A 144,179-nucleotide genomic window follows, 5' to 3' on the forward strand; every position below is an offset into this window, starting at 1 on the left:
ATACTTGTCCTCTGATAGTACGGGGATCGGTGCTCTGCTGCTGGAGGTGTTGGACAGATGTCAGAGAGTCCATTAATGACAGTATTGAAGCTGAGCTCATCTGAGAGGAATTCTCCACATGTCCCGTCTAGTGCTGGAGAAATGTCTGTGTTTGTGTGTATTGGAAGGAACCTGTTGTATTAGAACTATGGCAGAGCTCGTGCGCTGTATAATACATCGGTGAAGGCTCCATTAAGTGTGACACAGTGGTCAGCATTGCTGGTTATGAGTAGTGGGCCTTGGATTGTATTCTGACCAGGGTGTGATCTACGTGGAGTTAGTAACCGCGCTCACCTGGGTCCAAACCATGCTGCTAGCCATTTATTTCCATCTGGCTCTGGTGTGTGTATGTGTTCCCCTAGATTGTTAGCTCTAAAGGCGCAGGGACTGATCTATGATTGTACAGCACTGTGTAATATGAGATATATTCTCATCCGCCAGTTAAATTGTTCCTTTTATGAAGGTAGAATGAAGACTTGGGAGTATATTTACTAAACGGCGGGTTTGAAAAAGCGGAGATGTTGCCTATAGCAACCAATCAGATTCTAGTTATTTATTTAGTACATTCTACAAAATGACATCTAGGGGTAAATGTATGAAGCTCCGGGTTCTTCAAGCCGAACTCGCGGGTGTTGAAGAACCCGGAGCTTCATACATTTACCCCCTAGAATCTGATTGGCTGCTATAGGCAGCAGCTCCACTCTTTTCAAACCTGCAGTTTAGTAAATATACTCCTTATTGTGCACTGACCGAGTGTAAGGTACATAGACTATAATGTGTATTATTGGGGGATCTCGCATAGTTCTGTTATTTATACCAGGGACCTTTACAAGGACCTACTGATTATTGTAAATCACTGACAATGTCTGACAGCTGCGAGGACATTGTTATAATGTCGTTCCCTCTGGGGCGGATCACCCGCTTTTAACTTGATATTTGTAAAATGTCATCACTTGGGAACTTGCAATAAGTCACTGGCTGTTATAAGCACAGAATTCTAAGCCTCTCTATGTACGTATAACATGGTGCCCTTGTGTCTACCCCGCCACCGCCTATGTCTCCGCTATGTTACCCTTTGTGTACCAACCTCGCTGCTCTCAGACTCGCCCCACGTGTGCCAGATATGACGAGGATTTGACACTTGGATCAAACTGTGACTACGATCAGGAACTCTACAATTGAGGTCTTTGTAAACTGCAGACAGAGAGTGAAGTTTGGGAAGAGAGTTAGGGTGAAGGGAAATCCATGGAATTTAGTCCCTGTGTTTTATATAAAGAGCAATGTGAAAATAATTACTTTTAACTCATAATATTTCAAGGATGACTATAACCCAGAATTTCTTGTGTATATAAAGCATTAATAAAAAACAAATACTGATGTTCTGCTGCAGCTGGTAAGATGTAAAGTCCAGTATTGTTAAACTTCTTTACAGCCAGCTGAAGTGACTCCATTTATTTTTAGCATTGCATCCTAATGGGATGTGACAGAGGCCAAAAAGATGTCTCTTGATTTGCTGTCAAATCACTGGACCTGTCCCTGAATATTCACCCTCCGGTCCACAGTGTACTTGTGCAGTGCAGGTCTGCAAGCTGGTCAGTCCCACTGCTGGCTTGGAGTGATGGAGGACAGAGAAGCACCCCCCTTTTACTATAGTATCCTGATGTACAGGGGTAGGAGAGCAGGATGATCGCTGTTACTAATCTCTATCTTTGTCCACTGTAGTCACATGGATATGAAAATGTGGGCTCGTATAACAACTCGTGGTTACGGTTGTGTCAGATGAAGGGTGATGTCAGGGGGTCAATGATATAAAATACATATAAACACATCATGTATGATCCGCTCGGTGCTTGTGATGGGACATTGGATTCATGACTCATCTCTCTGTTTACAGGTCGGGTTTCTGAAGATCTTACACAAGTATGAAATTTCCTTCACTTTGCCTTCAATGCAGCGACTTGGGAAGAACATTTCTGTGGTTCCTCTTCCTAACCTGAACCTCAGAGCGACCACCATCACCGCCCTGCCTGAAGGTGAGACCCTGTGACCACCACAAGATTCTGGGGTGGGTATGATGGGGACTGATCCACACACCTCAGTGAGACAGGCTGAGTGTGGGGATTGGGAGATAATCTGTACATATAATCTTACACTTCCGATATGGAGCTGTGCCTCCATTGTACTGTTACATATATGTGTAAGGGCTCTGCCAGCTACCCCATCTCATTCTGGCATCTCCTGATCTAAGTGCTGGCACTCTTGGGGCAATGCCGGGACGTCACCAGGCAGGATATGAGCGAGGTTAGCTGGACCCCTGTCTGCATACAATGCTGGTAGATGAGGAGCTTCTCTATAACTTTATACTTCACCCACTAATCAATGAGTCATCTGGGTCACATTAACCCCTTGCCCCTCTGTAGCGCTGGTCCATGGCCTGCAAAGTACTGAACAATTCCATCTTCTGACCACCATAACCAGGCTCCAGCAACTGTGGAACTACAAGTCCCAGTATACCCTGCCACTGCTTGTTCCTGGCTGTTACACACAGAAATGAAGCATAATAGCTCTGTTTCCCCAACATCTGTCTGTCGGCATTGCAGGAATGCGGCTATATGCTCTGCCTGTAACGTCCCCCCAGGGTAAGCTCCAGATAAAGTGTTCCCTTCCATGCAGTAAAATCTGTGTAGTTCCACAGAGAAGAGCGTTTGTGCGTTCTTGGCATAATGTAATAAGGCAGCAGCAGATTTCATTGTGATTTTTATTTTAAAGGGCACTTTGTGACCATCCTGCTACAGAACCAGAGTCTTTAGGTCCCAATGTGTTAGAAGCCCTAATTAGCTCCTCTGTGGTAGAAGGAGGAGTTAGATAATTGATACTTAATCTGTTTCACAAGTGAACTTGACCATTTTTGTTTGCTCCACCTAGTTCATTGTAATTGGAACATCCCTCCTGTTACTTACACCTAGTTCCCCTCCCTCATATTGGTGGATCATTGCACAGGTCCTCCTTGGTTTCCTATATTAAGGCGGTTCTCTGTGTTCATATTGAATGTAACCAATCCCCCCCTCCCCAATTAGGGTTCTTCTGAGGGTCTCGTCCTTGAGAGCCCCATCATCTGCTGACATTAATACTGCGTCGCCTTTCTCATGAGAGCAGCGCTGAGGGTGGTCCACAATGGGGCCAGGATCCTGGGATCCTCAGTAAAACAGATGGGGGGGCACCAAAGTACCAACATGCCAGTCTGGCCTCACGTGAGAACCGGTCACTTCCTCCATCATAAGAAGCTGTGCAAGGAGCGTTGTCCTGTGTCCATCTCCTCACGTGTGGCTGGATCACTTCTAAATAACTTATGGTATAAAATTAGTTAATTTAGTGTATTTTGGTATAGGAAATGTCTTATTTCTGAGACCAGGGGAGAAAATTAGTTTTTTGTAACTTTGCTAGAGGAAATCTCCAAATAGACATATGTGGGGAGGGAGTCTGTCTTGCTGATAGCAGGAAACACGAAGAAAGTCTGTTCAATGTGAGTGACCAACACTTGAATACACAACAGGGAATCGTTGCCTGTGTGCAGGTCTTGTTGGACGGACAGGAAGCCTAACAATGTGACGCACGTGATGTAGGATATCACAGATTACTGCAAATTTTCTTAAGTCTAAAATGCATTCAAAATCCATGTTTAAAGAACATCTCACATCCTGATGTTAACCTTTGAAATAAATATTCAGGGAAGGGCTGGTAAGCTTTAGCCCGGGGCACAAGACTCGACTCAGCAGCCTATTTAAATGAAAGAAAATGCAGGTCACCCAGCCCAAGGTAGCCCAATATGGGACCGGCCCGGGGGGCAGATGCTCCCCTGGCCCCAGACCAGCCTGCCCCTGGAAATATTGCAGTCTGTGTAGAGACATCTGATCAGGGGGCTGGCTCACCCCCTGCCAGGACAAGTCTCTAAAACTGTGTAAAAAGAGAGCCCTTGTACACTGAAATGTGTCATTATTGTTCCATCTGACCTGATCACTGGGACCTCCAACCAGTGTGATCTGTCCTTGTTAGGACATTGGAGCTAAATAAACATCACTTGCTTCATAGACCTGCTTGACAACTTCTTCCCTGCTGATATTCCTGTGACCTACAGATTAGACCAAAAATCCAATCCGTTTCTGGCTGTCTCTGAGGTTTGGACCCAGCACCCAGTACCACCACTCTGCCCGCTACCCAGCAGCTCTGGTCCATGTGATAGGCCAGGGGGGATCCATCCACAGCAACCCTGATCCATAGTAAGAGGTCAGGAGTACCAGCCCAGGTACACCAGTAACAGGGTACACTCGCAGCGACAGTTACCCAGAAGAAACCCGGTTCTGGATGCAGGTAAGGAGTCCAGTGGTGGCAGCATTTGTAAGCCCCTCCTACTGGAAATAGAGGGCGCATTTGGGATAAAGGGAACGGTGGTAAAGCCCAGCTGGTTCCCAGCAACAACAGACTGGGTGGCATAGGCGGTCCATCCTGTCACAATCAGAATCTTCTATTCTGGTTTTCGTTCAGCGCTTACATCTATGTACTTCAGCACAGCTTTCTATGTGGTAACCAGTATTGAACGCACTAGCATTATGCCTTGTTTTATTATACGAGGTTTTCATTTCTCTGCGTCCATTCCAAGCTCCCACCTCCCACCTACCTGGCCAATGATTCCGGGTACTAAAAGATGGCTGACACCTCAGTGGTGATATTATGGTTATTAACGAGACCTCACTTGGAGAAATGTTACTCTCCATCTGTATACATCAGGTGTAATCCCCCGTGCTGGGAGGCACAATACATCTATTGTGTGCCGGTGACGGAGCTGAAGTGGGGTAATGTGTATTATAATGTCATTACATTGTTCTCTGTGGAGAATTCCACTTGTTGGAGGCTCCATGTACAGCTGATATTGACCCTGGTTAGTACATAGGACTCGCTGCTGGGAAATGTGACGGTTTAGTTTGTGATCTGTGGGGAGGATATGTAAGATAATCGTTATATTGTCCACATGAAATCTGTCTGTAATCGCATGAGACACCTTCTCATTCCTTTATACTGTTTATATCAGATTGATGTCTGCTGTGTGCTTAAATGGACATTATTCCTGGGTGTGCAGTGAAAGAAAACTTATTTTTATGTTGGAGAATGGCACACTATATACCCTATTGCCTTTTCCTGAGTGCCCCTCACAGAAGTTCAGAAGTTGCTCAGATATTGCTGCCATATTACTGTGACTACCCTGTGTGTTCTATGCTGCAAGGCTCATGTGTTTGATATCTGTGTATAATGTACAGTTTTACACACCGTTATATAGGGATGTAACTGTTATAACTTCTTATTGAGATGTGAGAGGGCCTATTAGAAAACATCTAGACATCCCTGCTGTCGCCCCGGCCCGCGGCTGTTCTAAATACTGAATATAACTGTTGGGAGACTTGGGTGAAAGAGCGTTTGCTGGAAAGGGCAGCGTTCAGTTGTCACCTAGTAAATATCTTTACATGTTTCCTATTCATGTCCTTGGAGGTAGAGTCAGGGCCTGCAGCCATTGCTGGGTATGTAGTATATTCATTTGGGTGTCATCCAACTAGATCAAGACACCGTCTGCATCTGTAACTCCCAGGAGACCACTAGTTAGAGCGGGTGGCTGTCTGCTCTGTGTGTGTAGTATCTACTAGCTGGATTATATCACTTACTGTTCTGTGTGTATCGCCCTGTGATCTATCAGTTCTATATAGAGATCTCCTAGTAATCATGATTACAGATAGAGGGGAGATCTGTTGTCTGTCTGTGTTGTATTGGTTACATTACGAGTACAGTAAACCTGTTACCTCTCCTGTGCCCCCAGTGTCTGACCTGTGATACTGGGCACCTTGTCCCAGTATTCTGCTATGAGAGTGACTGTGAGCTGTAGGTTTACTGCGCTGGGGGTAAGGGAGGGGCGCATTGCAGGTTGCTATGGAGAGGTGGGAGGGAGCGCACTGGATTGGCGGCTGGATCTTCACTAAGATGGCGTATGAAGCTCCCAGTAACCTCTTATTTTCGGGGGGTTACTGCCAGTCAGCGGACGGAAATCAAGATATTTTAGATGGACTTTCACACAATTGTAAATTGAAGTTATTTGGCCTAAAGAGTAATAATATAAACTATCCTCTATATGTCTGCAGCGATTTGTTCCAGAACATGACTCATAGACTCATTGTTGGGAAGGATTTGGAAAACGTTCGTTTGTATTTGGAGACCACCTGGTACCCTCTTATTAAAGGAAGTAGATTCATGTTCTGCAGTGTTGTGTAAACTTCCCCAGGATCCAGCCCCTGAAGTGTCTTATGTCTGGAGCTCCAACCTGTCCCAATTTTCACAGGACAGTCCCAGCTTTTGTCATTTGGCATTTTTAAATTCCTCCCTTCATCTACAATGACAGCAGATGATTTGTGGGCTGAACCAATATTCCTTAGAGAACAAGCTTATCCATTCATTAGGAGGTAGTGAAGGCACTGCCAGACTTGTACAATGTTCATCAGGCGCTGATTCCTAGTCTTCTGATTGGCTGCATTCTCAGAAATGGCTGCCTCCACTGTGTGCAGAGAACTCTGGGAAATAACCATGGTCAGTGATCTGAAGAAGGCCGTGCTGTATGTGATGTGGTGTGAGTCCCAGAGAAAGGGAGGGGTGTATTACTTGTAGGTGTTCATTACAGAATAATCATATACACAACATCTTCTAGATTAACAACACAAATGTCAGATCTAATGTAAAATGTATAGTTCCAAAAAATGGGAGTTATTGTTGGGAGGTATTTGGCTGTGGTCACCTGAGCAGGATGGAGCAGGGGGTGGGGTGTATGTATAGGTATAACGGGTATATACATAATCATCATCATATACTATTTATACACAAAGTCTTCCTCTTAAGTGCATTAAATATAGATGTATAGATATATATCACTCCTTGACCTACTCCAATCCAGTTGTCGCCCCTTCCACTTCACTCCACCGATACTGCCCACACTAAGGTCACTAATGACTTTCTCTTCACTAAACCTAAAGGACACTTCTCCCTTCGTATCCTCTCAACCTCTCTGCTGCCTTTGATCTCCTTTTGCAAACTATCAAATTTATAAGCTCTGTGACACTGTCCTCTCCTGGTTGTCCTCTTACCTTACCAGCCTCTACAGATGACTCCACACCCCCCCTCTTCCATGCTCTTCTCCCTCTACACCTCCTCTGTTGGTGCCCTCATCTGCTTCTTTGGCCACCAGTACCACCTCTATGCTGATGGTACCCAAATCTTTCATCCTCTGACCCCTCCCTGTCCTTTATGTCTCATGTCTCTTGCTGTCTCTCTGCCATTTCATCTTGGATGTCCCAGTGCTTCCTTAAACTCAATATTTTCAAGAATTAACTAATCACCCCCCCCCTTCCAGATCTTCCTCACCTCCCCCCTATCTTTCTGTTAATACTACTACTTTCCTTTCTGTCCCTCAAGTCCGATGCCTTGGAGTCATCCTCGACTTCTCCCTCTATTTCAATCCCCACATTCTGTCCCTTTCAATATCCTTCTACTTCCACCTCTGCAATATATATGCAGGATATGAGCCTTTCTCACCAAGGAAGCCACCAAAACTCTTATTAACGCTCTTGTAATCTCTCGCCTTGATTACTGTAACCTCCTTCTCTCTGGCCTACCCGACTCTCACCTAACCCCTCCTCAATGCTGCTGCCCGCCTCTATTTCTGCTGTCCCCCTACATTTAAACACCTCACCCTCACCTACATCTCCAATCTCATCTTTAGCTACATTCCTAGCCGCCCCCTCCGCTCTGCCTGTGACCGCCGCCTCACTACTACACTACACCCCTCTTCACACTCCCGCCTCCAGGACTTTGCCCGGGCTGCTCCCCAGCTGTTGAACGATCTTCCACGTTCCATCAGGTTAGCATCTACTCTCAAAGACTTCAAGCGTTTCCTTAAGACTCATTTCTTTATTCAAGTCTATCAGTCCTCCTAACTCCCGTGTCCTGGCTCTCTCCCCCAGTTAGTACCACCCTATCTGTGTCTCCCCCTTCCCTTTAGGATGTGAGCTCTCAGAAACAGGGCCCTCTTTCCTTGTGTGCTTCTTCTACAATCCCATCACCCTCTGTACCTCTTGGCTGCTTCCCTCGCCCTGTTTTCTTAAACTCCGGCCTATATCTCACTGATTACTACGATCACTCTTACTCACTGTCCCACAAATAATTTGATCTGAATTACAATGTTACCTATTTTTATTCATTCACAATGTATGTGTGTGTGTGTCTGTGTGTATAGGTATAATACTGATGTTATATATGCACAGTGCGTTAGACACATAGTACAGCGATTACACTCTGTAATGTATGCAGTGATTCATACAGATGTTCTGTGTATAAGAGCTCACTAATAGATACCTTTCCTCCGCAGGCACAATCATCCATTTACTGAAATTATATTGGGCACAGGGAAAATTGGTTTAAGATTTGCAAACTCATTAGGAGAACGAAGGGTTGCCGGCAAATAGCCATGTAATTGAATCTATCTGACAGCAGAGTTGAGGCTGAATGGGAATGATGTCTGAGTGCACATACCAGGTATTGGGCTGTTTCCAGTTTAATATATTGCAGACCCGCACGTATCTGCACTCCCCTCGTGTCTCGTGCTCCTGAGCGCTGTGGGCGTGGCCATCACGCTGATATTGTAGTGGACTATAGGTTGTCTTTGTCCTCTGTATTAATATGCAGCCTGACACCCCAGCTCAGTATCTGAGTCCTTGTTTCCTATAGGAGGACGCTGGCTGCTGTGATAGCAGTTTCTTCCCTTTGGGGTTTTCTTGGCTTCCCCTACAAGTGGGTTAGTATTAGAGGGTCACATACCCCCCTGGTTAGGCTACAGGAGTACCCTGTGCCACATATGGTGTCTGTGCCATGGTTACAGAGGGGGGAACATTTGGTGAAAGGCTCCAATAGGTTAGGAAACATGAGAAATGTTGTGTAATATTCTGCATCTCTCACCACCTGTAATAATATATAAACTGTTGTGGAAGTACCCAGCAGGGCTTGCTGTGACTTGTGGTTCTACAATCTGAGGAGCCGGGACTGTCCTCCGTTCCCTTCACAGTGACACTGGGTGTTGTGTGTAGTACAGAATCTGCAGCCGTTACTGTACAGATGGACCTGCAGGAGATACAGCAAGACACAGAACCACTGTCCCAGTACCAGAAATCATTACAGCAGCAGAGACCCAATCTATTTACTATGTGATTGTGACTGTAGCTGACGTGTCACTTGTATAAAACATGCTCTCAGAGGCCTCCGTTTCTGTGTCCTGAATGCGGAGGCTTTATTCAGATGTGATCAGTATGTTTTTATATCGGGGAAGTTATTACCTCTCTCTCTATTCTCCACCAACTGTAATGAGAGAGACACAAAGTATTATTGCCGGCTATATCTGCATGTGTTTATAAATTGTTCTGTTCATTTCTCCACGGATAAGAAAATAAAGTGTGATGGAGTAGCGGGAGAAGAAAGGTCTCTAGTCAGGAAACAGGCAGCCCAGCAAGGCTCTCCAGGTTCTACAATGGAACCCAAATTGAATCTACCTGATCGCTTCTCCGGTGATGGGGCTTCTTTTCGCAATTTTAAGGAGCACTGTAAACTCTACTGGCTCTGAGCAGCAAAGAGTCGGCATCGTTATCTCCCTGCTCCAGGGTGATCCTCGGTCCTGGGCGTTTTGGCTTCCACCCACAAGTCGCTCTCTGCAATCAGTTGACGCCGTCTTCAATGCTTTGGGTGTTCTTTATGATGATTCAGACAGTGACCTCGGCAGAGTCTCATCTTAGAGTCCTGAAACAAGGGCTGCGCACTGCCAAAGAATACTGCACTGAGTCTAGGCGATGGTCATGACACCTCCTATTCAGTTGTCTGAAGGTGCCTTTCATACTGAAGTTCTTCCTTTTTTCTTGACCTTGTGCCCCTCTGCTTCGTTGATTCTAGGGTATCCTTGGCTTCAAAGCCATAATCCCCTCATTGACTGGAAAGATCCTTTGTTGGAGTACTGCGTGTTCGTCTACTTGCTTGATTTTACCTCTCAGAGTTCTTCAGCCTGACCCGGAAACCGTTCCTGCTCCATACCAAGAATTCCGCAATGTATTTTCTAAGAAAAAAAAAAATGGATTCTCTTCCCCCTCATCGGGAGTATGATTGTGCAATAAACCTAATTCCTGGCTCTAAGTTGCCTAAAGGTCGTTTATACTCTCTCTTTATTCCTGAGCCTCAAGCTATGGAACTATATGTGAAGGAGAATCTTCTAAAAGGGTTCAATCATCCTTTTAAGTCTCCCGTGGCAGTAGGTTGCTTCTTCGTAGCCAAAAAAGATGGCAGCTTGCGGCCCTGCATTGACCATCATTGGTTGAATAAAATCTAATGTACAGCAGTATGCCCACCATAGTGCTACACCCTCCATTACAGCCCTACAAGAGTCTACTCCAACCAATAAAACTTCACTTTTGTTACAGCAGCAAACACCTGAAACTGATATTGCGGTCAGTGAGACCACTTGGCTTCATGGCTGATGTAGCTTCGGCACTACCCATCATGCCTAGGTCCATCCGTTAGACAGCCTTGGCATGTTGCAATATGCAGGTTGTGCAAAGTAATGTTCTAATTAACAGTGCTCTAACCTCGCTGTGACATCACTGGCTGTACCACCTTATGTGAGCGCCACGGAGACTGCAAAGCAGTCAGTCACATATGTGAAGTTCAGGCTTCTTTGCCTTGTCCCGCCTCTCCTTCTTTTCAAATAGATCCGCTTCTACCAACGGGATGGGGCAGATTTCATATATTAAGGTCTCTGCTCAGCCGTGATGTGAGGGGAGAACCAGCTGCAGGAGATAGATAATATGGGTAATATACAACATTACAATCCCTTCTATTGATCTTTTAATGATTTTCCTACATTTTATGTTAACAAGGCCTCTCCCAGCTCTGATCTGTTCTTGTGCCCGGTTTGCAGACAGATGCAGCACAGTCTGTAGATGGATGAGGCTGATTTACTGTTGCAGCAGACTGGATAGTGGCTGAACCAATACTGCTTTCAGTTACAGGGATATTGTGCTTATATAATTACATTTATTCCATGTTCAGAGGATGAAATTAATACAATTTACTTTTTTATACTTTTCCTCGTGTCCTCCTCCTCCTGTTATCTCTGCCTTCGGCTCCTCAGCTTCGTGGTTCTCCTCTTGTCCGTATCCTTCACATCTCCATCTCTGCTCTGTCCCTGTTAGTCGCCCCACCACTGGGCCTAGGTTATCCTGTGCCACTCCCTACATCTCCTCTTGTCCGTATCCTTCCCATCTCCATCTCTGCTCTGTCCCCGTTAGTCGCACCACCACTGGGCCCAGGTCATCCTGTGTCACTCCCCACCTCTCCTCTTGTCCGTATCCTGCCCATCTCCATCACTGCTCTGTCCCCGTTAGTCGCACCCCGCTGCTGGGCCCAGGTCATCCTGTGTCACTCCCCACCTCTCCTCTTGTCCGTATCCTGCCCATCTCCATCTCTGCTCTGTCCCTGTTAGTCGCACCCCACCACTGGGCTCAGGTTTCCCAAACTTTTTAGCATTACACCCGATTGGGTGTTTATATATCTATAAATCTATCCATCCTGGCCTCTCTTGTCCCTATGTCTTGTATGTGAGGTAAGACGAGGAGGGTTGATTACTGACCGAGTGGAATGTGGGGGCACGTAAGCAAGATGGGGTAATTTTTTTTTTTTTTTTTTTTGCCCTGTAAATTATAACCAAGCGACTTCTAGCAGGATCTTGTTACATGTATATGGATTGTACGAATAAACCCATGTGAGGGCACTTCTTATGGCTACATATTAATAGGGGTTACATGTTCTCTCTCCGCAGGGCACAGCATTACCTGTGAGTACACGGCACATAAAGAAGGTGTGTTAAAGGAAGAGATGATCCTGGCGAGTGAGACGAATGACAAGACTTTTATCAAGGTTGTGGTCCACGCGCGAGTCCTGGGTAAGAGATTATGTCTGTGTAGTTTAGTGCCTGGGGCTCAAGAGTGACCAAAATTGGTGTTGCTCCAGCGTAGTAATGGTAGATGGATATGACCGTTCCTCCACTTGGTGTCTTGTTAGTAAGTTCTGTAATATTATTATTTCAGTCTGTTAGGGCACATTCCTCGCACTGCAGGAGTCTTCTCCACCACTAATCCTGGTCACACATCTCATCTGAGGCCACAGGCATTACTCTGATTAAATGACTTTGTTTGTTGGATCTGTTGTGTGTGTGTGTGTGTGTGTAGTATGTAGCTGTGTGTACAGTGTGAGATACCATTGTGGTAGTGGCTGTCACATTCTCTCACCAGAGTGCTGACTATTTTATTACAAGTGGTTACGTTCATCCACTCTCAGCGCCTTGTATTTCTTACTGGTGATGAGTAATACTTTTATTATAGACCATGATCCTACAAGTCTTCAGCTGTCCTTCATGTAAGTGTCTATCACTGTGAGGAGACGTACAGTACATACACCTCTCTGACGCCCGGTGTGATTAGTGACTCCCGCTCCTGATGTTTCTGTCTGTCCATGGGGAATACACGCCCAAGTGTCTGCTACCATCAGCCATTTATTATTCCGGAGGTGCATTCGCTGCTGTTTACAGACACAAACACTTCATAAACAACCGCTCAGCATTTTAAATTGAAATGTTCAGCGTTGGCTTAAAAGGCTTTATAAAATGCCAGCCGAGATTCTCAATCTGCGGTATAATTCTAATTCTTATTGTTATTCTGCAGTTGTCATGCAGTCTCCTCATCCACACTGGTCTGCCTTCATTTCTTTATGCAAAACGTAGTAAACCATCCGTAACTGACATTGATGTAGACCTTCCAAAAAGAGAATTACAAAATACGACGACTAATATATATATATATATATATAATGTGTGTGTATATAGGTTGCAGCACTACTATTAGCTGCATGTGTCTTATTTTACCCAGTATGTAGCGCACATTCCGTCTAGTATCGCGTCACGTGACACAAAGGTGAGGGACTTATTACTCGCCTGTTACTGGACTTTCTGGGCCTGAGTCATTAAGGAGAGCAAAACATAAAAAAGGAGTAACATTTGCACCTGGGCAAAACCATGTTGCATTGGAGGGGGGGGGGGTAAATTTAAAATGTGGGGACAGAGTTATAGTTGGGGTAGGGCATGTCCTAGATCAACTTTAAATTTCAGTGTAGTAATAAAGCTATTAAGTATTTGTGTGCTAGATGAAAAAACATCCAGTATTTAACTTATGCGCAAAAAAATAAACTACTTTGCACCCCTTGTATTGTAACATGGTTTGTCCCAGAGAACATGTACCCATTTTTTGCCTTCATGACTCAGGCCCTCTCTGTTTTGTGGTGGTCATTTTATTGTTAGGAAGGTTGTATGAGTGAATTCTGCCATTTCTTCTTGGCTAATAACGTTTTAGGTGTATTCTTGTTCCCCCACTTAAATCTTGTGCCACGTGATCCATTATCGGAGATATAGCTGTAAAACCCACGTAAGATGTGTAGATATTGCTGTACAAGTAAATCATTGTGGAAAAGTTATATTATCATAATACAAAATATTCCAAAACATCAAAAAAAACACCCTCCCATCACTCCCCAACTGCAACCCTGGAATGCGGTGCCAGGGGTGCCCACAGTTTAGGTGGTACCACCCTGGGTGTTACACCTGGTATCCGGTGCCAGGGGTGCCCACAGTTTAGGTGGTACCACCCTGGGTGTTACACCTGGTATCCGGTGCCAGGGGTGCCCACAGTTTAGGTGGTACCACCCTGGGTGTTACACCTGGTAACCGGTGCCAGGGGTGCCCACAGTCTAGGTGGTACCACCCTGGGTGTTACACCTGGTAACCGGTGCCAGGGGTGCCCACAGTCTAGGTGGTACCACCCTGGGTGTTACACCTGGTATCCGGTGACAGGGGTGCCCACAGTCTAGGTGGTACCACCCTGGGTGTTACACCTGGTATCCGGTGACAGGGGTGCCCACAGTCTAGGTGGTACCACCCTGGGTGTTACACCTGGTATCCGGTGACAGGGGTGCCCACAGTCTAGGTGGTACCACCCTGGGTGTTACACCTGGTATCCCGTGACAGGGGTAACCAGTCTAGGTGGTACCACCCTGGGTGTTACACTGGAAACCTAAGTACACTGACCATTAGAGTCCCCTCTGGGTCATGGAACAGGTGTATAGCTGGAGTAAACTAATACACACAGTATACACACACAGACAGAGAGAGACTAGGGGGGGGAACCATGCAAACTCCTGATCAGGAATCGAACCCATGACCCCAGTGCTGTGAGGCAGAAGTGCTAACCACTGAGCCACCGCTCCTGACCCTATTAATACCTGCAGTGTAACACTCTGATGTCTTCCAGTCTAGACCAGATAACACTCGGAGCAGATGCTGTGTCTGGCAGAATGCTGGGAACAGATCTTCTCTGTGTTATGTGACATCTCGCTGTCAGCCGCTCTCTCAGATCCCTCCAGGACAGGGAACCAGAGCATCGAGCAGCTGTCATTTCATTCCTCTTGTACCATTTATGGCTGTGTATGGCGGGTGCAACAAAAATGATTGTAAAATGCTGGAGGACGCAGTGCTCTCTGGTATATGACTAGTAGTAATGAAGTCAGAATGAAAGAGTGGGTATATAGTGCCTGTAGAGGCTGGGGGGCAGGCGGAACCTCTAGCGGTGGGGGCTGGGGGGCAGGCGGAACCTCTAGCGGTGGGGGCTGGGGGGCAGGCGGAACCTCTAGCGGTGGTGGCTGGGGTGGCAGGCGGAACCTCTAGCGGTGGTGGCTGGGGTGGCAGGCGGAACCTCTAGCGATGGTGGCTGGGGTGGCAGGCGGATCCTCTAGCGATGGTGGCTGGGGTGGCAGGCGGAACCTCTAGCGGTGGGGGCTGGGGTGGCAGGCGGAACCTCTAGCGGTGGGGGCTGGGGTGGCAGGCGGAAACTCTAGCGGTGGGGGCTGGGGGGCAGGCGGAACCTCTAGCGGTGGGGGCTGGGGGGCAGGCGGAACCTCTAGCGGTGGGGGCTGGGGGGCAGGCGGAACCTCTAGCGGTGGGGGCTGGGGGGCAGGCGGAACCTCTAGCGGTGGGGGCTGGGGGGCAGGCGGAACCTCTAGCGGTGGGGGCTGGGGGGCAGGCGGAACCTCTAGCGGTGGGGGCTGGGGGGCAGGCGGAACCTCTAGCGGTGGGGGCTGGGGGGCAGGCGGAACCTCTAGCGGTGGGGGCTGGGGGGCAGGCGGAACCTCTAGCGGTGGGGGCTGGGGGGCAGGCGGAACCTCTAGCGGTGGGGGCTGGGGGGCAGGCGGAACCTCTAGCGGTGGGGGCTGGGGGGCAGGCGGAACCTCTAGCTGTGGTGCCTGGGGGGCAGGCGGAACCTCTAGCTGTGGTGCCTGGGGGACAGGCGGAACCTCTAGCTGTGGTGCCTGGGGGACAGGCGGAACCTCTAGCTGTGGTGCCTGGAGGACAGGCGGAACCTCTAGCTGTGGTGCCTGGAGGACAGGCGGAACCTCTAGCTGTGGTGCCTGGAGGACAGGCGGAACCTCTAGCGGTGGTGCCTGGAGGACAGGCGGAACCTCTAGCGATGGTGGCTGGGGGGCAGGCGGAACCTCTAGCGATGGTGGCTGGGGTGGCAGGCGAAACCTCTAGTGGGGATTAGTGGTATTTAGTGGTGGGCTGGTCCATCACTTTAAGGAAGCTCATGAAAGCAGATGGAATAGTTGGCATAGCTTAGTGCTGATCATATAGGTATCTTTGTTATCCGACCACGACTCCCCTCTCTCTGATCAGAGAACGCAGGGGGGAGGGGGGGGGGGGTGCTGGTTATTGGGGTGTATTAGTTGTTTGAAGTAATGAGTCCTGTTGTTTTCATCCCCAAATTGCTGCAGCTGAGAAACTCTTCCATTCAGGGACACATGGTAGGGACAATCATTATACATTTCCCCATGGTTGATCTAATGCCACCTGTCATGTTAGGGGCAGGAAGAAGGTGCAGTTTTATAGAAACATTTAAATGCAGCAATATAGAGCAAACTGTATGTAATGAGGGGCAAGGCCTAGAACATGTATTGTTCTTTTACAGCAATTACGTGATGTTCTCAGAGTGACACTAATAGCTGCAGTCTGACTGGTCCTATACAGGGACGCACTGTCTAACAAGCGTTCACTGCGTTATCAATACAATGCAGCTCTATGGGAACGCTGACTGGAGCTGTGACTTTCTCCAGCGCACTCCAACCTCTGGAGACACCTTGTTACTAGGACCTGCCCTGACGGAGGCAGCCGCGGTGTTCAGATCCTGCGATTATTACTGGACACAATGTATTCAGGAAACGCTGACTATGATTATATGTTAGTAAGTGACTTTACTGAATGTAATGTGAGACCTTCACTCCAGGACGCTCCTCTTTGTGACTGTACAGATTACACAGGTATCTAGAAATATATCTGTACAATGGCCACAGCGGGTGAAGTGGGGGACGTTCTCCCACCCAGAGCACCAGTCTGTCAGCCTTGTTTGGATAAAACGGGGTAGCGATCGTCATGGGGTTATAATCTGCATTCACATTTAAACCGATCTAAACAGATGAGTGTAAAGTCAGATATGACCAATGTGTCAAAGTGTGGAAACGTTTCCATATGTATGTTACTATGATTAGCCCTTTAATATAAAGAACCTTGAGAGTTGTGTCCTCTTTGTAGAAGGTGGTGTAGACCTCCGTGTGCTGGTAGCGGGAAGAGATATGGCAGCTCTCTCCATGTAATGACCACCTTACACATCACCTGGACTCTTGGTTACGTTGTAGAAGGCTTGGACGATGTAGGAATTGTACAATGGGAATATCGGTGCCAGACCGGACCACCCAGAACACATACACGAAGCAGACCATAATGTGCATGGCTCTAATGCAGTCATTAGCTAAAATACCCACAGAGTTTTTAGAACATTGTGTGGCTGGAGCACACAGAAATAATTTATTGTAGAATTTATTTTGATTAGTGGCGCAGGTGCCAATTTATATCATTGCAAATCTACTGATTTTGATTCTATTATATTTCTGTATTAGCAATGTACTGATTTCTGAGGCAATAAACATATGCCAGGGAAGGAAATGTTTTCTGTGATTGTCTGAAGGCAGGTGATCTCATCTTAAGTAATTATTTTCATCTCTGAAGTGACAAGCACCTGCTTTGGCCTGAAAGCAGAGCAGGAGGTTGTTACCTGTTGTCACGCCATGTTATGCCATGTTAGAGAGTCAGGAACCTGTCTGAACCGGTGCTAATCGCTTCCGCAAGGACAAAAATTTGACAGTGAGAAGACCTGCAAGAAAAGAACGATTTCAGGAAAAAACTACATCAGTATTGACAGACTTGCCTCCAAAACGACTCTGCAGAAATCCGATGGAGGCAGAAGGATGAAAGGGCCTCCTTCCGACTGGGACTAAAGCGGCAATGTCGGGACCAGGCAGGTTAATTGCAGTTAACCTGCGTGGTCCCGACATTGCTGTACCCAACACGTCTGAACAATGTAGACTCCGGATACAGGTAATACAGGAAACTTAACACCCAGTTTTAGTAAACAAAGAGATTGATGTAAATTTTGTTACGGCTTAAATTGCGTTCGCTCCACGGTTAAAGGATATATTACATCCTAATGGTAATTATGGAATGTGATTTATCAGTCTTTGCGGAGCCATCTAGGATCAGGGGGGCAGTGTTACTTTCTGCCATGCTAGTGTCCTAAAACTGTATTTAAAGAGCCCTGTGTTACAGTGAAATGTATTATACTATCTGTACACTTCTGAAAAGTTCGCTAGTACCACAAACTGGTGTGTAACTTATTAGGACACCTGAGCTAATAAAATATCACTGCTTCACTATCCTGCTTTGATGCCTACTTACCTGCTGTAATTCCTGTTACCAATTTAATCCGTTATCCGTCTGTTCTGAGGCTGGGACCCAACATCTAGTACCAACGCTCTGCCCGCTACTGGCAGCACTGGTCAGTGTAATAGGCCAGGGGGAACCATCCATAGGAACTCTGATCTGAAGGAAAAGGTCAGGGGTACCAGCCCAGGTGCCCAGTAAAAGGGTAAACTAGCTGCGAGAGTTGCCCAGAAAGAACCGGTTCTAGGTGCCGCTAAGGAGTCCAGTGGTGGCAGTAATAAAAGACACTCCAACTGCGGTTAGAGGTTGCATTTAGGATAAAGAAAAGTGGGCGGTGGCAAGGCAAGCCCAGGTGGTCCCCAGCAACACAACAGACAGGGTGGCATAGGAGGTCCATCCTGTCACAACGCATTTTACATTATTGCAAATCCCTTAATACTCATTTCTTGCTGAGAGCGACGATCCGTTTCCTTCCAATAAATTTGGGGCATGTAAACCAAAAAGGACAGAAATATTCAACATCACATGAACGAGTCCATTGCAGGAAGATTATCTGCTGCTCTGGCTGATACAGGCTGTTTAGTAGGAGAGATGTCAGTCATTGTTACTACAGTAATAAGTAGAATAATGCTACTGACCGCACCTGTAGGTGGACGTGTCCTGTGGTCTGAGCGGACATGGAGATACCAGTCTGATATATGGGGACATTATATCCAGGGGTTCTGTTTTATGATATAACTCACAGGTTACCTTGCTGGAACTTGTAGTTCTACAACAGCATCAGAGCGACAGATTGCCTGTCTGTACTTCCAGCTACATGTTGGAGCGTGTGGTTCTACAACAGGTTAAGATGCATGTTGGTGCCTACTACTGTTATAGCTTTCAGTGATCATGTATTTTCCATAAGTTGTAGTAATTTCAGGTTTCTGAGGCACTGACTGTAAGGACTTGTGTTTGTCACTACAAATAAAGTTTTGTGCTTTCTTGTAGACCGCCATCATGGTACTCCAATGCTGCTGGAAGGAGTGAAGTGTATTGGGGCGGAGCTGGAGTACGACTCGGAGCAGAGTGACTGGCACGGCTTCGACTGATGGACGGTCACCATAACTGTGCAGCTTTGCTACAAAAGTAAACCTGAGAAATAGCCATGAGAATTGTAGGGATTGGATGGGATCGGTGGGATATCTGATTGGCTGAGAGTGATGTCAGTCTGTGTCCTGGTACATACAAGGTTTCAGCCTGTGTTTTGTGTAAATGTGACCTCGCCATATATCAGCCGTTACTTCCGCCTGTGTTGTATCTGTGCACTTGGCTTCAGCGTTATACCACAGCCGCAATATGATCTATTTACCCAGTACTCCCATAGGTACGATGATGAGACTGCACCCGCCAGACAATGACACCTTCAGAGTATCCAAGAATGTGAAATTCGCTCATTTTAAGAACCTAAATAAAAGTGTTTTTGTTTTAGTAAAGTTGTTGCTGAATGGTTACATATAACATTGTATATTCTTGACCACTGGTTGTATTTAACAGCTATAATGCTCTGGTAATAATATATATTTCACATGTATCATATCTGTAATATGAGGTGAGGATCTGTAATTCGTCATTGTAACAGAAACTAGTTCCTCCCAGAATGCTTCACTTTCCTCCCAGACTCCTTACCCTGCTCTGGAGAAGTCTGTGTAATGAGGAGAAGCGTTGGCGTTCTCTAACTACGTTGTCTTTATTATTGCCTGGGACTTTGTTTACAGCTCTCTAGAGAAGGTTCATGTGAATAATAACCCATACAACTGAGGGAGAACAGTGATTATTGGTGACAGATGTTAACTTAAAGTTTGATGGGTGTTCCCCGTGTAAGTGGTCAGTGCTGGGAAACATTGATTGTCTCTGGGGAAGTCTGAGAGGATCTCAGCTGCCCGGATCATGGAGGATGGTGATATAAAGATACACGTTACATGTTGTATGGCTGCACATGGAAACTTACATATATGTCCTTACTGTTACACACCTGGTTATTCAGTGTATTCCAGGTTTCAGCGATGTGTATCTGACACCTCATGTTATTGGTCTCATACTGCTGGAGATGAGCCGAGCGGGCCCACAACACAATCTTCTTTGTGTCAGCCCATTGGTCATAATATGAATGTCACCTGTGTAATCTTCAGCCAGGGCTGCTCTGTGTATAAACTGTCCTACATCTACCATCCCCTCCGGTGTCCTGCTGTGCATCAATACATCCTATTGTGGCCTGCACATCATTCACGGGGCCGCATCGTATGGACTTGTTGGGAACCAATGTCTGATGGTGATGGCAACGATTCATAGTGAATTTATAGGCTGTGTCTCGGCGTCATTGGTTCCTAGGGCGACTTGGATCAGCCAACAAAATGACTGGCTCCATTGTGTGTGGCTGCCGGGTCCACTGTATATACGTATACATACAGGCTCCATAATATATTCATGAGGGAGGGAGACTTGTCAGATTAGGCATAGCGTCCCATGTAACGTGTAAGAAGAGATGACATGTACAATAAGAACAGCCGTTAATGGTAAATCTGGTGCGAATCGCGTGAATGTGCTAATTAACAGGATCAGCTTATGACTTATATGATGGGCAGTATTGAAGTGGAAACTTAGAAGTAAACTGGTAAAGTTTCCTTGTCGTGCAGACACGGTGGAAGTAGCCATTCTGTCTATGGCGACGGGTACAAGTTAAATCCCATCATTAACTTGCTCAGTGTTTAACAGAGACTGGGGACTATAGCAGCCAATCAGCAACTTCCATTCACTTCAAAGCTAATGGTGGGAAGTGGTCACCTGATGTATCTGTCAGGCTGATGGTACTCACAGATACTGACAGGAAGTTGTACGATTCCCACTCAGGGCATTTAATTGCTGCCATCATGTGTAATAATGTATAAAGCTTCCCCAGTTCTGCATCTTCACTTCCCATGTTTCATTACGCTTTCCTATCACTGGGGATCTAGATGTTGGGGGGCATTTCTCAAAATAAAATGAAAGTAAATTTTATGTTACTATGGGAAGTACCACATTTTCTGCTTGTTACCCATGTGACCGTTCTCAGAAATCCCCCCCCACCATCCACCCAATGTCATGCCCCCCCACCATCCACCCAATGTCATGCCCCCCCACCATCCACCCAATGTCATGCTCCCCACCCCTTCCCCAACCATCCACCAAGTGTCATGACTTCCATGGGCTTTAACCTAAATTAGAGTGAATGCATTAGAGTGTTATGGTGAGCTAGAAGTATAACCGTGCAGGGCATGATCCGCTCCATGCCACACATTCATGATAAGTTACCTCACCACTGAAAAGGGTGTAAGAGGCAATTCCAAAATTCTAGTTACACCCTAGTAGGGTTATTTAAACCAAAGGTTCACAACCTGTGGATCTAGACTTCCATTGGGGACTGTAATCTATTTCTTAGGTTCAGCACCGTGGAGGTGGTGTTGCTTTCTAGGGAGTTGTCCAAAAATATCTAAAAGCCTTCTCTTCATGTGCAGCGGTGATGTCTGTATTGTATGAGATACTGGTAATAACAGGAGATTAGCTGGGGCTGTGCGGACATCGCTGTCCATCTGATCTCCAAGTTCACCTTCATTATAAACCCATCCGCACCCTCTGATTGCAGGAAGTGAACTGTAGTACGCTCAGTCGGCCTATGGAGATATATATATATATATATATATATATATATATATATATATATATATATATATATATATATATATATATATATATATCTATCTAACACCACGCTATGACAGTAGCTGGGTGACTGCTCTGGGTTACAGCAGGTTCTTCCAGAGTCTGTCAGCTGGTGTTTATGTATAAATATATATAATATTCTAAGGGAACACTCCTCCGTATATCCTGCAGTCAGACTCAGTAACACTGTACAGCGTTATCTGGAAGCCCTGCTGAGACTGTTAGTGCTTAGATCATTCTGTTCCTCTTATACCTGGTTGTTGGTTCTGTTATATAAATATGTTTATTTTCTCAGCCCATACAAACATTGAGATAAGTAGCGGGCAGGAACATGGCTGTGCCCCTTATGTGCCTATGTGTATCTATTTTTGCTATAATAAAACAGAATTTCCAAGCAGATGTGTCCTTGTCCTTTGTGTAACATATCCGTAAAGGTTCTCCCATCTCTGAGAGCGACACTTCATGATTGGTGTCTCTCACGCTCTCTTATACCTATCCCACAGTCCATGGTCATCTCGCACTCGCAGAGATAGAGCTGGGGGCAGCCTGACATTGGAACATGGCTGCTGAATTCAGGTCCAGTTCCTGGCCCACAGTCAGGGTAAAATTACTGTAAAAAGTAAAACTCGTCCCTTTGTCCTCTTCTCCCTACAGCTTTCATTTCTGATAAATATTTGAGATCAGATAACGGGCCTGATTCATGCTCGGACGCACCTGCACGTATGTACCGGTTTATAAAGAGCCCACTGTATGCAAGACATGTGGATCTCAATGTACTTTCCAATTTGAACCTGGGTGTAAGTATGTTCTGCCTAAACATTACTTACGTGTGTAAACAGACATAGAGCAAGACAAGCCTATGTAAGATCACATCAGAACACATGCAAAAATGTTATATTCTAAAATATACTGTATAATAATGAATACAAATGGGATTGTAAAACATAATAATCATATTTTTACATTATGTACATAAAGATGCTTTTTAATGTATTTTTATAGTTATCTTCCTTGGACATGTTCTGTGCCAGCTAGTGGCACGCTTATGTGTAGATTAGACTATGGCATGTCAGTCATCACTGTCAGTTGGCGCTTACACCTGCCCTGTAATGGGTGCGAATGAGACGGCTAAAACCAAGCGTACTTACGAGAAAAGCAGGACCTGAATCTGCTCTTCTGCGTTGGCACGCCCTTACTGTACATTGCTGACGTTAGTTTTCCCTTTCGCCCTTACTGCACATTGCCTGTGTTAGTCCTCCCTTCCGCCCTTAGTGTACATTGCCGACGTTAGTCCTCCCTTCCGCCCTTAGTGTACATTGCCGACGTTAGTCCTCCCTTCCACCCTTACTGCACATTGCCGACGTTAGTCCTCCCTTCCGCCCTTAGTGTACATTGCCGACGTTAGTCCTCCCTTCCGCCCTTACTGCACATTGCCGACGTTAGTCCGCCCTTAGTGTACATTGCCGACGTTAGTCCTCCCTTCCGCCCTTACTGCACATTGCCGACGTTAGTTCTCCCTTCCGCCCTTCCTGCACATTGACTGCGTTGGTCCTCCCTTCCGCTCCTCAAGTTGTAGGCATAAGTGTAATTTGTGTACTGACATGAATCGCATGTAATTGCTCTGATTGGCGTAAGATCATTTTCTGGGCAGTCGCACCTATTTCACACAAGACGCAGCACGCAAACGGACCATCATTCGATCATGAATCAAACTCTCTAAATATCTCCGTATTTTATTATTATTATTATTATTATTTATTATTTATTATTATTATTATTATAAAATAGTGGGTAAATATTTTCAAAGGATCCCAACTCTGAGTTTACCTCCCACAAGTAGACGACGATAAGACGCCATTTTATCTCGAGAATATCGGTGGTGAACAGAGCTCTTACCCGGTGACTCAGGCGTCCTGAGGCTGCTTCTCAGCACATGTCCTCCAAACAGAGCGTAGAAGGCTTTATGGATGCAATATGTGTTGTATTTGGTTACACATAAATAGACCATTCGATCCTTAGGGGCATATTTAAGAAAGCACGATAGTGCTCTTACCGGGAAATTAACGTCCCTCTGTGTCCTCCGCATATTTATGAAAGGTGCATCGCAGCAGATATCGTGGATATCTGCTGCTTTGCACTCCTCTTCATTTTTGGGAGCATTCAATAGTATGGTGACTGCTCCCAACCGCAATCTAACAAGTTCCGAAGAAAAGGTTTTTTTCCGGTAACTTGTCTTGATAATGTACGTCAGCTGAAGCTGGCGTACATTATCATAATTGTCAGATTTCAGTACTGTCAGCTCTGCTCCGAAGAGCAGAGCTGGACAGCGCATGTGTGGAGGGATCACATGATCCCTCCCTGTCACTCACCGCTCTCTCTGCAACGAGACAGAGTGGGGATGTCTGTGCGCATGCGCAGTTCCAGTGTGAAGACAAATGAAGAGGACCTGGAGGACATTGCGTTCCGGAGAGGGGGGTAAGTGTGATTTTTAAATTTTTTTTCATCACAGAAGCAGCAGTTTTTCGGAACTGCTGTTTCTGTGATCTGTTTTTAATAAATTTGAGAAATAGTTCAATCCTTATCCAAGCGATAAGGATTGATAACTATTTCTCATTTTTGCCGATGAATGATAAATGTGCCCCTCTAATCTCCAGCTTGTACCACATAACATATCTCTCCCATGTGCCCAGTCTGCGTCCTGTGATGGAAACGTCTGATATGGGAATCATACCGGGTCTGGTGATTAGCATTAAATGGAAGAGGATACAATTGTTACAGATTGTATGAGCTTTACTATATATCTGCACTGCATATTACTAATCAGTAAGAATACACTTCAAAGCGCTCCTATGTCTGATCCCTCCACACTCTTATCAAACAAAATAATCTCAAAAGTGCATCCGTGGCCGCTCCCGCTTAAATACCCTCGATGAACTGCTCTACAAGTTGGTCTTGAAATATTAAATCAATGGTTGTTATTATTATTTATTTGTTAGCTGCACATAGTACAAACAGTAGACTATACAGGGTATAACAGTACAGAACAATAAACAAAAGTAACAATACTTCAGAAACTCCAGGCAGGCAGATGCAATAGACACAGAGCAGAAGAATGGGTAAGGAGACAGGAGGGAGGAGGGCCCTGCTCAAGCGAGCTTACATCCTAAGGGAGGGTTAAACAGACCAGGCACAAGAGGAGCCAGTTGAGGGAATGGGAGAGCGGGGAGAATGAGTGGAGGAGATGGGGGTTAAGTGGATGGTTGGTAGGCTTTGAGAAAGAGGTGAGTTTTGAGTGCATGTTTGAAGGAGCACAGAGTAGGAGAGAGGCGGATGGAGCGAGGGAGGTCATTCCAGTGAAGGGGGGCTGCACGGGAAAAGTCCTGGATTCTGGAATGGAAAGAGGTGATCAGAGTGGAGGAGAGGCGGCGGTCATTGGAGGAGAGGCGGCGGTCATTGGCCGAGCGCAGGGAGCGGGTGGGAGTGTGAATGGAGAGGAGGTTAGAGATATAAGGGGCAGTAGAGTGTGAGAGAGCCTTGTAAGTGGTGGTGAGTTGGAAAAGAATTCTGTAGGGGAAGGGGAGCCAGTGTAGGGCGAGGCAGAGGAGGAGCGGCGTGAGAGGTAGATGAGTCTTGCGGCCGCATTGAGTAGAGCGGAGGGGGGAGAGACGGGAGGGGGGGAGGCCGGTGAGGAGGAGGTTGCAGTAATCCAGGCGGGAGATGATGAGTGCGTGTATGATGGTTTTGGTGGCCTCCTGAGAGAGAAAGGGACGGATGCGGGCGATGTTGCGTAGTTGGAAGCGACAGGCTTTGGCAAGAGAATGAATGTGGGGGGCAAAAGAGAGAGAGGAGTCAAGGGTGACACCCAAGCAGCGGAGTTGGATGACAGAGGAGATGGTGGTGTTGTTAACGACAATGGAGAGGTCATGGTGGGATGGGAGGCTGGGAGGAGGAAAGACAATGAGTTCAGTTTTGGAAATGTTGATTTTGAGAAAGCGCTCTGACATCCAGGAGGAGATGGCGGAGAGGCAGTTAGATACCTGAGCGAGGAGGGTGGAGGAAAGATCAGGTGAAGAGATGTAAAGTTGAATGTCATCAGCATAAAGGTGATACTGAAGGCCAAAGGAGGAGATGAGAGCACCAAGGGAGGAAGTCTAGAGCGAAAAGAGTAGAGGGCCGAGAACGGAGCCCTGTGGGACTCCTACAGCGAGAGGGTAGGGGGAGGAGGAAGCACCAGACATGGATACAGGGAAGGAGTAGTTAGCGAGGTATGAGGTGAACCAGGCGTGGACAGAACCAGAGAGGCCGAGAGAGAGAAGAGTTTGCAGCAGGAGGGGGTGATCCACGGTGTCAAAGGCTGCGGAAAGGTCAAGGAGGATGAGTAGGGAGAAATGACCCTTGGATTTAGCCGATAGGAGATCATTAGTAACCTTGGCCAGGGCAGTTTCGGTAGAGTGGAGGAGGCGGTAGCCGAATTGGAGAGGGTCAAGGAGGGAATTGTCCGAGAGGTGCCTGGTTAGGCGGCTGCAGACAATTCGCTCAAGTAATTTAGAGGCATGGGGAGAAGAAAGATAGGGCGATAGTTGGCAAGAGATGTGGGGTCGAGATTGGGTTTCTTGAGGATAGGAGAGATGAGAGCATGTTTAAATGAGAGGGGTACTACACCAGAGGAGAGTGATAGGTTGAAAAGGTGTGCGAGGTAAGAGCAGGCAGTGGGAGAAAGAGAGAGAAGGAGGTGAGAGGGGATGGGATCGAGAGGGCAGGTAGAGGGTGGAGAGGAAAGAATGAGAGAGCGAACTTCTTAACCTGTTGTAGGGCCGAAGGAGCACCAGAGTTGGGTGTTGGTGGGAGGTGAAGCGAAGAGGGAGGCGGGAGAAGGGGAGGAGGAGATGTTCAGTCTGATGGCCTCAATTTTGGAAGAGAAAAAGGTGGCAAAGTCAGAAGCGGACAGGGAAAACTGGACAGAAGGGGGTGGGGGGGGAGAGTAGGGAGTTGAAGGTGGCAAAGAGGCGGTGGGGATTGGAGGACTGAGAAGAAATGAGGGACTTAAAGAAGGATTGTTTGGCGAGGGAGAGGGGGGAGCAGAAAGCAGAGAGGTTGAATTTAAAGTGAAGGAAGTCGGCCAGGGAACGAGATTTCCTCCAGAGGCGTTCAGCAGTGCGAGGGCACTTTTGGAGGAAGCGGGTGAGTTTTGAGTGCCAGGGCTGGGGAATAATGCGGCGTCTGCTGACAGTAGAGGCCGGGGCGACAGCGTCCAGGGCAGTAGAGAGGGAGAGATTGTAGAGGGAGGACGCCTGGTCAGGACAGACCAGGGAGGGAAGGGGTGATAGGAGAGTTTCAAGAGAGGAGGACAAGGAGGTATGGTCAATAGCGTCAAGGTTGCGCCTGGTGTGGGTGGCTTTGGGCGAGGCAAGAGCAGGGGATGAGGACAGAGTGAAGGAAAGGAGATGGTGGTCAGAGAGTGGGAAGGGAGAGTTGGAGAAGTCAGAGAGATCACAGAGGTGAGAGAAGACAAGGTCAAGGGAGTGACCAAGACAGTGGTTGGGGGAAGAGGTCCACTGAGTGAGGCCTGGGGAGGAGGAGAGGGCAAGAAGTTTGATGGTGGCGGGGTCAGCACAGTTGTCAATAGGAATATTAAAGTCACCAAGTATGATGAGGGAAGGTCAGAGGAAAGGTAGTGGGGGAGCCATGAAGCGAAGTTGTCAAGGAAAAGGGAGGAGGGGCCTGGGGGACGGTAGATGACGGAGACACGGAGGTGGATGGGGGAGAAGAGCCGGATGAAGTGTACTTCAAAGGAAGAGAAGGAGAGGGAAGGTAAAGTGGGAATGACCCGAAAAGTGCAGTTGGGGGAAAGGAGGAGACCCACTCCACCTCCTGGACGCTCATCCGGTCTGGTGGAGTGGGTGAAGGAGAGGCCCCCATAGGAGAAGGCGGCAGGTGAGGTAGTGTCAGAAGAAGTAAGCCAGGTTCACAGATAACATAAATATTCAACATCCTAATAATCTTACTATATATCCAGAAGTGAAAGTCCCAACAATCCTGGTTTCTCTCCTATGAAGCAGTTTCCAAAACATCCTCCGATTACTCAAGTGGTCAATTCAGTGATGAGTATAGAAAAATAATGCATAGTATGTGTACTGCTTTATACACCACAAACGCAGCAGCCTCAGTAAGACAATATACTATACAGTGTTCTATGTAAACGTTCACACCACTGGACCCCCCTTTGTAACTGTTCCTGGAAAGCTTAGAAATAATCACCTTATCTACATCATGCACCGCGTGTAGTAATCTGCTTCTCAAACAACGCACCCCTTTGTGTGTCTCTTCTATGTGCATGTAATAGCCAGAATCCTTTCACTAATCCTCCTCTTTCACAGCTTCTTAGTTGTGCTCATTCCATATTCGAAATTGGCAGAGATAAAAACTAGACGTATATAGTGTTTTACCTTCTTTACTTAAAATTACATTAGAATCCTAAAACTCTCTTGCTTAACAGCAGTAAAGTGCAATAATCTACAGCTGGGGTAAGATCAGCTCTTTCCAGGACTGTGTCCTGGCTGGGGTTCTGTGCCCATCTGCCCTGTGTCCTGTCTGTGCCCCTCTGCCCTGTGTCCTGGCATGGGTTCTGTGCCCCTCTGCCCTGTGTCCTGGATGGGGTTCTGTGCCCCTCTGCCCTGTGTCCTGGCTGGGGTTCTGTGCCCCTCTGCCCTGTGTCCTGGCTGGGGTTCTGTGCCCCTCTGCACTGTGTCCTGGCTGGGGTTCTGTGCCCCTCTGCACTGTGTCCTGGCTGGGGTTCTGTGCCCCTCTGCCCTGTGTCCTGGCTGGGGTTCTGTGCCCATCTGCCCTGTGTCCTGGCTGGGGTTCTGTGCCCCTGTGTCCTGGCTGTGCCCCGCTGTCCTGTGTCCTGGCTGGGGTTCTGTGCCCATCTGCCCTGTGTCCTGTCTGTGCCCCTCTGCCCTGTGTCCTGGCTGGGGTTCTGTGCCCCTCTGCCCTGTGTCCTGTCTGTGCCCCTCTGCCCTGTGTTCTGGCTGGGGTTCTGTGCCCCTCTGCACTGTGTCCTGGCTGGGGTTCTGTGCCCTGTGTTCTGGCTGGGGTTCTGTGCCCCTCTGCACTGTGTCCTGGCTGGGGTTCTGTGCCCCTCTGCCCTGTGTCCTGTCTGTGCCCCTCTGCCCTGTGTCCTGGCCTGGGTTCTGTGCCCCTCTGCCCTGTGTCCTGGATGGGGTTCTGTGCCCCTCTGCCCTGTGTCCTGGCTGGGGTTCTGTGCCCCTCTGCCCTGTGTCCTGGATGGGGTTCTGTGCCCCTCTGCCCTGTGTCCTGGCTGGGGTTCTGTGCCCCTCTGCCCTGTGTCCTGGCTGGGGTTCTGTGCCCCTCTGCACTGTGTCCTGGCTGGGGTTCTGTGCCCTGTGTTCTGGCTGGGGTTCTGTGCCCCTCTGCACTGTGTCCTGGCTGGGGTTCTGTGCCCCTCTGCCCTGTGTCCTGTCTGTGCCCCTCTGCCCTGTGTTCTGGCTGGGGTTCTGTGCTCCTCTGCCCTGTGTCCTGGCTGGGGTTCTGTGCCCCTGTGTCCTGGCTGGGGTTCTGTGCCCGTGTGTCCTGGCTGTGCCCCTCTGTCCTGTGTCCTGGCTGGGGTTCTGTGCCCATCTGCCCTGTGTCCTGTCTGTGCCCCTCTGCCCTGTGTCCTGGCTGGGGTTCTGTGCCCCTCTGCCCTGTGTCCTGGCTGGGGTTCTGTGCCCCTCTGCACTGTGTCCTGTCTGTGCCACAATGCCCTGTCTATATTTGGACTATAAATGTGGCCCCTGTGTCTGTATCCTCTCTATGAGTCTTTGACCCAATAATGGCAGAGTATGCTTGGTCTTGTAGCTCCTAGTATACACCTCCGTCTGTCCCTTGCGTGAAAAGCTGTCACTAACAATGAGTGTACGGCTCTGGTCTGGAAGCTGCTTTTTCCATGAACTCCGGCTGCTTGAGGTCGCTTTAAGAGCCATTAATTACAGCAGTTCTAGCTGTCTCCTGTATGAATGTAAAAAAAGAACAATTACCAGTGATTATACTTACCAATCCGAACACATCTAGCACAGTAGAAATGAAACAGGTGATGCAGAGCACTGTGGTGCCAGCAGCAAAAATATAATAAGGATTTGATTCCTGTTACATTTAAGCTTGTAACCAGACGTCAAAAGTCCTCACTTAGACACCACTGAAGTGCAGCTAAATCAGGTGCATTCACCTCTCCACTTAGAAGGCTTAAAAGTGTGAAAAGAATGTTGGTTTTTAAAGAACCATAATTACCCCAGATAGCAGCCAGGTCGAAATTAGATATTATTAGTTACTGGCACGAGTAACCTCTGACAATAATCGTTCTTTTGTTTGCAGCCACATACTGCACTTATATTGCTATGGAGACGTTTCAATAAAACAAAATGTACGTGAGTTTGAGTGCAAGTGTATTTCTATTCTATTTTTACCCTAGTTGATGACAGCTGCTTGTCAAGTTCCCAAGAGGTATGTTGTGTAGAAAAGGTAATAATGTAAGTAGATAACACTTGTAGACCCAATGGGGCTCGGGGCCAAAAGCAATTGACTCTCTCGTATCCCCAAACGTTAGCCGTGGTGCCGTATCTCACCCAGTTCCTCCTCTCACACTCCTGGCTGCGTGGAGAACTTCATCGGTGAGGCATCTTTATCCAGCAGACATTCTGCTTTTCCTGAGAGGTCCATCCCCAGTGTTGTTTATCACATTGGACTGAAATCTCCAGTTTTTGTGATGGAAGTGAACATGAAGCTGGTCTTGGAAGCAGAAGATGGTGACATCTCAACAATATCGTTATCGGCTACCAATTTATGTTTTAGTGTATAGTATAGGATAACTTTTACTAGATTCTTGTACAACTCACAGATAACTAGAAGTTGAGAGGGTATCTCGGGCCATCCGCAAAGTCACAATCAAGAGAAGTAAGGTTCTGGCTTTTACTGCAGAGAGGTAGACCTCCTGGGAACGACATCTGCCCTCCAGGAACTTTCAGCTGATCCTCCTGCGAGATAGGGTTGTGGAAGCTAATTAATTGATTTCAGAGAGTAAATGTATTAAACTGTTATTTCTGCAAATCGACGATATTCGGCGACTTTGACAGCTAAACAACAATGTCGACATTGCAGTTTTAAATTTAGCTGTCAGTCGCCGAATATAGGCGACTTGCAAAAATCACAGTTTAATACATTTACCCCCAGGACTAATGCTGCTGTTGTTATAGTTGTCCCCATTTTGAAACATATATTCCGAAGTGGAAGAACTATTCTTAATTACTACCATATGCTGTACTGTCTTGACTTCATTATATTGCACACAGTGCAGGGAAACAGCTGAATTAATAGCAAAGCATCACAAGCCGGAACCTTCTCCTTACACGCCGGAAGCCGACATACTTAACTGTATGCCGATGGGCTTACCGGTGGTGATTCGCGTCTGTTCCGATCTTCGTATCCTGTACCTGCAGTTCTCCATTTGTACCCGTTAGCCAGTGTCTCCAGCTTCCAAACTAAGGGGCACATTTATCATTAATCGGCAAAAGTGAGAAATGGTTATCAATCCTTATCGCAAGGATAAGGATTGAACTATTTCTCAAATTTATTCAAAAGGGAAAACAGAAACAGCAGTTCCGAAAAACTGCTGTTTCTGTGATAGAAAAAAATCACACTTACCCCCCTCTTCAGATGCGCTGTCTCGGGATCTCCTCTTCGTTCCTCTTCTTCCTTCAATTGCGCATGTGCAGTGCACATGCGCACAAAGTCCCCACTCTGTCTCTGCAACTATCGTTGCAGAGAGAGCGCGCTGAGTGACAGGGAGGGATCATGTGATCCCTCCACACATGCGCTGTCCAGCTCTGCTCTTCGGAGCAGAGCTGACAGCAGTGGATTACTTGAATTCTGATAATGTACGCCAGCTTAGATTTTTTTTTTTCGGGACTTGTTAAATTGCGGCCAGAGCAGTCACCATTCTGTTGAATGGTGACTGCTCGCAAAAACGATCAGGAGTGCAAAGCAGCAGATATCCATGATATCTGCTGCGATGCACCTTTAATAAATTTGCGAAGGGCACATCGGGACTTTAATTCCACGGTAAGTGCACAATAGTGCACTACCGTGATTTGTTAAATATGCCCCTAAACCTGGTATCCTGATATCCTGTGCCTGCAGTTCTTCGTTTGTACCCGTTAGCCAGTGTCTCCGGCTTCCAAGCCAAACCTGGTATTCTGTACCTGCATCTCTCTCCCACTGATTCTAATAGTCGCTACTCTTATCATCCTCTCCTGATGGTCTCGCCTGGTCCCGCGACCTGCGGAGGGAAACCGCAAAACCAAAATCTTGCGGGGATCCCTGCCAAACACCTTCACTTCACTAGACTCCGTGATTCACTGGTGGGTGGAGCTAAACAATGCAGACAGAGAAGAATCCTAAAGTCCTGCCTTGTTTTATGATAGTAACATCTGACCAACATGGATTCTTCAGGAGAACTATCTTACAAAGAAATCTTTCATCTGGTTGGCAGGGTGGAGCGTCAAGATACAACCCTACTTCAGTTGCTGCAATGTCTTCAAGCCCTCGCAACCGGCTGGACGCTCTACAAGGTTCTTTAGCTAATCCTCCTCCTACGGCAGTGGCTCCTCATACATTAACCTCTACAGCTCCCTATGCCTATTAAGTATAATGGAGACCCCAAAATTTGCTGTTTTTTTTTTAACCTGTTCTCCATTCACTTCAAGTTACTTCCACAGAACTTTCATACAGACAGCGCGACGGTCGCCTTCATTATTTCCCTGCTCTCAAGTCATACTTTTGCTTGAGGCTCTCCTTTTTGGAATCAAAATGATCCAATGCTCTAGGACTGTGCTGTCTTCACCACTTCCTTCCGTAAAGTCTTTGACGAGCCAGGTTGGGTTTCCTCTGCCGCCTTTAGCATCCTATGGCTTCGTCAGAGTTCACGTTCTGTAAGCCAGTATGTCCTTCAATTTAGCCACTTAAGAACTTCCCTCCTCACTTGATGCACTGATTTCTTTATGTAACCAGGCAGACATATCATCCTGCGAGAGAACGGTTGGAGAAAGAACTTGCCCATCGCACCGTGCTCAAGCTGGCACCTCGCTTCCAGACCCCTATCTCTTCAGATGAACCCATGCATCTTGGCTGCTCCCAACGCTTTCCTGAGGGACAGGAGAGGAGGTTGAAGAATATCCTCTGTCTTTACTGTGCTATCTCCTTGCCTCCTGTCATCTCTTTGCCACCTGCTTCAAGCATTCGGGAAACGCCAAATCCTAACCTTTTCAGTAGAGGTCGGGTTGGGTTCCTCCAAATCTCATTCCAGTATCTACAATTCCCATATTTGTTCCATTACTGTGACTCTTCATTGTCCTTGCGGTCAAATGAATACCTCCCCTTTCTAGACTCTGGAGCTGCAGGGAACTTCATTTCACCCAGTCTGGTGGTCCTTTCCTACCTCTCCACTTTAGTCATCACTGCTATTGATGGCAGCTACGTCTCTAATGGTGTCACCTGACAATGTGCCACTATCCTTACCCTTCAGATGGGAGACCTACATCAGGAACAGATCTCTTTCCTCATGCAACCTCGCAGCACTAGTCCTATCATTCTGGGCCTTCCCTGGCTTCATCTACATTCTCCTCAGCTGGATTGGTTGTCCTCCCAGCTCCTGCCCTGGGGTCCTGCTTGTGAGGCCCGTTGTCTTCAGAAGGTCACACCTCCTCAGCTGTTGCCTACACTGTCTGGGGCAGTCGACTCTTTCCTCCCTCCGCAATACTCTACCAACGAAGACGTTTTTAGCAGACAATATGAGACCTTGCCTCCTCATCACCCATCATCATCATCATCAACTTCATCATCAACATTTATTTATATAGCACCAGCAGATTCCATAGCGCTTTACAATTGGGAGTAAACAGTAATAAAACAATACTGGGTAATGCATACATACAAAGAGGTAAGAGGGCCCTGCTAGCAAGCTTACAGTCTATGGGACAATGGTTTGATACACAAGGGTAAGTGCTACATCATATTGAATATTTTTCTAGCTGGAATGCAAAGGTTACAAAGTATTTAGTGGGCTGTATGCTCAGTCACACAACTATGTTGGTCAGAGGGTTGTTGTCTTGTGTTAGCTGTGTAGAGGGTGGTAATGGGGTAACCTAGGGAGATTAAGAGGGTTGTACAGGAATATTATAAGCTTGTCTGAAGAGGTGGGTTTTCAGAGAATGGTTGAAGGTTTGAAGACTTGAGGAAAATCTTGTGGTGCGAGGGAGTGAATTCCATAAAGTGGGTACAGCCCGAAAAAAGTCCTGTAATCGGGAATGGGAGGATGTGATGAGAGTGGAAGAAGAGAGACGCAGATCTTGTGCAGAACGGAGGTGTCGAGTTGGGAGATATTTTTAGACGAGTGAGATGTATGTCAGTGCAATTTTGTGGATGGCCTTGTATGTTAGTAGAAGAAAAACAGGCAACCAATGTAGAGACTGACAGAATGACTCAGCAGGCGAAAAAATGATTTGCAAAAAAAATCAATCTAGCCACTTATTGCAAAATAGATTGTAGGGGTTCAAGTCTGACTTTGGGAAGTCCAGTAAGGATGGAATTACAATAGTCAATGTGTGAGATGATGAGTGCATGAATTAAAGTTTTTGCAGTGTCTTGTATGAGTTATGTACGTATTCTGGAAATGTTTTTTAGATGTATGCAGCGTAATGTATATATAGAGTTGATGTGGGGAACAAAGGATAGTTGCAAGTCAAGGATTACACCTAGGCAACGAGCTTGCGGAGTGGGATTTATGGTCATTTTGTCAACAGAAATAGAAAAGTCAGGCAGGGAACTTCTATTATTGGGTGGGAATATTAATAATTCAGTTTTTGATAGATTGAGTTTTATTTGGCGAGAGGACATCCAAGATGAAATGGCAGAAAGACAGTCAGTAACATGAGACAACACAGATGGTGAGAGATCAGGAGAGGATAGATAGATTTGTGATAGAGATGATACTGAAATCCAAAGGAGCTTATTAGTTTTCCAAGAGAAGTGGTGTAGATGGAGAATAGCAGAGGACCTAGGACTGAGACTTGTGGTCTCCAACTGATAAAGGAAGCGGAGTGGAGGTTGTTACAAAGAAATTAACAGTGAAAGAGTGATTAGATAGGTAGGATGAGAACCAGGATAGGACAATGCCTTCAAGACCTAGCGATTGTAGCGTCTGTATAAGGAGAGAGTGGTCAATAGTGTAGAATGCAGCAGAGAGATCCAGGAGATTTAGAAGAGAATGATTACCTTTAGTTTTAGCTGTGATCAGATCATTGACAACCTTGGTCAGAGCAGTCTCTGTGAAGTGTTGAGAGAGAGAGAGAGAGAGCCTGATTGAAGAGAATCCAATAGGTTGTTTGCAGAAAGGAAACGTGTGAGGCGAATGTAGGCAATTCTCTCGAAGTTTGGAGGAGCAAGGGAGCTGGGAGATGGGGTGGTCATTTGAGAGAGAGTTTGGGTTAGAATTTAGATTTTTTAGAATAGGAGTAATCACTGTGTGCTTGTATAGTGATAGAAAGAATCCAGTAGAGAAAGATAGATTACAGATTTTAGTTAGAGGTAGAATTAGCACAGAAGTCAAGGACCTACCAATTTGTGAGGGTATGGGATCAAGAAGACAGGAGGTAGAGTAGGAAGATAAGAACAGTGTAGATACTTCCTCTTCATTTGTGAGATCAAATGAAGAGAGGGTGTTAGAGGATGCTGGGAAGGAATTGAGCTGATTGCTAGTCGAGGGAGATGATACCCTATAAAGTTCACCAACTACAGCAGGCAGTTCATTCAAGGTTTCTCCATACTTATTGCTCCCATAGTGGCACTGACTCGCAAAGGAGCCGATGTCAAAAAGTGGTCTATGGCAGCTTGTGAAACCTATTCTTAAGCAACTGGACACCACTGTACCCTTCTTTCTGGAAGTTGATGCCTCTTCTGTTGGGATAGGAGCGGTACTCTCTCAGAAACATTCTCGGCGGACTACATTTGTGTGTTTTTTTGTTTTTTTTTGCGTTAATTCTTTCCTGATGAAAAGAAATAGGCTATCTGTGACAAGAAACCCCTAGCCATGAATTTGGCCCTCACCAAATGGAGGTCTAGATGGGGGGATGTGCTTCAGATGAGAATAAGAGGATAATGGGGATGTGCTACAAGGAGGGTGAGAGGGTAACGGGGATGTGTTACAGGGGAGGGGTGAAAGGATAACCGGGATGTGTTACAGGGGAGGGGTCCAAGGGTAATGGGGATGTGTTACATGGGAGGGGTGAGAGGGTAGAGGGGGGGTAACAGGGATGTGTTAGAGGGGAGGGTGAGAGGGTAGCAGACAGATGTGTTACAGGGGGGGTGAGAAGGTAACGGGGATGTGTTAGAAGGGAGGGTGACAGGGTAATGGGGATGTGTTAGAGGGGAGGGTGAGAGGGTAACTGGGATGTGTTACAGGGGAGGGGTGAGAGGGTAACGGGGATGTGTTAGAGGGGAGGGTGAGAGGGTAGCAGACAGATGTGTTACAGGGGGGGTGAGAAGGTAATGGGGATGTGTTAGAGGGGAGGGTGAGAGGGTAATGGGGATGTGTTAGAGGAGAGGGTTAGAGGGTACCGGGGATGTGTTAGAGGGGAGGGTGAAAGGGTACCGGGGATGTGTTAGAGGGGAGGGTGAGAGGGTACCGGGGATGTGTTAGAGGGGAGGGTGAGAGGGTACCGGGGATGTGTTAGAGGGGAGGGTGATAGGGTACCAGGGATGTGTTAGAGGGGAGGGTGGGAGGGTAGCAGACGGATGTCTTACAGGGGGGGTGAGGGTAGCGGGGTGTGTTAGAAGAGAGGGTAGCAGGGGATGTGTTACAGGGGAGGGTTAGAGGGTACCGGGGATGTGTTAGAGGGGAGGGTGAGAGGGTAACGGGGATGTGTTAGATGGGAGGGTGAGAGGGTACCGGGGATGTGTTAGGGGGAGGGTGAGAGGGTAACGGGGATGTGTTAGAGGGGAGGGTGGCAGGGTTGCAGGGGGATGTGTTACCACAGAGGTGAGAAGTGGGGAGAAATTTGTTACTACAGTAGTTTGAAAGGCCAAATATGTTAAATGGGAGGGGCATGGCTTGCTCCTTATGGGGTGTATATACACACCTAACTGGTGGCATACACTTCTGTCTCCATGGGGATTTTTTATTTACAAAATTGAGAGGTGCGCCATAAGTACAAAGAGGTTCCTGTAGAAAATTCTACATTTTTTACATGTTTAGGTAAGTACATTTTTTTTATTTCAGGCCCTTTAAATGAGTTCTCTTTCCTAGTACAGTCATTTTAACACAAAATTCTGATCGCGGCTCAGGGAGCTGCGAGCAATAATCAATGTTGAAATTACCGTAGTAACAGTAATAATGTGTATCAATTACCGTAGTAACAGTAATAATGTGTATCAATTACCGTAGTAATGATAATGATGCGCAGGACAACACAGGAATTTGAATCTGCCCCCTAATGTTGTCCTGAGACTCGTGCTTTAACCTGCGCCCCTTCTGTGACATTAGGAGCTGAGTTCTCCAGACTAGACAAAAGCAAGAAGGGGAAATACAGACAGACCTCAGTCTCTTCTGAAATACACATCGAAGGTTATCAGTTTTACTTTTTTTCACATCAAATCTAATGTTTAATATTAAAGCGACTCTACAATATCTCAAGAATAAATTTATTTCCTCTTCTTTTTATTGTGTTGAAGTCCTTACGCTTCATCCGTAGAAATGTTTTTAAGCGTCTTCTAATAAGTTCCAATGAAACACTGAATATTGTGTTATAGGGATATCATGTATCATTTATATGCTGCTTCCTGCAGTTACCATAATAAAACACTATAAATGTTTTACAAATAGAAAAACATTAATCCGGACAGAGGCTCCTTATCTAGTCAGTCATCCTGCAGCCCTCTGATCTGTAATATCTGTATGGTGCACTTGGCACCCCCCTATCAGTGCACAATGCTGATAACCGCAGCTGTACACTTCCTTCTATCAACTGACAGTTTGTGTTACATAAACAGGGGGTAGAGACCTATGAACCAACTGTAATGTGATCGCCAGTCACAAGGAGACCATTCCAGCCCGCTGTCAATGAGTGTGAGCCAGCCCCATTGTAATAACCCCAGTGTTCGCAATGCCTTTGTGTGTGTGTGTGTGTGTGTGTGTGTGTGTGTGTGTGTGTGTGTGTGTGTGTATATATATATATATATATATATATATATAATGTGTGTGTATGAATGTCCTGTAATGTATCTTATTTCTGCAGGAGTACTGATAAATGTACTGTATACAATACAAGCGTCATTTCTATTATTTCTTGTTCAGGGGATTCTATCTTGATTCCCTCAAAGTAATATTTTTTTCTAGATTGAAGTTGCCGTCAGACAAAATTGCTAATTACTATGGAACACACATGATGTTGCTGTTCATCCTGCTCTGGGAAGTGTGGGTGGTCTGTCCCTTTTTTTGGGAGAACATTTTTTTTCTAGGATGGGATTGCCATCAGTAAATTTCTGGGAAAACTAACCACTAGGGGGCGCGGTCCGTGTGTGTAACTGGTCACATGGCCTGCGAGTCGCAGGAAAAGTTACATTTGTTTCACGTGCTCTTCAGCGCAGATTAGAGTCTTTCTCCCTTACTCACCGAATGCTGCTAGGTGCAATCCTATCCCCAGGTCATAGATTCCTGGTGTTCTCTGTAATTGTGCAATATATAGATTTTGGGGGGAGTTTGATAGAATGGAGGTTTACATGGTGATTTGCCTTTAGTTAATTAGGTAAATTGCAAATTGCCATGTAACACTAGAAAATAAGATGGGTCACCTCTACACACAACTGCACAGGTGTCTGAGCAGACAACACGTGACTAAACATATGTTACACGTATGTGTACCACACAGCTTTCAAATATTCCAAAAGGGGACATTGTGTGCGGAGGGGTGGTCAAAAAACATTGTTTTTTTTTTTCATGCACAATATTATGTACGCTAATAATTGTACATTGCAATTAGGCTTATAATCTGGGTCACACCTACGCAATTATTGTTCAGATCACATGATAGACGACCATTTGGTCAGATACCTCGTTAATGTGTACGCTCCCACGATCATGGTTTATCGTCCCAAAACACATTGCATTGTTTGATTGGTTTTATAAACTTCCTAAAAGTCCCGATCAAAGACGGAATGATTTTGGGCAAAATTTGGAAGTGTGTCTGTCGGATATTATATAGCAGCAGTGTAGTCAGATATCTGTGCAGTGTGTCAGCGTCTGATACTCAGCCTGTGCTGTTCATGTGACAAGGCCACTGTATAGGAACACTAAATACCAGTTGTCTTATATATAAGCTGAGGACTATAATCCTTTATTATAAGCGATATCACTTACTGGGAAAGGATGTGGTTGGGAACAGGGGCACAGCCTACGTTATCTATGGCTGATGGTCACACGATAGGAGTGCCAGTCTCTCCTGTCCGGTCCTCTGTCCAATTACAGTTCTAGACTTCAAAACAAAACCTTTTCCCTAAACATGGTGGATCTAGCCAAGCCCTGACCCCCCCCCCCCCATCTAGCCAAGCCCTGACCCCCCCCCCCCATCTAGCCAAGCCCTGACCCCCCCCCCCCATCTAGCCAAGCCCTGACCCCCCCCCATCTAGCCAAGCCCTAAACCCCCCCCATCTAGCCAAGCCCTGACCCCCCCCATCTAGCCAAGCCCTGACCCCCCCATCTAGCCAAGCCCTGACCCCCCCCCATCTAGCCAAGCCCTGACCCCCGCCCCCCATCTAGCCAAGCCCTGACCCCCCCCATCAGGCCAATGGGTGGGACAATAAGAATAGTCATTATGCTGAGCAATAACAAAGCCTCTCTCATGTAATCACTATTACTGCTGATTCCTTGTACTGTCCCTTTAATGGAGGAAACACCAAAATTCGCTGTTCTTCAACTTTCCTTGAACTGAGAGAGATGCACAGAAACCAGATCTATTGGAAATGATCAATAGATCTCTCTGCAGCATTCACTCCTTTCCTGCCAAAATTTGCATTTAGCTTCAAGATTTGATTCCTCTTATTTACTCTGGGTCTATACTAGTAAAATATTTATACTTCCTGCTGGGCGAAGCAGCTTATTAGTGTTCCCCTCACTTGGTCTTATCATTAGCATTAAAAAAGAACATATTATTGGCTTATTGCTGGCTGAGTTATATAATGATATCAGCTATAGATATAGTGAGCAGGAATAATGCAATTTATGTACTGTACTTCTCACTGTCTGGGATGCCCGTACAGTCCGACTTCCCTTGTTCTGTATGCTGGGAGTAATATATGTGTGTAACTGCACAGTACCACTTCCCTTGTTCTGTATGCTGGGAGTAATATATGTGTGTAACTGCACAGTACCACTTCCCTTGTTCTGTATGCTGGGAGTAATATATGTGTGTAACTGCACAGTACCACTTCCCTTGTTCTCTATGCTGGGGTAATATGTGTGTGTATCTGCACAGTACCACTTCCCTTGTTCTGTATGCTGGGGTAATATGTGTGTGTATCTGCACAGTACCACTTCCCTTGTTCTGTATGCTGGGGTAATATGTGTGTGTATCTGCACAGTACCACTTCCCTTGTTCTGTATGCTGGGGTAATATATGTGTGTATCTGCACAGTACCACTTCCCTTGTTCTCTATGCTGGGTGTAATATGTGTGTGTATCTGCACAGTACCACTTCCCTTGTTCTGTATGCTGGGGTAATATGTGTGTGTATCTGCACAGTACCACTTCCCTTGTTATCTATGCTGGGTGTAATATGTGTGTGTATCTGCACAGTACCACTTCCCTTGTTCTGTGCTGGGGTAATATGTGTGTGTATCTGCACAGTACCACTTCCCTTGTTCTGTATGCTGGGGTAATATATGTGTGTATCTGCACAGTACCACTTCCCTTGTTCTCTATGCTGGGTGTAATATGTGTGTGTATCTGCACAGTACCACTTCCCTTGTTCTGTATGCTGGGGTAATATATGTGTGTGTATCTGCACAGTACCACTTCCCTTGTTCTGTATGCTGGGGTAATATATGTGTGTATCTGCACAGTCCCACTTCCCTTGTTCTGTATGCTGGGGTAATATGTGTGTGTATCTGCACAGTACCACTCCCCTTGTTCTGTATGCTGGGGTAATATATGTGTGTATCTGCACAGTACCACTTCCCTTGTTCTGTATACTGGGTGTAATATGTGTGTGTATCTGCACAGTACCAATTCCCTTGTGCTGTATGCTGGGGTAATATATGTGTGTATTTGCACAGTACCACTTCCCTTGATATGTATGCTGGGTGTAATATATGTGTGTATCTGCACAGTACAACTTCCCTTGTTCTGTATAGTGTGGTTAATGTATGTGTGTATCCGCACAGTCCCACTTCCCTTGATCTGTATGCTGGGGTTAATATATGTGTGTATCTGCACAGTACCACTTCCCTTGTTCTGTATAGTGTGGTTAATATATGTGTGTATCCGCACAGTACCACTTCCCTTGATCTGTATGCTGGGTGTAATATGTGTGTGTATCCGCACAGTACCACTTCCCGTGTTCTCTATGCTGGGTGTAATATGTGTGTGTATCTGCACAGTACCACTTCCCTTGTTCTGTATAGTGTGGTTAATGTATGTGTGTATCTGCACAGTACCACTTCCCTTGTTCTGTATGCTGGGGTTAATATATGTGTGTATCTGCACAGTACCACTTCCCTTGGTCATTTTGCCCCTGTATTATTTCTCCAGTGAGCATTAGACAGCTGTGGTCACAGAGAAGACCCTCGTCTTGATGTAGATAGCCTAGAAACAGAGCAGAGATCATATACCGACCGACCACATCGATTTACACTTCAAAAACCTATATTTCACTTCACAAGAAATCCAATATAACCACAAAATAAATGGCCGTCTGTTGACTGTCATTATTCAGCGGCTGAGGAGGATCTCCAGGGATCTTACGGGTTCTGAAGATCTATAAATATGTGAAAATATTTCTCCTCTACGTCTCTCTCACACCTCACTCCTGACATTCGCCGGCTGTCTCCCAGCAACTCTCTGGTGAAATGCTTTTAATAAGTGTCAACATTATGGAGAAACCTCTTTAGAACGGCAACTTGGAATGAAATAAAAGAGATGAAACTGTTATTTGTTGCGACGGAATTTCAAATACTATGAAACTACAAATAGACTAAAGCTGAAGCAGTTGGATGTATGAACATGCATTGCACACAGCAAGTGTAAGGAATTCTGCTGAACACACAGAAACACACTCTCCTCATCATGTTCACCACACCCTGGCCTGGTGGTTGTGGAGATAACTGTGTGACCATATCTATATTATATACTATAAGGGACCGTCTGCAGAGAGCCTTGTTAGTAATACAAATGTTGTTATAAGTTGATGCTTTGATATTGTGTTTCGTGTACATAATGAACCTGTATCATTAACGAAAGTAAGGCAAAAAAAGGAGTTTTCTCCCAGACAAAACCATGTTTCAATGAAAGGGGTGCAAATTAGTATATTATTTTGTACATTAGATAAATACTGTGTTTTTTTTTATATAGCACACAAATACTTCATAGCTTTATTTTTACACTGAAATATAAAGTTGATCTAGGACATGCCCTTCCCCAACTATAAATCTGTCCCCACATTTTAAATTTACCTCCCCCTCCAATGTAACTTAGTTTTACCCAGGTGCAAAGGTTATCATCATCATCATCATTTATTTATATAGGCCCAACATATTCCGTAGCGCTTTACAATTGGGGACAGACATAATAAACTAATAAACAAACTGGGTAAAACAGACAAAGAGGTGAGAAGGCTGCTCGCAAGCTTACAGTCTATGGGACAATGGGAGTTGACACATGAGGTTAAGTCTACATTTTGCATCTTGGCCCAGCCAGGCTGCAAAGGTAAAAGTGACTTATAGGCTAAATGATGCTGTCACACAACAATGTTGGTCAGGGGGTAGTTGTCTTGTGTGAAATTGTGAAACAGGCGGTAATCGGCTAAGGTAGTGAGGTTAAGAGGGTGGTTGAGGAATATTATAAGCTTGTCTGAAGAGGTAGGTTTTCAGAGAACGCTTAAAAGTTTGTAGACAAGATGAGAGTCTTATTGTGCGAGGGAGAGAATTCCATAGATTGGGGGGAGCCCGAAAAAAGTCCTGTAACCAGGAATGGGAGGATGTAATGAGGGTGGATGAGAGACGCAGATCTTGATCAAGGGCCGTTGCTAAGGTTTGGTGAAAATGATGTACTGCCATCTCGGGATGAGAATTTAGAGATAGGGGAAAGAAGGTGTTGGAGAAAGGTGGAAAATTGTTGAAGATTAATAGAATTAAGATTTCTGCGGGTGTGAGAAGGCTTGGTAGAGTTAGACAGTAGAGAGGTTAGAGCAGTGGGGGTGAGCGTGTAGCTGATAAGGTGACGATCCGAGAGGGGGAAGGGTGTGTTAAGAAAATTAGAAACTGAGCATAGTCTAGAGAAAACAAGATCAAGGCAGTGGCCATCCTTATGAGTAGATGATTCAATCCACTGGGAGAGGTCAAGTGAGGAGGTTAGAGAGAGTAGTTTGGAAGCTACTTTGGAAGGTGGGTTATCAATGGAGATGTTGAAATCACCCATGATGATGGTGGGGATGTCTGAAGATAAGAAGTGAGGGAGCCATGCAGAGAAATCCTCAATAAATTGTTGGTGTGCTCCAGGGAGACGATAGATCACCGCAACACGTAGAGAGAATGGATTAAAAATTAGAATAGCATCTACTTCAAAAGATGTGAACGTGAGTGATGGGACATTTGGTAGAACTGTAAACGTGCACTGTGGGGAGAGAAGTAGTCCAACCCCACCTCCTTGTCTGCCTTCAGGTCTGGAGGTGTGGGTGAGATGGAGGCCACCATGTGAAAGTGCTGCAGGTGAGGCAGTGTCTGATTGCATGAGCCATGTTTCTGTTATTGCCAGAAGGTTGAGGTTTTTTGAGAGGAAGAGATCATGAATGGAGGTAAGTTTGCTACAAACAGAGCGTGCATTCCAAAGGGCACATTTAAAGGACTTTGGAAGAGAGGGGAGAGAGGTGATGTGTTTGAGGTTTGCTATAGAGCGGTAGTGCTCTGACGTATGTGTGTGTGAGGAGTGTGGGGGACCTGGATTAGGTGATATATCACCAGCTAATAGAAGAGTGAGAGAAAGATAGGCAAGGGCATTGTAAGATGTGTGACTTTTTATTTTCTGGCGATTTGTTAAACATTGTTATAAAAGGAGTAAAAGCAAAAGTTAGGGGATTGCAAAGAATTACCTATTCGCAGTGTTCCACATAGATAGACAAGTAATGCAGAAATAGGCTGTGCCACATGTAGCTTATTGCTGGAAGCAAAATCAAGTCAAATGTAGTCCAATGTTTGTCCAACTGTGTTGTCTAACTGTGCATTTTCTAACACTTTGTGAGAAACACACACTTAGTGTAGAAATCACACACGTCTCACCCCACATACGTCACCCCTTAGACTTATGTTACTCAATTTTTTTGCTTTACTTATCTTAATGAATCATGTATGTATGTATGGTTAGAATACTTCCACAGATTCACCATAACCAACCATTCATATTAAGCATGTACAGCTGCTGTTATTTCATGGTCCTAATTCTTCTGGTTGCTCAGCGGGTCTATGGGTATAAATTAGTTGGTTTCCCCCAATAGTAACCGGTCACATAAGTTAAGGGATTAGCATAGACATGACAACTCACCACGGAACAGCAGCTATAATGTATCCGTCATTTATACTGGACAAGGAATCCATCTGGAATCATTAGATAATTCATTCCTTATTATATCATTCATTACTTGGAGATTAATAAATAGAGGATAGGTTATTTTATTATATTGTGAATAGTAGATATATAATTACTGAATGTGATTAACTGTTCAGTTGGGAGATGAGACCATGAGACGTTATACGAGAGTGGAGACGAGATAATAGAATCCTGTGATTTGTAAATGAGTCTGTTTCATTGCAGATGTACCCAAAGCCCCCCCTGAAGGCCAATCACTGCATGGAATGTATGGAGGGTATGTTATTGTCACGTTGTATAGAAGGAGCTTATAGCACCCTCATTCTTCATGTGTCTATCAGCCACCTCTGACCATCTAATCTTCATGTCTCTGCAGACTTTGTACATAGCAGCATTACCTGATTTGCCTGTTTTTATTTTACTTCCTAGCTTTATAGTGGCTATTGGAGTCTTGTAGATTTGTGTATTTGCCCATACCTTCTCACCCCCCATTTATTTCATTAGTTACTGTAATACAACCCAACCCCTGTTCCTGTACTTGTCATTGGCCACCTTGATGAATAAGCCCCGTTATCTGCATATTGTACTTTAAATCAGATGTTGATTGATAGAAAATGTGTTTGTTCTACTTTATGGAAAGTAATTAGACACAATGCAAATAGATGTGAGCGTGAAAACAGAATGTTCTCTTCAGCTGTTTCCTTGTCAGAGAATTATTTATCACTTGTGGAAGATCTTTCTTCAAATAAAAGGGATGCTCACGTTTCCTCTGCAGCATATAGTCTGTCACTGACACGGTGACTACATTTCTAATCAGAAACATTGACTAGAATTCAAAGTCATTATATTGCTGTTATAGTGTAATTCCGTAAGGACCACAGGAAGGCAGAGGCAATGGAGCAGCCTTCTGTACCAGCCACCAGAACATGCACACTGTATTGTACACTAGTCACGAGGCAATTAACTCTATTATATACTAGCCACCAGGCAATGCCCTCTGTATTATATACCAGTCACCAGCCAGTGCACTCTGTATTATATACCAGTCACCAGGCAATGCCCTCTGTATTATATGCTAGGCATCAGGCAATGCCCTCTGTATAATATACCAGTCACCAGCCAGTACACTCTGTATTATATACCAGTCACCAGCCAGTGCACTCTGTATTATATACTAGCCACCAGAATATGCACACTGTATTTTATCCTAGTCACCAGGCAATTCACTCTGTATTATAAACTAGTCACAAGGCAATTGGCTAGGATATAATACAGAGAGCATTGCCTGGTGGTTGGTATATAATAGAGCTACCAGGCAATGCCTTCTGTATTATATATTAACCACCAGACAATGCACTCTGTATTATATACTAGCCACCAGGCAATGCACTCTGTATTATATACTAGCCACCAGGCAATGCTCTCTGTACTATACACTAGCCACCAGACAATGCTCTCTGTATTATATACTAGCCACCAGACAATGCACTCTGTATTATATACTAGCCACTAGGCAATGCTCTATATTAAAAGCGCTACGCAATTTGCTGGCACTATATAAATAAATTATATTATATACTAGCCACTAGGCAATGCTCTCTGTATTACATACCAGCCAGCAGGTAATGCTCTCTGTATTATATACTAGCCACTAGGCAATGCTCTCTGTATTATATACTAGCCACTAGGCAATGCACTCTGTATTATATAGTAGCCACCAGACAAAGCACTCTGTATTCTATACTAGCCACCAGGTAATGCACTCTGTATTATATAATAGCCACCAGACAATGCACTCTGTATTATATAGTAGCCACCAGACAAAGCACTCTGTATTATTTACTAGCCACCAGGCAATGCACTTTGTATTATATACTAGCCACCAGGCAATGCACTCTGTATTATATACTAGCCACCAGGCAATACTCTCTGTATTATATACTAGCCACCAGACAATGCTCTCTTTATTATATACTAGCCACCAGGTAATGCACTCTGTATTATATACTAGCCACCAGGCAATGAACTCTGTATTATATACTAGCCACCAGGCAATGCACTCTGTATTATATACTAGCCACCAGACAATGCTCTCTTTATTATATACTAGCCACCAGGTAATGCACTCTGTATTATATACTAGCCACCAGGCAATGAACTCTGTATTATATACTAGCCACTAGGCAATGCTCTATATTAAAAGCGCTACGCAATTTGCTGGCACTATATAAATAAATGATATTATATACTAGCCACTAGGCAATGCTCTCTGTATTACATACCAGCCAGCAGGCAATGCTCTCTGTATTATATACTAGCCACTAGGCAATGCACTCTGTATTATATACTAGCCACTAGGCAATGCTCTCTGTATTATATACTAGCCACTAGGCAATGCACTCTGTATTATATATTAGCCACCAGACAAAGCACTCTGTATTCTATACTAGCCACCAGGTAATGCACTCTGTATTATATAATAGCCACCAGGTAATGCACTCTGTATTATATACTATCCACCAGGCAATGCACTCTGTATTATATAATAGCCACCAGGTAATGCACTCTGTATTATATACTATCCACCAGGCAATGCACTCTGTATTATATAATAGCCACTAGGCAATGCACTCTGTATTATATATTAGCCACCAGACAAAGCACTCTGTATTCTATACTAGCCACCAGGTAATGCACTCTGTATTATATAATAGCCACCAGGTAATGCACTCTGTATTATATACTATCCACCAGGCAATGCTCTCTGTATTATATAATAGCCACCAGGTAATGCACTCTATATTATATAGTAGCCACTAGGCAATGCTCTCTGTATTATATACTAGCCACCAGGCAATGCAATCTGTATTATATACTAGCCACCAGGCAATGCACTCTGTATTATATAGTAGCCACCAGACAATGCACTCTGTATTATATAGTAGCCACCAGACAAAGCACTCTGTATTATTTACTAGCCACAAGGCAATGCACTCTGTATTATATACTAGCCACCATGCAATACTCTCTGTATTATATACTAGCCACCAGGCAATGAACTCTGTATTATATACTAGCTACCAGGCAATGCACTCTCATTGTTCACCTTGGGTTACAGGACAGTTTATCTGGAGAGTAGTTTTCTTAAATGTCGTCCAATATGTCAGGGACCAGGGCAGAATATCCATGTATGTTTGTATGGGCTGTAATGTTAGTTTTATATATATTATATTATATATCTATATATTACTGTACACTGGTGTGTAGTGACTACTTTCTATTAAATCTGCAGGGCCCAGAGCATTCATTTTAACAACTGCTGTATACACCACTGAGCAGAGACCTGGGTTGTGTCCGATTAGTCAGTCCTATCTCAAAACATATAATTTCTTTTGGATTGAAGCTTGTGATTTTTTTCTATTTAATTCAGGCGTTGTTCTGCTGGCATATAAATAAGTGCTGGATGAATGATTGTGTGTTCATTTGTAGAAGAAGAGGCATGCTGTGCTTTATTATTTGAACTTTTTGACCTATCTCAGACATTCACCAATAGTTAGGAGATGTGACAAGTAGCTTTTTATGCCTTTAATTTAGATAAAAGAACATTGAAGATAGAACTGCACAGCTGGGACCATGTAACAAATAGAAAAACTTGATGGATCTGTCGATTCTTTTCTGCTAACAAAATATTTTCTGTTGTCTTTCTGGTCCCCATCTGGATTGGCAATTATCTTTCCACTTAGAGCAAGAAGTTGATATAGGACGGGAACCCATTGTTGTGTCCTCTGTACTGGCACATCAGATACAGGACCTTACCATGGATGCACAGAGCGAAGTCATTATATAACGTCTGGTGATTATGGTGGATCAAGGGCATGGCCTAATTTATCCTGATTTTCCAAGCAGGGATGTTGAAGTTTTAAGTGAAAAATTGGGACTTGTTCTGACCAAAAAATCCTTTCCAAACATTCTGTCAGGTATCAAATAATGTAAAAGTTCTAGGAAACAATTTCAACCTATAATTCAATTATGGCAAAATAAGTATGAGGAATGAAAGATTTTAGATGTAAAAAAAAACATGACGGACCCATTACTCTAACATTAGAGTTTGAGTGCTGGCTTTATCTTGTGGGTCTATTGCTGATATTCAGTGGTAACGCTGCTTATCGCTACCAGAGAAAATCGCCTATTGCAGCAAAATACAATATCACTGAGCGATAATCATCAATACTGGGCGCGTTAAGAGTTAACGTATCGCTTTGCGTTGGCCAGTCTGAGGGAATGTGCCAGTGGGAGACCCGGCTGCCCACTCATGCAAATCCCAGACAAAAAGTAAAAAATATATTTAAAAACGTAAAAACAGCTTATCCCTGGGGAAATCTGACAAATATTACTGCCAGCAAGGGGCTACCACGGGCAATAGCAGGGAAGCCTATCACGGTGTATCAGCCAGCTTATAGCGCGTTTCACTCTACAATAACTAGGTCCCTATGAACAAGTGTCCCAGTACCGCATTCCTGACGTCATCCAACAACATTGTAGTACACTGTGAATGAACCACGTCTTTGTGAAGGATTATAGAGGTTTATTTAAGTCAAGGCATACATTCCGTACATAGTACACAGAACCAATAATACATAACATCTGGCAAGAAAATATTTGGTTACAAGTAAAAAAATAAAATTTGAGTACATTTCCTTATAAAGGGTTCTCAGGGAAACACTGGCGTCGGCGGGGACTGTAAAAGGGTTCAAATTTGATTAACAGTGACGACTCCTATTGCCCGTAGCTGGGGGGTTAGGAAGCTGATGATGGATAATGTATTAGTTACAGACGAGAAGTGCCACGTTTAGTGGGATACACACATTCCTCAGTAGTTTATAGTTAAGGGGGATCATTAAGTAACAGGGGTGATTTTATCTTTGTGGAATTACGCCCAATGGAGAACGTGTGAAGTAACGGACATGACAAAAAGTGGGGTAGGAAGGTGTAAGACGTTTGCATCAAATATATAACTGGGAAAATTGTGCTTGTAAAGATTCCATCAGAAGTAAAATGTGGCGGCAGTTCCACAAATGCAGCAGATGTCAAACAACTTATTGCGCATGAGCTGAGGGTGTCAGGTGATCATGTGACACATCCACCCCAAGCAGACTTGTATCTTACATGCGCCCGCAGGAGGTGAAGACTGGTATTAGATGCCTTTCACACTTTCCAGGCATTAAAATAAGTAAAAACAGTAAAATATACAATAGCGACAAATGTAATGGCTCAAATGTGCAGAATTTTAGGTGAAAAATGTAAAAGCTGAATTAATGGAAGGAAAGGTTCTAAAGTGATATTTGCGGACTTTGAGGCGTTTATATTTTCCACAATGGCCACTGCCATCTAGGCTGAGAATCCCACAAGAAGTTGCACCAAGACAAGAAACTTGTTATACCGCAGCAGATAAACACATTGGACCATAATTAAATCCGCTGCGCTCGCCCATACGCTCTGGTAAGTAAATGTAGCGCGGGATCACAAAGATTCCATTTACGCCACCATCTTCCTCTCACTAATGAAAATACAGCTGTTGTTTATACAGAAGTTTAACTAAATAATCCCGTCAGACAGTTTGATGCCCGACATGAGGATTAAAGCTATATAACATTGTTAACAGTATTTACTGCCATTGTGTTGACATGGAGAGGTGGTAATTGGTGAAACAGTAATGAATCATAGCTAGTGTCCCTTCAGATATATTAAGTAATGATAATATTACTTTATGAGATGTATATCTGTGTTTCGGGTGCTCTGTCAATTGTTCTCAAGTGCTGGGAGTTCCGTCTCGCGTTACATTTGCCATCAGTTGGAAAGGAAATCAATGGCAGCTCGGACAGTCTTTGAAGTTTTCACGTCCATGGCAGTTACCTTGATCTCCGTGTCTCCAAACTGCATGCTGGCCTTAATCTCCCGGCGAAGTATCTTCCCGTTGGCCTCGTTGATGTCCGGCAAGTCCAGGTTGATGGTTCCGCACTTTCTGACGCCGGGATCGGTAATGTACACCACGTCATCCGTAGAAGAGCAATAAATGTTGATGATGATTTTACGTTGACCAAGTCGTGCCGGGCAGTAGCTCCGCTGCACAATGTCACCGAGGGCCACCGACTGGTCCACGGACACAAACTTGTCGAAGATATCTGTGCACCAATTCTTTCCCTCTTTAACAAGGAGTTTTTCTTTTGGGTGTTTCTCTTCCACAAACTTGTTAAGGACACCAACCCCATAGGTCAGGGGCGAGCGCCTCACCCTCACGATGGTTGGGTCCAGGCCAAACAGAACGGCTCCCTTGAGTATTGTTAGACCAACATCTTGAGGGATGATGACCCGACAGACCTCGCTGAAAGCCGACTGGACAGCATTCTGCAACATTGGTGACTCGGCAAAGCCACCCACCAGGAAGAGATACTTGATGCCCTTCACCTCAGGTTTATTCATGAGGTCCTCTACAAATAAGAAGATAAAACCAATGATGTCATTATTTACAACATAAAGCAAGAACATTCCTCCTTCCATAGAGTTGTTCTATAACCAGCATTATTCCCATCTGTCCCCGAAATAATAGTTTGTTCCTAGATAAATGCTGAAGGTGAGGGTGGACACACTGTCCAGTGTCTATGGCTGTTATGTACAGATAACCGGCAGGATGGCCTAGACCAGTGGATCCCAAACTTTTTCAGTTCAAGGCACCCCTAAGCCCAAATAATTACCAAGTAGTCCCCCTCCTTGCTTACCACTGGCCCTGGCCGAAGCACCCCTGTGAGATCACAGAGGCACCCCAGTGAGATCACGAGGCACCCTAGTGAGATCACGAGGCACCCATGTGAGATCACCGAGGCACCCATGTGAGATCACCGAGGCACCCTTGTGAGATCACCGAGGCACCCATGTGAGATCACCGAGGCACCCTTGTGAGATCACCGAGGCACCCTTGTGAGATCACCGAGGCACCCATGTGAGATCACCGAGGCACCCTTGTGAGATCACCGAGGCACCCTTGTGAGATCACCGAGGCACCCTTGTGAGATCACGAGGCACCCATGTGAGATCACCGAGGCACCCTTGTGAGATCACCGAGGCACCCATGTGAGATCACCGAGGCACCCTTGTGAGATCACCGAGGCACCCTTGTGAGATCACCGAGGCACCCATGTGAGATCACCGAGGCACCCATGTGAGATCACCGAGGCACCCTAGTGAGATCACCGAGGCACCCTTGTGAGATCACCGAGGCACCCTAGTGAGATCACCGAGGCACCCTTGTGAGATCACCGAGGCACCCATGTGAGATCACCGAGGCACCCTTGTGAGATCACCGAGGCACCCATGTGAGATCACCGAGGCACCCTTGTGAGATCACCGAGGCACCCATGTGAGATCACCGAGGCACCCTTGTGAGATCACCGAGGCACCCTTGTGAGATCACCGAGGCACCCTTGTGAGATCACCGAGGCACCCATGTGAGATCACCGAGGCACCCTTGTGAGATCACCGAGGCACCCATGTGAGATCACCGAGGCACCCTTGTGAGATCACCGAGGCACCCATGTGAGATCACCGAGGCACCCATGTGAGATCACCGAGGCACCCTAGTGAGATCACCGAGGCACCCTTGTGAGATCACCGAGGCACCCTTGTGAGATCACCGAGGCACCCTTGTGAGATCACCGAGGCACCCTTGTGAGATCACCGAGGCACCCTTGTGAGATCACCGAGGCACCCTAGTGAGATCACCGAGGCACCCTTGTGAGATCACTGAGGCACCCTTGTGAGATCACCGAGGCACCATGTGAGATCACCGAGGCACCTCAGTGAGATCACCGAGGCACCTCAGTGAGATCACCGAGGCACCCTTGTGAGATCACCGAGGCACCTCAGTGAGATCACCGAGGCACCCTAGTGAGATCACCGAGGCACCATGTGAGATCACCGAGGCACCTCAGTGAGATCACCGAGGCACCCTAGTGAGATCACGAGGCACCTCAGTGAGCCACGGCGCACAGTTTGGGAACCACTGGCCTAGACGTTCTCCTGCCTGAGACATCACCTATGATGGTGTCGCTCACGTCTCTTACACTAACCACGTTTCACACTTACAGGCCCGGGCCTAGGGCAACAGACTGTTCCCGTTACACACCTGAGATGCTAATACATATATAACCCCTGTATATAACGTCTGTACACACTGAGCTGATGTCATTGCTTATAACTGGTAAATTGTGATCTCATCACTTCAGTCTCCATTAGGACGTTATATACGTGTGTTATAAGGACCAGCACTCCACCTACTGTAAATCGGTGTTGATGTGGTCACAGAATTCATCTACGAGTTATAATATTGTTATAATTTACAATACATTATCCCATATATTATAAATATGTTGCATTCGGCTAAATTTGAGTTTAATCCTTTCCATGTATTTATTCTAGATAAATGGGGGATAGAAGCATTAAGCAGTGACAGAGGGGGTATGATTGTGACAGATAAAGAGATTTAAATCTAGCATAAAGATGCTGCGGGATAGTACACTATAAAAGACACCTATCTGAGCTCTACTATTACATTATACAAGACTGGGAACATTACCCATTTTGTCTTTTACAACATGAAGTCTGTATATATATATATATATCTCCATCCATTATGGCCTCCTGCTGTCTAGTAATCAGGATGATATGAGGGCACTGGGCATATGAAAAGTGGGGACAGCACACAGGTTTGGGTCTTATATCCCCCCCCTACAATGTTTGGGAGAGAGATGTTTTCATCCATCCCAGTGGTTTGTGTGATTCCCAGAATGTAGTCCCCTATGTTTGTATTGCTGCAGTTTAGATTCCAGCGGATGGGACAGGTGTAATCCAACCTATCAGGTAAGACCACCGATCCCTGGAATATCCGGACGACAGGAATGTTGGAGAAATGGCAGGGCACACGGTATTGTTGGGGATTCGAGTAAATTATTTCATCCAACAATAAAACAAGGTCCTGCTTATTCTTATATAAAATAACATCTCGGTATATAGATTCTGTACGGGTGTCTGCCTATAATCACCCCCAACACGGCTGCGATTGGTGATGGCAGTGACTGTAGTGGAGGGGTCACTGTTCTCAGATGTATAGGGGGTCTCACATGGCCGAAAGATCCACACTGATTGCTGGGGGTATACCGGGACTGTGTATTTCATCCACTGATGCACACAGGCCACATAAGAACATAGAGGTACGATACTACTTATCTGAGGAATAAGTTCATTGTTTTCTAAACTTTACTGCTTCTGCTGACAGCTTATGGGACGTCTTAAAGACCAGCAGAGGTAAATTTTGTAGGACAAGAAGGATCCAGATGTGATCTCCTACAAGTCAAAAACCTGAATATGTATGCATCACTGACACCCCTGTGTATGAATGACCCAATCAGCACAGAGTATTTCTGCACAGCAGGTCTGCCTAGCTGTCACTCAAACTCTGCCTGCTCAGAGAGAGAAGCTCCTCCCCCTACAACAGTTTTCTCCGGCAGAGGAGTGTCGGAGAGTATTTAACTCAGTAACCAACATAAATACATAAAGAACGTGTATATATATATATATATATATATATATATATATATATATATATATATACATAATAATGTAGCATGGTGGTTTTTACTGTCTATTTCAGTTACATACATAGGATCATATCTGACTTAATCTTCGCGGTTGACGTGTACTTGGCTTCCTGTTTATCCCTCTCCTGAACCGTCTCTCAATGTAATTTTATGTTTGGAATTCTTGTTTTGCTTCTCAGCTGCAGATATGTTCCAATTACTTTGTCTATTACCTGTAAATCCCCCTAAATCATTACACTCCCCGCCTCGCTGATACAAAGAAGCATTTAGGTCTCATCATTCTGCCGACAGACTATGGAGATAATCATTCAGCTTAATCCCTGAATTGTGTAAGATCCTATTGTAGCTCTGTGTATAATTCCTGCACACTCGCTCTGGGGCTTCCAATTCATTATTAATGACACCAAGTGCACAGGAGGAAGACGCTTCACTGGAGCCGTAAATAATCTGTATCTGTTACATCTCCGGTGGGACCTGACTGATGGATCATTGTGTAATCCCACCCGGGACACCACAGCAGAATACAATTCATCTTCCACACAGACTGCTTGTTCACAGAGAGAGAGAGCTGGAACCATTTATTTAATTAATATCCTCAATTAATAATGATTAATTTTTCTGCTGATTTATGGATTAAATACAGCGCTCGTGAATGCTGTTTTATTACCACTTCTGCACAAGATCCAATAAAGTAATTTTGGAAGGAAATTAGTCCAAGCTTTCCCACCCCCTAGTACTGTTCTCTGTCTGGAACCAGACTACCATGATGCAAAGTAAGACCTTCAGCTCAGACAACTCACATCTAGGGGTGGCACATAGGAGGGTCTGACCTCATCTCTGCTTCTTAACCTGCTCCTGTTCGCTCTCCTCACTCCCCAGTACATCTTGTAGAGTCAATCACCTGGGCTCCCTCCTGCAGTCACTCTAATAGCTGCATGAGAACGGACAGCTGCAGTGTGGGTCCTGGAAGGGAGAGGAAGTGTCCTTACTCCTTGGATGGATGTATCACACTGCTCTTCCTCCTGCAGTTACTGTATTAGCTGCATGAGGACTGACAGCTGGAATACGGGTCCCGAAGAGGAAAGGAAGTATGTTAATTGTGCTCTCAGTCAGTGAAGTTGTTAATACAGTAGTGACTGCAGGAAGAAGCGTGGGTGATTGGATGTATGTATCACACTGCTCTTCCTCCTGCAGTTACTGTATTAGCTGTATGAGGACTGACAGATGGAGTACAGGTCCCAGAAGGGAGAGGTTAGTGTCCTACTTGTGCTCTCAGTCAATGAAGTTGTTAATACAGTGAGTGCAGGAGGAAGCGTGGGTGATTGGATGTATCACACACTGCTCTTCCTCCTGCAGTTACTGTATTAGCTGTATGAGGACTGACAGCTGGAGTACGGGTACCAGAAGGGAGAGGCAGTGTGCTAGTTGTGCCCTCAGTCAGTGATGTTACTAGTACAGTGACTGCAGGAGAAAGCGTGGTTGCTTGGATGTATCACACACTGCTCTTCCTCCTGCAGTTACAGTATTAGCTGTATGAGGACTGACAGCTGGAGTACGGTTTCCAGAAGGGAGAGGCAGTGTGCTAGTTGTGCCCTCAGTCAGTGATGTTACTAGTACAGTGACTGCAGGAGGAAGCGTGGTTGATTGGATGTATCACACACTGCTCTTCCTCCTGCAGTTACTGTATTAGCTGTATGAGGACTGACAGCTGGAGTACGGGTTCCAGAAGGGAGAGGCAGTGTGCTAGTTGTGCCCTCAGTCAGTGATGTTACTAATACAGTGAGTGCAGGAGGAAGCGTGGGTGATTGGATGTATCACACACTGCTCTTCCTCCTGCAGTTACTGTATTAGCTGTATGAGGACTGACAGCTGGAGTACGGGTTCCAGAAGGGAGAGGCAGTGTGCTAGTTGTGCCCTCAGTCAGTGATGTTACTAATACAGTGACTGCAGGAAGAAGCGTGGGTGATTGGATGTATCACACTGCTCTTCCTCCTGCAGTTAATGTATTAGCTGTATGAGGACTGACAGCTGGAGAACGGGTACCAGAAGGGAGAGACAGTGTGCTAGTTGTGCCCTCAGTCAGTGATGTTACTAGTACAGTGACTGCAGGAGGAAGCGTGGTTGATTGGATGTATCACACACTGCTCTTCCTCCTGCAGTTACTGTATTAGCTGTATGAGGACTGACAGCTGGAGTACGGGTACCAGAAGGGAGAGGCAGTGTGCTAGTTGTGCCCTCAGTCAGTGATGTACTAATACAGTGAGTGCAGGAGGAAGCGTCGGTGATTGGATGTATCACACTGCTCTTCCTCCTGCAATCAGTGGTTTAGACTGGCTTCACGGAGGTACTGTGATAAAAGAGAGGGTAGTTTTGCCCCTCCCCAGAAACCACTTACCCTTTAATAATGGAGATATATTTTTGTACAAGTATTATTTGCATTTTATATTATAACTCTACAATGAAACTGCACATAACATGGAGGCCTTCTCCCCACTTCCATGACCTAAACTAAACTGGTTGATTTCTATTTGGATCTGTACATTACACCCTGTTAGTACTTGTACAAGAATAATGTGTTTACAGCCCTGTCCAAGTTCTTTGCTCCTTTTAAACCTCTCGATATCCACAGAATTGACAATCACAGTAATTATTTCCCACATCTATCCATCGCCTGCTCCTCAGTTCTGGACAGCTGCAGAATCCATATTTACAGCCTATCTTCCCAGATGCACAGTCTATACTCCCGCTTCAGGGGGGGATTTCTTGTTCTATAAGCAATGCTGCAAGGGAGAGGGAGGAGCAGCAACATAGGTTGTACACACACAAGTTCTATTTTACCCGTCTAATCACATATTAGTTCCCATCTGTACTTTACGGGCACTATCCTGCGCTACCCTCCTGACGCTTAGCACTGACCCCTGGTTCTAGCTCTATGGCCTGATGCAGCATAGGTGTGTATTATATTATCTATAATATAATGTGCTATAACAGTACAGCACGTTATAATGAGCTGGAGTCTAGGAAGGGGGAAAAGTCCTAGAAGTAGATTTACTAAAACTTCTTAAAAGGAAAAGTGGATGTGTTGCCCATAGCAGCCAATCAGATACTAGCTATTATTTATCTTGTACCTTCTAGAACATGATAGCTAGAATCTGATTGGTTGCTATGGGCAACACCCCCACTGTTCCTTTTTAGATGTTTTAGTAAATGTTATGTGATGATTCTCACAAGATGTCTTTATATCATCAGGTAAAGGTATTTATTGTCACTTAATGTACTGCTGTATGATATATCTTACCTATGTGCTGGACGATCTGTTGGATTGTGGGCTGGAAGAGTTCATTCATGGCCTCGGACGACATCCGCAGCATCCCCTGGGACGACCACTTCACAAAGTTCACACTGCGAGAAATAAACAAACGTCAGCGGACGACGGAGTTATCAGGAAACGGAGACATTGTTCATATCATACTACATCAAAAACATGGAGCATTCTGGGCCTAAGAGCTAATGGTTTGGCTATGTTTGTATTATTACATCAGAAAACCTCTTAATCAAAATAGTCCCCAGATCATCAAAAAGACATTGTCTCAGTGGTTAACACCTCTGGATATAGAGATGCCCCTTGGTAATTAGTCTATAAGGACAACTAAAACGGTATACACTATATGGACAGAAGTATTTGGCCACACCTGTTAATTATTGAATTGAGGTGTTTCAATCAGACCCATTGCCAGAGCTGTATAAAATCCAGCACCAGTCATGTAGTCTCCATTTTCAAACATTTGTTATACAAAGTGGGTCATTATGAAGAGCTCAGTGACACCAAGCGTGGTACTGTGATAGGATGGCACCTATGCAACAAGACGGTTTGTGAAATGTCATCCCTGCTGGATATTCTATGGTCAACTGTAAGTGATATTATTAGAAAGTGGAAGCGTTTAGGAACAACAGCAACTCAGCCACGAAGCTGAAGACCACGTAAAATCACACAGCGGGATCAACGACTTCTTAGGACCATGGTGCATAAAAGAATGTTCAGCTGATTCCAAAGCTGAAGAGTTCTGAACTTCCACTGGCATTGATGTAAGCACAAAATCTGTGCGGCAGGATCTTAATGGAATGTGTTTCCATGGCCGAAAAGCTGCATGCAGCCTCACATCACCAATGATGGAGTGGTATAAAGCACACCGACACTGGACTGTGGAGCAGTGGAAACATGTTCTGTGGAGTGATGAATCGCGCTTCTCTGTTTGGCAGTCAGATGGGTGAGTCTGGGTTTGGCAGATGCCAGGAGAACGTTACCTGCCTGACTGCATTGCGCCAACTGTGAAGTTTGGTGGAGGAGGGATAATGATATGGGGCTGTCACTCAGGGTTTGGGCTAGGCCCCTTATCTCCAGTGAAGGGCAATCTTAATGCTTCAGCATACTAAGTAATTTTGGACAATGTTATGCTTCCAACTTTGTGGGAAACAGTTTGGGGAAGGCCCTGGACTCAACCCCATCAAAAACCTTTGGGATGAACTGGAACAGAGATTGCGAGCCAGACCTTCTCATCCAACATCAGTGCCTGACCTCATAAATGCTCTATAGAATTAATGGACACAAATTCCGACAAACACTCCAACATTTTGTGGAGCCTTCCAAGAAGAGAGGAAGCTGTTATCACTGCAAAACTCCATATTAAAGTATATGTATTTGAATACAAGGTCATTACAGTGCCTGATGGAGTAATAGTCAAGTGTCTGAATACTTTTGTCCATATAGTGTATATAACTAGGTAGATGGAATCTGTGGGTTTATTACTGATAAAGAGGTTTGTTTAGTTTAGATTTTATCACATTGTTAAGAGATTTTATAACGCGCCTCTATATTAACATTGTTGTGCTGAGACAGCAGATCCGAATTTGCAAGAATGTGCGCTGGGGGTGAGCACCAATCCTGCCATGGAGGGATCAGAAGATCCCCGTCCTGCGAGGCTGTCCCCATTGGTTATAACGCTGTCTTCATAGGGTGTTAGCTGTGGAGGACAAGCTCTGAATTTCGGAGCTTGATAAATAGCGCATAATCACAGTCCCCACAGACACCTGCGGCCACTGGATTTGGAAACGATGAGGCTGAAAGATTACTGTGGCAGTATGATACAGGACACAATGACCGCACGCAGGATAAGATGTAGTCACCCCACCAGATGTAAAAACAGCCTCAATTATATCTGAACATCCCCGTTTTGAGCCCATGCACCCTACAACCAAAATGAAGGACAAAATTGCAGCATCCATATTGGCAGCTTTAACTATAGAGCAGATAGAAACCGGGCTCTCAGGTAAAGGCTCAGATGGCTGCTTGTGGCCCTAGTTCAGAGGTCCCTTAATTCAGATTAAGGGACCGATGCAACACTAAAAACAGCTGCAGCTCACACAATGCAGTAACAATGTAGACTTGTTTTATTAATTTCTACTCACTACGTGTTAACATAAATGTAAATGATATTTTGATGATGGTGTCATTTTAAATATTTTCAAATTCAATGTAGTTAGCAAATGCCAATAAGTTAAAGTCTTGTGTAGGTGTAACGTCCCTTAAACAACAGTGACACCTGCAGGAATAAGAGAGTAATGCAGATGAGCATTATAAAATACAAGAATCACTTATAGCAGTGTTTCACAACTCCAGTCCTCAGGACCCCCTAGCAGTACATGTTTTCCACATCTCCTTGCTGGAGCACAGGTGTATTCATTACTGACTGACACAGTGTAGCAGGTGGTATAATTATTTCACTGGTCACCTGGCAATCCTGCACTGTTAGTGGGTCCTGAGGACTGGATTTGAGAAACACAGACTTATAGGAACTGCATTGCAAAAGCTCATTATACTGTATAGAATTTTCCACATCTTATTAGATAAATCTTGTTGATGATTTTCCCGTTATCGGAGTTCCCTGCTTTGGAATAACTGCAGATCCGTATTAGACAGATGCTGGGATTAATCTCAGCCAGTGCCCTGTTTTCCTGCATCGCTGAAGTCATTACGCTCTCGCTCTGTCAATAATGGATAAGTATCAGCTGCATCAATAGTAAATTATCAGAGCGCATAAGAGAGAAGATCGTTCCCTGCGGACTCATTGATAGCTGTGTATGGAGGGAAGAATTAATGACACATTACACCACACTGATCAATAAGAAGAGTGATAGCATTAGTAAGGATGTAGCGGACTGATACCTGACCCTGGCTCCGGCACCCAGTGTGTGCTCAGTGTTACACTGGCTGAACACATCACGTTACAGCACCTGGATGTATTGTGGCAGGTACTGAAATATTCATTACCTGTCAGCATGATCCCCACCCTGATCTGGGAGCTGTCACACTAGACTTGAGACACTCCAGGTGTTGTGAAACTACAAGTCCCAGCATACCCTTCTCGCAATAAACTGCTATATATTGGCAAAGCATGCTGGGGCTTGTAGTTTCACAACACCTGGAGTGTCACAGGTTAGCCAACACTGCACTAGACTGATGTCAGTGTCCGCCTTTATACAGCAAGTGTCCAGGTGGGATGTTCCCACCTCCTTAACGCTCCACCCCTGAGGGTCCTGTAACATTTACACTTCTCTATCCACCCTCACATCACCTGCTCTTCCTCAGGGCAGTCTCCACGTTCTGCCCCTTGTGTCTCCTGTAGAAGTCAATGAAGGAGAAGGGGAGGGAGATGTTCAGGTGGTTGGACCTCTGTGGGGCCGCCGTTCTCTTTCTGGCTTCAAACGCGATCATCAGATCCACCCAGGCTGCCGGACGCTTGACTTTAAAGGTTTCGATGAAGTCTTCACTGAAAATCTTGCACAACATTTTCTCAAAGGCGAGGTCCACACCAACAGCCCCGTAAGGTCCACCTGTCCGGCCAGAGAACATTCCCAGTTATTCACCGTTTTATATCTGGACTGAGTCTCCTGTTATAGTTCATGTAATTACATTTCATCATTAGTTTAGCATGTGATACATAAGCCTGACAGTTACATGACTGACATTTATGTGGTCGACACCATAAAATAGACAGGGTTGAAAAGTCGACAATAATGACATTGACAGTATTATTAGGTAGTATTATAAAACAGTATTAGGGCGACAATTGAAATGTAGACAGTATTAATAGGGTGATTACCCTAACCATAGAATATTGTCTGCATTTCGATTGTCGACATTAGAATTGTCATCCTAAAGTTGTCGACTTTCTGAATATCGACAAAAGAATGTCTAGCCTGGACCGCATACCTCTGTTTAGTACTAATAGTAGGGATTATATTATATTTATTGGTCTTCCGGCTGAGGGATCTCACTGACCTTTGTGTGTGGCCAGGACTGGTGATGTCCGCCATCGTCACACAACCCGGGTGGATGTTGCATGTACTAAATGACTAAATAAAGTGCTGAAATACATAATAAGTACCCAGCAGATTGAAAGGCCGTGTTTGAGGCATCTCCGTGTACGCACTCTGTTCTTCAGGGAAGAACATGGGTTTGTGGGTGTGCTGGGTCACTCGACTGGTACTATAAATGGTACATAATACAGTATAATTTGCTTGTAATGATGATGGCCTCTCCCCATCCTGTTTCCCGAACCTTTTTTCTGTCTATTTATCTAATTGTGAAATGTCTTGAAGAAGATATCATGTAGCTATTAACAATCTCTGACCATTTTCATGGCTAGAAGGATATGGTATATTAATCATGTGCAGGGGCTGATTTATTGTGGAGTGTAAGCTCTACAGCTCCAGCGTTAGGGCGTTGTCTCATCACCTTATACATCCAAGGATAATACGGCTGGTCTCTTAGATAAACCCACAGGCGGTACGTTTCCCGATGTCTGTTCTGTTATTGCCGTCTCTGGTTGGTTATTATAAAATAATGCTTTCCCCAAACCTTCAATATCGTCCAAAGTCTTTTACTTCCACTTTTGCCAGTTTCAATGACTCCAATTTCCGTGACACTAATATGTTGTTTTCTTACATCTCATCCACTTTTAAATAATAATACAATATTCTGATTTTCATGGTGTTTTTTTCAAGGGTTTTCTATTGTTTTTTTAAATAGAAAATATGGAAGGAAACAACATTGGTGCGTTTTCCTTTTTGCGCAAATTTATCAATCCAGCACCCAGTGGTAAATAATTACGTTATCATGGGCTTTCCTGGTCATTTAGTAATGTACCACGGTGATCCTGGGCCTAGTTCTGTAAGGATTACCGTGGTACCTTGGGGCCTCGTACATTGTATATCAGCTCACCTGAAGCCTTGTATAGTTCCTTAAGAGTCCCCTGGGCCTGTTCTATCTGATGGACTGTGAGATCCACCGTCCCTCCACCACAGTCCGCCACGATGTACCGGTCCCCTACAACACAAAGATATGGATACCGTGATGCCTCTGGCCGGACAGTAAATGGGAGACAGAGAATTTAGGTTAAAATGTTAGGAGTGGCCCCTTGTAAGATCAGACAGGACCCTTCATAGGTAGAGCTAGACACTCCTTGGTTTATATGGCAGGGGCTGGAGGTATAGTACATTGGTATCTGATTCCGTGACTGACTGATGCCTATAACGCTAGACCCAGGACAGGACACAGATAATGGGCCACGGATGCTGTGAGCTCTACTCCAATCTATGATCTGCAGCCCACATCAGAGCAGCAGCTTAGTGGATCCTCTGCGGACTAACTGGACTCCTGCTAATTACATGACTTGCTGACCTCTAACACACAGTGACACCCTCATAACATAAATACAGCGCAGGACTTGGCAGACAGCCAAAGGTGAAGCCCTCACATGGGTCCATAAACCTGGAATAATGTAAATTATCCCATGTTGTCTTCCTACCATGCAAGGTATAGTCTATGGCTCACACCAATGACCAGAATGAGCCGGCACTTATAAGATTATAGGAAGACAGAAACTTTCCTGCTGGAAGGAAGTGAACAGCAGCCCCGGGTCAGAGCTTTCTCCTATGTACTATTAGGTGACTGATTACCATGTCCACCAGGGGGCGCTGACATACACAGAGCTCCGTTAGTTAAAGAGCATCTGTCGCACACAGTGGAAGCTGCCATACTGTGGGCTGAATGGGCTGAACCATTACCCATTAAAATGTAGCCTATCACAAGCAAGCAGAGACATCACTGATGGACTTCATTAGCCATATCTATGAGGCCCTGGGTCCTGAGCTGCAATCTGTTCGTCAGTAATGGCACAATGCACACGATGGTCACTTCCACAGTGTGTAGGCATCAGATGTGCTATTTAAAAATATATTTTATTGCTAATTTCCATTCACTGCAACAGTGAAATTGGTGAAATATCCGCTCACTTTTGCTTGCGCCCCGCGGAGAAGCCAGTAAAATTGAGCGTTACTTTTTACTGTATAAATGGTAATAGTGCGCAGCCACGATGTTCCGCGATGATCAGTAAAACTTTCCTCTAGTCTCCAAACCTTCAAGCGTTCTCTGAAAACCCACCTCTTCAGACAAGCTTATATTATTCCTCTACCACTCTCTTAATCTCCCCTATTACCACTCTCTACACAGCTAACACAAGACAACAACCCTCTGACCAACATTGCCACACACAGCGCAGTCAGTACTTTTACCTTTGCATTCTAGCTGGTCCAATGTGCAATATGATGTAGCACATGTCCTTGTGTTTCATACTCCCATTGTCCTATAGATTGTAAGCTTGCGAGCAGGGTTCTCTTACCTCTCTGTCTGTCTGTATTACCCAGTATTGTCTTATTAATGTTTGTTCTCAATTGTAAAGTGCTACGGAATCTGCTGGCGCTATATAAATAAATGTTGATGATGGTGATGATGATCTGCCCCTTTATGTCATGTGATGCTCACGTGTCATCATGTAACATGTAGTATGTGATGTGTACAGGCCGGGCTCTCTCTCACTTCTGCTTCGCCCCACAAGTATCTCTGAATAATTTGCTGCAGGAGGTTTATAGGTCTCCTGGATTGTGAGACGCTCTCCTCTCAGAGGCAACATAACAGTTTATTTTTAGATCCGTGTCCAACACGTTGTTCAGTATCCGGCTCCAGCAACACCACAGTACTGACCTCATCATGTTAATACACACGCGTGTCATAAAAACGTTTTACTGCACATTATACAGAGCTGCCAATATCTACTTTATAGCTGCTGGCTGGATGGTACGTACAGCCTGGAGAGGAGACCGGAGGCTGGGCGGGCGGGTGTCGGGCGAGGTCACCCTGACTGGGAAACTCCTCGGTGGTCTTGTGTCTATTTATGACTTTTATGTAACCTTTAATCCTCATATTATAAGTGGTTATAATGCCTCTTTAACACAACTTATCTCCTGAGAATAACAAAACATCAACCTTGACTCATAGTCAGTCTGAAGCGATTCCTGGGAATTTCGGGTAGGTGTCCGCGAGGGAGCACCAGCTATCCCAATCCGAGTCCTTAGGATACGTCACACAGTCCTTTTACACTATTAAAATTTTAATAATTTTATTGATGTATGATGTACATATACATTATTTTATACCTAATTTTATTTTGATTCTGTTTATATCTACGCACAGCAATTTAAAATGACAAAGGAGAATTATAACTCTTGTTTTATTGTTTTATTATTGCAATCATGCAATGTTAGGATTTTATTTTTGAAACATCAATAAAGTTATTCCAATTTTAACACTATAAAAAGAGGCAGAAAGGAGATGGCACCAATCCTTGACCACAGGACGAAATGCGTCAGCACAGGCTATACTGAAGGTGCTTTGATCCACTCATCAACATCATCATCATTTATTTATATAGCGCCACTAATTCCGCAGTCAGTAAGTAATTTGCGTTCCAGGACCCTCCGGACAGAGGATTAAGTGCAAGGTATACTCAGGGAAAGGATAGGGCAAGAATTCCTTCTTCATTCCCACTGCCGAGTGCCGAGCGCCAAATACAAACACATCAAAGGAGCATAAACATGTTGTTATTGGGTGTTTTTGGATATTTTAGTGTGTGTGCATAGAGTCACTTAACAGTATAATTTGAGATTGACTACTGGGTGTTTTTACAACCCACAAGCAGCAGGGAAACGCTGATATTTTATGGTGTTTAGTATATCCTTACTAAGAATAAAGGATCATATAGGGTGTGAAGTTACAATAGTTTAAAAATTTGTCAGACTAGATGGGCCAAGCGGCTCTCATCTGCCGTCAGATTCTATATTTATATATATATCAGAGCGGTTTAGTTCTCCTGTAGGACCACACGTTATTAACCCTTACCTGCCTGCATCTCCGACCACAGCTCTCCCATCCCAGTTTCAACTAGAAATGTCCGACTGTGTCGAGATCTCCGAAGCTGCTCTCTTGCTGGTAAGGAAGGACACATTGGTTAGAGGAGAGTCTCTTCATAGTATTTACCATTGTGGCACACTTTCCCAATCAGCGGTTTCATGCAGGTGGGTGTGGCCTGTTTTATGGCGACACACGGACTGACAGACGGATAGGACAAGTCCTATAACCTTACTACCAAGGTAAAAGCCCCTCTTTGCTGGCATTTGTTTTGAGCACTAGGGAAGGAGGTACATTTATGTGTATGCCTCTCTCTCTCACAGTTGGATATAGAAACAGGCCTCTGAGTTTGGACCCCTACATTTTGGTACCTGTAACTTGATATCTTGACAGGGTCCAATGGTGACTAACAACCTGCTACTCTTGAAAGCGAACAAGTCTCAGAGGAACGCCCTGTTCTCTAGTGAAACTTGCATATAATTTTGCAGAGAATTCCCTCATCCTTAACGTCAAACACCTTTACTGTGCACGTTATTACCACTAGAGGGCAGCAGAGGAATTAATACCAATACTTTACCAATCACCCTATTATCATATGGGGCTTAATATGAATGAAAGATGTTTAGATCCTGTTTAACCCTTTCACTGCCAGTGGTCTGTGCTGTACTTTTGCCTGCAGCTGAGGTTGATGGGATTTCCTTTGGCAGCGCAGTTAGGTAAATATGTGTTTAAAGTATAATTTCTGCTTTGTGAGTTTGTTTTAGGGGTTATATATACAGTATATTTACAGTCCCCACATCTGCGGTGGCCGGGTGTAAGGAGCTCTGTGTGGGTGATGGCAGTGAGAAGGTTACGCACCTTGTCTGAAGCTGGAGTCAATGCTCTGGTCGGAGGGGAAGCCATTGAAGAACGCCTTGCAGCTGAGGTCGATGAGCTGGTGGAGACGGAGCTTTCTGCAGTAGATGGAGGCGGCTTCTGGCTCCAGCGCAATCAGGAGCTGATCTGGGTTTTCTGGAGATACCAAACCGGCCTAGGAATTAAGAAGACTCAGAGTGAGGGCGATTCTTTCAGAAACAAATCACCATAGATGCTAATGCTAGTCACAGACTATGGAGTGTAGTTTAGGGTGCAGCTCCTCAATTTCACCTCGGCAGCTTTATACTCTCCGCAGCTCAATCTGACATTTTGTTTAGCTGTGTGACTACAATATACACCATTGTGATGTTCTATCAGATGTAGGCTGACGTTGTGTTACTGCTGACAATCACAGATGTAAAGATTACCAAGTAAGCGGCTTCTCTCATGAATTGCTTGGCGGGCTGCTTCCATATGGCGGGCACTGTTATCACCCATCGGATGGCTTCTTTCTCATTCAGAGATGGGCACTGGTCCCTGAGTTCCTGTTTACAAGAAAAACCCATCCATGAATGAACTCTGCAATACTAGTGTTTCATGACCTTATAGAATAATTACACTTTATCACCAGGACAGTATGAGCCGCAGTGGCTAAGTCTGTTCTTGTCTCAGCTGTTGACTAGTATCCTGGACGCTGTCCTATCAGTCTGAATTCCTCTTCCGTCCGGCTGGCTGTCACAGCCGGGACACATTGTTCAGTTGTATGACTACAATCACCAATCTCTGTGGGGGGCCCGCTCCCAATGGAGCATTCCTATTGGTCCCTATTAGTTTAAATGCCTGGGTGGGCTTAGCATCCCTGCCGGTTATAGCCTTTTGCTCTGCATTACGTTTGCCTGTTGTGTTGCTGAAACCATATACCTATGATTGTCTACCTGTTGCCTGACCCTGCTTATCCCTGGCTGCTACCCATCTCCACCCCTAGCTTGTTCTTTGGACCTTCCTTGCCAGCTGCCCGCCCTGACCTTCTGGCTTGACCCTGACTTCAGTTGTTCGCTGTCTGCCCTCGACCACATGATTCGTTACTGGTTACTCTGCCACCTGGGGTACTACTACTCCTAGTCTCATTACCCAACAATACCTGGTAACTAAGATAAGCTCTTACTACTCTGAGTATAAGACCTGGCGACATCTGAGTACCTGTGAGCATATTACGCTCTACGGGAAAGGCGGCTGCTATAGGTGAAGATCTCTATCTGCCTTGTTCTAGGAGCTTAGCTAGTTTCTAATGGGAGCTGTAACAGGTAGATCAGTTGGCTGCTGCCTAAATTAACCCGTTGTGTGTGTCTATGTGTGTGGGTCTGTCAGTGTGTGTGTATCTGTGTGTGTGTGTGTGTGTGTGGTATAGAATTATTTAGACTGTAAAATCCACTGGGTCAGGGACTGATGTGACTATAATATAATCTCTGTACAGCGCTGTGTAATATGTAGGCGCTATATTAAGGTTTATATAAATATTAATGGTGTACATTAGCTATTGTTACACAACCTATTTCCTGCTATTTTCTTCTTACTTTGTGAATACAGATGAAAAAAAACATATTTAAATATCAGCTTTATCTTCTACAATAATTGTTTGTACGTTATCATTCAGTGGCCTAATATTTCCACTTTTTATCCTACGTATACCACATGGGGACCCACAATCCCCTTCTAGACAAGAAATACAAGGAAAGTAATTGCGCTGGTACATGTAACCCTACATCCACATGTACACTGACTCCATGTTACAGGCCGGAATCAAGCGTGTTTCATACCTGTTCTGTGTGTAGTATTCATATCTATTAGAGATAAGAAGTTGGGAGACATGTTCTAGCGTGTCCCTGACCTGTAACGCGTAACACTGACCTGTACCGCGTGACACTGAACTGTACCGCGTGACACTGACCTCTACCGCGTGACACTGACCTGTACCGCCTGTACCACGTGACCCTGACCTGTACCGCGTGATACTGACCTGTAGCATGTGACACTGACCTCTACCGCGTGACACTAACCTGTACCGCCTGTACCGCGTGACCCTGACCTGTACCACGTGATACTGACCTGTACCGCGTGACACTGACCTGTACCGCGTGTACCACGTGATACTGACCTGTACCGCGTGATACTGACCTGTACTGCCTGTACCGCGTGACCCTGACCTGTACCACGTGACACTGACCTGTACCGCGTGACCCTGACCTGTACCACGTGACACTGACCTGTACCGTGTGACACTGACCTGTACCGCGTGTTCCTTGAAGAATCTTAAGGCGTGGGCAAAGACCACTAGTGCCTGCACCTTCTTCCCATTCACCGCTTCCAGCTCCGTCTTCATGGTGAGGTCCTGAGAGACAAAAACATATAGTTATAGATAGACCCGAGGCATCTTCCCTATTATACAGAGATTACTATCTGGATATAGTGACATGATAACCAGGAATATATAGATCTCCAAACCTAACAAGTGTCCAGCGCCCAACCTCAGATTAGGAGCATTTGTAACAATTCCATGAACATTTCGCCCTCTGTATCGTCACACGTAGGACCCCCCCTCCGTAATGTCACACATAGGACCCCCCTCCGTAATGTCACACGTATGACCCCCCCCTCCGTAATGTCACACGTAGGACCCCCCCCCTCTGTAATGTCACACAAAGGACCCCCCTCCGTAATGTCACATGAAGGACCCCCCCTCCGTAATGTCACACGAAGGAACCCCTCCGTAATGTCACACGTAGGACCCCCCTCTGCAATGTCACACATAGGACCCGCCCCTCTGTAATGTCACACAAAGAACCCCCCTCCGTAATGTCACACGAAGGACCCCCCTCTGTAATGTCACACAAAGGATCCCCCTCCATAATGTCACACGAAGGACCCCCCCTCCGTAATGTCACACGAAGGACCCCCCTCCATAATGTCACACGAAGGACCCCCCCCTCCGTAATGTCACACGAAGGACCCCCCTCCGTAATGTCACACAAAGGACCCCCCTCCGTAATGTCACACGAAGGACCCCCCCCTCCGTAATGTCACACGAAGGAACCCCTCCGTAATGTCACACGTAAGACCCCCCTCCGTAATATCTGACGTAGGACCCCCCCTCCGTAATGTCACACGAAGGACCCCCCCTCCGTAATGTCACACGAAGGACCCCCCTCCGTAATGTCACACGAAGGAACCCCTCCGTAATGTCACACGAAGGAACCCCTCCGTAATGTCACACGTAGGACCCCCCTAAGTAATAAGAACTGGGATCTGCATAGGAACGAAGGATAATAAAAGCTTTGCTGTATCTTTAGCTGAGTTATTCTCTGGAGTGTTAATAAGCCCATCCGGTGTCATAGGGGAGGGGCTCAGAGGCTATAAGTTGGATGGGCGGAGTTTTATTCAGCCTTGCAGATCTGGATGTTGCCCACCCACCCTCCCTGCTTTGTTTGGTTTCTAGGAACATGAGGAATCGGCTGGATACTGTTCAGGATGGTTATCAGTTTCTGGCGGCGGAAAACGCAGTCAGTCGGCGGCCAGTGGTTGGTTGGGCGCACATTTACGGTATTGGGCACGGTGAACCCGCCTCTCTTCGAGTGAATCGGTTATTAGTCTCGGTTCAGGTACCGCCCCTGTGGGTTGCCCTGTGGTTGCTTTCCGTATAGCCCAGAGGATGGGCGGGTTCTGTGGAATCAGGACGTGGGTCGTCCAGGTCCAGGTAGATATGTGCGCCCGGGATGTGATTGGTTGGTCCCCCACTTGAACCCAGGGGTTTTATTGTTCCCCAGATGATAAAGTCCTAAGGAGATGCTAGGACAGTTGGGTTTTGCCTGGCACGCGTCTACTGACTGCTTTATTCTCCTCCACCATAGTTAAATAAATAATTTAATAATAATTTAATTTTGCCACACTCAAGTCTCGTGTCGTTACTCTAAGGTAATTGTTGAATAAGAGGAAGAAGGTAAAAGAGGTTAAGATATCAGACATAAGACTTTTATGTCACACGTAGGATCCCCCTCCGTAATGTCACACGTAGGATCCCCCTCCATAATGTCACACGTAGGACCCCCCCTCTGTAGTGTCACATGTAGGACCCCCCCTCTGTAATGTCACACGTAGGACCCCCCTCCATAATGTCACACGTAGGACCCCCCTCCGTAATGTCACACGTAGGACCCCCCCTCTGTAATGTCACACGTAGGACCCCCCCTCTGTAATGTCACACGTAGGACCCCCCTCCGTAATGTCACACGTAGGACCCCCCTCCGTAATGCCACACGTAGGACCCAGCAGATTGCTCTTACGCTGGTGCTGTGAATTTTCATCTTGAATTTCTCAAAGTACAGCCAATCTCGCGCCTCCTCAGGGTCCAGGTCGTGGTAGAAGTCTCTGGCCGTGTAACCCAAGCTGTGGAACGCCTTGTCGGGGGTCAGCAGCAAACTTGTGGGTGTTTTCTGGTGGGCCACGCCAGGATCACCCCCTTCCCACTTCCTAAAGAGGAATAACACAGACGCCGTCATACTGGAAAGTATTTTATAATCATAACTGGTCTGAGATTTATTATTAGGTTCTATTAAGCTTAGTTTGGATGTATCTGACAAGTATAAAGATGTTCTAAATAATATTCATTAGGACATTTATAAAAAGCATCGCACAGGTAGTTGTAACCCATAGCAACCAATCAGATCTGTGCTTTCATTTTTTGTAAGAACAATGATTTTCATACTGTGATAGAATCAGAGTGTTGTGGTCTGTAGCGTCGCTGTCTCTGCTCGGCACCCTGGGCCTGATCCATCTTAGACGTTCAAATCTTGTGTACATAGCTCAGAAACGGACCTTACGTGGGCAATTCATGTCCCAACGCAATCGTCACTTACTACTGCCTACGACTGGAGAGACGGAACGGGGGAGGGAAGGGGAGGACTAAAATAAACAATATACAGTTGGGGTGTAACCGTTCAGACGCAGATGCGGATGATTCAGTCCTGGGTTTCTCATAAGTTGGCTGGTTTCAGCCGTATCATTTGCACCCGCTACAGGTCAGGTGTAAGAGCTGAATGATAGTGATCACTGACACAGCACCATCTATCTTATGAAAACTACATGTATACATGCCTCTAACTAGCACAGAACATGTATATGCAAGGAGGATACACTATAGGAACGCACTGCATGGACAGTACAAATTGAAAATAAAAAATATATATTTCTATGAATGATGATACTGATAAGAGTTGTTATTTTTTAATGCGTTCTCCGACCTTGTATTGTACATATAAATGTGCATATTTTGCAGCTTGTTCTCTTTACATACAGCAAGTTACTTACACCCATCTACACAGATCTTGAGATCCGCTTGGATTTGAATACGGTCGGAGCTAGACAAGTTGCGTCAGGCCCTTTGCCTGTACCTATACTGCTGTATGACATTGTATTAGAGGTCTATGTGGTCCACAGCCAGCATGTGGCAAGGTCACAAACCAGCCATAGGGGCTCCTATGTCTATAGTTATAATTTTAAGTAAAATGAGCAGAGGTTGAGCCCTTGCCGTCCCTGTGTTATAGGGGGGAAGAGCAATATCTGAACATTCTGCCAAACTCCTGGATATAGATGCTCCAGCTACGTGAGAGTCCTACTGATGCTCTTAATATCTTACTAAATGAAGGTGCCAGAGTTTAGTGAGGTCCACTTGCCCCTGCTGAACCCATCCTGGCACCTCAGTTGGGTGGACTTCAATGCCCAGTTTCTGCTCAGTGTGGTCCAAGCGAGGACTTCCTCCATGGCTACTGCTGTGGCCCCTAATCCCTAAGGACATTAGCGACCATCACTTCTTGGCTGAGAATTATTAACCTGATAAATCAGTTCTACAACAGAGGAGACGTTCAGTTCATTCTGTACCAGGATGGAGCCTTGGATGCTCCAAGGCTCCGAGTCTTCAGTAGGAGGTTCCTATGAACATGACCAGGAGGCAGCGAAGGAAGGAGTCAGATGAACATACAGTATATCAAATAATGTCATGATAGATTTACCTCTAATTTCATTCAAGAACACAATATTGTCACTTTCTCCCCCCAAACCAGAATATCTCGCCCTATTCCCATTGTTGTGTTTGGTCCCAAAGCCATTAGACCTAATGAGATTGCAACAGACTGGAGCGATGGCTGTAATGTGTGAATGTGTATTGTGTGTTGTCTCCTCTGCAAGTTCCAGCATTTAATGGAACAAGTTTCGGAAACAAATTGATTGAATTATTCACTCCAGTCTGAAACAATCTCATTCTTTCATGTTTTTGATGGAATCTGTGTGGAAAATCTGTGTAATGTGAGCGGAGCTCTGACATGAGACAGAGAATTTGCTGTATCTATCACACAACAGTTACTGCTCTTTTATAGCTCATATAAAAGCAGGCTGGATGTTTATAGATAACGTCCATCCCTTGCCTGGCCCGTGGAACCTATAAATAACTGGAAACACTCTGTGGCTGGCATGAAACTCATTCTTCATACAGAATAGCTGTAACTGATACCTCCCCGGGGTCCCTGGTTCGTGCACATGATTAGCGTGTTCCCCTTATGCCTGGCAGAGAGTCAGCACTCGGTGGAAGAACATCCTGTGGTACAATGCGGGGGGATGGAGGTAAAGCCAAAACACATTCCAAAATTCCCGGGTTGCTAAGAGACCGTTTGAACCTGAATTTCACTACTGAGGACTAGCAGCGATGTGCTATATAAGGGCCATTATAATCCATAGTTATGTCTCCTACAATTCCACCTCTCTGGATATCTTTTGTCCAGCGTGGCCTAAGATGGCACAGAGAGGTGCTGCAGGTAGGGAACGACTAAAATATTGAAGCTTATGGAAAACATTATTTGTAATGATGATGTAAATTATGTAAATGTACATTATGGACCTGTATTATGTAGTAACTAGCAGGGGCGGGCTGGGGGCAGGGGGTCATCTGCCCCCCAGGCCGGTCCAATACTGGGTTACCTTGGGCAGGGTCACTGGACCACCTGCATTTTTTTCCCTTTAAAATGTTCCTAATAAGCTGCTGAGTTGAGTCTTGCCCCCTGAGCTAACATTTGCCAGCCCTCCGCTGGTAACCAGTGTGTCCTAGTTTAGGATCGTCTGTTCCTCGATGCCCTGCAGGTAATCTTCATACAAATGTCTCATCCGATACAGGTATTGTAACCGCATCAACATCTGCTGTGATAGGAACTGTACGTAGAGGAATAGGGACTGGGGCGCACGCAGGGGGGGTTTCTGGTTCTCCAGAAACTACTCCCCTCCGCGAACGAACGGCCACTAGAGATTGCCCCTACACAGCAGCACTGTACTGTACAGCAGCCGCGGCTCTGTCACAGAAGCGTCCGCGGCGGTGCTCTGGTGTACTACAATACAGCACTGCCGCGGATACTTCTTTGACAGAGCCGCCTCTGCTGTACAGTACATCATCGTCTATATATTATTTTTATTTTTGGGGGGGGGGGGAACCACCCCTTAAAAATCCTGCGTTTGCCCCTGAGGGAGATCATCTCTCTGCTCAGACCGCAGCTATTGTGATGTTTAATGATTGTATTTCAGGTGTGTAAATAAAACTGTGATAATTAAATTATTACAGGATGGTTTTGCAGATGGAACAGAATTTCACAAACTTTTAGTGACTGTACGTAAGTATTCAAGGCTTACAGTAAAATTGGGCACTCTATGCACTCTTCTTTTGGGGTACTGCAGGTCCTAGCATGATCTAGCCGCCTCTGGCATGCTGGGACTTGTAGTTCCCGTTAACAGCTGCAGAGCTCAAGCCTGGTTTATTATAAAAAGATACTTATGGTTGTCTTGATCCACACCCAATTCCCACCAGTGCTGCTGGTCCAGCTCGCTCTTCCTTTACCGTCCCCTCTACTGCTATTGGCCTTCTTCTTACTTCCCCAGTACTGCTCCGCCAGCTCGCTCTTCCTCTCCCTTCTCCAATAATGCTCTGCTATCCCTCCCCTCCTGTACAGTGCTATGAGAGATATAGCACAATACAGCAAACTATATGAGGGTACAAAGTATTGGAAGAGATTATTATGATGGATATAGTATAATTATAGCATTTGGGGCAGTAGCCTAGAGCCCCGGGCTGTTAGTAGGGCCAAACTTTCCCCATTCAGAATCAGAAGTACAATTATGTCATAACGGTTTTATCCCGTCACTGGGCAGTGATCTCTCCTGTGGAAGAGGAAGGTGCATTGTGGGGGGTATTATACCCGGATAGATGTGCTACAGATCAGTGCTCAATGTACTGTGGACCATAAGAATTATTACAGAAAGTCTGTCACATCTGTGATAATTATTTGAAGTTTGTAGGTGTAAAACAATCAGAGTTTTTCTATGGTCACTTTGGTCAAGAGAGAGCGGAAATAATCCATGGGCGCTATATGCCAATATGGTGCCTGTTGGAGGGCCGGCGGTGTCCTGCACTAGCCTTGTACGGGAGCTGTGATATAGGGAGACAGTGCAGACGGGTCCCTGTATTTGCATAGGGGGCTGATATTATTCTGTGCGTGTTCCCAAGCTGTAGGCACCGAAGAAGTTACCTCATCATGTGAATGGCTTCCGGGTCCTTAGCGAAGCTGAAGGCGTAGCCGCTGGAGGTGGTGCCAAAGTCGATTGCCACAACCACGAAGAACCGAGAGACCCTGGTTGTCCGGTGCTCACTTCTCTGAAACACAAGGTTTGCGCCATGTAAACGTGTCTCACTGACAAAGAGAACCAGAGGTTTCCCTGACAAGTTATTGAAAGTAGAACCATCATCAGACGTCAAGTATAGGGTTAACAAATCTTTATATGTGAGACAGTAGCTAGAAATATACAAGTGTCAGGAAGAGGTAAGAATACAGGTTATTTAAAATGCCTCTGACTTATATCCTACTTGTGGATGGATGGAACAGAGACATCAGTTTATTCAGTTCACGTATTGGGGATTTGCAATGCAGGAAGTTGTATACTAATTATATATTCCCAGTATAGGGAGGTACAGTACATATAGGAAAATGGTTACTCGCTGGGTAAACATTGGGCAGTAGTTATATGTAGACCATTAGATGGAGATAGAGATATCAGATACTTCCAGGGACATCTGTAGACAACAGGGACCCATACATGAGTCTCATGAAGAACATCAGGGGCCCAGACATGAGTCTCAGAAGACTAAGAGTGGCCCAGACATGAGTCTCCTGAAGACTAACAGAGGCCTAGACCTGAGTCTCATGAAGAACATCAGTGGCTCAGACATGAGTCTCAAGAAGACTAATAGGAGACCAAACCAGAGTCTCAGGAACACTAACAAGAGCCCAGACCAGTCTTGGAAAGACCAACAGGGGTCCAGACCAGAGTCTCCTAAAGACCAACAGGGGCCTAGACCTAAGTATCACTTTTTGTGTTGTTAGTTTGTTCACTGCCTCTTTCCATAATGATGGCTATTAGCATGTCTGTACGTACGTGTCTGTACATGAACTTTCCTGTGTCCCCAGGGGCAGTTAAGGGGGTGGAAGTGTGTTTTTGCACAGCCCTAGTGTTACGAGCTAAGTATTGATATTAGTATGGGATTATGTGGTGTTGTTTAAGGTAATATGGGGGCATTGTGATGGTATGTTGTGACATGGTGAGGTGGTACATGATGGCATGGTGAGGTGGTACATGATGGCATGGTGAGGTGGTACATGATGGTATGGAGCTGCTATGATGGCCATGTAACTGTATTTGGTGGGCACTGGGACTGTATGAACGGGACACGTGTATGTAATGTCAATGTTATGGGGGTATGTCACTGTAAGAAAGAGGCAAAGTAAAAAAAAACTAAAATAAAACATAAAACACTAAAGTAAAACAAAAAAAATAATAATATTGCCTCCTTAAATTGTGACATCAGAATCCATCAGGCCCATACAAGCATCTTGGCATTTGCCGGAAGTGCGGGTGTTCCTGAGGGGAACACCCGCACTTCCTGGGCTGGTGTATCTCAGTCACCCTTCCACCCCCTTCCATGTAGTCACTGCGTTCTGTGCACCGCTGGCAATCACTCTGCCCCACTGAAGTACTGTCATTATTACTAGACAGTGTCATGAACTGCCCAGTTATAGGCGGGAGTGTCTGGCATGCCTTCTGTCACTGCTCTGCTGTAAGTCGCCATGTTAGGGGAGTGGCTTCTCTAACTGGGCAGGCAGAGTTTGACTGACAGCTTTGCAGATTTGTTGCAGTTTGGGGATTGGTTAATTTTCTATTGTCAACAACACCACCATCTCCTCTGTCACCCAACTCCGCTGCCTGGATATCACCCTTGACTCCTCTCTGTCTTTTGCCCCCCACATTCATTCCCTTGCCCAAGCCTGTCGCTTCCAACTACGCAACATCGCCCGCATCCGTCCCTTTCTCCCTCAGGATGCCGCCAAAACTATCATCCACGCACTCATCATCTCCCGCCTCGACTATTGCAACCTCCTCCTCACTGGCCTCCCCCACTCCCATCTCTCCCCCCTCCACTCTATACTCTATAATTGAACATTTCAATGTAAGGCTTTAGTGGTCCATTAATAAATCCCTCTAAATTCATCCTAGCAGAAGGAATTAATCTTGGTTGTGCCAGCTCTATTCATAGACTATATTTTCTGTGAAATGTGAATTTACAAATATAGTGTGGATGGCGTTGGGTGGAATTGCAAAGCAAAGTGAAACTTGGTGATTGTATCGTACCACCTTCATTCTCTGATAAATGACCCGTTCGTCTCGTGGAATGTCTCTTCTCTCTAGTAGAAGTATAATTACTTACCGGGGACTGCGATGGTGTTAGAGGGGCGATATTGCAGCTTTCGTTTCGGAGGCTCGGTGAATTTGGTGGGGACGGCGTATAGAAACGGTCCATGTTGGTAGCTACAGAAGAAAAGTTAACACAATATCATTATCAGCTATAATGCTCCAGATATAATGATATTCCACAAAGGTATTATATTCCTTCTCTTATTATGTATCTGATAGTACTGAGTATTACTAAGCTACAGGGGGGATGAGTGTAAGAGGTAAAATTATTTGATATGCTTATATATATATATACATACATACATACAGGGGAATGGGAATGAAAATTTTCAGGGGGGGCACAAGGCCAAGGACTACTATGGGGCACCTTTTTCTTGTGTTTAGCATCTCGTTTTACAACAGTTGTAACGGTGACTGTAGATATACAAAGGCTGCCAGTTCTATGGTAATTTTTGTCAGTGTTATATTAGTATTAATATTAATTACCAATGAGTACAGTAGCTGTTAGAACGATAGATAAATTCAATTGTTCATCTTAAAAATGTACATTTTTCATAGTCCTTAACCTAGTTTTTGTACAGATTTCATTGACAGCCATAATCTCGTTTGATTGGGAGTATTTTTAAATGTATAGTCACAGTCTCGCTGGTTATGGTTTGTGCTATAAATTCATATTGCTGTATCTCATGTTTGTTACTGGACGCACGAAATTCAGGGTAAAAGTAAAAGTAAGTAATAGTTGTCCATCATCAATACAGGTTGTTTATTAAATGTTCATGAATGCAACTCTTGTCGTTTTTTAAATAAACAAATCAATCAATCAATAAATCAATCAATCAATCTGCATTAAATCTATACTAAGGCAATCTATATTAAAGAACATTTAATAGTTATACTAAGACAATCTATCATTTAAAAAAGTTTCACAAGTTTAGAACAGATACCGTGACTTCAGAAAGAAGTATGAAGACTTCTGTGTAGAAGTTCATGGGGGGGCATAGACTGTGTTTTGCCCCCCCAACAGAAATCATGGGGAGCAACTGCCCCTGGTTCCTACACCTGTGTGTGTGTGTGTGTGTGTGTGTGTGTGTGTGTGTATGTGTGTGTATATATCTAATATATAAAAGCCTAGTGGCGTGTGTTAGTCTGTGTGTGAAAAAAAACAAAACAAGCTGCAGCGCCACCTGCTGGGCGGAGTTATACACTGACCTACTAAATTCTTAGCATTATCTAATATTATAAAAGTAAAAGCCTAGCGGCGTGTGTTAGTGTGTGTGTGTGTGGAAAAAACTATTTTCTCAGAAAGGGCTCATCCAATTGACCTGAAATTTGGTATACTGACATTATTTGACCAAAAAATTAGAATAGTGAAGTCAGTTAACTTCCATCATCCCTCCTTCCCCCCGTGGGAGGGGTAGCAAAGGCAAAATTTACGAGTTGAGGGGTCAAACTCATTTTCGTGAGGTAATTTTACCTCATGAACACACATTAAAAAGGGCGCTTGCGTCGGGAAGTAACGCTCTTCCCCTGAGGAGGCCTGGGCTAGGCCCAAATGCATGACAAGAACCTTTTTAAGACCTTAAGTAGCTTGATTTGACTAGAATGCATGAGTATCATGCATGGGTTAACTTGTATATATACAGTGGCGCACGCAGGGGGGGTTTCTGAGTCTCTAGAAACCCCCCCTGCGCTAACTAAGTGGCCACTGTCCTATACAGCAGCCGCGGCGCTGTAAAAGAAGCGTCCGCAGACCGCCGCGGATGCTTCTTAGACAGCGCCGCGGCTGCTGTATAGGACAGCGCTGGCGAAACGGAGCATGCGCGGGTGCATGCACAGCAGCTCTCGTTTTTTTGGAGGTCGGCGGGGGGAAAACCCCCCCCCGACAATTCTCCGTGCGCCCCTGATGTATATATGTAGTCATTAACAAAGCCACTTAGTAAAGCCGCTGAACAAGGCTCCACCAATAAGCCATGGTAGTTACAGGGGACTGATCATCTCCAGCTATGTAATTATCCTTTGTACTAAGAATGATGACTATATTTATGCAAGTTTTTGTATGTTAAAGTTATCTTAAAGTTATTTTTACAGAATTTTCCATGTCAAAGATTTTCTTTAATTAATTTCAGACAACACAATTTACCAAACAAGTAACGTCACTACTTAGGTATTTCTGAATACAACCCATGGCAGAAAATGGCAAACTGGGCCACAGCATGGCAGACTGAATGTAGATAATGTAGGGTTATGCACCTAGGCCGTAATAATAACTATGTTACACATTAAATGGATTACACACACCGGGGGAAACTGATACGGACAATAACTTAGGAATAGTAGCTGACAGGGAGCTGAGTACGGCACACTACAAAGCCAAATTAAATCCTAGGATGGATGAAAGGGGACTGAATGCACATAATGCAACCATAGTATCACCATTGTAGGAGTCACGAGTAAGACCATATATTTAGTATGGGAGAACTCAGGAGGGTTCAGAGGTGGGCAACCTCATTAATTAAGGGAATGATGGGTTACATTATAAAGAGATCTTATACAAACTGGGTTTAGTTTGGAAAAATGCACCTTAGATGTGACCTAATTAATATGTATTAATATAATCAGGTTTAATACAAAGATTTGCCTAAAGAACGTTTGGATACCAAGGACCCTACAGAGGACAAAGGTGTCATCAGCTGTGAATGGAAGTAGATGGTTTTGTTATGAAAATAGGAAGGATTCTTTACTGTAAGGGCAGACAAGCTGTGAAATCCTCACTACATGAGACTGTGGTGCAAATTTCACTATCAGAATGTAAAAAATTGATAGGATCCCTTTCTTACAAGAAATGGTTCAATGGACCCCTGGGTCAATCTGGGAAGAATTCGTGTCCCCTTTTATAATGTTATAAACACCTGACACCTGTCCAGCCTTGCTGATTGGATGCTTTACGTTCCATGCACTTTGATTGGCCTGATTCCTGGGGTGTAAACTATTTGGTGAATATGTACTTATGTTTTTTCAAAGTAAACAAATCTAGTTTTTCTAACCTCTCTTTATAATTTAAGGCTTCCAGCCCTTTAATAATGATGGTGCTCACCTCTCAGCCTTATAAAGTTGGTTTAGGATTGTGTTGTGATGTACATTATATGATATATTACATGACATTATATAATAACATCATATTATAATGTTGTGCTGGACGTTACACATTCACTTACTTTCTTTAAATGTTTCTATGACATTTCCCTCATTGTGGTGACTTCTGTCACTTTCCCAATATAACCTTTTCTCCTAACGAGTTCTAGCATCCGGCCTCCGCTGTGTCTCCTCCCTCCGGCCTCAGTTATGTCACCTGTCATGTCCTTTGTCAACCTACTAATTTGTCAATTGTCATCTTCTGATCATTTTTACATTTTTGTGTTTATGTGCATTATAGACAGATGCTGCAGTAGATGTCTGATCATATTAATTGGACCCTCCAAATGGTCACCTCTAGGAATACGAAAGATTAGACTAATTTACGTTGACAAGTGGGTCCTCTCCTGCAGTGTAAGTAGCAGGTTCTGGCCGGGCTTTGTATGATTGGTTAAAGTGCAGCATTAAACTAATCCTGGGGGAGCTGGGAGGACGTCTGCCAGTCTTAGGACAATGGATAGGTGATTCTCCTTCTGCTATCACCGGTAAAATCAGTGACAGTGATAACTGGAGTCTGATTGGTGGATATGGGCATAACCTCCACTTTTCCATTTTAGACGTTTTAATAAATCTGCCCCACGGTGTGAGAATGAGACGCGCTGAGTTACAGTCTGATCACCGGTGACATTTGCCACAGAAACCCTTTTGTACATTTTTGAAAGAGAACAATGTAATCCAACTGGGCAGCAGTGTTTATAATAAGCAAATAATACGCTGACAACATTTTTAAAAGTAAACTGTAAATAAAAGACTCCCCGAATCCCTCTTTTACAAAATAAAATTGTCTTTCTCAATGGGAATTGTTCTTTCTTCATTATCCAGCAGTAAAATAAAAACCTTTTGCTCAAGACGCAGTCACCAGTTCAAACAAATCAACACGTCTCAGGCACTGATAATGCAGCCAATCACATCGCTAGGAACCAGTGACATCACTGAGGTGCTGATAATGCAGCCAATCCAATCGCTAGGAACCAGTGACATCACTGAGGTACTGAGAATGCAGCCAATCAAATCACTAGGAACCAGTGACATCAGTGAGGTACTGAGAATGCAGCCAATCAAATCACTAGGAACCAGTGACATCACTGAGGTACTGAGAATACAGCCAATCAAATCATTAGGAACCAGTGACATCACTGAGGTACTGAGAATCCAGTATTTGCTGCAACACAACATTTTTAGTGAATTGACAAGTTCAATTTATGTCAGATGACGACTGTTTGCCACACAAAGGAATCTGATATCTGGAGACGCTTTCCAGACAGTGCCGACATTTCTTCTGGGATTTCAGAAATTTCAGGTTAATTAATAACAGATGTGCTCCAGGATTCCTGATGAACGAGGGAGGGGGTGAGATCTACAACATCCCCCCAGATCTGTCCTCTCTGAGCTCTGGTATTATTACATACACTGGGGGATCTGGCCCACCCTGAGCTATCTCTATCTGTCACCATAAACAGACAGAGGGAATATCTCACAGTCACCCGTGGGACGGTATTGGGGGATAGACCTGAAAGCTGCACAGTTTATGTTCTTCCGCTCACATTTATACAATGAGACCTTCTGTTTGTGGGTCCTCCACCTTCAGATGACTTCAGTTTATTGGCTTGTGCATGCCCTCCTGTAACGAGCACTAAATACATAGCATTCGGGCTGCTCTCTGTGCTTTTCAGCATTGTATGTATATCACCAAGCTGCTCTGTTAGTATTAGTCACGCTGTGCTCTCTGCATCGGGGTACAACAGTCATCATATCCCAGGACAAAGGAAATAGTCTCTTTCTGGTGATGCAAACACTGGAAAAGACAGACGGAAGCCAGAAAGATGAAATAATGTAGTAAGCGATGCCAGAGGGCACAGAAATGGCAATAAGTCATATTTACATCAGATGAGTTTATGGGCAGTTCTGTCAGATATTTTCCTGCCCCCCCCCCCTGATCTTGGATGTGTACAGTCTTTCTATAGCCTCCCACTACCTTGTTACAGTCACTTATCTTTATTACCAAGTCCTCCATCAGCTGCTTAGACTTGTACGTAGTTGTGTAATGTATCTGAAAGGGTCAGAGTATATATTCATCAATGGAATTATCGGGTTTGTGGCCTAATGAGTCAATAAAGCTTCAAAGTCATAAAAAAGTATCAATGAATCAGATGGGTGGGTGCCCAGACCTCTACACAAACCACATTCATAGATTTGTTTATAGTCAATCTGCAGAAATCAGCAAATTAATAGTAAATGTGCAATAAATTGAGCAGAACTCTGTCACGTATAGATCTGTACCATGCAGAGTCCGAGTCACTTAGAGATTCAGTGAATCGTATAATTTGGCCATAAACATTAACTTACAGCTGTGTCCTTTGCTCCTTACCATGGATGCATAAAAGGCTGTGACTCTTTATAGATACCTGTCCTGGGCTTTTTATAGTGTCAGTCACGATGCTCATAGATCACTGCTGAGTCATGTAGTTCCTCCAACAGCTGGAAGGGTACATTACCAAGCGTTGTACGTTGTCCATGGACGCATACTTACATTACCCCCTTAGCAGCACCGTTAACAGCGTTGCGGATGCCAGTGATGTCATCAAGTCGCGGCGGCTTCTTCATTCATCGCGATTGCTTCCAGTCGGTCGTCCTGGAGCCTCGGCGGGAAGGGGCCCTTCGGTGTGAAGACGTCGGGGTAAGTGTTGTCGGGGTAGTCGGCATCGATATACTGACTACCACCGAACAGGTCGCCTACTTCTGCTCTAATGGGTTTAATCTGCTATTTTATAGACAGCCGTAGTAAGTTTCATAGTCTATCTGTATACTGTACACTATTATGCTATATATACTGTATATCGGAACAAAGTTATACAATAATTTGTATTCTTGGTGCTGTGGTTGAACTTGGAGGGGCCTCAGAAAGGTTTATACTGAGCCCCCTCCCCCCGGTGAGGTCAGTTTCACAGATAAATGATACATTGCTCTAGTACACTGTGACAAATGGGATTTTTTATAGGGATTTGTGTAAAGTTGTCAGGTCTGACCACTAATGAGTTCCTTCTGCTGGGGACGCAGTCAGCAGTTCAAACAACGCTGCAGATGATGAAAGTAATCAACATGTCTGTAAAATTAAAGCCTGAGACTGGGATCCCTTCACCGCGGACTGAGGGGGCAGAAAGAGGTAAACTGGAACATGAAATCTGGGTTCCCCTGTGCCCCACTCCTGGGCGATGTACCTCTCTCGTCTGCTGCTCTTAAAGAGGCAGTCGGTGCCCCCCAGTTGTATTTCAGCTCTCTGTGGGTGCTGGGTTCAAGCTGTTAAATAAAATGTTGTATTTAAATTTGGGACAGGTTTTCACCTAGCGATGGGGAATCTTCATCCGGCTTTGGGTACTGATCACACGGGGAGTTTTGATTGGGTTGGATGGATAGAATCAGGGTAGGATTGAGTCTAGCCAGACGCTGACCTTTGGAGACCGGGAATACAGCCGGACATCGATTTCCTCAGATGTTGCCTCTTTCAGAGCCCAACGGAGATGGGAATGATGGAACCAGGTGAAGATGAACCAGTTTTATCATAGACTCTCATCTAGTACTCGGGAGCCATCACCATCGCTGTCAGCCTGTCTCTCGGGTACAGCTCGCTGTCCCTGCAGTCACGGTGTAGATCAGTACTCTCTCATGTATTACTCTCCAATTCTATTAGCAATTGTTAGAGCAGAAAGAGAGGAGGATAGAGGAGTCTTTTTTTTCAATTTTTTGCACTACAAGTGATTTGGGGTGTCCCATATTCCCCAGTGTGAAACAATAATTTTTCTGGCTGTCAAAAGTCATATTTAGCAGCAGTATTTATCCAATTTTTTACACTACAATTGCTTTGGGCTCATTAAAATTGATTCAAAGCAGTCCACATATGAGCAGAATCTGCAAGCAGGTGCTGGCACCAGTCCTGATGGTAGTGTTCCCAGTACGTCATCTGGTAAAGCCTATGTAAAAGTACATAGTCTTTTTAAATCAGGGGAAAAAAACACACACCAAAATTTTTTTACCATGTTGAAGCGAAAAAGAAGTGTAACTGAGGAAAAGCTAACTGCCGGTAATTTTTTTGGGCCAACATGCCATTCTACACACGCAGTGGCAAAGAAAGAATGAGGACTTCGCCTTTCTCTATTAGTGGCAGATCAAAAAATGTTACTGAGCCTTCTTCTTGTACGGTCACTCGTGACCAAGCAAGACCAAATAATTTGCAGTCCAAAAGTGGTGCACAACTACTGTTACGCGTGAAAGCCGAGGTGCAAGAAAACAGTAAGCCATTAGAGGATAATGTTTGCTCTGAATCAGAAATGACACCAATCCCTGTGGAGAGTCCATTCACCAGTAGTATGTGTAATCGTGAGCATTCTGTTAGTGTACCCATAAAGAAGGGCCCTTTCAGTAGTTCTGCTGATGTGTACCTGAACAGCCCGAGTGTAGCCGGTGATACACCAAGTGAGGATGACACTTTGGAATTAGAAGAGGATTAAGGGGGAGATTTGTGTAGGCGACGAGGGCGCTAATGAGGATGTTGATGAGGATGATGCAGACAGATACCAAATTGCCTTTCTCAATTTCTATTTATATTCTACAGTCTATAACGGCTGAATAGTTTTCTATTTTACTCCTAGTGGAGAGGGGGTCTGATGCAGACAGATACCAAACTGCCTTTGTCCATTTATTTTAATATTCCAATTCTACAGTCTATGCAGGCTGCTTTTTTTCTATTTAACTACAAGTGGAGAGGAGGGGGGTCATAGACAGCCACCAAACTACCTTGGTCCATTTATTTTTTATATTGTTCAGTCTATGCAGGCTGCTTTTTTTCTATTTAACTACAAGTGAAGGGGAGAAAGGGGGTCATAGACAGCCACCAAACTACCTTGGTCCGTTTATTTTTTATATTGTTCAGTCTATGTGGGCTGCTTTTTTTCTATTTAACTACAAGTGGAGGGGGGGCCTATAGAGACTGACATCAAGCTGACCTTTGGCCATTTCTATTTAATGTACAGTCAATGCAGGCTGATTTTTTCCTATTTAACTATAAGTGGAGGGTGTATTATACACCCAAAGACGATGGCTACATTGCCAATAGTCAAAGATGGAGGAAGAAGACAACCAGGTTTCTCTGTATAATTTGCGGGCAAGTGTTAGAATTAAGGACGGCCTACCAGGGATTAAACTGTTTTTTCATAATTTATTAGCTTTAGAATTACCTCACTTATCTAAGAAACTGGTGGAGCACTAAATTAGGTTATTTTAGACCAAAAATATCAAAACAAAACCAAACCCAAAACCAAAACACGCAAGGGCGGTTTGGCAAAACCAAAATCAAAACACGACGGTAATCCAGATCCAGAACCAAAACCAAAACACGGGGGTCAGTGAGCATCTCTAGTCAGTACTCTCTCATGTAGTACTCTCGGGAGTAAACCCATCACACACACACACACACACACACACACACACACACACACACACACACACACACACACACACACACACACACACATATACACACATGCACAGACACAAACGCACACAAGTGAATTTAATAGCAGCCCATTAAGCCACAGGTATATTTTTGGAGTGTGGAAGGAACCTACATATTGCTGTAACTAAGGATAAGAGGTGACAGTGACCAATATACCAGCTGACGGCAGTTTTTGTACCTGATCGTTTTTCTGATATTTCATAATGTGTATTATTCAGATATATTGTTTTTATTTTTTATCTATATTAAATCTTGTTATACATATTATATATAAGTGACCTGTCCTGGTTTTCAGTTCTGTAGCTTTGATTGTGGTTGGAGTAGCGCTGCAATTCCTTTCTTATTATCAGTAGTTGAAAGGCTGGGTGTCAGTAAATGGATGGCAGGTGTCAGTAAACGGAAGTCTGGGTGTCAATAAGTGGAGGGCTGAGTGTTAGTAAGTCGAAGGCTGGGTGTGTAAGTGGAACACTGAGAGTTAGTAAGTGGAAAGAAAAATGTTAGTAAGTGGAAAACTGGGTGTCAGTAAATAGAATCCTAGTTGTCAATAAATGAAAGACTGGGTGTCAGTAAATACAATCCTAGTTGTCAGTAAATGAAGGCTGGGTGTCTGTAATCGGAAGGGTAGGTGTTAGTAAGTGTCAGTAAACAAAATGGTACAGTTTCCTCTCTGGACAGCTGCTCTCTGAGCTCTCGGTGCCCCATATCAGTGCCCCCCATCGGTGCCCCCCATCAGTGCCCACCATCGGTGCCCCCATATTTGTATTTATCCTCCAGAATAAACATCCCCGTCCGCCCGTCTGGGGACTGACAGCTCGGTGGGTACGAGGTGCAGGGTGAGATCTCCCAACTGCTCCCATACACATAATAGGATCTCTCTGTTTACCAGACACTGTACAGATTAGAGGCTGTGACAGCAACACAGGAAGCCCACACCCAACTCTTCCCTCTCTATAATGGTGCAGTATTATATTATTATTATATAGCTGTCACCTGTACCAAGATCCTCCCCAGGCAGCTCTCTCAGGTGGCAGCTCTCTCAGGGGGCAGCACTCTCAGGGGGCAGCACCGTCAGGGGAAGCACTCTCGGGGTAGCTCTCTCAGGGGGCAGCTCTTTCAGGGGGCAGCTCTCTCAGATGGTAGCTTTCTCAGGGGGCAGTAATCTCAGGGGGCAGTAATCTCAGGGGCTGCTCTCTCAGGGGGCCGGTCTCTCAGGGGGCCGGTCTCTCAGGGGGCCGGTCTCTCAGGGGGCAGCACTCTCAGGTGGTAGCTTTCTCAGGGGGCAGTAATCTCAGGGGGCAGTAATCTCAGGGGCAGCACTCTCAGGGGCCGGTCTCTCAGGGGGCCGGTCTCTCAGGGGGCCGGTCTCTCAGGGGGCAGCTCTCTCAGGTGGTAGCTTTCTCAGGGGGCAGTAATCTCAGGGGGCAGTAATCTCAGGGGCTGCTCTCTCAGGGGGCAGCACTCTCAGGGGGCCGGTCTCTCAGGGGCAGCACTCTCAGGGGCAGCTCTCTCAGGGTCATCACTCTCAGTGGACCGCACTCTCAGTGGACTGTACTCTCAGGGGGCAGCACTCTCAGGGGACAGCACTCTCAGGGGACAGCACTCTCAGGGGCAGCTCTCTCAGGGTCATCACTCTCAGGGGACAGCTCTCTCAGGAGGCAGCAGCGTCAGGGGGCAGCTGTCTCAGGGGGCAGCTCTCTCAAGGGGCAGCTCTCTCAAGGGGCAGCTCTCTCAGGGTCATCACTCTCAGGGGCAGCTCTCTCAGGGTCATCACTCTCAGGGGGCAGCTGTCTCAGGGGGCAGCTCTCTCAGGGGGCAGCACTCTCAGGGGGCCGGTCTCTCAGTGGACCGCACTCTCAGGGGGCAGCTCTCTCAGGGTCATCACTCTCAGGGTCAGCTCTCTCAGGGTTATCACTCTCAGGGGACAGCTCTCTCAGGGGACAGCTCTCTCAGGGGACAGCTCTCTCAAGGGGCAGCTTTCTCAGGGGGCAGCTCTCTCAGTGGTCCGCACTCTCAGTGGACCGCACTCTCAGGGGGCAGCAATCTCAGGGGGCAGCACTCTCAGGATCATCACTCTCAGGGTCATCACTCTCAGGGGCAGCTCTCAGGGTCATCACTTTCAGGGGGCAGCACTCTCAGGGGGCAGCTCTCTCAGTGGTCCGCACTCTCAGGGGGCAGCACTCTCAGGGGGCAGCACTCTCAGGGTCATCACTCTCAGGGGCAGCTCTCTCAGGGTCATCACTCTCATGGGCAGTTCTCAGGGTCATCACTCTCAGGGGGCAGCACTCTCAGGGGGCAGCAGGGGTTCACTTTAAGCTCCTCTTCTTGACTAATAACAAAACAAGATGATAAATCCTCAGGGGCAGCTCTCTCAGGGTCATCACTCTCAGTGGACCGCACTCTCAGTGGACTGTACTCTCAGGGGGCAGCACTCTCAGAGGACAGCACTCTCAGGGGACAGCACTCTCAGGGGCAGCTCTCTCAGGGTCATCACTCTCAGTGGCAGCTCTCTCAGGGGACAGCTCTCTCAAGGGGAAGCTCTCTCAGGGGTCCGCACTCAGTGGACCGCACTCTCAGGGGGCAGCACTCTCAGGGGCAGCTCTCTCAGGGGACAGCTCTCAAGGGGAAGCTCTCTCAGGGGTCAGCACTCTCAGGGGGCAGCTCTCTCAGTGGTCCGCACTCAGTGGACCGCACTCTCAGGGGGCAGCACTCTCAGGGGCAGCTCTCTCAGGGGCAGCTCTCTCAGGGTCATCACTCTCAGGGGCAGCTCTCTCAGGGTCAACACTCTCAGGGGACAGCACTCTCAGGGGCAGCTCTCTCAGGGTCATCACTCTCAGGGGCAGCTCTTTCAGGGGACAGCTCTCTCAAGGGGAAGCTCTCTCAGGGGTCAGCACTCTCAGGGGGCAGCTCTCTCAGTGGTCCGCACTCAGTGGACCGCACTCTCAGGGGGCAGCACTCTCAGGGGCAGCTCTCTCAGGGTCATCACTCTCAGGGGCAGCTCTCTCAGGGTCATCACTCTCAGGGGACAGCTCTCTCAGGGGGCAGCACCGTCAGGGGGCAGCTCTCAGGGTCATCACTCTCAGGGGGCAGCACTCTCAGGGGGCAGCACTCTCAGTGGGCAGCTCTCTCAGTGGCACCTCTCTCAGGGTCATCACTCTCAGGGGCAGCTCTCTCAGGGTCATCACTCTCAGGGGACAGCTCTCTCAGGGGGCAGCACCGTCAGGGGGCAGCACTCTCAGGGGGCAGCAGGGGACCGCACTCTCAGGGGGCAGCACTCTCAGGGGCAGCTCTCTCAGGGGACAGCTCTCAAGGGGAAGCTCTCTCAGGGGTCAGCACTCTCAGGGGGCAGCTCTCTCAGTGGTCCGCACTCAGTGGACCGCACTCTCAGGGGGCAGCACTCTCAGGGGCAGCTCTCTCAGGGGCAGCTCTCTCAGGGTCATCACTCTCAGGGGCAGCTCTCTCAGTGTCATCACTGTCAGGGGACAGCACTCTCAGGGGCAGCTCTCTCAGGGTCATCACTCTCAGGGGCAGCTCTTTCAGGGGACAGCTCTCTCAAGGGGAAGCTCTCTCAGGGGTCAGCACTCTCAGGGGGCAGCTCTCTCAGTGGTCCGCACTCAGTGGACCGCACTCTCAGGGGGCAGCACTCTCAGGGGCAGCTCTCTCAGGGGCAGCTCTCTCAGGGTCATCACTCTCAGGGGGCAGCACTCTCAGGGGGCAGCACTCTCAGGGGGCAGCACTCTCAGGGGCAGCTCTCTCAGGGGCAGCTCTCTCAGGGTCATCACTCTCAGGGGCAGCTCTCTCAGGGGACAGCTCTCTCAAGGGGAAGCTCTCTCAGGGGCCCGCACTCAGTGGACCACACTCTCAGGGGGCAGCACTCTCAGGGGCACCTCTCTCAGGGTCATCACTCTCAGGGGCAGCTTTCTCAGGGTCATCACTCTCAGGGGACAGCTCTCTCAGGGGGCAGCACCGTCAGGGGGCAGCTGTCTCAGGGGGCAGCTCTCTCAAGGGGCAGCTCTCTCAAGGGGCAGCTCTCTCAGGGTCATCACTCTCAGGGGGCAGCACCGTCAGGGGGCAGCTGTCTCAGGGGGCAGCTGTCTCAGGGGGCAGCTCTCTCAGGGAGCAGCACTCTCAGGGGGCCGGTCTCTCAGAGGGCAGCACTCTCTCAGTGGACCGCACTCTCAGGGGGCAGCTCTCTCAGGGTCATCACTCTCAGGGTCAGCTCTCTCAGGGTCATCACTCTCAGGGGACAGCTCTCTCAGGGGACAGCTCTCTCAAGGGGCAGCTCTCTCAGGGGGCAGCACTCTCAGGGTGCAGCTCTCTCAGTGGTCCGCACTCTCAGTGGACTGCACTCTCAGGGGGCAGCACTATCAGGGGGCAGCACTCTCAGGGTCATCACTCTCAGGGTCAGCTCTCTCAGGGTCATCACTCTCAGGGGCAGCTCTCAGGGTCATCACTCTCAGGGGGCAGCACTCTTAGGGGGCCGGTCTCTCAGGGGGCAGCAGGGGTTCACTTTCAGCTCCTCTTCCTGACTAATAACAAAACAAGATGATAAATCCTCAGGGGCAGCTCTCTCAGGGTCATCACTCTCAGTGGACCGCACTCTCAGTGGACTGTACTCTCAGGGGGCAGCACTCTCAGGGGACAGCACTCTCAGGGGCAGCTCTCTCAGGGTCATCACTCTCAGGGGCAGCTCTCTCAGGGGACAGCTCTCTCAAGGGAAAGCTCTCTCAGGGGTCAGCACTCTCAGGGGGCAGCTCTCTCAGTGGTCCGCACTCAGTGGACCGCACTCTCAGGGGGCAGCACTCTCAGGGGCAGCTCTCTCAGGGTCATCACTCTCAGGGGACAGCTCTCTTAGGGGGCAGCACCGTCAGGAGGCAGCTGTCTCAGGGGGCAGCACTCTTAGGGGGCCGGTCTCTCAGGGGGCAGCAGGGGATCACTTTCAGCTCCTCTTCCTGACTAAATCCCCCGCCCCCCATGTATGGGGGGGTACAGTAGTATGACATCCTGGGCCGGGGGCTGATGTTCCCACCCCTTAGTATGGGGGGGTACAGTAGTATGACACCCTGGGCTGGGGGCTGATGTTCCCGCCCCTATGTATGGGGGGGGTACAGTAGTATGACACCCTGGGCTGGGGGCTGATGTTCCCACCCCTATGTATGGGGGGGTACAGTAGTATGACACCCTGGGCTGGGGGCTGATGTTCCCACCCCTATGTATGGGGGGGTACAGTAGTATGACATCCTGGGCCGGGGGCTGATGTTCCCACCCCTATGTATGGGGGGGTACAGTAGTATGACATCCTGGGCCAGGGGCTGATGTTCCCACCCCTATGTATGGGGGGGTACAGTAGTATGACCCCCTGGGCTGGGCTGATGTTCAGCATCTGACGCGTCGCCTTGTTCATCCATTGAGGTTATATTTCCTCCTCTGATCTCAGTAAACGTACATCATGGACAAGTTCCTGGCCGGGCTTTGAATCCATTTGGTCAGGTGAGGGCAACCAAAGGCCCGAGGCTAGTGCAGAGATACAAGTCTATTGGGACTTGTAGTTCCACGACTGCTGCAGGGTTACAGGCTGCCCATGACTGCATTAGATTCTCAGTCCCATGCCCCAGATGTAGGTGGCGCTATAACCTCAATGTGACGGACAAATACTATATATAGGGTAGGTCATTCTGGGAGAACTGGTTGTATAATGTAATAGGATCATTTTGGGACATGCCTGTTATCTGGTCATCTGCCAATGACACTAACAGGCATCTGTCACCGTGTGTGGTGAGATTATACCCAGATCCCAGCACTCTGGTCTCATTATATGTAAACTATGTCTTCTGAGTCATGATATTCATGATTGATTACTAATATCATTATTACAGAGTTATAATGACATCCTCTTACCGATCTGCAGGGTTCCCATTCTGCTGTCCAGCAATGTTGTCATGTCCTGTAAGCAGAGATATAAACATTACTTGGATACTAGCTATGTAATAATAATAATAATAATAATAATATAATAATTATCTCTGTGCCTAGCAGAGATATAAGTAATCCATGTGCCTCCTAGAGTGATAAGTAATCCTTGTGCCTCACAGAGTGATAAGTAATCCCTGTGCCTCACAGAGTGATAAGTAACCCCTGTGCCTCACAGAGTGATAAGTAATCCCTGTGTCTTGCAGAGTGATAAGTAATCCCTGTGCCTCGCAGAGTGATAAGTAATCCCTGTAGCTCGCAGACATATAAGTAATCCCTGTGCCTCGCAGAGTGATAAGTAATCTCTGTGCCTCGCAGAATGATAAGTAATCCTTGTGCCTCACAGAGTGATAAATAATCCCTGTGCCTCGCAGAGTGATAAGTAATCCCTGCGCCTCGCAGAGTGATAAGTAATCCCTGTGCCTCGCAGAGTGATAAGTAATCCCTGCGCCTCGCAGAGTGATAAGTAATCCCTGTAGCTCGCAGAGTGATAAGTAATCCCTGTGCCTCGCAGAGTGATAAGTAATCCCTGCGCCTCGCAGAGTGATAAGTAATCCCTGTAGCTCGCAGACATATAAATAATCCCTGTGCCTCGCAGAGTGATAAGTAATCTCTGTGCCTCGCAGAATGATAAGTAATCCTTGTGCCTCGCAGAGTGATAAGTAATCCCTGTGCCTCGCAGAGTGATAAGTAATCCCTGTAGCTCGCAGAGTGATAAGTAATCCCTGTGCCTCGCAGAGTGATAAGTAATCCCTGTAGCTCGCAGACATATAAGTAATCTCTGTGCCTCGCAGAATGATAAGTAATCCTTGTGCCTCGCAGAGTGATAAGTAATCCCTGTAGCTCGCAGAGAGATAAGTAATCCCTGTAGCTCGCAGAGAGATAAGTAATCCCTGTAGCTCGCAGACATATAAGTAATCCCTGTGCCTCGCAGAGAGATAAGTAATCCTTGTGCCTCGCAGAGTGATAAGTAATCCCTGTGCCTCGCAGAGTGATAAGTAATCCGTGCGCCTCGCAGAGTGATAAGTAATCCCTGCGCCTCGCAGAGTGATAAGTAATCCCTGTAGCTCGCAGAGTGATAAGTAATCCCTGTGCCTCGCAGAGTGATAAGTAATCCGTGCGCCTCGCAGAGTGATAAGTAATCCCTGCGCCTCGCAGAGTGATAAGTAATCCCTGTAGCTCGCAGAGTGATAAGTAATCCCTGTGCCTCGCAGAGTGATAAGTAATCCGTGCGCCTCGCAGAGTGATAAGTAATCCCTGCGCCTCGCAGAGTGATAAGTAATCCCTGTAGCTCGCAGAGTGATAAGTAATCCCTGTGCCTCGCAGAGTGATAAGTAATCCGTGCGCCTCGCAGAGTGATAAGTAATCCCTGCGCCTCGCAGAGTGATAAGTAATCCCTGTGCCTCGCAGAGTGATAAGTAATCCCTGTGCCTCGCAGAGTGATAAGTAATCCGTGCGCCTCGCAGAGTGATAAGTAATCCCTGTGCCTCGCAGAGTGATAAGTAATCGCTGTGCCTCGCAGAGTGATAAGTAATCCGTGCGCCTCGCAGAGTGATAAGTAATCCCTGTAGTTTAGAGAAGAGAATCATGTAACATAGGGGCACTCTATGATAATGGAGTATTTAAAACTTACATTTTATTAGTTTTATTAAAATAATAATGAGTCCCAGAATAGTGCCTGTGACACCAGTTGCGAAATAAAAAACAAAAAATGTGAAATAAACAAACATATAAATTTTAAAATGGCAGAGAACACCGCCAAGCCTCGCAGTGTAATGAGACAGCCAGAAAGTCTTCAATAAGATTTAATAATAAATGACAAAATATTATTGGTAGCTTTCTATAAATCCAAAAATATAGAGGACCATTTAAATTTTTTTTATTTTTTTTTAGCCTGACTAATGCTACATTAACAAATATAATGAAATATACAATCTTTGATGCTTGAAAACAACATCTTATAGTTTGGTAATTTGTGGCGTATACATATCATGTTACCAATAATTAAGAGAGAATATATCTACTCATACAGCACTTTTAAGTCTTATTTATAGTGATAAGACTGTCACTGCCAGATTTCATGTCCCACTAAACGGAGGTTACGTGATTATGGAATATTAAGGGTTTACCATTTTTGATATATATCCCTGGAATAACTACTCCACTATAATAAGGGAATAACTTTGTCTACACTACCATTACTCCGTTAATGATGTCTTATTATATATCTATGACATCTCCCGTTTAGGACCAAAAAAAATTTAAATGGTCCTCTATATTTTTGGATTTATAGACAGCTACCAATAATATTTTGTCATTTATTATTAAATCTTATTGAAGACTTTTTGGCTGTCTTATCTCACTGCGAGGCTTGGCGGTGTTCTCTGCCATTTTAAAATTTATATGTTTGTTTATTTCACATTTTTTGTTTTTATTTCGCAACTGGTGTCACAGGCACTATTCTGGGACTCATTATTATTTTAATAAAACTAATAAAATGTAAGTTTTAAATACTCCATTATCATAGAGTGCCCCTATGTTACATGATTCTCTTCTCTGCACTTGTTGATTTATGAACTAAAAATACATGTATAAGGTGCACCAACTCAGTCAAAAAATAATCATATTATATGAATGAAGATAGTCTGAGTGTTTGATTCCCTAGTGCGTTGGGAATTCAATTCTCTTGAATCCCTGTAGTTTGCAGAGTGATATGTAATCCCTGTGCCTCGCAGAGTGATAAATAATCCCTGTGCCTCACAGAGTGATAAATAATCCCTGTGTCTCGCAGGGAGATAAGAAATCCCTTTGCCTCACAGAGTCATAATTAATCCCTGTAGCTCGCAGACATATAAGTAATCCCTGTGCCTCGCAGTGAGATAAGTAATCCCTGTGCCTCGCAGAATGATAAGTAACAACTCCTGATATATACCTACCACACAATCCCCTCCTGACATATACTTATCCCACTATCCCCTCCTGATATATACCTACCACATGATCCCCTCCTGATACATATACCTACCACACGATCCCCTCTTGATATATATACCTATCACACGATCCCCTCGTGATATATATACCTACAACACGATCCCCTCCTGATATATATACCTACCACACGACCCCCTCCTGATATATATACCTACCACACGATCCCCTCCTGATATATATACCTATCACATGATCCCCTCCTGATATATATATACCTATCACACGATCCCCTCCTGATATATATACCTACCACACGATCCCCTCCTGATATATATATATACCTACCACACGATCCCCTCCTGATATATATACCTATCCCACTATTCCCTCCTGATATATACCTATCACACGATCCCCTCCTGATATATATACCTATCACACGATCCCCTACTGATATATATACCTATCACATGATCCCCTCCTGATATATATACCTACCACACGATCCCCTCCTGATATATACCTACCACACGATCCCCTCCTAATATATATACTTACCACACGATCCCCTCCTGATATATATACCTACCACACGATCCCCTCCTGATATATATACCTATCACACGATCCCCTCATGATATATATACCTACCACACGATCCCCTCCTGATATATATACCTATCACACGATCCCCTCCTGATATATATACCTATCACACGATCCCCTCCTGATATATATATACCTATCACACTATCCCCTCCTGATATATATACCTATCACACGATCCCCTCCTGATATATATACCTATCACACGATCCCCTCCTGATATATATACCTATCACACGATCCCCTCCTGATATATATACCTATCACACGATCCCCTCCTGATATATATACCTACCACACGATCCCCTCCTGATATATACCTATCACACGATCCCCTCCTGATATATACCTATCACACGATTCCCTCCTGATATATATACCTATCACACGATCCCCTCCTGATATATATACCTATCACACGATCCCCTCCTGATATATATACCTATCACACGATCCCCTCCTGATATATATACCTACCACACGATCCCCTCCTGATATATACCTATCACACGATCCCCTCCTGATATATATACCTATCACACGATCCCCTCCTGATATATATACCTACCACACGATCCCCTCCTGATATATATATACCTACCACATGATCCCCTCCTGATATATATACCTATCACACGATCCCCTCCTGATATATATACCTATCACACGATCCCCTCCTGATATATATACCTACCACACGATCCCCTCCTGATATATACCTACCACACTATCCCCTCCTGATATATATACCTATCACACGATCCCCTCCTGATATATATACCTATCACACGATCCCCTCCTGATATATATACCTACCACACGATCCCCTCCTGATATATATATACCTACCACATGATCCCCTCCTGATATATATACCTACCACACGATCCCCTCCTGATATATATATACCTACCACACGATCCCCTCCTGATATATATACCTATCACACGATCCCCTCCTGATATATATACCTATCACACGATCCCCTCCTGATATATATACCTACCACACGATCCCCTCCTGATATATATACCTACCACACGATCCCCTCCTGATATATATACCTACCACACGATCCCCTCCTGATATATATACCTATCACACGATCCCCTCCTGATATATATACCTATCACACGATCCCCTCCTGATATATATACCTACCACACGATCCCCTCCTGATATATACCTATCACACGATCCCCTCCTGATATATATACCTACCACACGATCCCCTCCTGATATATACCTATCACACGATCCCCTCCTGATATATATATACCTATCACACGATCCCCTCCTGATATATATATACCTACCACACGATCCCCTCCTGATATATATACCTATCACACGATCCCCTCCTGATATATACCTATCACATGATCCCCTCCTGATATATATACCTATCACACGATCCCCTCCTGATATATATATACCTATCACACTATCCCCTCCTGATATATATACCTATCACACGATCCCCTCCTGATATATATACCTATCACACGATCCCCTCCTGATATATAACCTATCACACGATCCCCTCCTGATATATATACCTATCACACGATCCCCTCCTGATATATATACCTACCACACGATCCCCTCCTGATATATACCTATCACACGATCCCCTCCTGATATATATACCTATCACACGATCCCCTCCTGATATATACCTATCACACGATCCCCTCCTGATATATATACCTATCACACGATCCCCTCCTGATATATATACCTACCACACGATCCCCTCCTGATATATACCTATCACACGATCCCCTCCTGATATATATATACCTATCACACTATCCCCTCCTGATATATATACCTATCACACGATCCCCTCCTGATATATATACCTATCACACGATCCCCTCCTGATATATATACCTATCACACGATCCCCTCCTGATATATATACCTACCACACGATCCCCTCCTGATATATATACCTACCACACGATCCCCTCCTGATATATATACCTACCACACGATCCGCTCCTGATATATATACCTATCACACGATCCCCTCCTGATATATATACCTATCACACGATCCCCTCCTGATATATATACCTACCACACGATCCCCTCCTGATATATACCTATCACACGATCCCCTCCTGATATATATACCTACCACACGATCCCCTCCTGATATATACCTATCACACGATCCCCTCCTGATATATATATACCTATCACACGATCCCCTCCTGATATATATATACCTACCACACGATCCCCTCCTGATATATATACCTATCACACGATCCCCTCCTGATATATACCTATCACATGATCCCCTCCTGATATATATACCTATCACACGATCCCCTCCTGATATATATATACCTATCACACTATCCCCTCCTGATATATATACCTATCACACGATCCCCTCCTGATATATATACCTATCACACAATCCCCTCCTGATATATATACCTATCACACGATCCCCTCCTGATATATATAACCTATCACACGATCCCCTCCTGATATATATACCTACCACACAATCCCCTCCTGATATATACCTATCACACGATCCCCTCCTGATATATATACCTATCACACGATCCCCTCCTGATATATACCTATCACACGATTCCCTCCTGATATATATACCTATCACACGATCCCCTCCTGATATATATACCTATCACACGATCCCCTCCTGATATATATACCTATCACACGATCCCCTCCTGATATATATACCTACCACACGATCCCCTCCTGATATATACCTATCACACGATCCCCTCCTGATATATATACCTATCACACGATCCCCTCCTGATATATATACCTACCACACGATCCCCTCCTGATATATATATACCTACCACATGATCCCCTCCTGATATATATACCTATCACACGATCCCCTCCTGATATATATACCTATCACACGATCCCCTCCTGATATATATACCTACCACACGATCCCCTCCTGATATATACCTACCACACTATCCCCTCCTGATATATATACCTATCACACGATCCCCTCCTGATATATATACCTATCACACGATCCCCTCCTGATATATATACCTACCACACGATCCCCTCCTGATATATATATACCTACCACATGATCCCCTCCTGATATATATACCTACCACACGATCCCCTCCTGATATATATATACCTACCACACGATCCCCTCCTGATATATATACCTATCACACGATCCCCTCCTGATATATATACCTATCACACGATCCCCTCCTGATATATATACCTACCACACGATCCCCTCCTGATATATATACCTACCACACGATCCCCTCCTGATATATATACCTACCACACGATCCCCTCCTGATATATATACCTATCACACGATCCCCTCCTGATATATATACCTATCACACGATCCCCTCCTGATATATATACCTACCACACGATCCCCTCCTGATATATACCTATCACACGATCCCCTCCTGATATATATACCTACCACACGATCCCCTCCTGATATATACCTCTCACACGATCCCCTCCTGATATATATATACCTATCACACGATCCCCTCCTGATATATATATACCTACCACACGATCCCCTCCTGATATATATACCTATCACACGATCCCCTCCTGATATATACCTATCACATGATCCCCTCCTGATATATATACCTATCACACGATCCCCTCCTGATATATATATACCTATCACACTATCCCCTCCTGATATATATACCTATCACACGATCCCCTCCTGATATATATACCTATCACACGATCCCCTCCTGATATATATACCTATCACACGATCCCCTCGTGATATATATACCTATCACACGATCCCCTCCTGATATATATACCTACCACACGATCCCCTCCTGATATATACCTATCACACGATCCCCTCCTGATATATATACCTATCACACGATCCCCTCCTGATATATACCTATCACACGATCCCCTCCTGATATATATACCTATCACACGATCCCCTCCTGATATATATACCTACCACACGATCCCCTCCTGATATATACCTATCATACGATCCCCTCCTGATATATATACCTACCACATGATCCCCTCCTGATATATACCTATCACACGATCCCCTCCTGATATATATATACCTATCACACTATCCCCTCCTGATATATATACCTATCACACGATCCCCTCCTGATATATATATACCTACCACACGATCCCCTCCTGATATATATACCTATCACACTATCCCCTCCTGATATATATACCTATCACACGATCCCCTCCTGATATATATATACCTACCACACGATCCCCTCCTGATATATATATACCTATCACACGATCCCCTCCTGATATATATATACCTATCACACGATCCCCTCCTGATATATATACCTATCAGCTTCTCAGTGTCTTGCAGAGAGCTACATCGTTATTACAACAGAGAATAAAGCTCACAGTTATTAGGAATATGGAAGAGAGTGAGTATGAGAGCTCAGACTGTTATCTTTTCAAACTGAATTTATAGATGTCAGCTGAAATGTGTAGCTCAAAAACCAATTGTTTCTTACCAACTTTAATATGATTGTATTATTCCCCCAAAAAGCATCAGAAAACGTAATCTGCACTCCCAGGTTGGGTGCAAAATTCACCAGAGCCCAACAATTTGCCCCATGCAGCTGTTTCTCTTTGGGGTTCGTCTCATAGCTAAGGCCAAACCCCTTCCCTGTAAGACTCTTCAGCATGGGGGATGTGTAAGCGGAAAGACCAATCAAAATCTGCAGTCACAGAAGTTTCTGTGTAGATGGTGCCCACTCAAGTGTGTTGGGTTTCCAGGTTGGCAATGGAAAAGCTGATATTTTATTGGGGTAGAAAACTCTAAGCCCTTACAAGAGAGGGGAACGAGCTGAGTGACATTTTCAAAACTGTTCCCGAAATATTCACCCCGTTATGCAAATATTCCCAATCCTACTTCAACCACAATGAAATCACCATCCCAGGCCTATCTGGGAATTTACAAAAGTATGGTTTGAAATGGTGATGCCAATAGATTGTATTGATGGGAATATCTTTGTAATATTTCCCTCACTTCAATGAAAAAAAACCCGGCTAGGACCACAGAATTATCATTAGAGAACCGTCCTTCCATTTCCTCTGTAAGTCGTAGGGATAAACGCTGTTCATATTATCTTATTTTTCTGGAACTGAAAATGTTTCATCCACAGACAAAGGTTAAAATTATTAGAGAGGAGATTTGAGCAGTGGGGTAATCACCAGTAACGTCTTGTTTACATAACAGTACAAGCTGTGCGTAGAGGAACGTACATCCCACAAGTGTGACCACTTGGCGCCTGATACTGCTCACTTATCTTCAGAATAGAGATATCGCTGGCAGACACTAGGCCGGAGCCAGAGAAGAGACAAATTAGAAGCTTTTCTCTTACTGCACAATGAGGCAACAATTACAGTAAGAAATTCTTAGATAACTTAAGAGGACGTCTGTGGGGGATAATGACGGAAGTGATAGGTATTGTATTTCATGTTCTCGTGTAACGCCTGGGCAGGAGCTCTCCTGCACAGTGTGCCTGGGCCCTGGGAATAGAGAGAGAGGGGAAGAGGAACCACTGGCTGGAGCAGTGCAAGGCTCCTCAGGGGCTGGAAACTGTACCTCTCAGCATACCCGAAGAGCCAGAAGTGAAGAGCCATCAGAGCCCATTAGTAGAGGAGAGTTTGGTACCAGAGGAGGGAGAGCGCTGCCAAGGAACGAGGTGCAGCAATTTCTGGGACCGCAGTATACATAGAGAGAGTTGCTGAAAAAGGAGAGGAAGCACAGCAAAATCAAGTGAGTTGCACAGTGATTACTGTGCCCACCAGAGTAGGGAGAGATGGCAGAGAGGAGGAGCTGCTGGAGGGGGCACTGCCATTATAAAGAGGCTGAATGCCATAAAGAGAGCTGCCACTCTAATAGAGAGAGCTGTCAGTCTAACAGAGAGAACTTTCAGTTTATGTTAAGGAAGAGGCTAAGGGAGGGAGGTGCCTTTTTACTGTCAGAGTCACAGAAAACTGCTTGCATCAGAGTGAGAGCTGTCAGTTCCAAAGGGAGATCTGCCAGTATCGAAGAGAAAGCTGCCAGTGTCTGAGGGCAAGCTGGCAGTAACAGAGAGTAAGCTGCCATTATCAGGGAGAAAGTTGCCAGAGATGAGAGTACTATCCAGATGCGGTTAAGGTATAAAGAGGGAATCCAGATCCAATCCAGTTGTCCGCAGGGAGTCCTGACCTGTTCCAGGAGGACCAGATGTCTGCCTTTGCTATTACATCTACTGTTTGGTCTAGTGAGGAGATCCATTGGGAATCTATCAAAGTCTTTGAACCCTACTTCGTGCCCACCAGGTCTCCAGAACTAATCCATGCCCACAACGAATGTGAGTGACCCTTATAATCCTTCACTGTGTTTGAAAAGAGGTGAAATAACCGAACTCTGTTACACGCAGCTACAAGGGGCTACACTGGGAAGAATCTGTCATTATTAAAATCTTAAGAAAAGTTTGTTACAAATACCAGCTGCTGAAAATCACCTGTAGGTGATTTGGAACTGAGGCTGTGTTTTGTCTACTTTAGTGATATCCTGCTTTAGGGTATCAATGAATGCCTGACATGCAGGGGAGAGATAACAAATTTTAGCCTGGGGGCAAGACTCGACTGTAGCCTATTAGGAAAATTTTAAATGAAAAATAAATGCAGGTGGGCCGGTGACCAAGCCCAAGGTAGTCTACTATGGCACCGCCCCAGGGGGCAGATCCCCCTCCCCCCTGCCCCTGGGTGACTGATACAATCTGCTTTATCGGAATGAGTTACAGTAGCTGAATGGATACATGCAATATAAAATGACCCTTTCTGATCAAACATATGCAACCCAAAGCTCTCCAGTGGAACTACAAGTACCAGCAGCTGGAGAGCCAGAGGTTGCCTATGTTTGGGGGGTGCGAGGCAACATTTATGGGGGCATGAGTCGTCACGCTAGAATTTTAACAGAAAACATCTTGATTTTTAGATACATGAACGATGGTAAGTTAATCAGGGATGATCTCATTGAAATACGAGCTAATGCTCACATGCTTAAATGAAGATTGGAAAAAATGGACCTGGAACAATTGTGGTGTCCTCAGTACATTATCACACCTGACAAAGGCAGCATTGCGGATTCTGATACCATTTGCCACCACAAATCTATGTGAGAAGAGATTTCATCACCTCTTTACATAAAAACAGAGACCTGAAACCTCCAGTAATTTCTAAAAAAAGTGACCTCTTCCAATCTCACGATTTATCACTAATAAGCAGCAACAAAAGAGTCACTCAGAATTTAGTCTGTTTAAATTTCAGGTTGGATTTTAATAAATAATTACATCAATGTAAAAGTTTTTTGCAATAATTTTATGTGTATCTGATATAAAAATCTGAAGAATTTTCATGGGTGCCAGTCGCCAAAGTGATGACGTTTTAGATCAGGCCTGTCCAACCTCGGCCCTCCAGATGTTGTGAAACTACAAGTTCCAGCATGTCCTTCCAGCTATCAACAGGTTGTCTACTGGCAAAGCATGCTGGGGCTTGTAGTTTCACAACACCTGGAGGGCCGCAGATTGGACAGGCCTGTTTTAGATGAACAATACGTCCACGCTTCCCAGGGTGAGGATTAGCGGCTTATTTATCAATAGGCCACCGTCTCCCGAGCATAGGATGATTTTGGATCGCTGAGATAAAATCCCTTATGGACGCAGTTTATATAAAAAAAATATCTCTCAGCTGTCCCCGGCAACACTGGCCTGGAGCAGAAAGGGTTAATTTCCCACTTCGCCGGGCTGATCTCCGGTGTCTCGCACATGCGCCGGGAAAATGTACAAAAAATAAGAAGGCAGGAAAGAGACAAAAATATTAAAAAAAGAAAAAAAAATTAAAAACCCTTCAAAAAATTCTGTGCAGCACAGCGTTATCACTGGCGGTAATCCATTCTTATAGGGCGAAGAGAGAATAAGCCCCGGGGACACAGTGTTATCACTGGCGGTAATCCATTGTTGTAGGGCGAAGAGAGAATAAGCCCCGGGGACACAGTGTTATCACTGGCGGTAATCCATTGTTGTAGGGCGAAGAGAGAATAAGCCCCGGGGACACAGTGTTATCACTGGCGGTAATCCATTGTTGTAGGGCGAAGAGAGAATAAGCCCCAGGGACACAGTGTTATCACTGGCGGTAATCCATTGTTGTAGGGCGAAGAGAGAATAAGCCCCGGGGACACAGTGTTATCACTGGCGGTAATCCATTGTTGTAGGGCGAAGAGAGAATAAGCCCTGGGGACACAGTGTTATCACTGGCGGTAATCCATTGTTGTAGGGCGAAGAGAGAATAAGCCCCGGGGACACAGTGTTATCACTGGCAGTAATCCATTGTTGTAGGGCGAAGAGAGAATAAGCCCCAGGGACACAGTGTTATCACTGGCGGTAAGCCTGTGTTGTAGAGCGAAGAAAGAATAAGCCCTATTGCTAGGGATACAATAGAGTTCTTTGCCCTTTATTAAATCAGCCCTTGAATCTTTGATTATCTGGTCCTGAGGAATTATGGTGGATGATAAAAATGAGTGTGACTATGAAATATTTTCTACTGTAATATGGAAATGACGAACCGACCCTCCAAGGAGGAGGTTTTGGAACCCAGAGCTACAATCTGCTGCAGGATACCGGACGAGGATAAGGTGCAGGAGATCCTTCCTATCCATAATTCATCACAGGGAGGAGAAGTGAAGTGGTTTCACTTGTACGTCTTATTGTTCTATTAAAAATAGCTTGTTAGGGATTGTTGAGGGCTGGAGATCCCCCGCAGGCCCATATACCCCCAGTTACACGGGAAGGAAGAGGCGTTGGACCAGCCGTGGGAGAGGTCTGAGTCACTGGGTGGTCTACACATCACACGCTGCAGGTTGGTCGGGTCTAAGGAGAATGGAATATTATCCCCCAAAAAATTTAGTACAGCGAAGTTTAGCTAAAACAATGAACTTCAAACTCTGGATAAAATAAACTTACAAAGCTGAACGGAGAGAACAAGTTCGTCAGTGATCTAAATATAAAATATAAACGACATAGTATAATATACATGTCAGGAAGTTATTGTGTATTATTTCCCCTAATTATATTCCTTACAGGAAACTGAGTTTGTATTGAATTTATAAGATAATATCCGCAGGGGAGACTTCTACACCTAACCTCCATACTACAGCAAATATATCGCATTACACAAGAAAACCAATGACAAAATTGTCAGTACATGTGTAATGTTATTGTTCCTTCCTCCAGGTCTACAGGTGACAGAATTCATGGACTGAGTCCAAAATGACAATAAATTGATCAGCTGATTAAAACACGTATGACAAAGACATGATGTCCCCTCACTCTCCTGATATAAGACATAAATGACAGCTGAGCAGCAATTTAGCAGAAAAATCTAAAAGTTATAATTAATTATTGGTTTGGTGGTAACGAGATAGTGATAAAGAGGGAAGTGATGTACATTTATATTCTTGCACGTGTAATGGGCGTAATGTGGGCGTACGTCTTTGTGCGCTGTAGCTGGATACACAGGTGCATCTCTGCTAAATGAAACGCACTGCGGGTCACGTGTAAAAAGCCCCCAGTTACCTCTTGTGTGGCCTCTGGGCTTGTACTCTGTATGTAAGCACTGGGCTCATGCCTATCACACCACACAGCTGGTTGAATTCACCATCATTGGATAGAATGTAATGTCCACAAAATGCGAATTTACAACTCTAGGAAGGAATGTCAGAGCAAAAATGCAAAGTTTATACGGTCTGCGAAACAGCCTGTTCTACTTTGAATCTTGCTCTTCTCTAATAACAAAGAATAAGCCAGAAATGCAGCACATTTATTATAGATTCCACAAAACCAAACGCCAATAATAAATGTGTGTAATCCATTCTACAATAGTCTTCAGATGCCAAATATCAGCAATCAGACTGATGTTGCAGGTTATACCACTACCTATAGGTACTTCTCACAAGTCAACTTAAGAAAATGTATTTTTTAATTGATTCCAAGTCCAACCGCTTGAGCCGTCTCTTCCCTTTTCTTCTACTTCACTCGTCTCCAGAATGGCACCTGCTCAAGGGACAGAAACGCCTGACAGCCAAGTACTACACATCCACAAGTGCTACGGTCACTGTGGGAAGGGGTGAAAATGTATTTAATATTCTTATGCGCTCTGAACACTCATTGCTGAACTAACATTGTGCAGGACTTCAGGTGATACCACTAACCTGTCTCACTTATCACCTTGCAGTCTGCACATCGATGAAGTTCTCAAACACCCCAGTTCCAGCTGGTCCATGGCCATAAGTTCCCAGGTATCACAGACTGCAGGGAGTTATGTCTGTGATCAGACGCAGAGACCTGGATTCAGTGAGTGAGATTTATGGAGTCAGGGTGGTGAGGAACTAAAGCTCATTTTCTGAGCATTGTAATATTATTTATTTGTTTTTGCAGTGAACCTATTGAGCGGGTGTGACCAGGGGTGAATTTTAGACTGGGATGGGGGGGTTGGAGGGGGGCTCAGCTCAACAGCCTACTAGGAACATTTTAAAGGTACTAAAATGCAGGTAGTGAAGTGATCCCAAAGTAGCCCACTGTGGGACCGCCCCCCCGGCCCCTGATATGGGGTAACTTGTGCACTGCTGCAGTAACCGTGGGGTCTGCGCTTGAAATTCTTTGCAGAAATCTTGGGCAAACTGACCTCCTGCCCCCCAGGTAGTGTTGCAGCTGTGCAGTGTCCTAGAGGTGTTTGCTAAGGGTAATGTTGCATTTTTTCCTGTGTTTGTGCAACATTTCAATAGCACATTGCGCTAATTTTAAAAATGTTACGCAGATATGCAAAATTCACCCTGAGATGGTGCAACTCATGCAATTCCATCGCTGTTCTAGTGTCATAAATGTTGTTCCTACAACTTATTATTTGCAACACAACTGCAGTTGGTGAAACATCCTTCAGATACTCACTAACAAATCATTTTACCTGGACTCCTGTTTTCTGCTGTATACAAATATAAACTAACATTCCAGCAGGAAACCAGAAAGACATCTGAGTGTCACATTGTCTGACGTGCAGCAGAATCACAGGTACAGTTACTGAGCTGTACAGGTTCTGCTTTGTCCTGAACTACAGAGGTCTCTAACCCAGTGCTGGTGGCTGAGATACAACAGCAGCCGGTTATAGTGTAATGAATGGTGATCTCTGGGACCACCAGTGTAAGTTATTATATGATGAGATTCCTGACACGGTACCTTGTTCCTGGGGCTCCTTCTTGCAGAGTAGATGGTGCAGAGCGGCTTCCTATGGAGCTGTCTGGAGAAGGTTTCCTCTCCCAGCCTACGTTCCTCTCTCCGGCAGCCTGAACCTTCCTTCCCTGTTTCCTCTTTGCAGCCCAGTCACTCCCAGCCCAGCAATAGTTTAAATTGCCATCCCAGATGGATGAGGAGGCAGGGTCAGGAGTCCCGAGGGAGGGGAACATTAGCAGCTAGCGGACTCTAGAATTCCTGGCTTTCCCTAAACCGACTTTTATTTAATTTTAACTTTGTTTTGTTTCTTTTTTATTATAGTGTTTTTATCTATCTATTTTAGGTTGTGTTTCTATCATTACTTCCTGGCTCTGCTTCCTCATCCCTGAGTATGTTTCCTCTAGTTTAACCTCTCGCAGTTTCCTTTCATCCAGAATTTCCTTTTCTTTCTTTACTTTTTATCTGTAGTTCTGCATCTCTGTGTTCTACGTTTTACCCTCTCGCATTCGTCTATTTCTTCCTCTCGTTCATCTGATTCTCGCTTTCATTTATCTCTTGTTTCCTCTCCTGGGGAAGGTTGGTGTCTGTTGCATGAGAAATGACATATCACAATTTCCCCCATCAACAATCTGCAGTTAGAGGCATACTTGCCAACTCTCCCGGAATGTCCGGGAGACTCCTGCATTTTGCCAGAGTCTCCCAGACTCCCGGGCGAGTGTGGCAATCTCCCGAATTCTGCCCACTTCACTAGGAAGTGCCCCACTTCCTAGTGAAGTGGGCAGAATTAGACCCCAAACGCCGCGATTCCCGGTGAATCGCGGGGGGCGGGGCCAAAATGGCGCGATTTTGGCCGTCACGCCCCCCTCCACTGGCTGGCTCCCGGAAGGGAGCTGAAGAAAGTCGGCGAGTATGGTTAGAGGGTGAGATGGATCTGACTCACTCAGTCATAAAGATTACACTGTCTACATCCTAATGTGATTCCTCTCTTAGGGGTCTGTGCATCACACAACGATGAGCCATTAAAACGGGGAAAACAGCAGTTTTCTCGGTTAGATGGCCATCGCAGAATGCATCAAGGGCTTATTGCGGGAGAAGTCAAAGATTTCTCCTGCCAGAATCCACTTTACGTTTGTCTTCTCAGGATGGCGTTACCTGTCTTTTCCTATGGGATTTCACTGAAGCCTCCCTGGCTTCGCAGACTCTGTTACAGTGGAAATGCTGTGCTAGGCTGCCGGTAAATAGGAAAAATAGATTGCAGCAGGGGAGGGGGGTCACAGAGCAGCCCCAACATGGTGTATTCCAGCGTTGCATAAATATACATCACTGTGATATGCAGCGATGCATATTTAATGTCACCACATTGTAATGGTGCATAGACCCCCTAATGCCTTGTGTTCATGTTCCTGCAGCCCGAACAGAAGGGTAACCTACGCTCAGTGGCCACTTTATTAGGTACACCTAGGTACTAGGTAGGACCCCCCCTTTGCCCTCAGAGCGGCTTATATTCTTTGTGGCATGGCAGAGTCATAACTTTAGCCCTGGGGCAAAAAAGAAAAATGCCACCCCCATACCCCTCCATTTTAACCAAATATTCAGAAACTGCGCACCCTACAGCATTGCGCCACCATTGCACAGCCCTGGTTACGGCTCTGTGGCATGGATTCAATAAGGTGCGGGAAATATTCCTTAGAGAACTGGACATGATGGCATCACACAGTTGCTGCCGATTTTTCGGCAGCACATTCATGCTACGAACCCCCCAGTTCCACCACATCTGAAAAGTCTTCTACTGGATGGAGATCTGGTGACTGTGGAGGGCATCAAAGTACACTGACCTCATTGTCATGTTTGAGGAACCAGCTGAGATGATGTGTGCTCTGTGACATGGCGCATTATCCTGCTGGAAGCAGCCGTTAGATGGGCAGACTGTGCCCATAAAGAGATGCACAAGGTCAGCAACAATACTCTGGTAGGCTGAGGCATTTAAACAATTGAGTTGGTATTAAGGGGCCAAGAAAACATCTCCCATGCTGTTACACCACCACCAGCCTGCACTTTTGACACAAGGCATCTGCCTGTGCTCACTGTATTCTCAGTTTCCTGTTCTATGTTGACAGAAGTGGAGCCCTGTGTGGTCTTCTGCTGCTGTGGCCCATCCACATCAAGATTCCACGTGCTGTGCGTTCAGAGATGCTCTTCTGCAGACCACTGTTGTAGCACATGGTTATTTGATTTCTGTCACCTTCCTGTCAGCTTGAACCAGTGTGGTCATTCTCATCATCATCATCATTTATTTATTTATATAGTGCCGCTAATTCCATAGCGCTGTACAGAGAACTCACACACATCAGTCCCTGCCCCAATAGAGCTTACAGCTAAATTCCCTAACATACACAACCTAAGGTCAATTGTATAGCAACCAAGTATGTTTTTGGATTGTGGGAGAAAATCGGAGCACCCAGAGGGAACCCACGCAAACATGGGGAGAACATACAAACTCCACACAGATAAGACCATGGTCAGGAATCAAACTCATGACCCCAGTGCTGTGAGGCAAAAGGGCTAACCACTGAGCCACCGTGCTGCCCTGATTTTCCTCTTCTCATCTCAACCTCTCTCATTAACAAGGCATTTTCACCCACAGAACTGACGCTCACTGGGGTTTTTGTTTTGCGCACCATTCTCTGTAAGCTCTGCAGACTGTACATGAAAATTCCTGGAGAATCTGAGATAAACAAACCACCTCATCTGGCACCAACAATCACTCTACGGTGAAAGTCACTTAGATCACATTTATTCCCCTGTCTGGTGACACGAACAACAACTGAACCTCTTGGCCATGTCTGCATGCTTTTATGCATTGAGTTGCTGCCACATGATTGGCTGATTAGTGTCACAGACTCAGGGTATTTGCTTACTGGTTTTTGCACTATTCACCAAAGAGGTGCGGAGTCTAACGTGTCCCAGGTCTTCGCCAGGAACCCCCGCAAGGGAGTATGGTCTTAGCTGCGGGAGACACGCAGGTCGCCGTCCTCAGAGGGAGTAACCAGTGAAGTGATAGATGAAAACGGTGTCGTACAAGCCGGGTCCAAACTGAGAATTCAGGAGATGCCACAGGGGAAATCCAAAACCGTAGTCAGGATAGCCGGGTCGGGGTCAGAAGCGCAGGAGGGAGTAGTCAATCAAGCCGAGGTCAAATTCACAAGGAGCACAGAACAGGAGTAGTCAGTAACAAGCCGGGTAATACACAGGAAACACTGGAGAAAAGTACACAGGAACGCTGGAGCTAGGATGAGACCTAATACTCTGGCACTATTCAAGTGCCAGAGTGTACTTAATATAGGGGCTGCTAACCAATCATCGGCGCGGTGACGCTGAACACCACCGCCGGAATTACTGAGAAGCGTTCCGTTGCCTAGCAACGGAACGCGACCGCCGACCCGGAAGTGCGCCCGGTTGCCTAGCAACCAGCCGCTCAGCAGCAGAAGCAGGCGTCCGTCCCTGTGCGGCGGACATAGCACAGGGACGGCGTCTGACAATTACATAATTGCATTAACGAGCAGGTGTACCTAATAAAGAGGGCACTGAGCGTATAACTTACAATTCAAGGAGGTGAGAAGAACAAATGGATTCACCCGCTGCTCAGTAGACGTTCCAAAGAGGGGAAATTACTCCGCTCAGAGGGGCCACATTAGGCTAACAGTGACCTGTTTTCAGGAGGATTTCGCTTCACTTTGGGTAAATTTTGCAAAGTTGTCAAGTACAGAGCTCACAACAATCTTATCCCCAGCAGACGGAGCACTATACAGTCTACACACACATATATCACACTCCAACCTTTACTTCCTAATAACCTTCTATGACAATGATTGCTGGGGTGGGACATAATACAGAAGCTCCAATAAGAATCTACAGAACCTCAGAAATATGGAAAATAAAAGACACATATTTCCCCAATTATATCACAGGCCACAGAAGACATCCTGATTAACAGTCTGCAGAGGATGGAAAGGAAACAGATTGAATAGGAAAATTATTTTCCAAGGAAACGTGCCTCCTGCCTCATTTTTTATATCATATTTGCAAACCAACAAATGAGGCTCTGCTCAGTGAGGTGCACCTGAGTGATACTGTGAGCGATACTGTAAGCGATACGGTGAGCGATACGGCGAGCGATACTGTAAGCGATGCGGTGAGCGATACGGTGAGCGATACAGAGAGCGATACGGCGAGCGATACGGTGAGCGATACGGTGAGCGATATGATGAACGATATGATGAGCGATCTGGTGAGCGATACGATGAGCGATGCGGTGAGCGATACGGTGAGCGATACGATGAGCGATGCGGTGAGCGATACGGTGAGTGCAGACATCCATATTCAACCTCAGTAATGATGGTGCTTGTGCCATGAGGACAAGAAGACAAATATTGGAGTGGCTTCATTTAAGGGTGTGGATTATTCACAGAAGTGGGAGCCAACGTGTACAATGCAGAGAACATATTCCAATGGCTAGTGTACAATATAGAGTATATATCCCAGTGACTAGTGTACAATATAGAGTATATATCTCGGTGACCAGTGTAAAATACAGAATATATATCCCGGTGACTTCTGTACAATACACAGTATATATCCCAGTGACTAGTGTACAATACAGAGTATATATCCCAGTGACTAGTGTACAATACAGAGTATATATCCCAGTGACTAGTGTACAATACAGAGTATATATCCCAGTGACTAGTGTACAATACAGAATATATATCCCAGTGACTAGTGTGCAATACAGAGTATATATCCCAGTGACTAGTGTACAATACAGAGTATATATCCCAGTGACTAGTGTACAATACACAGTATATATCCCAGTGACTAGTGTACAATACAGAGTATATATCCCGGTGACTAGCGTACAATACAGAGTATATAACCAGGTCGTCAGTGTACAATACAGAGTATATATCCCAGTGACTAGTGTACAATACAGAGTATATAACCAGGTCGTCAGTGTACAGCCTGGAGTAAATCATACATCTGATAACAAGTGTACTATAGAGTATCCCAGGGTTGAATAGAAGTTCCTCATCTCAAATCTGGCTACTAGGCTTATATCCCAACCAGTCCAGGCCAATGCCGCTGGGGGATCTGAGCTGTATTTTTTGGGTAGATTGATGCTATAAGAGATTTTTTTATAAAAATGATCCTTATCACCAGACAATAGGACCCCTCAGAATTACAGAGCGTTACACTATCTGAGAAGTGGGAAATGATTTATATTATTTCAGGACTGGGACGCACAGAGAGCTGCAGTATGTCTGAGAGTCACTGAGAGCTGCAGTATATCTGAGAGTCACTGAGAGCTGCAGTATATCTGAGAGTCACTGAGAGCTGCAGTATATCTGAGAGTCACTGAGAGCTGCAGTATATCTGAGAGTCACTGAGAGCTGCAGTATATCTGAGAGTCACTAAGAGCTGCAGTATATCAGAGTCACTGAGAACTGCAGTATATCTGAGAGTCACTGAGAGCTGCAGTATATCTGAGAGTCACTGAGAGCTGCAGTATATCTGAGAGTTACTGAGAGTTGCAGTATATCTGAGAGTCACTGAGAGCTGCAGTATATCTGAGAGTCACTAAGAGCTGCAGTATATCAGAGTCACTGAGAACTGCAGTATATCTGAGAGTCACTGAGAGCTGCAGTATATCTGAGAGTCACTGAGAGCTGCAGTATATCTGAGAGTTACTGAGAGCTACAGTATATCAAAGAGTCACTGAGAGCTGCAGTATATCTGAGAGTCACTGAGAGCTGCAGTATATCTGAGAGTCACTGAGAGCTGCAGTATATCAGAGAGTCACTGAGAGCTGCAGTATATCTGAGAGTCACTGAGAGCTGCTATATGTCTGAGAGTCACTGAGAGCTGCAGTATATCTGAGAGTCACTGAGAGTTGCAGTATATCTGAGAGTCACTGAGAGCTGCAGTATATCTGAGAGTCACTAAGAGCTGCAGTATATCAGAGTCACTGAGAGCTGCAGTATATCTGAGAGTCACTGAGAGCTGCAGTATATCTGAGAGTCACTGAGAGCTGCAGTATATCTGAGAGTTACTGAGAGCTACAGTATATCAAAGAGTCACTGAGAGCTGCAGTATATCTGAGAGTCACTGAGAGCTGCAGTATATCTGAGAGTCACTGAGAGCTGCAGTATATCAGAGAGTCACTGAGAGCTGCAGTATATCTGAGAGTCACTGAGAGCTGCTGTATGTCTGAGAGTCACTGAGAGCTGCAGTATATCTGAGAGTCACTGAGAGCTGCAGTATATCTGAGAGTCACAGAGAGCTGCAGTATATCTGAGTCACTGAGAGCTGCAGTATATCTGAGAGCCACAGAGAGCTGCAGTATATCAGAGAGTCACTGAGAGCTGCAGTATATCTGAGAGTCACTGAGAGCTGCAGTATATCAGAGAGTCACTGAGAGCTGCAGTATATCTGAGTCACTGAGAGCTGCAGTATATCTGAGATTCACTGAGAGATGCAGTATATCTGAGAGTCACTGAGAGCTGCAGTATATCTGAGATTCACTGAGAGCTGCAGTATATCTGAGAGTCACTGAGAGTTGCTATATGTCTGAGAGTCACTGAGAGCTGCAGTATATCTGAGAGTCACTGAGAGCTGCAGTATATCTGAGAGTCACTGAGAGCTGCAGTATATCTGAGTGTCACTGAGAGCTGCAGTATATCTGAGTCACTGAGAGCTGCAGTATATCTGAGTCACTGAGAGCTGCAGTATATCAGAGAGTCACTGAGAGCTGCAGTATATCTGAGTCACTGAGAGCTGCAGTATATCTGAGAGTCACTGAGAGCTGCTGTATGTCTGAGAGTCACTGAGAGCTGCAGTATATCTGAGAGTCACTGAGAGCTGCAGTATATCTGAGAGTCACTGAGAGCTGCAGTATATCTGAGTCACTGAGAGCTGCAGTATATCTGAGAGTCACTGAGAGCTGCAGTATATCTGAGAGTCACTGAGAGCTGCAGTATATCAGAGAGTCACTGAGAGCTGCAGTATGTCTGAGAGTCACTGAGAGCTGCAGTATATCTGAGAGTCACTGAGAGCTGCAGTATATCTGAGTCACTGAGAGCTGCAGTATATCTGAGAGTCGCTGAGAGCTGCAGTATATCTGAGAGTCCCTGAGAGCTGCAGTATATCTGAGAGTCACTGAGAGCTGCAGTATATCTGAGAGTCACTGAGAGCTGCAGTATATCTGAGAGTCACTGAGAGCTGCAGTATGTCTGAGAGTCACTGAGAGCTGCAGTATATCTGAGAGTCACTGAGAGCTGCAGTATATCAGAGAGTCACTGAGAGCTGCAGTATATCTGAGAGTCACTGAGAGCTGCAGTATAATCAGAGAGTCACTGAGAGCTGCAGTATGTCTGAGAGTCACTGAGAGCTGCAGTATATCTGAGAGTCACTGAGAGCTGAAGTATATCTGAGTCACTGAGAGCTGCAGTATATCTGAGAGTCGCTGAGAGCTGCAGTATATCTGAGAGTCCCTGAGAGCTGCAGTATATCTGAGAGTCACTGAGAGCTGCAGTATATCTGAGAGTCACTGAGAGCTGCAGTATATCTGAGAGTCACTGAGAGCTGCAGTATATCTGAGAGTCACTGAGAGCTGCAGTATGTCTGAGAGTCACTGAGAGCTGCAGTATATCTGAGAGTCACTGAGAGCTGCAGTATATCAGAGAGTCACTGAGAGCTGCTATATGTCTGAGAGTCACTGAGAGCTGCAGTATATCTGAGAGTCCCTGAGAGCTGCAGTATATCTGAGAGTCACTGAGAGCTGCAGTATATCTGAGAGTCACTGAGAGCTGCAGTATATCTGAGAGTCACTGAGAGCTGCAGTATATCTGAGAGTTACTGAGAGCTGCAGTATATCTGAGAGTCACTGAGAGATGCAGTATATCTGAGAGTCACTGAGAGCTGCAGTATATCTGAGAGTCCCTGAGAGCTGCAGTATATCTGAGTGTCACTGAGAGCTGCAGTATATCTGAGAGTCACTGAGAGCTGCAGTATATCTGAGAGTCACTGAGAGCTGCAGTATATCTGAGAGTTACTGAGAGCTGCAGTATATCTGAGAGTCACTGAGAGATGCAGTATATCTGAGAGTCACTGAGAGATGCAGTATAGCTGAGAGTCCCTGAGAGCTGCAGTATATCTGAGTCACAGAGAGCTGCAGTATATCTGAGAGTCACTGAGAGCTGCAGTATATCTGAGAGTCACTGAGAGCTGCAGTATATCTGAGAGTCACTGAGAGCTGCAGTATATCTGAGAGTCACTGAGAGCTGCAGTATATCTGAGAGTCACTGAGAGCTGCAGTATGTCTGAGAGTCACTGAGAGCTGCAGTATGTCTGAGAGTCACTGAGAGCTGCAGTATGTCTGAGAGTCACTGAGAGCTGCAGTATATCAGAGAGTCACTGAGAGCTGCAGTATATCTGATTCACTGAGAGCTGCAGTATATCTGAGAGTCACTGAGAGCTGCAGTATATCTGAGAGTCACTGAGAGCTGCAGTATATCTGAGTCACTGAGAGCTGCAGTATATCTGAGAGTCACTGAGAGCTGCAGTATGTCTGAGAGTCACTGAGAGCTGCAGTATGTCTGAGAGTCACTGAGAGCTGCAGTATATCAGAGAGTCACTGAGAGCTGCAGTATATCAGAGAGTCACTGAGAGCTGCAGTATGTCTGAGAGTCACTGAGAGCTGCTGTATGTCTGAGAGTCACTGAGAGCTGCAGTATATCTGAGAGTCACTGAGAGCTGCAGTATGTCTGAGAGTCACTGTGCTTCTATTTAGCTGCTCATTTAACCCATTTCACATTTAATTACTTATTATCACCAATTGAATAAGCAGCTATTCAGTCCCAGCACATTATAGCTCCAGCCACACGTCCTGAAGTCATACTTGCCAGCTTTCTACTCTTTGCCTCCGTGAGATGCTGGAGGGGAGGTGGGAGGACAGAGGGGGGCGCAGTGTGGCAGCAGGGGTGGGACTGAATGTTTTCTTAAAAAAATCTATTTTTAAACAAGAAATTTAACTTGAGTATTGTTTTCTAAATCTGGACTTTCAGTGCGCTGCGAATTCGCTGTCCAGCCAGGCCGCCTATGCATGCACATGTGATTTATCAATAGACCTCCTAGTCCTGCACTTGTGTTTACACATAAAACAAGCCGAGCGTCTGCAATCTCATCTTCTTTTTTCCATAATACAACATTCCTGGATAATTTGGGAAATATGTATTGAAGCCCAGGGCCCCCCCTGATATACCCAGATACCTCCCACTGTCAGACCCCCCCCCCCTCATTGTTTCCTCTCCAGGTGTGTTTGGCGGCTTCTGACTCCGTGCAGCCAGCGTGTACCGTTACAGGGATTCACATTACATGTTCTCTGGCTCCAGAGCCACGGACCAAATAATTACATAATCTGCCAAAAATCTTTTCTGAAATTGCTTGCAGCTGAAGTGGTTTTCCTGAGGAGGAGAGAGGCTGGAGACGAGGGGACAGAAATAGGAGTATATTGTTATACTGTGCGCAGTATAATATTATATACCCACACAATGGCACCACCACTGCTCAAAAAAGCAGAGTAGAAGCACAAGAAACACAAGTGGAGAATGGAATAAAACTTAAATAAATGGGCAGGGTGATATACATGTAGTTTGCAGTGCTAGTTTAAAACCCCATGGCACGATATTAGTTTGCCCCCCCAGCTCTTCCCATCATCCCTGCCAACTTGCCTCTCCTATGGCATTCCACTACCACCCACCCGCTGTGGAGAGAGGCAGAGCCAGCAGTACGGTGGTGCGGAGGCGTTTGGAAGCGATAGGCACCAACGGGAGGGGAATGAGAAATTGCTGGACTGACGGGCAAGCGTAATACAGGACTCTCAGTACATAAAAATAAAAACAAAAATCACAAATTATCTTAGGGTAAACTGGGCCTCCTAGTAAAAGGTAAAAAAAAAAACATATTGGCTACCAGGCACTAGGCTGGAACCTGAGTTGCATAGTGTGTGACCCCTTTCTGGTTGTTTAACATTTAGGGGTCTATTAATGAAAGCATAAAATTTTATATTACAGTCCAAAACTAGTTCGCTGGCAAATATATTCAGTGAGAGGAGACAGTTCCGTGGGTGCTGGGGCCACTAACCATGTCATGCCATTATCAGTCGTACTTGGGGGTAATGCAGGGCCGAAACTCGGGCTGTGCGATAGGGACGACCGCCCAGGACGCAACGCTGAAGGGGGCGCAGTTTAGGAATATTTTAGGTTTATTTGGTTAAAATTAAGGGCTTGGGGGGCAGCATTTGTCTTTCTCGCCCCAGGCGCTAGAATTCTAAGTTACGGCCCTGGGGTAATGTGAGCACCCCCAATTAAGTTAGCATCTATGGGTTCATGCATTTGCACAATATGTAATAAGTTACCCATACAAAGATACTAAGACTGGTTTTGTTGAGGTTGACAGGTCTATAGTAAGACATCTTCATACTTATTTTTGCTCAGTAAGGAGAAGAGAAGGAACCGCAGCTTAGTAGCGAGAACATTGATACAAGTGATGTAGATACAAGTCCACCTATAGAAGAAAAGATCCTAGCAGAAAACTGAACACTGAAAGTGAAGAAGTCCAGGAGGTCAGACGAGATGCATCCAAGGTTACTGAAAGCTGCCGGTAGCACCTGAACAGAATGAATGCTTTAACCAGTCAGTAATAACATAAGTAGCCGCAGAGGACTGGGAACGAGCTGCACAAAGGTGGAAGTAGAGAAGAGTCAGAGACTACAGACCAGTGAGTCTGACATCATTAATGGGACAAAGCTGAAAGAAAAAATGTAGAATTACTCAACTCCAGCAACTTGCAAGCTGCCAACCAGCAGGGGACAACTGGGGGAGACCATGACAAACAAATCTGATTGAGGTTTTTGACTGGGTGACTAAGGCAATAGATCAAGGTGAAGCCATAGATGTGTCTAGGTATTAGTCAGGCCCATGACGCTGTCCTCCGTTGAAGACTGCTAAATAAATTAGAAAGCTTGGGATTGGGTCGGAGTTGGTTGGATGGATAAAAAGTTTGTTGAAGGATAGACAACAGAGAGTTATAGTAAATGTGGTATATTCAAATTATGGAAAGGTTATACCCCGAGAATCTGTACTCGGGACAGTATCTGAAGGAAGAATATAGAACTAATGGCATTAAAATATCAACCACTGAGGGAGAGAGGAATCTAGAAGTCACTATTTCAGGAGGTTTAAAGGTAGGCAGATAATGTAGCACAACAATGGGTAAGGACAGTCAGACACTAGGTTGCACAGGAAGAGGAGTTGGTAGCTGTCACAGAGGGGTAATAGTGCCACCATATAGGTCATTGGTGAGATCACACATAGAATACTGTAGTCACTTCTGGACATAAGCAAGGTCTAAATGACAAAATACCTGAAAATGGCAATGGACCTCTCTATATGTAGGAGACACTTGGAGGAGAGATGATGGGGATATGATGCAAGTTTTCAAATATATGAATGTTATAACAAGATACAGGAGGGAAGACCAATAGAGGTATTAGAGGACATGCACTAAACCTGGAAGGTAACAGGGCTAGGGGAAACTTTAGCCACAAATTACTTCACCAAAAAGGTAGTTGACAGATGGACTAGTCTCTAAGCAGTGGTGGTAGAGGCTAAGACACTAGGGAAATGTAATCATACAAGGGAAAAACATAAGACTACCCTAAATCTGAATGAGGTTAAGGATCGAATAGGCGAGAAGCAGACGTGTGTGATTTCTGGTCACAAGTCGATGTCCACGGACCCCGTAGGTTCGGCATGCCCAGTAGATGTGTTCCGCATGCCTTCCATGAGTTGAACTGTAAGTAAATTGCTAAGATACTGGTCTACTTGTGGGACCTTCACCTTTGTTCTCTCTTTTCTCACCCTGTCCAGTGATTTCCTGCATTCTGGACTTATTACACCTTGCACCTGATACTGTTATGGCCGCCTCCTTTGGTATACCTGATTTTGATATGGACTGACCTATTTGTGTGCTTTTGGCTAACCTCTCACCATTCTATAGGGATATGACAGCAAGCCATTCCGATAGAAGAACTGACCGGCACTGCAGCATGATGTCATCGTGACGTCTGTCAAATTTAAAGCAGCAATGTGGGGTTTAAACACTTAACCCCACAGCTTGGTGGGCTGGAGTATAAGGTGGGCTACCCAACGGGGAGGAACGTCTTATCAAGATTGTTCATTAACTCCGACAGCCAAACAGCACAAAGCTAGATAGGGAGGAGCATCCACCTTCATTCTATGATGGCCGGGCCGGTGGAGAGAAGGTATGGCAGGTAGAGCACCTCTGCAGCATGGCGCCCCTCTACTGCTCATACCACATTCAGCTGGCACTGGTAGCCCCAGATTTATAACAGGGGCTGTGCTTGGTGTAATATCAGGTGACCAGGCCACCCCCTCGATCTTGCACCCTGGTCAGTTGCACTGTCCTCATTACGGCCCTGGTGATCACTATCCTGAGATGGAGACATCGCAGCAGTATAAGTACCGCCACAGTACTTGTTAAATAGGCTTCCTCATGTATAACGGAATCCATGTTATTTGTAGGGGGTGGGGTAATCATAGGATCCACACAGCCATTTAGGGCAAAATGTCATTTAATTTTGCTTTCTGTAGCAACATAATTGTTCTGTTAGCACCATTAACATTTATTGGATTACATTTTCTATGTTCTTCTAAAAGTAATTTCTTATGAGATTTATAGATTGTTTAAAATAGGGTAAGACGCTACAAGCTGCATGATGATGCGGAGTCCTCAGAGGGTGTCCTGCCCCCCAGACAGCTCACCAGTTTATCCTTATTATACAGCTGCCTGTCATCTAGTTATTAGGTAGTAATGCTCTAGTATCCTACTGGGAGTTTTTCACTTTGACTCCTACTTTCTTCTCATTTTCTCTCCTGCAACAAGTCTCCCTTTCTCCTCTGTTCTCCTCAGCCTGAGTCTCTGTCGCTCCTTCTCTCCCCTATGTCTCCTCTTTAGGCGGTGAGTCTTCCGTTTGCTCTGTCTCCTTCTGAGCCTGAAAACAGCTGGCAGCACAGTCCACAGGTACCTGGCTCTCTGTCACTTGGTCTCTGGATACTCAGCTGGCAGCACAGTCCACAGGTACCTGGCTCTCTGTCACTTGGTCTCTGGATGCTCAGCTGGCAGCACAGTCCACAGGTACCTGGCTCTCTGTCAACTGGTCTCCAGTATACTCAGCTGGCAGCACAGTCCACAGTTACCTGGCTCTCTGTCACCTGGTATCCGGATGCTCAGCTGGCAGCACAGTCCACAGGTACCTGGCTCTCTGTCACTTGGTCTCTGGATACTCAGCTGGCAGCACAGTCCACAGGTACCTGGCTTTCTGTCACTTGGTCTCCGGATGCTCAGCTGGCAGCACAGTCCACAGGTACCTGGCTCTCTGTCAACTGGTCTCCAGTATACTCAGCTGGCAGCACAGTCCACAGTTACCTGGCTCTCTGTCACCTGGTATCCGGATGCTCAGCTGGCAGCACAGTCCACAGGTACCTGGCTCTCTGTCACCTGCTCTCCGGGTGCTCAGCTGGCAGTACAGTCCACAGGTACCTGGCTCTCTGTCATCTGGTCTCTGGATGCTCAGCTGGCAGCACAGTCCACAGGTACCTGGCTTTCTGTCACCTGGTCTCCGGATGCTCAGCTGGGCAATGAAGTCCACAGGCACCTGGCTCTTGTCAATTGACTGGGATAAATGGTATCTGCATTCTCTGGGCAGGTCAATCCTGTAGATTGCACAATAGCTGCCGGCATGCCCATGAGTTTCAATTATCTCTTCTCAGCTCCGCATGGACTCGGTTGAGACCCTGAACCTCTTTCTTGGGTCTCAGGGCAGCTTGTCTCTCACATACAGTTCACATTGAGGTTCGAGCAGTTTTTTAAATCCTTCAAAAGTTGGGGGTAGGTTTGATACGTTCAAGAATCAGATGATTCATCCATTCCCTGCCACCGTCTGCCCCCGATTGCTGTGGAAATGTGAACAGTGGAGATATGTCCAATTAATAAAATTATCCATTACTTTTACGGCCATACTGCTTAGATGGGTTATCTGGAAATCCTAAATATGTGCTAGGATGAAAATGAAGAATCTGTTGTGTAGGGTTGCACTGCACAGCAGACTCTCAATGCAGCTTTCCAAGGGTGGTTCAGTAAATTGAACGTGAAGTCTTTTGTTTTCCAGATCACTCAGGGAAATAATTGATCACAATTTGGCTCTTGAACAGTAGAGCTACTGCTACAGATCAGGGAGGTATTACATGGATTGTCAGCCATGATAGAGCAACATGAGTAACAAACATCATCTTTGAGTTCCCACAAATTTCAGATGATCAACTACAGGAATGGTTCTGTTAGAGTGGGAGGAATGGTTCTGTTACAGCGGGAGGAATGATCATGTTACAGCAGGAGGAATGGATGTGTTACAGCGGGAGGAATGGTTATGTTACAGCGGGAGGAATGATCATGTTACAGCGGGAGGAAGGGTTAGGTTACAGCGGGAGGAATGGTTATGTTACAGCGGGAGGAATGGTTATGTTACAGCGGGAGGAATGGTTATGTTACAGCTGGAGGAATGGTTATGTTACAGCGGGAGGAACGATCATGTTACAGCAGGAGGAATGGATGTGTTACAGCGGGAGGAATGGTTATGTTACAGCGGAAGGAATGGTTATGTTACAGCGGGAGGAATGCTTATGTTACAGCGGGAGGAATGGTTATGTTACAGCGGGAGGAATGGTTATGTTACAGCGGGAGGAATGGTTATGTTACAGCGGGAGGAATGATTATGTTACAGCGGGAGGAATGGTTATGTTACAGTGGGAGGAATGATTATGTTACAGCGGGAGGAATGGTTATGTTACAGCGGGAGGAATGATTATGTTACAGCGGGAGGAATGATTATGTTACAGCGGGAGGAATGGTCATGTTACAGCGGGAGGAATGATCATGTTACAGCGGGAGGAATGGTTATGTTACAGCGGGAGGAATGGTTCTGTTACAGCGGGAGGAATGATCATGTTACAGCAGGAGGAATGGATGTGTTACAGCGGGAGGAATGGTTATGTTACAGCGGGAGGAATGATCATGTTACAGCGGGAGGAAGGGTTAGGTTACAGCGGGAGGAATGGTTATGTTACAGCCGGAGGAATGGTTATGTTACAGCGGGAGGAATGGTTATGTTACAGCTGGAGGAATGGTTATGTTACAGCGGGAGGAACGATCATGTTACAGCAGGAGGAATGGATGTGTTACAGCGGGAGGAATGGTTATGTTACAGCGGAAGGAATGGTTATGTTACAGCGGGAGGAATGCTTATGTTACAGCGGGAGGAATGGTTATGTTACAGTGGGAGGAATGGTTATGTTACAGCGGGAGGAATGGTTATGTTACAGCGGGAGGAATGATTATGTTACAGCGGGAGGAATGGTTATGTTACAGCGGGAGGAATGGTTATGTTACAGCGGGAGAAATGATCATGTTACAGCGGGAGGAATGCTTATGTTACAGTGGGAGGAATGCTTATGTTACAGTGGGAGGAATGGTTATGTTACAGCAGGAGGAATGATTATGTTACAGCGGGAGGAATGGTTATGTTACAGCGGGAGGAATGATTATGTTACAGCGGGAGGAATGGTTATGTTACAGCGGGAGGAATGATTATGTTACAGCGGGAGGAATGGTTATGTTACAGCGGGAGGAATGATTATGTTACAGCGGGAGGAATGGTTATGTTACAGCGGGAGGAATGGTTATGTTACAGCGGGAGGAATGATCATGTTACAGCGGGAGGAATGCTTATGTTACAGTGGGAGGAATGGTTATGTTACAGCGGGAGGAATGGTTATGTTACAGCGGGAGGAATGCTTATGTTACAGTGGGAGGAATGATTATGTTACAGCGGGAGGAATGATTATGTTACAGCGGGAGGAATGATTATGTTACAGCAGGAGGAATGATTATGTTACAGCAGGAGGAATGGTTATGTTACAGCGGGAGGAATGGTTATGTTACAGCGGGAGGAATGATCATGTTACAGCGGGAGGAATGCTTATGTTACAGTGGGAGGAATGCTTATGTTACAGTGGGAGGAATGGTTATGTTACAGCGGGAGGAATGATTATGTTACAGCGGGAGGAATGATTATGTTACAGCAGGAGGAATGATTATGTTACAGCAGGAGGAATGGTTATGTTACAGCGGGAGGAATGGTTATGTTACAGCGGGAGGAATGATCATGTTACAGCGGGAGGAATGCTTATGTTACAGTGGGAGGAATGGTTATGTTACAGCGGGAGGAATGATTATGTTACAGCGGGAGGAATGGTTATGTTACAGCGGGAGGAATGGTTATGTTACAGCGGGAGGAATGATCATGTTACAGCGGGAGGAATGATTATGTTACAGCGGGAGGAATGATTATGTTACAGCAGGAGGAATGCTTATGTTACAGCGGGAGGAATGGTTATGTTACAGCGGGAGGAATGATTATGTTACAGCGGGAGGAATGGTTATGTTACAGCGGGAGGAATGGTTATGTTACAGCGGGAGGAATGATCATGTTACAGCGGGAGGAATGCTTATGTTACAGTGGGAGGAATGGTTATGTTACAGTGGGAGGAATGGTTATGTTACAGCGGGAGGAATGATTATGTTACAGCGGGAGGAATGGTTATGTTACAGCGGGAGGAATGATTATGTTACAGCGGGAGGAATGCTTATGTTACAGTGGGAGGAATGCTTATGTTACAGCGGGAGGAATGGTTATGTTACAGCGGGAGGAATGATTATGTTACAGCGGGAGGAATGGTTATGTTACAGCGGGAGGAATGATTATGTTACAGCGGGAGGAATGGTTATGTTACAGCGGGAGGAATGGTTATGTTACAGCGGGAGGAATGATTATGTTACAGCGGGAGGAATGGTTATGTTACAGCGGGAGGAATGATTATGTTACAGCGGGAGGAATGGTTATGTTACAGCGGGAGGAATGGTTATGTTACAGCGGGAGGAATGATCATGTTACAGCGGGAGGAATGCTTATGTTACAGTGGGAGGAATGGTTATGTTACAGCGGGAGGAATGGTTATGTTACAGCGGGAGGAATGATTATGTTACAGCAGGAGGAATGATTATGTTACAGCGGGAGGAATGGTTATGTTACAATGGGAGGAATGATTATGTTACAGCGGGGTGGGTGGGGTGGTTATGCTACATTATGTTATATGTGCTATATGTAATTATAATATAATCATAAGGAGCTGCACAGTACCACTTCTCTCATTCTGCCTGCGGTATATAACTCTCTGGTCTTACTCTGAATCTATGAAACGTATCACTTCACATGTCGTATATGTAATTTTCAGCATTTGTCCTTATTTCGTATACATGAACAACAGCACAGTATCAGCGACAGAGGAGCTCACTATATGAATCTTTTACACTGTTTGCTGATCACCTTTATTAAATGACCGTTACAGCAGTATGAAGGGTACACTGCTCATTTTGTGAAACAATTCATGAAAACAGCAGCAGATTTGTTACTTTGCTGGAACAACACTGAGCGTTTTGTCCTCTCATTCCTGAATCCTAAATAATAAATTGTCCTTAGTACAAACCAGGTGAAAAATGATATTCGGTGTCAGAAATAACACAAAGACCACTGATGAAATGCCCACGTCTATCACATAATGTCACCGATAGGGAACAACACAGGGACGGAGCCTGAGGTTTGCATCATTCTCCCTGGTTATGTTGTTGGTGGAGTTACGACATCTCTGAGGCCTCACAATCGCTGGCTGGGTGCGCCCTGCTCTGCTTCCTGGAAAGCTATGATTTTATATACAAGCTATTCAGGGAGGACCCAAACAGCTGCCGGGAGCCTTATCTGCTATTGTTAATGGCTGCCGTTCTGCTGCTCTCCTTTCACAATATTTATTTTCGCTCGGTGAAAGGCGACCCGTTGCTGGATCGCAGTCAAGCAGAGTGTGAAGTCTTAAGACCAGTCCCTGATGAGGTGAGCTCAATGCTTTCCAGACCCCATCTGAAAAGTCCTGACACATCGGCGCTGACAAAAATAACTTTACACAACGCGTTTGAAGACATAAAAAGTGGATGTTTTATGCACAACAGGCTCTTCCGGGGCCCAGCGGGAAATACGTGTTAGAGTTGGCTCCACTGAAATCAATGGCCGACAAAGATGGACAGAGACCTCTACAGAGCACTGCACATGGGTCCTATCGCTTCGTTTTGAAAGTCTGTTTGTAGGTCTGTGGACATCAGTGCGGTACAAAGCAGCTGGCCTCAGGCCTGTCTTGTGGCTTGGTAGTGTTATATCATACTTGCCAACTCTCCCGGAATGTCCGGGAGACTCCCCGCATTTTGGGTGAGTCTCACAGACTCCTGGGAGAGTATGGCAATCTCCCATTTATGGCCACTTCCTAGTGAAGTGGGCAGAATTAGGTCCAAAATGCTGCGATTCTCCGGGAATAGCGGCATTTGGCCCCGTCCCCCGCTGTAAAATGATGCGTCTGCATCATTATGTCATGGGGGCAGGTCCAAATTGATGCGATTTTCGGGGCCCGCACGCTCACCTCCCACATGAAACTCCCGGACACCAACTACAAAAGTTGGTAAGTATGTGTTATATCATGAGGGGCATCTGCCTGGGGCCCACGGAGGCCTCCAGCCTCATCTGCACATCCATGGAATAAGCAGATACGGGTGTAAATGGAGGGTGTTGACCGCACAGTATCTTGCGATTGGCCCTTGCTGTCGTGCTCCCATATCTGTAAATTACATATTTAGCTTTTACCAACAAATAAAAATGATCAGGTATAAGTGTATAAGTAGAGAGACCTGTAACACAACAAAGAACATAAAAGAGTGAATTAACGAGAACCTGATTATTTACAGGGCGGATCTATGCCCGCTCTGTCTGGCCTTTTCACAAATCTGGGCCTGGCAACAGAGGGACAGGAACTACTGCCACTGCAGGACTCAGCGGTGTACCCCGAACCCATCCCAGACCCCTGCTCCCCACTAGACCACCGTTGCAACTTTACTGAGCATGTGCAGAACCTGACCATGCCCAGCAGAGGCCGGCTCTGCACTTTTGTGGCCAGAGTGGCATCGCCGGGCCCTTAGAAAAACTCTGCTATGGGGCCCGGTGTTGCACCGTTCCGCCCTGCACGGGACGATGGTCCGACCCTCCTCTCTGCTTCCGATAACATGCTTCCTAAATATCCATGGGGACATTTGTCCTGACACGTGGCAGTAGGGAGGTCGCAGCTCATGAAGGTGATGTTTTGCGTTTTGCGGTGTCCTAGCGTTTCTCAGAAGGGCTAGACACGCCCCTGAGGACATGACTACACCCATTTTGTTGTGACCACGCCTCTAATGTGCCATGGCCACACCTCCTTTACAAAGGAGGCGTGTCTGTGTCCCAAACTGTTATTTTCAATTGTTGTGAGGTATGTGATAGGCTCCTCAATATACTGTTACCTTATTGCTGGGTAGTATATGAAACACAGATGAAATGAGCCGTATACTAGGAGAATAATGTAAATAAATGACAGTACAGAATATCATAGTAGAAGACACTCTCATTGGTGGAAGTAATTTACTGGAATTTAGTTCCACCTTTTGACCCGCAATGATTGCACACATTGGATGCACCACTGGAACATAACGCTGCTCAGTTGTGGCGGGCACATACTGTACAGATGACCCGTAAATATACATATGCGAAAGGGTGACCTATATATCACATATGCGGAAGGGTGACCTATATATCACATATACGAAAGGGGGACCTATATATCACATATACGGAAGGGGGACCTATATATCACAAATACGGAAGGGTGACCTATATATCACATATACGAAAGGGGGACCTATATATCACATATACGGAAGGGTGACCTATATATCACATATACGGAAGGGGGACCTATATATCACATATACGAAAGGGGGACCTATATATCACATATACGGAAGGGTGTCCTATATATCACATATACGAAAGGGTGAACTATATATCACATATACGAAAGGGGGACCTATATATCACATATACGGAAGGGGGACCTATATATCACAAATACGGAAGGGTGACCTATATATCACATATACGAAAGGGGGACCTATATATCACATATACGGAAGGGTGACCTATATATCACATATACGAAAGGGGACCTATATATCGCATATACGAAAGGGGGACCTATATATCACATATACGGAAGGGTGTCCTATATATCACATATACGAAAGGGTGAACTATATATCACATATACGAAAGGGGGACCTATATATCACATATACGGAAGGGTGACCTATATATCACATATACGAAAGGGGACCTATATATCACATATACGGAAGGGTGACCTATATATCACATATACGAAAGGGGACCTATATATCACATATACGAAAGGGGGACCTATATATCACATATACGGAAGGGTGTCCTATATATCACATATACGAAAGGGTGAACTATATATCACATATACGAAAGGGTGACCTATATATCACATATGCGGAAGGGTGACCTATATATCACATATACGAAAGGGGGACCTATATATCACATATACGGAAGGGTGACCTATATATCACATATACGAAAGGGGGACCTATATATCACATATACGGAAGGGGGACCTATATATCACAAATACGGAAGGGTGACCTATATATCACATATACGAAAGGGGGACCTATATATCACATATACGGAAGGGTGACCTATATATCACATATACGAAAGGGGACCTATATATCACATATACGAAAGGGGGACCTATATATCACATATACGGAAGGGTGTCCTATATATCACATATACGAAAGGGTGAACTATAAATCACATATACGAAAGGGGGACCTATATATCACATATACGGAAGGGTGACCTATATATCACATATACGAAAGGGGACCTATATATCACATATACTGAAGGGTGACCTATATATCACATATACGAAAGGGGACCTATATATCACATATACGAAAGGGGGACCTATATATCACATATACGGAAGGGTGTCCTATATATCACATATACGAAAGGGTGAACTATATATCACATATACGAAAGGGTGACCTATATATCACATATGCGGAAGGGTGACCTATATATCACATATACGAAAGGGGGACCTATATATCACATATACGGAAGGGTGACCTATATATCACATATACGAAAGGGTGACCTATATATCACATATACGAAAGGGTGACCTATATATCACATATACGGAAGGGTGACCTATATATCACATATACGAAAGGGGGACCTATATATCACATATACGAAAGGGTGACCTATATATCACATATACGGAAGGGTGACCTATATATCACATATACGAAAGGGTGACCTATATATCACATATACGAAAGGGTAACCTATATATCACATATACGAAAGGGTGACCTATATATCACATATACGAAAGGGTAACCTATATATCACATATATGAAAGTCATCTTTGGTGAAACCACCCATTTTTCCCAGCAACAAGGTATTTTGCCCTTTGATGTATATGAGATGAGCTATACCAGAGCGAAACCAAAACAGTATTACTTTATTCCTAGAATAGAAGCATTTTTAAAATGAATTAATGTTTTAAAATTATAATATTTTTAACATGAATTAACTCTTTTCTTTAAAATGTATTTAATTTTTGCTTTTTTCATATTTGTTGAAAACTCAAATCTGGGTAAGTCGGCACCTCTGCAAAGACTGGGCCTGCGAAACGGTGATTAACTCTTACTGCACCGGGGCAGGATCGCCGGGGGAGCTGAGGAACATCCTGCTGACTTGGTGATATCTGTTTCACAGACACAAATACCTGCGATAAAGGATTTTATAAGCGGCTCTAAAAAAATAATCACCATGATCGGGGCTGTGATAATAAATAGCCCCACGAGTCTCACAACTAGAGATCATCAGCACATCAGCGAATCGGATCGTTTCTCAAACCAGTTCGATAAATCTACAAAATTTGAACATTTCTGACAGTTTTGATGAACTAAAAAAAAAACGAACCATCTTTGAAAGTGGATGGAAGGACAGAGGGTGTCAGAGGGTGGATAATAATAATCAGTGTAAGGGAGGTTTATACAGCGGTGATAAGACACAGCTGGTTATCGACCTTCCCATATGATTTCCATAATACATAGGGATAATTTTCTCTCAAACAGAAACAGTTTCCTTCGTAACAGAATTATTTTAAGTAAATAAAACACTTTCGCCTGCTTGGTTTGACCAATCAGTTGTGGTCTGTAAGTAATGAGTCTCCCCCTCTCCACTAATTCTCCTGCAGGAGGTAAATTGATGATATTACAGACATGAAAGACTGAGAGACGATCCCCATGGTCTCCACTGAGCAGCCGCCGACTGACTGATGAGTGAACTAACTGATCTGGAAATGTTTATTTTCCTGTATTTGTAGAGTGGAAATAAAATAAGTGGAGAATGTATGTAACAATCTCACTGTGTAATCACACAGAAGTCTATTCTGTACTATAACTCTCATCAGATACCGGTCATGTGACTGCTCCTACCTCACTGTGTAATCACACAGATGTCTCTCCTGGACTATAACTCTCATCAGATACCAGTCATGTGACTGCTACTATCTCACTGTGTAATCACACAAACGTCTCTCCTGTACTATAACTCTCATCATATACCAGTCATGTGACTGCTCCTATCTTACTGTGTAATCACACAGACGTCTATTCTGTACTATAACTCTCATCAGATACCGGTCATGTGACAGCTCCTATCTCACTGTGTAATCACACAGACGTCTCTCCTGGACTATAACTCTCATCAGATGCTGGTCATGCGACTGCTCCTATCTCACCGTCTAATCACACAGACGTCTCTCCTGTACTATAACTCTCATCATATACCAGTCATGTGACTGCTACTATCTCACTGTGTAATCACACAAACGTCTATTCTGTACTATAACTCTCATCAGATACCGGTCATGTGACAGCTCCTATCTCACTGTGTAATCACACAGACGTCTCTCCTGTACTATAACTCTCATCAGATACCGGTCATGCAACTGCTCCTATCTCACTGTCTAATCACACAGACGTCTATTCTGTACTATAACTCTCATCAAGTTCCGGGCATGCGACTGCTCCTATCTCACCGTCTAATCACACAGACGTCTATTCTGTACTATAACCCTCATCAGATACCGGTCATGTGACTGCTCCTATCTCACTGTGTAATCACACAGACGTCATTTCTGTACTATAACTCTCATCAGATACCAGTCATGTGACTGCTCCTATCTCACTGTCTAATCACACAGACGTCTCTCCTGTACTATAACTCTCATCAGATACTGTAATGTGACTGCTCCTATCTCACTGTCTAATCACACAGACTTCTCTCCTGTACTATAACTCTCATCAGATACCAGTCATGTGAGTGTTCCTATCTAACTGTCTAATCCTACAGACGTCTCTCCTGTACTATAACTCTCATCAGATACCAGTCATTTGGCTGCTCCTATCTCACTGTGTAATCACACAGACGTCTCTCCTGTATTATAACTCTCATCAGATACCAGTCATGTGACTGCTCCTATCTCACTGTGTAATCACACAGACGTCTCTCCTGTACTATAACTCTCATCAGATACCGGTCATGTGGCTGCTCCTATCTCACTGTGTAATCACACAGACATCTCTCCTGTATTATAACTCTCATCAGATAACGGTCATGTGACTTCTCCTATCTCACTGTGTAATCACACAGACCTCTCTCCTGTACTATAACCCTCATCAGATACCGGTCATGTGGCTGCTCCTATCTCACTGTGTAATCACACAGACATCTCTCCTGTATTATAACTCTCATCAGATAACGGTCATGTGACTGCTCCTATCTCACTGTCTAATCACACAGACGTCTCTCCTGTACTATAACTCTCATCAGATACCAGTCATGCGACTGCTCCTATCTCACTTTCTAATCACACAGACGTCAATTCTGTACTATAACTCTCATCAGATACCAATCATGTGACTGCACCTATCTCACTGTCAAATTACACAAACGTCTCTACTGTACTATAACTTTCATCAGATACCGGTCATGTGACTGCTCCTATCTCACTGTCTAATCACACAGACGTTTCTCCTGTACTATAACTCTCATCATATACCAGTCATGTGACTGCTCCTATCTCACTATCTAATTACACAGATATCTATCCTGTACTATAACTCTCATCAGATACCAATCATGTGACTGCACCTATCTCACTGTCAAATTACACAAACGTCTCTACTGTACTATAACTTTCATCAGATACCGGTCATGTGACTGCTCCTATCTCACTGTCTAATCACACAGACGTTTCTCCTGTACTATAACTCTCATCATATACCAGTCATGTGACTGCTCCTATCTCACTATCTAATTACACAGATATCTATCCTGTACTATAACTCTCATCAGATACCGGTCATGTGACTGTTCCTATCTCAATGTCTAATCACACAGACGTCTCTCCTGTACTATAACTCTCATCAGATACCAGTTATATGACTGCACCTATCTCACTGTGTAATCACACAGACGTCTCTCCTGTACTATAACTCTCATCAGATACCAGTTATATGACTGCACCTCTCCCACTGTCTTATCACACAGCCGTCTCTCCTGTAGTATAACTCTCATCAGATACCAGTTATATAACTGCACCTATCTCACTGTCTAATCACACAGACTTCTCTCCTGTACTATAACGCTCATCAGATACCAGTCATGTGACTGTTCCTATCTCAGTGTCTATTCACACAGACGTCTCTCCTGTACTATAACTCTCATTAGATACCGGTCATGTGACTGCACCAATCTCATTGTCTAATCACACTGACGTCTATTCTGTACTATAACTCTCATCAGGTTCCAGGCATGTGACTGCTCCTATCTCACTGTCTAATCACACAGACGTCTCTCCTGTACTATAACTCTCATCAGATACCGGTCATGTGACTGCTACTATCTCACTGTCTAATCACACAGACGTCTCTCCTGTACTATAACTCTCATCAGATACCGCTCATGTGACAGCTCCTATCTCACTGTCTAATCACACAGACCTCTCTCCTGTACTAAAACTCTCATCAGATACCGGTCATGTGACTGCTCCTATCTCACTGTGTAATCACACAGACGTCTTTCCTGTACTATAACTCTCATCAGACACAAGTCATGTGACTGCTCCTATCTCACTGTTTAATCACACAGATTTCTCTCCTGTACTATAACTCTCATCAGATACCAGTTATATAACTGCACCTATCTCACTGTGTAATCACACAGACGTCTCTCCTGTACTATAACTCTCATCAGACACCAGTCATGTGACTACTCCTATCTCATTGTCTAATCACACAGATTTCTCTCCTGTACTATAACTCTCATCAGTTACCGGTCATGTGACTGCTCCTATCTCACTGTGTAATTACACAGACGTCTCTCCTGTACTATAACTCTCATCAGATCCCAGTCATGTGACTGCTCCTATCTCACTGTGTAATCGCACAGATGTCTCTCCTGTACTATAACTCTCATCAGACACCAGTCATGTGACTGATCCTATCTCACTGTCTAATCCCACAGACGTCTCTCCTGTACTATAACTCTCATCAGATACCGGTAATGTGACTGATCCTATCTCACTGTCTAATCACACAGACGTCTATCCTGTACTATAACTCTCATCAGATACCGTAATGTGACTGCTCCTATCTCACTGTCTAATCACACAGACTTTTCTCCTGTACTATAACTCTCATCAGATACCGTAATGTGACTGCTCCTATCTCACTGTCTAATCACACAGACTTCTCTTCTGTACTATAACTCCCATCAGATACCGGTCATGTGACTGCTCCTATCTCACTGTCTAATCACACAGACCTCTTTCCTGTACTATAACTCTCATCAGATACCGTAATGTGACTGCTCCTATCTCACTGTCTAATCACACAGACTTCTCTCCTGTTCTATAACTCTCATCAGATCCCAGTCATGTGACTGATCCTATCTCACTGTCTAATCCCACAGACGTCTCTCCTGTACTATAACTCTCATCAGATACCGGTCATGTAACTGATCCTATCTCACTGTGTAATCACACAGACTTCTCTCCTGTTCTATAACTCTCATCAGATACCGGTCATGTGACTGCTCCTATCTCACTGTCTAATCACACAGACGTCTATCCTGTACTATAACTCTCATCAGATACCGTAATGTGACTGCTCCTATCTCACTGTCTAATCACACAGACTTCTCTCCTGTACTATAACTCTCATCAGATACCGTAATGTGACTGCTCCTATCTCACTGTCTAATCACACAGACTTCTCTCCTGTACTATAACTCTCATCAGATACCGGTCATGCGACTGCTCCTATTTCGCTGTCTAATCCCACAGACGTCTCTCCTGTACTATAACTCTCATCAGATATCGGTCATGTGACTGCTCCTATCTCACTGTCTAATCACACAGACTTCTCTCCTGTACTATAACTCTCATCAGATACCGTAATGTGACTGCTCCTATCTCACTGTCTAATCACACAGACTTCTCTCCTGTACTATAACTCTCATCAGATACTGGTCATGTGACTGCTCCTATCTCACTGTCTAATCACACAGACGTCTCTCCTGTACTATAACTCTCATCAGATACCGTAATGTGACTGCTCCTATCTCACTGTCTAATCACACAGACTTCTCTACTGTACTATAACTCTCATCAGATACCGGTCATGCGACTGCTCCTATCTCACTGTCTAATCACACAGACGTCTCTCCTGTACTATAACTCTCATCAGATACCGTAATGTGACTGCTCCTATCTCACTGTCTAATCACACAGACTTCTCTCCTGTACTATAACTCTCATCAGATACCAGTCATGTGAGTGTTCCTATCTAACTGTCTAATCCTACAGACGTCTCTCCTGTACTATAACTCTCATCAGATACCAGTCATTTGGCTGCTCCTATCTCACTTTGTAATCACACAGACGTCTCTCCTGTACTATAACTCTCATCAGATACCAGTCATGTGACTGCTCCTATCTCACTGTGTAATCACACAGACGTCTCTCCTGTACTATAACTCTCATCAGATACCGGTCATGTGACTTCTCCTATCTCACTGTGTAATCACACAGACATCTCTCCTGTATTATAACTCTCATCAGATAACGGTCATGTGACTTCTCCTATCTCACTGTCTAATCACACAGACATCTCTCCTGTACTATAACTCTCATCAGATACCAGTCATGCGACTGCTCCTATCTCACTTTCTAATCACACAGACGTCAATTCTGTACTATAACTCTCATCAGATACCAATCATGTGACTGCACCTATCTCACTGTCTAATTACACAGACGTCTCTACTGTACTATAACTTTCATCAGATACCGGTCATGTGACTGCTCCTATCTCACTGTCTAATCACACAGACGTTTCTCCTGTACTATAACTCTCATCATATACCAGTCATGTGACTGCTCCTATCTCACTATCTAATTACACAGATATCTATCCTGTACTATAACTCTCATCAGATACCGGTCATGTGACTGTTCCTATCTCAATGTCTAATCACACAGACGTCTCTCCTGTACTATAACTCTCATCAGATACCAGTTATATGACTGCACCTATCTCACTGTGTAATCACACAGACGTCTCTCCTGTACTATAACTCTCATCAGATACCAGTTATATGACTGCACCTCTCCCACTGTCTTATCACACAGCCGTCTCTCCTGTAGTATAACTCTCATCAGATACCAGTTATATAACTGCACCTATCTCACTGTCTAATCACACAGACTTCTCTCCTGTACTATAACGCTCATCAGATACCAGTCATGTGACTGTTCCTATCTCAGTGTCTATTCACACAGACGTCTCTCCTGTACTATAACTCTCATTAGATACTGGTCATGTGACTGCTCCAATCTCATTGTCTAATCACACAGGCGTCTCTCATCTGAAACTTCGATTTAACCTGTGGATTACAATTTACCCCCTTTGGTTCTGTCTATTATAAAGTGATTTTAGTCTAAAGCATCTATCCTGAACAAGCTGGATTAATTCTTGTTGCATCTCTTCTGATTGTGTGTGATAAATGTTGTATAACTGCCCTAAAAGTTTATTGTGATTGATTTGTCTAGATAACCTGTTGCAGCAGCATTTAGTGTAATGGTCTAATTAGCTCCTTATCAACAGGTTAAGTATTTATCCAGTGAAATCCATTTCACTGAAGCACAGTGCCTAATTTCAAAGTGAGATATTTTTATTCAGTGCCTATGTGTTGTAATGATTTATGTTTGCATACTGCTGATATTGTTGAAACAAGATTCTTAAAATGTTTTTTATTGTGTGACATGTTGAATAACATTTTTAAAATGGTTTTATTCTATTATCACCTTTTGGTTAATCAGCCCCTATGTTATGTATGCATCAGAATCCTATCCCTTCTATACCGACACTGTGTTGTGTATCCACATTACATTATGGATTTGGCAGAAAAATTCAGTTCACCTTTGACCTGGGGCGTAAAGCCCACCTGGGCGCAGTGAAATTGCTGAGACCTTATTCTCTCCGGAGACGTATTTCTATAAGCAATGAACAGTAAGAAGTCCAGGGATCCACGGACGGCAGAGACTTCACATTATTAGTAATGTGGGGATGGAGATCCGCTCTATGTTCAGGAGAGTGATCAGTAAATAAATGGGTCGGATACATTGCCCATCTCTCCAATGCAGATTCTGATGGTCAGACTGAGAGATCTCCATTCTTCCCCCTCAGTAGCAGGACACATTGGAGGGCAGGGCGGACGCCCTAAGCTTAAATAGCCGGCTATTTATTTGTATGACCAGGAAGCCTTCGGCCTCACCCATGGATTGGGAATTGTTCTCCAACATCAGAGTCTTGTACTGCTTCCTGCCAGGAATTCCGCTGGCTGCTTGTAGTTGTCATTCACGTTCTCCCTCTCAACCTGAGCACCGTTACTCCTATTTCCTCAATAGGTGGAGTACTGGGAGAGACGTCAGGGTCCGCTGTGATAATCTGCACAGAGATGTATCTCATGTACTTATAGCGGAGTGTAGTAATCAGTACAGGGACATTTATAACCATTAAGAAGTTACCAGGCAGAAAAGATTGTCTTCATTGCAGTCACAACTCATATAACAGGATTTAAGAAGTGTGTGTTTAATGCTTAATATGAATGTCCTTGTGTACGAGACCTAAAGAATAAGAAATAGCATATTGCTAAAAACAATTACCAGTACAGTAATGATATATTGTTATTCTTACTGGAGATATAATAAAGCTTTAACACATTATTAATTCGTAATGTTATGATAAACTGCACACTGCTGATTCCACTCTTCATTGCACCTTTATAACAGTTAACTTAACACTCTAAAATCTTATCTATGAAATAAATACACTGACAACTTGATTTTGGCAAAACAAAAAGGTTACAGTTTATTAATTACAAATTATAAAGGTGGCGGCGAGAGCGATCCAATCAGCTAACGACTAATAGCAAAACCGAACAGTGTATGGCCCACAGGCCGTAACCACTGGTCCCAGGACCTAGTCCTTTATGATCGAACAGTGCTAATTCTGGCGTCATCGTGACCACTCCCCTCAGGGATCACAAGGACGTATGCGCACAGCGCAGGTCGAGGGGCACTCGCACAGAGGTACCAAGAGCCAGTAGTGATGTGCGGAGAATCAGCGGTAGCACTGTGTGAATTAGCCACTGATTGCAAAAGCTCTCCCGCCTTCAGCATAGGAAAATACATATAATTAATTCAAATTCCAGAACTGGGAGGGTGGGAGGGGATTCCTGAAGTCTAGAGGGAACACACCTATTGAGGAACTAATATATATAAACTCAGCCTAGTCCCACCCCCCTGCATCCATAGGCTGCAGCATGTCACCAGACTTACCCTGTAAGGTAAGTGCCTGATTCGTGACAAACAGATTATTTTTTATAATAATTAGAGATGCAGAGGCTCAGTTTTCTGAAAACTGAGCCCACCCAAACTTAGGGGATCCGAGGAGGCATCGCGAGCCGGCTCGGTACTTTCGCGCCTCCTCGGATCTGAATCGAGGCAAAACATCATCATTGCATTGTCGGATCTCACGGGTTTTAAATTCCATAAGTACCTCCCAGTAACATTGCTCACACAGAAACAGGAGGGGTAGCAGTGTTCTTGTCACTCTCCAATCTCCAGTGACATTGCTCAGTGCCACTGCTCACACAGAAACAGGAGGGGTAGCTCTGCTCTTGTCACTGTCCAGTCTCCAGTGACATTGCTCAGTGCCATTGCTCACACAGAAACAGGAGGGGTAGCTGTGCTCTTGTCACTCTCCAGTCTCCAGTGACATTGCTCAGTGCCACTGCTCACACAAAAACAGGGGTAGCAGTGTTCTTGTCACTCTCCAGTCTCCAGTGACATTGCTCAGTGCCAATGCTCACACAAAAACAGGAGGGATAGCAGTGTTCTTGTCACTTGACAAACATTGACTGGAAATGACTGGAACCTAATATTATTAAGGTTAATAATAACAAAAAAAGAGCCAAATTATGTGAACTTAGAAAAAAAATAGGAACTTTAGAAAAAAATAGGGGTCTAAAACCAGAACCAATACCAAAACACGCGAGGGCGGTTTTGCCAAAATCAAAACCAAAACACAAAATAAATCCTTTCCAAAACCTAAATCAAAACCAAAACACGGGGGTCAGTGAACATCGCTAATAATAATTATAATAATAATTACAATAATATAATCTACTGGAGTCTGGTAATTAATGTGTGAGGGTTAGGGGTAATATGAGGCAATGTGCATATTCCAAAATCAATCAAATTATGTTGATATAACAACTTCTGCCTAAGGAACCAGTAACAGGTCTCCTATACCACAACATAACGATTCACTACTAATTAGCTTTCTGGAAAGACCCCGTCCTCATTTTCGGTGGAACTATATATATAGCGAGCAGGACACACCCTATGGTGATGTCAGACAAAAACAGCTCACCGATTGGGTAAGACGTGGCAATCACCCTATAATAATGTATTTCCCGGGCCACATGGCAATCTCATTGGAGGCAGCTGGGTGTGCTCTGACTGGCTGCTCTCTTTGTTGAAAGCTGATGCATCCAATCCTGTGTCATCATTTCAGACAAGAGGTTTAAACAGCAGCAACAATAGCCTGAGCGTAGCTCACACTGGTAGTCCCAAGATGGAGGTCTGATAAGAGTGCACTGCTTTTCTGCTTCAGGGACTAAGAGCCAATGTAGCGTTCACAGCAACATTCTAAGGTTTGCATACCTCAGAACATTTATATACATGCAAAATCTGGACAAAATAAGCACCAATAGTGAATCCCCAAACCTCACCCATGAACCATCCAAACCCCACCCCTGAACCACCAAACCTCACCCATGAACCATCCAAACTCCATCCCTGAAACACCAAACCCCACCCATGAACCATCCAAACCCCACCCATGAACCATTCAAACCCCACCCCTGAACCACCAAACCCCACCCATGAACCATCCAAACCCCACCCCTAAACCACCAAACCCCTCCAATTTTGAATATTTTGGGGCAAAGCTCTGCCAATTCTCATGTAAGCCCCATTCCTTTATAAGTCAGCGATTCAGAACTGCCCTGCCAACATCAGGATAGTTGGCAGGTATAGGATTGCTAGTATAAAGGATGGTGTGTGTGTGTGTGTCCTTTACTCCCTCAAGTTACCCCATCAGCTAAAGCTGCTGTACAGCCTGTTACTTCGTTCATCCAGTTACTTGAATAACCTGTCGGCTAAACCATTCTCCTAGTTTACTCCTCTTGGTTAAGTTTTCACAAACTTTGGACATAGGAGATTTGATTTCAGACACAGTTTAGGAGACTGAAGCTTTGTCCCATTCTATGTGTACAGGAACAGAGAAGATCGTGTTTCCGCACATACTGCGGTGAGAGACCTGTGTGGTACTGAACAGGTCTGACGTATGCCAGGCGGTGATGCCAGATGCCCAGTGCTGCTTCTGGAAAGCGTTTCATGTCTCTGGAACAATTTCACCAATTTCACCACAGGGGGCTGGGCCAAAATTACACGATTCTTGATGAATTGTGCCATGAAGGACGCCATCCAGCCCCCCACCTAGTGAATGGATGTGTCTGGGAGACCTACTCGGAATTCAGTAGTCTCCCGGACATTCCGGGAGAGTGGGTTAGTATGGATTTGCAGTGCACCAAGATCCACTCAGACCGTACTGGGTGTAACGTACTTACCTGCCCCATCCCTCCAGCAAAGTCTTTCTGCAAATTATATACAAATGTTGGCATCTATGACATACTTACCAACTCCCGGAAACTTGTTTCCGGGAGAGGGGGCGTGACTGGAGGGCGGGAGGGGGCGGTACGAGACCAATCGCGTCATTTTAGCCCCGGCCCCCCCGCGAAAAACGTAATTTGCGTCGCGGGGGGCGGGGCCAAAATGACGCGATTGGCCTCGTCCCACCCCCTCCCGTCTTCCAAAATGGCGTGATCCACCGAGAATCGCATCAAATGACGTGATTCTCGGTGAGATTGGGATGCGGGAGAAATGCCAGCAACTGACCCGAATTTCGGGAGTCTCCCGGACTTTCCGGGAGAGTTGGCATGTATGATCTATGATATAGCTGATTGTACCTTAATAAAATGTGTTATATAAAATTAATTTTAATAACTGGCTTCACAATAGGTTAGCTGAATGGTAGTTATTCCTCACAAAAAGTGATTAGTAGGCACATGGCAAATGAATATGTTTTATCACTAAAGCTCTTACAGACTGAAGGAGTGTTGTCCATAATGTGGTTCTCTGTTAGTTGATTTAGCCCAGCAATGATCTACGGAGGCGGACAGCCTTTGTCTCTTCAAGTGATGTGAAGCTACAAGTCCTGTGGACAAGGCATGCTGGGACTTCTGGTTCCCTGTCAGCTGGAGATCATGCTGTGCAGAATGTTTGTAAATGACAGTAATTAGCTGTCCCTGGGCTGTAACCTCTCCTTGTAGGAGTAGTTCAGGTGTTTTGCTGATTGTCAGTTTAATGAAAATCCAATTAGCCCCATGGAGCGACCTTATGACTCCGTCTGCAGCAAAAACACAGCGAAATGTAAAAGTAATCAGACACCTTCATCCCCCAAATACCTGGAATTCTTTCTGGAGCGTAAGCAATGTCTTGTTTACTCTCCTATGTCAGCGCTCTGAGAGCTAGCAACAGGCAGAATTGCTGACAATAATTTCACTTTAATTACAAACATTTTTGAATGTGAACATTAATTACTGCTCATAAATGTGATCATCATTGTGCACCAAAGTGAGTGAGCATGATAGAATATTACAGAGGTAACTCACACATAGGGATATATTTACTAAACTGCGGGTTTGAAAAGTGGAGATGTTGCCTATAGCAGCCAATCACATTCTAGCTGTCATTTTGTAGAATGCACTAAATAAATGACAGCTAGAATATGATTCGTTGCTATAGGCAACATCTCCAGTTTTTCAAACCCTCAGTTTAGTAAATCTAGTCCATAGATTCCTGACTTAGGGGGCGAGCTCCCAGACTCCTGACTTAGGGGGCGAGCTCCCAGACTCCTGACTTAGGGGGAGAGCTCCCAGACTCCTGACTTAGGGGGTGAGCTCCCAGACTCCTGACTTAGGGGGAGAGCTCCCAGACTCCTGACTTAGGGGGCGAGCTCCCAGACTCCTGACTTAGGGGGAGAGCTCCCAGACTCCTGACTTAGGGGGAGAGCTCCCATACTCCTGACTTAGGGGGCGAGCTCCCATACTCCTGACTTAGGGGGCGAGCTCCCATACTCCTGACTTAGGGGTGAGCTCCCAGACTCCTGACTTAGGGGGAGAGCTCCCAGACTCCTGACTTAGGGGGCGAGCTCCCAGACTCCTGACTTAGGGGGCGAGCTCCCATACTCCTGACTTAGGGGGCGAGCTCCCAGACTCCTGACTTAGGGGGCGAGCTCCCAGACTCCTGACTTAGGGGGAGAGCTCCCAGACTCCTGACTTAGGGGGCGAGCTCCCAGACTCCTGACTTAGGGGGTGAGCTCCTAGACTCCTGACTTAGGGGGAGAGCTCCCAGACTCCTGACTTAGGGGGCGAGCTCCCAGACTCCTGACTTAGGGGGAGAGCTCCCAGACTCCTGACTTAGGGGGCGAGCTCCCATACTCCTGACTTAGGGGGCGAGCTCCCATACTCCTGACTTAGGGGTGAGCTCCCAGACTCCTGACTTAGGGGGAGAGCTCCCAGACTCCTGACTTAGGGGGCAAGCTCCCAGACTCCTGACTTAGGGGGCTAGCTCCCAGACTCCTGACTTAGGGGGCGAGCTCCCAGACTCCTGACTTAGGGGGCGAGCTCCCAGACTCCTGACTTAGGGGGAGAGCTCCCAGACTCCTGACTTAGGGGGCGAGCTCCCAGACTCCTGACTTAGGGGGTGAGCTCCTAGACTCCTGACTTAGGGGGAGAGCTCCCAGACTCCTGACTTAGGGGGCGAGCTCCCAGACTCCTGACTTAGGGGGAGAGCTCCCAGACTCCTGACTTAGGGGGCGAGCTCCCATACTCCTGACTTAGGGGGCGAGCTCCCATACTCCTGACTTAGGGGTGAGCTCCCAGACTCCTGACTTAGGGGGAGAGCTCCCAGACTCCTGACTTAGGGGGCAAGCTCCCAGACTCCTGACTTAGGGGGCTAGCTCCCAGACTCCTGACTTAGGGGGCGAGCTCCCAGACTCCTGACTTAGGGGGCGAGCTCCCAGACTCCTGACTTAGGGGGAGAGCTCCCAGACTCCTGACTTAGGGGGCGAGCTCCCAGACTCCTGACTTAGGGGGCGAGCTCCCAGACTCCTGACTTAGGGGGCGAGCTCCCAGACTCCTGACTTAGGGGGTGAGCTCCCAGACTCCTGACTTAGGGGGAGAGCTCCCAGACTCCTGACTTAGGGGGCGAGCTCCCAGACTCCTGACTTAGGGGGCGAGCTCCCAGACTCCTGACTTAGGGGGCGAGCTCCCAGACTCCTAACTTAGGGGGAGAGAGCTCCCAGACTCCTGACTTAGGGGGCGAGCTCCCAGACTCCTGACTTAGGGGGCGAGCTCCCAGACTCCTGACTTAGGGGGCGAGCTCCCAGACTCCTGACTTAGGGGGAGAGCTCCCAGACTCCTGACTTAGGGGGCGAGCTCCCAGACTCCTGACTTAGGGGGCGAGCTCCCAGACTCCTAACTTAGGGGGAGAGAGCTCCCAGACTCCTGACTTAGGGGGCGAGCTCCCATACTCCTGACTTAGGGGGCGAGCTCCCATACTCCTGACTTAGGGGTGAGCTCCCAGACTCCTGACTTAGGGGGAGAGCTCCCAGACTCCTGACTTAGGGGGCAAGCTCCCAGACTCCTGACTTAGGGGGCAAGCTCCCAGACTCCTGACTTAGGGGGCGAGCTCCCAGACTCCTGACTTAGGGGGCGAGCTCCCAGACTCCTAACTTAGGGGGAGAGAGCTCCCAGACTCCTGACTTAGGGGGAGAGCTCCCAGACTCCTGACTTAGGGGATGAGCTCCCAGACTCCTGACCTAGGGGGAGAGCTCCCAGACTCCTGACTTAGGGGGCGAGCTCCCAGACTCCTGACTTAGGGGGCGAGCTCCCAGACTCCTGACTTAGGGGGCGAGCTCCCAGACTCCTGACTTAGGGGGAGAGCTCCCAGACTCCTGACTTAGGGGGCGAGCTCCCAGACTCCTGACTTAGGGGGAGAGCTCCCAAACTCCTGACTTAGGGGGCGAGCTCCCAGACTCCTGACTTAGGGGGAGAGCTCCCAGACTCCTGACCTAGGGGGAGAGCTCCCAGACTCCTGACTTAGGGGGAGAGCTCCCAGACTCCTGACTTAGGGGGAGAGCTCCCCCCAGACTCCTGAATTAGGGGGAGAGCTCCCAGACTCCTGACTTAGGGGGCGAGCTCCCAGACTCCTGACTTAGGGGGAGAGCTCCCAGACTCCTGACTTAGGGGGAGAGCTCCCATACTCCTGACTTAGGGGGCGAGCTCCCATACTCCTGACTTAGGGGGCGAGCTCCCATACTCCTGACTTAGGGGTGAGCTCCCAGACTCCTGACTTAGGGGGAGAGCTCCCAGACTCCTGACTTAGGGGGCGAGCTCCCAGACTCCTGACTTAGGGGGCGAGCTCCCATACTCCTGACTTAGGGGGCGAGCTCCCAGACTCCTGACTTAGGGGGCGAGCTCCCAGACTCCTGACTTAGGGGGAGAGCTCCCAGACTCCTGACTTAGGGGGAGAGCTCCCAGACTCCTGACTTAGGGGGCAAGCTCCCAGACTCCTGACTTAGGGGGCAAGCTCCCAGACTCCTGACTTAGGGGGCGAGCTCCCAGACTCCTGACTTAGGGGGCGAGCTCCCAGACTCCTAACTTAGGGGGAGAGAGCTCCCAGACTCCTGACTTAGGGGGAGAGCTCCCAGACTCCTGACTTAGGGGATGAGCTCCCAGACTCCTGACCTAGGGGGAGAGCTCCCAGACTCCTGACTTAGGGGGCGAGCTCCCAGACTCCTGACTTAGGGGGCGAGCTCCCAGACTCCTGACTTAGGGGGCGAGCTCCCAGACTCCTGACTTAGGGGGAGAGCTCCCAGACTCCTGACTTAGGGGGCGAGCTCCCAGACTCCTGACTTAGGGGGAGAGCTCCCAAACTCCTGACTTAGGGGGCGAGCTCCCAGACTCCTGACTTAGGGGGAGAGCTCCCAGACTCCTGACCTAGGGGTAGAGCTCCCAGACTCCTGACTTAGGGGGAGAGCTCCCAGACTCCTGACTTAGGGGGAGAGCTCCCCCCAGACTCCTGAATTAGGGGGAGAGCTCCCAGACTCCTGACTTAGGGGGCGAGCTCCCAGACTCCTGACTTAGGCGGCGAGCTCCCAGACTCCTGACTAAGGGGGCAGCCTGCAAGGAGATAACATGATGTTGAGAAACGCGTCACTAAGCACTATGCCCCATGTACAGGCTGAAACGGAAGCGCAGAACGGGCTTCTCTGTACTGCGTGTGCAGTAACAAGGAGAACAG

At 45.6% G+C, this 144,179-nt stretch overlaps 2 protein-coding genes across 5 annotated transcripts in view; one reads left to right on the forward strand and one right to left on the reverse strand.

Moving 5' to 3' along the window:
* ADISSP (adipose secreted signaling protein) overlaps positions 1–22,169 on the forward strand; it is a 30,334-nt gene extending 8,165 nt beyond the window's left edge. For both annotated transcript variants that reach the window (XM_075186938.1, XM_075187020.1), the window contains exons 3-5: positions 1,934–2,072; positions 11,981–12,103; positions 19,025–22,169. In XM_075186938.1, the coding sequence (XP_075043039.1) occupies positions 1,934–2,072; positions 11,981–12,103; positions 19,025–19,125 (363 nt within the window). In that variant the 3' untranslated portion in view covers positions 19,126–22,169. The remainder of the gene's footprint in view (positions 1–1,933; positions 2,073–11,980; positions 12,104–19,024) is intronic.
* Positions 22,170–49,233: 27,064 nt separating this feature from the next.
* On the reverse strand, positions 49,234–107,072 carry HSPA12B (heat shock protein family A (Hsp70) member 12B). Of its 3 annotated transcripts, XM_075185755.1 has the most exons (14): positions 106,845–107,029; positions 105,824–105,956; positions 91,909–91,954; positions 77,326–77,426; positions 75,095–75,219; positions 70,817–71,003; positions 68,764–68,868; positions 66,908–67,024; positions 66,483–66,654; positions 65,616–65,702; positions 62,601–62,705; positions 60,952–61,210; positions 57,618–57,721; positions 49,234–51,157 (listed from the first exon to the last, which is right to left on the reverse strand). In XM_075185755.1, the coding sequence occupies exons 3-14, from the start codon at positions 91,949–91,951 to the stop codon at positions 50,517–50,519; spliced, it is 2,046 nt and encodes a 681-aa protein (XP_075041856.1). In that variant the 5' UTR covers positions 91,952–91,954; positions 105,824–105,956; positions 106,845–107,029; the 3' UTR covers positions 49,234–50,516. The 3 variants fall into 3 exon arrangements, with proteins under 3 accessions (XP_075041856.1, XP_075041772.1, XP_075041943.1); XM_075185671.1 differs by lacking the exon at positions 105,824–105,956 and having other exon boundaries at positions 106,845–107,027; XM_075185842.1 differs by lacking the exons at positions 65,616–65,702; positions 105,824–105,956 and having other exon boundaries at positions 106,845–107,072.
* Positions 107,073–144,179: the final 37,107 nt, after the last annotated feature.

This window comes from Mixophyes fleayi, chromosome 1 (assembly GCF_038048845.1).
Source record: "Mixophyes fleayi isolate aMixFle1 chromosome 1, aMixFle1.hap1, whole genome shotgun sequence".
Classification (NCBI taxonomy): Eukaryota; Metazoa; Chordata; class Amphibia; order Anura; family Limnodynastidae; genus Mixophyes; species Mixophyes fleayi.

Excerpts from the sequence above, each read along its gene's own strand:
- HSPA12B (XM_075185755.1), bottom strand. The coding sequence starts at position 91,951 with ATGACAACATTGCTGGACAGCAGAATGGGAACCCTGCAGATCG. Across the intron at positions 65,703-66,482 it reads TGACTCCAGCTTCAGACAAG|CAAGAGAGCAGCTTCGGAGA; the intron begins GTGCGTAACCTT and ends CTTCCTTACCAG. Across the intron at positions 57,722-60,951 it reads ACTGCCCTGAGGAAGAGCAG|TGTGAACTTTGTGAAGTGGT; the intron begins GTGATGTGAGGG and ends TATTTCTCGCAG.